The sequence below is a fragment of the Eumetopias jubatus genome, unplaced genomic scaffold, assembly GCF_037043125.1.
Source record: "Eumetopias jubatus isolate StellerSeaLion01/CBP00866 unplaced genomic scaffold, mEumJub1_p1.0 scaffold_7, whole genome shotgun sequence".
Classification (NCBI taxonomy): domain Eukaryota; kingdom Metazoa; phylum Chordata; class Mammalia; order Carnivora; family Otariidae; genus Eumetopias; species Eumetopias jubatus.
Window position 1 is genome coordinate 15756199 of NW_028274813.1, and position 144179 is coordinate 15900377.

The window sequence follows — 144179 nt, forward strand, 5'->3', positions numbered from 1 at the left end:
ACAGTGTGCATTGTCTGACATAAAGATATGCTGGAAACCACCCCAGCTTTGCTCATCGATCCCATCCTCTGTCCCCACACGTTTGCTAAAAATCTAGTAGTAGTTTTTGCCAAGTAATGAACATCTCAGCTCATACTGCACGATAAACACATGGGTCTTCAAGTCAGCTGCAGTTTGCCCAATCTAGGCTGAATTTGGCTGGGCCAGGCTGGACTCCAGTCTGGCTCATGTCCACTCATTCTTGGGATATGCTCTTCTCATGGGAGATGACAGGACCATAGGAAGTTGAGCCAAACCACACAAGTCCATTTAAAGCCTCTGCTAGCTAAATCCAACATCAAAGAGGCAGAGAAGTACACACAGCCTATGCCTTTGGGGGGATACTGTAAAGTTATGTGACAAAGAACATTGACATGTAATTCTCTAATAGAAGGGAACAAAGAATTGGAACCAAGAATCCCACACATACAACCACCATCCCACTTCTCATCTGTTGCTCATGCTCAGTCAACTGGTGATAAAATTTCCCATTCAATTCTTATCCTCTACTAACCACAGCCACCAACTCCAATCTAACCTCTAGATGTGACTCTATATTTGAGCCTTTCTTCAATGACTCTATACTCCAGCTCCTACAGCACTGGTCTCATGGACTGTCTGTGTCATTATGGAAGGTACTTGGAACCCAAGTTCTAAGTGCTACTGTCCTTACCACCTTTATCATGGGGAGTCTCTGGGTTCAGATGGCAGGACTGGAAAGAAGCTGTAATTTCTCACTAGCTCTGGTGAACTACCACTTCCCTAGTTGTCACTGAAGAAGGAGATGCATATTTTAATCAGAGTTCCCTGGACTTTTTTTCACACAATTTGGCATTACTAAATGCCTCTTCTTCTCTCCAATATGGTTAAGTCAGGCTGATTTCAAGGAAAATGTTTTCAAGCTTGATCTTAGAGTCAACACTGGGCATAGACTGAAGAAGGGGAGTCAGTATTTCAGATGGATGGAATGCTTTTTGGCAATAGAAGTTCAGAAGGTTTTTCTAAGGTTTTAACTTATAGTAAGTTCAAATGTTTAGCCTATTCTAGTTGGGAGGTCAAGATCCAGGGGCTTGCACTCAGTTGGTGGAAAGGAAAGTCTCTCTGTTTTGATCTAGGACTCAGGTCAACAATCTCTGAGAACTTGTCTAAATTCATTATGCTCTTTTCTTCTCTTTACCCTTTGGGGTTGTGCCCATCTGACCTCTGTCTGTGGACCCATCAGACATGCATTCCTCAGGACCTTTGCATGTGTGGTTACCTCTACCTTGAATATCCTTCCTGGACTTGACTTGGTTGCTTCCTTTGCAATCTTATTTCCTGCCCTTATAGGTCCCCTTCTCAGAGAAGCCTTTCTTCAATGCCTGTGTTGGATAGTTTCTAACCGCTCCTCAGTTGCACTTACCATCATTCTCTACTCTGTTCTGTGTTCTGGGAGGCACCGACACGCTTTCTCTTGGGATCAGAATGTTGGGGTGGAGAGGAGTCAGGGTCCTTATTCTTTGGGCTCCCTCTCTGATGAGTTGCACTCTACTGAAAGCTACTGTCAACAGGATTCTTCCTGCAACCACAGACAGCTTCCTTCTCTTGCTCTGTTAGGTTGGTAAAGGTAGATTGCTGACTTTCCTCTTGCCTTCCCTGCCAAAGAATTTCACCATTCCTTGCTAGCTTCTGTCACCCCTCGTCACACGTTTTTGGCAAATAGTCTTTCTCTAAACTTTCCTCGATTACGCTGTTTGAGTTTTCCATCCGCTCCCTGCCAGGAACCCTGACTAACATAGCACTCTCTCCAAATGCCTCCCTTCCGCCCATTATTTTCTTTCCCTTAACCTTATATTTCTCTTCGTGAACTTTTATGTAATTTTAAGTTTTATTTGTGTATTTGTTTATTATATGTGTCCCCTCCTGATGGTGAGTTCCATGAAGATAGGGACAAGGCTTATTTTATTCATCAGTATATAGTCACTACCTGGTACTTTGTATCTGGCTCAAAATATTTGTTCAGTGAGTAAACAAGCAAAGAAAAAAATGGATGGATACCAAGATAACTCATCAGGTTGCCAGAGAAGAAGTGTTATTAATCGAGCAATTGCTATTTGACAGGTTCTGTGCTGGGTGCTACCCATACATTACCTCATTTATAGCACCCTGTAGGTAGAGGAGATGAATGTCACTGTTACAGAAATGAGGAGACTGAACTTCTGGGAGATGATGTAACTTTCCAGAGGACACACAGCTAGCAGGTAGTGGCTCCAGGATTTAAACCCAGTTCTGTCTGACTCTGAGTGCTGTGCTTTTCATCACTGCGCTAAACTGGTTGGGCACTGGCAAGAAGTGTAGGTGCCAGTAGCCAACCCCAATCTTTTGTTTGGCTGCAGTGGAGAATGTAACCAATAGCTGGATTTAAACTCCTGGTCCCCCCACGGCCTCCAAATGGCCTGTTCAATCACATTCAGACCATGCAGCTGATAGAATCCCCCATCATTTGTTCTTCTCTCATCAGTGAATAATGGAACCTGGCTTCCGGCTTGGCGGGGTAGTTCTCACCCAGTGGATTCTGTCTCTTGTCTAAGTGTACCAAGGATATACTTAATGATTTGCTCTTATGTATATAGAACATGAGAAAAGAGGTTAATTCCATACCAAACAGAACACCTGTCAAGAAATTAGGGCCTTAGTTTTATAAATCCCCAGCCTCCCTTTGATTATTGCTGTAACTCACACAGATAGTAGGTAATCTCTAAATTATACAGAGCTTCATGATTAAAATATTTTGCCCCTCTTTAATAGTTTGAGAAGAAAGAAGATGTGGCTTTGGAGGCTTGGTGTCAAATTAAGCAGTAATAGAGCCATAGAGGAATATAATAAATATGTATAAAGACACTAAAAAAAGCATTTCTGATAGCTCCATACCATAGGAATTTGCTATGTGTGAAATTGAAAGACTTCCTAGGGAAAATCCTTGGCCCATTTGCTTTTAAATTCACTTTTTATGCCCCTTTGTTAAAAAAAAGTTTTAAGCTCCATTATTTCCTTGCAGAGGAATCTGATCAAAGGAACATTCTCGGAGCTCTAGAAAACCTTTGCTGAGGGCAGGTACCCACCGAGCCCCCTGCCAGCCCACAGTTAGGGTGGAAGACATTGTTGCTCTGGTTTTACCTCCAAAGACCAAGGCTACCACCCCAGGCATAATCAATCAATGAAAAGAAGTGAGAAATATTTATTGAGACCATCTGGGCTCGGCTTAGCAGGGGAGAGAACTGAAAGGTGGCAACAGGCCTGGGGGAGCTCATAATTCAGTCAGGGACACTGGACATCCGTCTGTTGTAATGGGCAGTCCCGCAGATTGGTTCAAGGAGCAAAATCTGGGAGAGCTCCAAGACTGAGAGCTGATTGCCCACAGGGATGACTTTTCAGAGGAGATGGGGCTTACACCTGGCTGTCAGAGATGATCTGGAGTGTCAGGAAGGAAGGCAAGGAAGTTTAGAAATGGGTCTGCTGCGAATAGCAAGGGCAGCACAGGGGCTATAAAAGAGGGTTTTCAGAGCCAATCTAAATTCTGACACCACTTTTGCTGCTTACAAGATGCGTGTCCTTGGTTTTGCCTGCAACTCTCAATTTTTATCTTCCTGAAATATCAGGGAGGAGAATGTTGGAAAAGACAATGGAGATGAAAAGAAGTCTTCTACTCTTCAGAATATTCTGTCTGTTCTAAGAAAGCCTGAAAATTTGTTTGTGGTTCAACCTCTTTGCCCAAGATTTATATCATGGTAGTGAAATTACTTCCTTGGAGAGGCAAACTTCCAGAACTTTTCTGCATATTATTTAGGTATTTGGTAACTTTGTACCATTTCGATAGCTTTATAAGCTGAGGAGATGTGGTGGATTTATTTAATGTTTTCTCCATCTTAATTCAAACATTCAAATTTTAGCAAAGTGTTTTAGACTTCTTAAGGATCTCCAAAAATGTTGTATGGGTTCTGTTGGTGTCTGAGAATTTGGGTTATACAAGGGGCCATTCCGTAAACGAGTCAGATAAATATGTCTTCGTTTTGTTTGAGATCTTTCATGATAGGTTGATTTTTAGCTCTTGTGAGTCAGATCACATTTATATAGCAACAGAGAAAACAAATGAGCTAATATGACCCCTGTATTTTTCATCTCGCAGACCATAAGCTGAACTTTTATAGCTAATGTGTTCCTGAAGTTTGCCTATTTTCTTTTTATCTAGAGGCAAAGAAGTGAGAAAATAATGATTTATTGAGCAACTTCTACATGCTCCGTGCTAGGGGCTTTATAAGCGATTTCTCATTTAGTTCTCAGAATGACAATCAAGGGCGATACCATTTTCATCATCTACAAAATGGCATAATAATAGGGCCTATGTCTCAAAGATGGCATTAGGATATAATGAGATAATGTCTATACAGTAGTTAGCTTAATGTCTTCCTCATAGCTATAAGCATTATTATTATCATTTTAATTTTATTTACCTCACCAATGTTACCCAATCAGTAGGAGTTAAGATATAAGCATTCTTATAAAAAGGCCAACAATGATTCATATCTGTAAATAAGATGGAGGAATTAGCTTATTTATTGCCACTTATGTGCAAGAAATAGGCTTACATTCAAAGGCTTCTTCACTATTCAGTTGGATTTGGATGAATACAAATTTAATTAGCACATATCTAAGCTCAAATCTTGGTTTCTAATACTATTTTCCAGTAAAAGGATCCAGGTCTCTTTGGAGCAATGCTGATTCTAGGTCTGGGAAGGAAATTTACAGGATGAGCCTGGATCATCTTGTAGTGTTAGAAAGTAAGGATGTGCTCAAAAACCAAACCAAACCAAACTGAAAAAAAAAAAAAACTCCACCACGATGAGAGGAGTATGTCAAAGAAACACAGTAGCCAACTGAAAGAGCTCCCAATGGCCCAAACTGGACTAATATGAATAGGAAAATAAAATAATATTGAATTCCAACCAAAATTATAAAATAATTATCCATGAGTCCCTACTGACATAAATAAATGACTGAATACTTAAATAAAGGTTGGGGGGAGAAGAGACAACCTGTACAGAAGGATTAAAAACAATTTATGTAGATTCCTTGTCCTTAAGAAGGTGGAGCACAACACCCTACTCCTCAAATGCAGGCTGTGCATAGTGACTTCCTTCCGAAGAGCACAGTATGGAAATGGGGAAAAGAGTAACTTTATAGTAAGTAAACTTGACAAACAGTACCTCATCTGGGTAGCCAAGGTCAACATCAAAAGTGATAAGTCATGTTCATAGCAAGCATGCAAGAAAACTGTTACTTTACCTCTGTGGTCTTCCTCCTAAAAACCTATAACCCCAGTGTAATCATGAGAAAAACATCGGACAAACTCCAATTAAGGGACATTCTATGAAATACCTGATCAGCACTACTCAAAACTGTCAAGGTCAGCAAAATGGAAGGAAAGTTTGAGACTCTCACTGCCAGGAAGAGCCCAAAGATACATGGTTAACTGTTGTGTGGAATCTTGGATGCTATCCTGGCACAGGAAAAGCACAGTAGGTAAAATCTAAGGAAATCTGAATAAAGTATGAACTTTATTTAGTCAATAATAGCTTATGGATATTGTTTCATTAATCGTAACAAATATACCATACTAGCATAAGAAGTCAGTAATAGGGAAAGCTGGGTCTGGGGTAAATGGGAACTCTCTGTGTCATCTTTGCAATTTTTCTGTACATCTAAAACTGTTCTGAAGATATTAATTATTTTTGCATAAACCTGCTACAATTCGTTTGTCTATCCTTGTGTCATATACTAGATAAAAAAAGATCATGGATTTTTCTGAAATATGCTTTGAGGGTGGAGAAACTATAGAAATACGCGGTTAAGGAAACACATAGAAATTTCTCATCTTTTTAGGTCATGGTTTGTAAACAGAGTACCATATATATGGAGTAACAAGTAAAAGGAAAGCTAATGGTTTCTCCCGCATTGTTGGGCGGGGCGGCTATGCTGGGAGGAACAGGGGCCCTGACTCTGTGAGCCTGGTTTCAAGGTCCTGCTCGAATCCCTCATCCTCAGGGTTGTTCTCTGAGCAAATGCGATCAGAGCTGTCAAAGTGATTTGCCAGGTGCCACCCCACAATCACCGCTCTCTCCTACTCAGGACAGCAGTTTTAGGGATTACCCCAGAGAGCCGCCGGGGCGGGACTGTGATAATCTTGGCTCCCAGACACATGCCCCTGCACTCTGTTTTGTGGACAAATGGGATTCAAGGTTAAGCTTTCTGAGCAGGTGGGCATCAGGGTCACGCAGTGGTTCAGGACTATGAGTGTGTTGGGGAATGGGAATGGTGCCAAGGCAGGAATAACGCGATTCCCCTCAATAGAGGAAACAGAGCTCTAGGCCTGTGGGCCGGCCTTGAGGAGAGAGAGGGACCTCACCAAAGAAAAGTTGTGGTGAATGGGGGCGGGGGGGGGGCGGATGGCAGGTGACGGGTAAAAGAAGAGGAAAAGTCATAGATAACTTTAAGGAGGATAAACGGGAAAAGGCATTAATACCATTTAACAGAAGTAGCGGTCCAGAGAGGAAAGTATGCAGTGGGAGAGAGAGTTCAGAGATATGTGGGAGATTGAGGTGCGGTTGGGCTATTCGGGTGGGGGCTACTGCGTGCGGACGGAGCGGGGGCCGGAACCTGGAAGCCAAGCCGGAAATGTGGATTAGGCGGGTAATTCAGAGACACATGAAGAGGTTGTGTGAACAGGGAGCACCTCCTGAAGGAGAAAGATAGAAGCAAAAGTCAGGCAGACCCTCCTGAGGGCTGCTTGCGCTGGGAAGATGGAGGAGGAGGAGCTTCATCACACACTGTGTCCCAGGGTTCCAGAGCTCTCTGCCTGTAGATGCTGGGCTGGGTCACCGACTATCTCTTGGTGCTGTTTTGCTAAAATTGTTTGGCTAAATCTGGCCTGTGAAGAGCTGGAAAGGGCCAGCTAGTGGGTCTGATCTGTGGGGAGCCTCAAGTTCCCAAGAGGAAGGTTATTCTTTTGCTCCAGGGCCTATTTCCACAAGGGCTCCATTACAGGGTGACAAATCAATAGGGCCACCATATATTTTTATCGTCCAAAACAGGACACTTTTGAGAGAGGAGTGAGGTACTATTCATCGTTCCAGCAGGAGAACATGAAGAAGCCAGAGCGGTCCCAGGCAAACTTGGATGCATGGTCAAACTATGTATCAAAACATTCACAGAACCAGGAGAAAGTTTTGCTCAAACCATGCTGTTTCTATCAAGATGCTTTGGATGAGTGGGGTGCCTGGGTCAGTGAAGTGTCCAACTCTTGGTTTTGGCTCAGGTCAGGATCTCAGGGTGGTGAGATCAAGCCCCAAGTCTGGCTTTGTGCTCGGTAGGGAGTCTGCTGGAAATTCTCTCCCTCTGCCCCTCCCCTTGCTCTCTCTCATGCACTTTTTCTCTCTCTCTCAAATAATAAATAAACAAATCTTAAAAAAATGATCCTTTGGATGAGTGAATGGACTCTTCAATCCTCCTATCTCCTTTTTCTCAAAGATCTCTGCATACGTTGATCCCTGCCTGTATTTGGCTGACATTTATTTTTAAATGATCTTGTATTTTACCCAGGTATTTCAGTATTGAATATTCCTGTATGGAATGTGAAAACAAAAGGAACATCTCTAACACTTGATAATTTTCTTATTTCCTAAAGAGTTTTCAGAGAGTAAGCCCTTTGAGGATGAAATAAGTGGTTTCACATGTGGGGATGAAAGAAGTTCAGAAAGCTTACTGGGAAGAAGGAAGTTAAGTCCAGGAGAGGATGCCAGTTCTCTTTTTTTTCTGTGTTGTTTGTTTGTTTTTTAAAGATTTTATTTATTTATTTGAGAAAGAGAGCACAAGCCGGGGAGAGAAGCAGAGGGAGAGGGAGAAGCAGGCTTCCCGCTGAGCAGGGAGCCCGACTGGGGGCTCGATCCCAGGACCCTGAGATCATGACCTGAGCTGAAGGCAGATGCTTAACTGACTGAGCCACCCAGGCATCCTTTTTGTTGTGTTGTTTAACTTCCTGGCACTTTTAAGTTGTAAGGCTCTGGTATAATTTTCTGATAATTCGCAAAGTTCCTACCCAAAGCTTTCTTTATCCAGCTCCACATATTATAACTCAATTAGCCACATTTCATGGGCTGCAATTGATAATTAGCCATTGCGCTTCTACATGTCAACGGCAAAGGGAGCTGATTGCCAAACAAAAAGCAGGATCAGCTGAGCTGACAGAGTGTTGACAAGCCACGTAGGCGAGTGGAACAGATAACAGCTTAGCCGGCTGCCCTCTTCAGCAGCAAGGCATATACCAGGTTGCTGAAAGCAAACTTTAATATGAAAACACCTTTTATTCCTCATAAAATGCACTAGATTAGAGGAGAGTGAAGGTGGTCTTAAAAAATGAAATGCCTCAAAGCACTGCTCTTGCGTGGAAGCTCTCTCTCCACAGGTTTGTTATCTTTGATGCATCCTGATGGTATCTGACTTGGAAATTAAATTTCCTGGCAGGCAGGACAGTTTTACTAGAAGCTTTATGTAATTTGGTGGCTTAATCGATGGATCATTGTGCTATCAGGTGACTACTATCTAAATGACATCTAATATACTTGTAGAGAGGTTAGGTGGGACTTGGCTTCAATAATTTAGGATATCAGGTGCCTATAAGTTATAGATCTCATTTTAGAAGACAGTGTGATGGTTAATTTTATGTGTCAACTTGACTGGGCCACAGGGTGCCCAGACATTTAGTCAAACATTATTCTCAGTGTGACTGTTGGGATATTTCTGGATGAGATTAACATTTAAGTTGGTAGGCTGAGTAAAGCAGATGGCTCTCCCTAATGTAGGTGGGCCACATCCAATCAGTTGAAGGCTTGAAGAGACCAAAAATAAGAGAGAAATCCTCTAGCCTGACTGCCTTCAAGAGGCAACATTGAGTTTTTTCCTGCCTTTGGATTTGGACTGAAACATCAGCTCTTCCTGGGTCTTGAGTCTCTGGGCGTTCAGCCTGGAACTATATCACTGGCTCTCCTGGGTCTCAAGCTTGCTGGTTGTAGATCATGAGACTTGTCAGCCTTCATAACAACATGAGCTGATTCCTTATCATCTATCTACTCATCCATCCACCTATCTATCCATCCATCCATCCATCCATCCATGCACCCACCTACCCACCCATCCACCCACCCACTCATCCATCCATCCATCCATCCATCCTTCCTATTGGCTCTGTTTCTCTGGAGAACACTGGCTAATACAGATGGTATTAGTTTGCTAGGGCTGCCATAACAAACTACCACAGACGGGGTGGCATAAACAATAAAAATTTCTTTTCTTATGATTCTGGAGGCTAAAAGTCTGAGACCAAGATGTTGATGGAGTTGGTTTCTTCAGAGGCTTCACTCTTTGGCTTGTAGATGGCCACCTTCTCCTTGCGTCATGACATCGTCTTCCCTCTGTACATTTCTGTGCCCTGATTTCCTGTTCCTACAAAGATACCTGTCATATTGGATAAGGGTCCACACTCAGTGGCCTCATTTTAACTTAGTTACCTCTTTAAAGACCCCTGTCTCCAAATATAGTCGCATTCCAAGGCCCTTCAGGTTAAAGCTTCAACATAGGAATTTGTGGGGAGAGGGCACAATTCAGCCCATAACAAAGACCCTCTGTATGGATTCATGAGCTTCAAACTCAGGCCTTGGTTCTTTAAAAGTAAGTACTGGAAATGGCTTACATAGGAGAAAAAAAAAAAAAAGGGAGAGATTTTTAATCAGGGGGATTATGAGGCCAAACAACATTTTCTTTAAAAGTCTGTGCTATTTTCCTTAATGGAAACAGTTGAAAGGATAAGAGTGGTTGAATGACTCTAGAGATACACATCAAGCGAGGAGAGGATATAAAAAATTGCCTTTAGATTCCTAAATGGTAAGTAGAGAAATTGCAGCAGATTGCTCGAGGGCATCTCAGCTTAAAAGTAAAGGCTTTTAACTGTGTAGTTCCTCTGTGAACTTCCTGCCAGAAGACTTCTCTTAAATGGGACACATACATTAACCTCTTGTATTAGTTAGGACTCCTCAACCAAAGGTGACAGAAAGCCAACTCATTCTACTTATGGAAAAAAGGAAATTTATTAGCAGGAATCTGGGTATTTTGTGGAAGATGAGAATAATCAGGTGGCAGGAAAGATAAGGAGGCTGCTAGCGTTAGAAATGACTAGAAGCAGGTATTCAAATGTCATTAGGGCTTTCTCTTTGTCTCTAGATGTTGCTTTTTGCTGCCATTGGCTTCATTCTTCTCTCTCTTTCTCCTTTTCCTTCCCTTCCCTCTCCCTCTCCCTCTTTCCCTACCAGTTTAGAGAACAACCACCAACAAGTCCAAAGTTTTGTATCTTAGGGCTTTAGCCAACCCACACAATTCATGGACTCTGTGAGATCTAACTAATACACTCCTGGGGAGGACCCTGGTTGGCCCTGATGGGCTGAGACTGTGTCAAGTATCTGCCCCTGGACCAATGAACTGTGGCAGCTTTCACAGTGGGAGCGGGAGGGAGGAGGCTGCCAGGGAAGGAAGGATCGGCGAACGATTCTATTGTTATTCTGTACACCTTGTGTTCCTAGTTTTTATACCTTCACGATTCTATTGTTATTCTGTACACCTTGTGTTCCTAGTTTTTATACCTTCACGATTCTATTGTTATTCTGTACACCTTGTGTTCCTAGTTTTTATACCTTCTAGAAAAACAACCGTTAGATTATTTATGGCTGCACTTAGGGATTGTTCAACTTTTGAATGAAAAAAATTCAAATCATAAACAATTTGATTTCTACAAATTAGGGAACGTTCTGGCATAGTTATGATGGATGGTCAAGACACCTGAAAAGATTCAGATTTTGCTACAAGTGAAATAAAAGAACACACATCAGCCGCAGTGGAGTATCTAGTCTTCAAGGAGATTTCAAAAAGCAAAAGTGAGTTAAATGTTTGCAGAAAAAAAAAAATCTGATGTCTGTTAAGGTGACATATCAATAGGATGCCCGTATGTTTTGTTAGCTAATCCAGGACAGCTTTGAAAGTAAAAAGGAGGCACTATTAATAATTATTCAAGGAGAACATGGAACACATAGTCACTCTTGCTTACATTACCCATCAATCTCTTCTCGCAAGTTGTCTACTTTTCCCATTAGAACCCTTAACATATTAATCATAGTGATTTTAATTCCCCTGTATAATTCCAATATCTATGTCATATCCAAGTCTGGTTCTGATGCTTGCTTTGTCTCTTCAGACGGTTTTTCATTTCCTTTTAGTATGCCGTGTAATTTTTGGCTGAAAGCCCAAGGTGTTGGTTAATAGAAACAGAGGTAAATAGGCCTTGAGTGATATTTTATGTTAATTTGGCAAGGCATTGGGTTGTGTTTAATGCTTGCTGTAGATGCAGGTATCAGAAACTTCAAATTCCTTTAGTGACCTCGTTGGCTGCAGGCTTCTCTAAGGTCTCCAGAGAGAGTCAGTGTCTTCCAACTGTTTCTGCTGCAGTCCACTCTTTACACTGACCCCCTTTGGTCTGGTGGTTAGATGTGTGGGAGAGGAAACATTTTGTAATCTGATGGTTAAATCTCAATTTTCTACTAGGCTTGTGTCACAGGGCTGTGACCTTCACGAGTGTTTCCTAACCACTCACAGCTCCCCTACCTATGCCTGCCTAGACGAAACAGGATGGCTGGATGGCTGGAGTGGGAAATTGTCTTACCCCCAGGGGAGGGTGCTACTCCTCTGGTAGTCTTTTCTCCTGGATTTTGCTACAGAGAATATTGACAATGGCTCTGTTCCTCCTTTTCCGGTCTGAGCCATTAGGGGATCTTTCTTGGATCTTCGCCATTAAAATCTAATGAGGCTCCAAGAGGTAAAACCCAAGAAAGTGTAGGGACACCCCTAAGGCTGTGGCCCCTGGGAACTTCTCACTCTTGCCCTAGTGCTTCTAGCCTGCAGCAATTTGTCAAAATTATCATTTAAGTGTTTCTGTCAGCTTATGGCTCCAGTGGCTTCTGTTCCAGGTAAACAGATCTCTGCTATGACTTTCTGGACTCACCCACTTCTCTAGATTTTAGGTCATGGTTTGCCCTGAAACCTCAGCTCTCAGATGGGTCCATAAAAAGCCATTGGTTTTCAGGCTTTTCAGCTCTTTCTGATTATACAGAGAAGAGTGACGGCTTCCAAGGTCTTTGCATGTTGGAGTTAAAATATAAAGTTCCTGAATCTGGAAGTCTTTATATTCTCATGATAAACTATGTGTCTAGTGAGGACAAAGTAAAGACATTTTTTGAGATGCAAGGATTCAGGGGTGTTACTACCCAGAGAGATAATCTGAAAAAATATATATATGTACTCTGGTAGTCATAAAGGAATGCAGACTTCTATTTCTCAGAGAATGGAGTAGAAAAACTTTTGACTATTCTCCCTACTAAGTACAACTAAAAATCTTAGACGTTAATATAAAACAGACATAAGAAGACACTGAAAGCTGAAGAAAAGAATGTGAGGGACCTCGAGAACCTTCTTTTGCTTCATCTATTCCAGGAATTGAAGAAGTTGGCAAGTCAGTAACACAGAAGGGAGAAGGCAAAAAAAAAAAAAAAAAAAAAAAAAAGAGTTATGACCAAAATCTGTCTAGCGAGTGGAAGGTCCAGGATGGGGGCAGTCAAGTAAGACAGAAAACTTTTAGACAATAAATAAAGTATGAAACCCTTAGTTTAATTTTGACATTGATGCACATGTTATAAACCTTAACACTGACTGTGTAAAATTAATGACATGTTGGACTGAGGGGCAAGGGAGGCAGAGGTTGGGAGGGTGTAAGGAGACACAATAGCAAAAGTAGGGGCCTTAATTCCCTCACCCCCATATTGTCTAATGTTAATGGGTCAAGATACTGTGTAAAGCCAATAGCTCAAAGACTCAAAATGTATAAGTAAGACTTGTAAATATAACTTAGAGAATAAAAAAAATATGACTGGCAGAAATATAGAAGATATAGTATTGGAGGCAGCATAAATGAACTGAATCCCTCATTTCCATTGAAGAGAGTCAACATATCATGCTTAAAGTTAGCAAATTAAAAAACAAACTATATGCATCCACTTAGTATTGTGGAAGTAAGCCCATAAAAATTACACAAAAGAAGGAGTTATTGCCACTGAGGAGTGGAACTCTTGGTTGCAGAGGGGGAAGGAAAACTTAGTTTTTAACTTTTGAGCCAGTCTAGTATTATTTGAATTTGTATTACCATAAGGATAGATTTCTTTTTCTTATTAGTAAGTTATTAAAACAGAAATGAAAACTTTTTCATAAAGGTTTCCAAGATCCCAGAAACATTTATGAATTAAGGCCTAAGTCAAAGTAACTGACAAGCAGGTTTTTGGAGGACAGTTGGTTATAAGTTCATGGGTGCTTTAGCCCTGAAACAGTGGCAGTAGGATGCATATTCTGATTTCAGAGACAACCCAAGGATTTGAAACTCCTCCCACTCTCACCATATATATCAATATATGTAGAAGTTAATCAGAGCTTCATGTCAGCCTCCCAAGAAACCAGTCTTTTGAAGGCTCATGATTTAAGCCAGAAAACGGATTTGCTTCTAGGAATTGAGACAAGTGTCAGGAAGGGTCGCTGGACTCTAAACCCAGAGAAGGAAAAGGCATATCTTTTTTTTTTTTTAATTTTATTATGTTATATTAGTCACCATACAATACATCATTAGTTTTTGATGCGGTGATTTGTCTGAGGTCAGCTATAGGGGGCTCCATACAGCACGGTCACTCCTAGTAACAACTAGACAAAGACACATACAAAGAAAAATGGAGGTGACATGGATGGGAGGGTAGAAGTTTAGTTTCACTTTCTAGTCCTATGAGAGATCCAGGACACTGACTTTAAGCTACTGTTGGAGAGAAGGCAACTGATGTGTGACTTGTAGTAAAGTCATCTTGGCAAAGCTCCACAAACCCATGTATGGGTTGCGTGCTTGCAGCACATGGGCCGGGTAGGTGGGTGGAGGTGATGGAGGATGTCATTGCAGAACCTCTTTTTTGGAGAAATGGGAGTTTCCCCATTTGGTTGAGCCTCTTGGATATCAAAGGCTATTCAAAGTTTGCCTTAGCAGATGTTTGGAAGTTTTCTAGTGTGTCTAGAACCATGGTGAACAAGGAGACCTGTGCTAACACACATATGTACGCACAAATATGATATGCACAGAGCCACATTTTGGGCAGTATTGGGGTTCCTGAAGAGACTATGTGTTGACTCTGTCTTCCAAATTCTACAACTGGGAGTCACAAAGAGAGTCTGTCAGTTGCTGGATTGGACTTCACAATGTGAACCTGGGGCCCAAAATGGGCTTCCCTTCCATTCTCTCTCTGGCCCGTTCTCCACTCCCATAGACCCCACAACCCAGACCCGGAAAGACTCTCTCCCACTGGCTGACCACATTGTGCGTGGGGGGGGAACGGCTAGGATACAGTTAATGTGCAAACAGGCCAGAGAGTGGGAGTGGTGGGGAGAGCTGGCAGAGACTTGGCTAGTGGTCCTCAGTGCTCTATCCCAACTGGCCCAAGCAGATAAATGACCCCTCCTACAGGGAAGAGGAGTAAGGCGGTGGGGAGCAGGGCAATGAGTTTCCCCCAGGTTTCTCCAAAAGCGAAGACTTTTCTGTTTTAAGAGCCTAGGCAGGTATAGGGGAGGAAAATTTTTCCTCAACCCTCTTAGGGTCCCTGCCCAGGTCTGAAAATGAAACTGACAAAGACAGATCAAGAGGAGAAAAACATTCACATTTTAGTGTATTTTTACATATCCATTGGAGCCTTCACGAGAGAATGAAGATTGGGAGAAGAGACCAGAGCAAGAAGCTTTTATACTTTTTAGACAAAAAAAGTACACATTTGTGAAGAATTAACAAGACAAAGGGATTTGGTCTGGAGGTAGTAAATGGTGAAGAAGTAATTGGGAAGGTAAGGGTTAATTTAACAAAGTTTGTTTGTACAGATTTCCTGGCCCCCAGTTCCCCATCTCTGGTGACAAGAATGTCTTCCTTTCTCCTTGTATAGAACACATATTTCCCAGGAGAGTTTTATGACCTATTTCAGGGAAGAAGGGTGGTGGGTGGTAGGAGAGGTCAGAGTGAACTTCCTGCTTCTGCCATTTAAAAATAATTCCTTCAGCTTAAGATATTTAATGTGCCATGGTGCTATATTTTGGGGTAGCATGTTCTGAACCCCGTCACAGGAACCTAAGGAGAGAAACTGGTCCTGGAACCAGCAGGTGGCTATATGCTGTAACTTCGAGCTCACCTGTGTCTTGTACGTAGATGATACGTGTGAATCAGCTCTGCTGATTGGTAAAGGACATTCACTTCTTTGTCTGTAAAGGAAATTTTCAATAAGAGAGAGTTGAATATTCAAAAGATGATTTTTTAAAAAAGATTTTATTTGTTTATTTGACAGGGGGAGAGAGAGCACAGACAGGGGGAGCAGCAGAGGGAGAGGAAGAATCAGGCTCCCTGGAAACCCAATACAGGGCCCAATCCCAGGACCCCGGGATCATGACCTGAGCCAAAGGCAGATGCTTCACCAACTGAGCCACCCAGGCGCCCTGAAGATTTAAAAAATGATAAAGGCTAAGCCAGGATCGGAATTTGGAATGTTTTGCTTTTTCACTTCAAGCTTGAATCAACCAATCCCTAGACAGTTAAAAACAAGGGTGTCCTCCCACCTTTCTGTTTTTGAGTTAACATTGTCCATGCCACCAAGGAATACCTCTAGCACCTTTATTTTTATATTTTAATCTAGTAGAGAAAATGTAATCAGATAGTAATTGTTTACTTAATACCATTAGATTTGGAAGGTCAACTCCCAAAATGTGTAAGATAAGACCATTAATTAAATGAAAAGAAAGAAGAGGGGGATCCCCTTTCTGTTGGCTTATGTATCCTATTAAAGCCTTTTCTACACTTTTAGATATTAATGAGATTGGTTGGTAATAGGATGGCTATAAAATAATATGTATTAACATTAGGATGGAAAAAATATTATTTACAGGGGCGCCTGGGTGGCTCAGTCATTAAGTGTCTGCCTTCGGCTCAGGTCATGATTCCAGGGTCCCGGGATCAAACCTCACGTTGGGCTCCCTGCTCCGCGGGAAGCCTGCTTCTCCCTCTCCCACTCTCCCTGCTTGCGTTCCCTTTCTCGCTGTGTCTCTCTCTGTCAAATAAATAAATAAAATCTTTTAAAAAATATTATTTACAATAGAAAGAGTAAATAAATTAATCTTACATGTCAACTCTAGTCAATTGTTAGCAGCTTATTAGAATGCTGCCTTGAGAAGGATTCTGAGCCCACACGTGGGACGGATAAGTTGTGCCTGCCAAAGCTAGGAAGGGGCAGTATTAATACCATGTTATTATTATTATTATTTAAAGAGTTATTTATTTATTTTAGAGGGGGAGAGAGAGTGTGTGTGTGTCTGTGTGTGTGTATACAAGCAGGGATGGGGGGGAGGCAGAGGAAGAGAGAGAGAGAGAGAGAATTACAAGCAGACTCCGAGTTGAGTGGGGAGCCTGATGCAGGGCTTGATCCCAGGACCCTGATATCATGACGTGAACCGAAATCAACAGTTGGACGCTCAACTGACTGAGCCACTCACGCCCCAATATCATGTTATTATCGTCCCTGGTTTGGGAGAACCACATGAAACAATTCCATCAACTGTTTTCTGGCATCGGATTCTGTATCTGTTTCCTCATTTGTAAAATGAGAGTTAGACTGGATAAGTGGTTTTCAAATTGTGGGCTAAGAGGTTTCGCTGTGATGCGGGTGGATTGTGGAGGCCCAGGGAGTGGTTACTGGACTCCTATTTCTCCTTTAGACAAGAGCATATCTGTTTTTTATGTTTTTATGTTTTAGATATTGGTTTCCATATCAGCGTTTGGGTGAACAAGTGTCCTTCAGGTAAAGAGGTTCAAAAACCAGTGGGTCTATGTGATTTCATCAATTATTCTATGATTTCTTTTCTCCATGTTCCTCACAAGCCACCCTCCCACCCCCCGCCCGCCAGGAGTGCTGGGTAAGCCAGAAAAACTTCTCAGAGGTGTAGCACTTAAGTTGGGCCATGAAGTATGAGTAGGAGTTCTCCATGAGGGGTGTTTACATGTGTGTGGTTATTCCAGGGTAGTAATATTTCTAAATAGTGTATAAATCCAAGGCCAAAGAACACAGACTAAAATTCAGAGAGAGCTATATCACTAGCTTCCAGGATGTCCCTCAACGGATGGCCACAGTGTGGGACATTTGTGAAAGTCCAGAGTCACTCTCAGACGATGACTCAGGCTGTTCTAAGATGAGATGTATAAACCAAAACGCAAGTTTATTAAATTACAGGAGATTATTAATTATTCAGTCCTAGATTATTCCAAACTCCTTCCTCAAATCCATGAACCAAACTGGTAACCAGAAGACTGTTTGGTGAGCATCTGATAGCTGCTTTCGATGGAGCCTTCATCCTGGCTGCTGGAAGGTCCACTGAGCCTCCCTGAACCACTGGAGAGTCCGCCTCTCTCACCTGCCCTGGTCTGTGCTGGCTAACCCCTCACAGATTATTGCTCTGGACTCTCCTTTCCAGATACACAGAGGCTATCTCGTTAGCCTCGAGATTACTTTTGAAGGTTCCTGAGCCCCTGCAGGGGGGAGATTACTTTTGCAGGTTCCCGAGCCCCTGCAGGGGGAGATTATTTTTGAAGGTTCCTGAGCCCCTGCAGGGGGATGGCCAGTTTGGTGAGACTGCTGAATTTCCCACCCCTCACTCCGACAAGGGGGCTTGATCTTTTCATTCAGGAGGCACCTTATTGCTTCTCTGTATTTGGCTCCCAGTCTTTCATGTTACCCTATTTCCCCTTTTCTGTGAAAAATCAAAAGTTGGCTCTGATCAGCTGACATGTTCACTTTTCTCTGTCAGGAGCCTGTGCGCCGTGGTCCCACCTTCCGTTCGCGTTTAGGAGAGCAGAGACTGCATCTGACAGTGGCTGGAGGGTATCGCTGCCCTGCTTGTTCTTGGCATTCTCAAACACAAACACTTTTCTCTCTGTCCAGAATAGAACAACAACTCTAAGTTGAGTGGTTAGTCCCATTTAAATTCAGAGATGCAAACTCTGGCCTTATAAATTTTGATGGGGCCCTCATTTTAGGGAGCTGTGTGAGCCGTATGTTACGAGGTATAATTACACAATTCTGGAGTTCAGGGTGAAAGCAATAACCTAACTACAACTTAAAAGGGGATAAGGCAGGGTTTGAGTTTTGGCAAAAGGGCTTCCCTGATTGGGAGATGGCAAATCTGGCTGGGAGTGTCTAAGGGGGCGGCTTCCATCAGGAATCATACTGAGCCTCCAATTACTGTGGAATGTGGATGCATACATTCACTGAATATTAATTTAATTTATTACTCATGCTGTTTCAGGCACTGTGCGGATGCTGTGGATATACGGAAACACATGGGCTCCTTTTCTGTTTCCCAGCCTCCAGTACTTGCCAGGCTGCTCCTGGCTCATCTGGGGTTGAATTTAAGGTAGAGAGGGAGCTGAAGGGTGGGAAGATTCTTATTCACTATGGTGGACACAATAGCCATGCCCCAAAGACATCCATATACTAATCCCTGGAACCTCTGAATACATTATAGCTGGAATAAAGGTTGCTAATCATCTGACCTTGAGATGAGGGCCATTACCCCGAATTATTCAGGTGGGCTCAGTGTAATCACAAGGGTCCTTGTAAGAGGAAAAGAAAGGCAGAAGAGACCAAGTGATGTGATATGAGGCAAACTGACCATGGCTGTTTTTGAGGGTGGAAAGGAGTCAAGAGCCTAGGACTGTGGGCCGTCTCTAGAAGCTGGAATAGTCAGGAAGCTCTAGAATCTTTCCTAGAGCTTCTAGAAAGGAATGCAACCCTGCTGACAGCCCTGCTTTGAGCCCATTGAGACCTATTTCAGACTTCAGACTTTTATAAATTGTAAAATAATAAATTTGTGTTTTTTTAAAGATTTTATTTATTTATTTATTTGACAGAGAGAGGGTTAGCACAAGTGGGGGGCAGCAAAGGGAGAGGGAGAAGCCCAATCGAGCTTATTAGAATCCTGCCTTGAGAAGGATTCTGAGCCCACATGTGGGACTGATAAGTTGTGCCTGCCAAAGCTAGGAAGGGGCAATATTAATATCATATTATTATTATTATTTTAAAGATTTATTTATTTATTTTAGAGGGAGAGAGAGAGTGTGTGTGTGTGCGTGTGTGCGCGTGTGTGTGTGTGTGTGTGTGCGCGTGCAAGTCGGGGGGGAGCGGCAGAGGGAGAGAGAGAGAGAAAATCCCAAGCAGACTCAGAGCTGAGTGGGGAGCCTGATGCAGGGCTCGATCCCAGGACCCTGGGATCATGAGCTGAAGGCAGATGCTTAATGACTGAGCCACCCATGTGTCCCCGATTTGTATTGTTTTAAGCCACTAAGTTTGTGATGATTTTCTACAATAGCAATAGGGAACCGACACACCGATACGCTAAACTCATTCTGCGTGAGTTGGCCTTTGCATTCCCTGGGCTTGGCAGTTAACAGCCGATTCTTCCTCTGATGGGGTTGCTTTTCTATTTCCTCCCCCCCACCCCGAGAATTCCTCCTCCTTCCCACACACCCTCCTCCCAACCCCCCAACACAAAACTTGACTAGTGATCCCTTACTTGATTTTCCATGGGTTCGGTGAACACTTGTTCTAGTTGGTCGCTTTGGGCTCCTCCCTCAGACCTTTGGCATTTCAAACTCAGTTTTCTGAGGTCTTCATTATTAGTGACCCTTTCGAACCCTCTTGCTAGCTCTTCTTCATGTGGCCTGGATATGGTCAACAAGAAACACTCCTGCCTTTGCCCCAGCAAACCTTCTGGATGCAATGACATTCTAGTGTTGCCTCTCCTCTCTACCACCAGGAAAAGAGCAGTCTGTGTTCTTTGTGTTTCTCAGGAGTGAATCAGCCGCCAGACTCCTATGTCCCCCATCAAGGGGACACTTAGGAAGCTCTCCAAGTAGTGCTTATGAAGTCCCTTTCACCAGCTTGGAGCGAGGGAAGCCTAGCCCTTGGGAGAGGAGACCAGAGGACACCCACAACTCTCCGAAAAGAGACCCTCTTTCCCTGTCATTTCTGCTCATGATCCTCTTACACCCTCAGTGTGGCTGACGGCCTAGGAGTGGCCAAGTGTCCATTTATAGCTTCTTGGAAAGTCCTGCTTGGTGGTCTCAAAGTTTGCTTTGGAACGTGAGAGGAGTTGGCATTTTAATGTTCTAACATATAATAACAACAAAAACAAAAACAAAAACAAAAATCCTGGCAATATTTATGGGTTGCTTCATATGGCCTAGGCCCTGTGGTAAGAACGCTGTAAGAATTACTTTGTTGACTCCTCAGTAGGGCCTTATAGGTAGGGACTAAACTGCGCTTGTCACAGTTAAGGAAAAGGAAGCACCAAGAGTTTAAGTCATTTTTTTTCAAGGCCATGCAGCCAGTAAGCGACAGACCCAGACCTGCCTATTGAGAAATCACACACAAGCTGTTCCCTTCACGGGAATGCCCTGTCCTTCCCTGACACGTCCCCAGCCCTCTCTGTTCTTCACGGCCTCCTTCAAGTACCTCCTCCATAGAAATTTCCCTGACGGCTGGACCCTTTGCGACATTTCCTCTTCTCTCTCTCTCGTGAACTTCAATCACTGCGTGACACGGACAGTTGGCCGATTGGTTTCCACGCATCAGTCTCGCCTCCTGAGTCAGAATCAAAATGCCCGTAATAAAGCAAACAGCTCCCGAAGAGCAAGTGACAGCTTGCAGGCCCAGTTGGGCCAGAATGCAGACCAAAGAGGCGTTTCTTGCTGCCCGAAGCGAGGGACCTGGCGGGACGTGGTGCTGAGGTGGCTGCAAACACCACATTCCATTGCCACGGAGAGCGCTTCTCTGGGCCTCTAAAACGTCTGTGTCTTCAGATTAGTGTGGGCTTATGGTCTTCCTTAAGAAAAACTGGTGGTTTTCTTGGAAGAGAGAAACTGTTTGCCTCAAAGAGGCATTCGAAACTCCAAATTTGCTGAGACGGAAAACTGCCTGGAGATTTGAAACAAAGTCCTCCTGCACCGCCCCCCCCCCGCCCCCAACACTCTACTCCTGCCACGAGCCTCCTGTGCCAACACTCTACTCCTGCCACGAGCCTCCTGTGCCAACACTCTGCTCCTGCCACGAGCCTCCTGTGATGTTAATGCAGATCCTTTTCTGTAAGGCAAACCCCACGAGAGAGGGCATGTCCGCCTCATGGCGCCTCAGAACAGGTCTGGGAAACATAAGCCCTTTGCCGGGGCCTAGGGGTCTTCCCTGCAAAGTGGTCTGGCGTCTGGAGCGTTCACTCCTTGCACAAATCTTTATCTCTCATTTTCTACACATGTCCTGCTTCTCTTCTCACCTTCCCACTTTCAGCAGAGCCATCCGAGGGCACCTCTTCCCCGTATTGCCGGGGCTCTGCTCCCCTGACAAGGGAGGAAATCCCTCCTCTTGCCTCAGCCCAACCCCCCTCACCCCGCCCTCCCCACAAGCTGGACTGTGGCCTCCTCTATGCCTACGACATGCTCTGGTCTTTCCCTCTACAGCACTTCTGTCCTCTCAGCCTAGAAAGTTCTCCCCCCCACCCCCCTTCTCTCCCTTTTGCCTGGTTAATTCTCACTTCCTTCAGGGCGCCTGGGTGGCTCAGTTGGTTAAGCAACTGCCTTCGGCTCAGGTCATGATCCCGGAGTCCCGGGATGGAGTCCCGGGATCGAGTCCCGGGATCGAGTCCCACATCGGGCTCCCTGCCGAGTCCCACATCGGGCTCCCTGCTCGGCGAGGAGCCTGCTTCTCCCTCTGGCCCTCACCCGTCTCGTGTACTCTCTCTCTCATTCTCGCTCTCTCAAATAAATAAATAAATCTTTAAAAAAAAAAATTCTCACTTCCTTCAGATCTCAGTTCCACTATTGCCTCCTGTGGACCTCTCCGCCTGGGTCACGTCCTCCAATTGTCTGTTCCTCTAACAGTGAAGCTGCCTGGCATTTATTGGAGTCAGGAGGTTACATTTATGTGGTGCTTATTTTTTTATTCATATCTCCCCTCTCCGTTATACTTTGGACTTCTCCAAGGCAAAGATTGTATCTGTGACTCGTGTTGGTACATCAAAGGTGTTACATTAATTATTCTGACATATTTATTAAGCCCCTATTTTAAGCTCTATAAATTATAACTGCCATGGGATACACTGTAAGAGATGGGGCAGATCCAGGCTTTTGAGACCTGCAGCATCTACAATTTGGAGGGCCATCTTACTGAAAAATAATAACAGATCAGGGATATAAATTGCCTGTAGTCCTTTGAGAGAGGCCCCTGCTACTTGGGGGTCCCTGAAGTGTAAGCTTCATTAGCCTGATGATGAATAAGCTTCTGCACAGAGTACATTTGTTCAAAAGTGACTCCTGGGCTGGTTGGCCTGCGTTTGGCTGCTGAGAGAGGGGAATCTGTGGGATGGACGTCTGCAAAGAGCAGGGCAATTCTGTCCGTGGTACCAGCTGACCGGGAATCAGGGGTTAACTCCATTTGTGCCTAGTGGTATCTCGACTGGGCCCCTGGACACACTGGCCTCCCCTCTGAGTGAACAGGCAGCAAGAAGCAAGAGGCCAAAGCCCTTCTATCTTTTTTCCCCCAAAGGTTTATTTATTTATTTTAGAGAGAGAGAGGGAGAAAGAGAGTGAGAGTGTGCATGAGTAGGGGGAGGGACACAGAGAAAATCTTAAGCACACTGCGCTGAGCATGGAGCCTGATGTGGGGCTCGATCCCAGAGCCCTGAGATTATGTCCTGAGTGGAAACCAAGGGTTGGATGCTTCACCGACTGAGCCATGCAGGTGCCCCTAAAGCCCTTCTCTTTGGAAACCAACAGCACTGCTTCTTGCTTGAGGCCGGGGATTATGAGCATGTGGGATCCAGGGCCCTAGTTACCAGGTGATTTTTTTTCTGGACTCCATGATATGGATTTTCCTAATAAGCTCAAGGAATAATTCGCCTTAGAGTAAAGACATCATTTTTTGTTAGCCCCTTAGCACTCTTTGGCCAGCCCCCCTCTCCAAACCTGCTTCAGATGCCTCGGAGAATGATGCTTCACTCCACTTCCTCTTCTTCCTCCTGACACCCCAGAGCCAGCCTTGAAACCTTTTCACACCTGAAAGGTGTGAAAGCTCAGAAATAGTTGGTCAACTTGGTTCCCAAAGAAAAGTGTTTGGAACCAGATGAGCTTTGTCTGCTTCCCAGCTCCTGGCTTCCTTGTGTCCTGGGAAGTTACTTAACCTTCTTCATCTACATGATAGGACATGAGTAACCACCAATACGTTTATTTTTGATTTTCCAAAATCTAGAATTTAAATTCCTAAACATTTTTTTTTCTCTTTGGAACAGACCACTATATTTTTTTTCACGACTTGTTAGGAGCCACAAATGAATGAGAAGATGCATGGCTTTCTTAGAAGTCTTCCTCTTACTTTCCTTTCCCCAATTTATGTAGCAATCAACAGGAAAGAGACATGGAGCACAGAGGGAAAGAGCGAGGGACATGCAAACTTTAAAAAAATCTAGTTCTTGCATCATACTTGAAGAGCTGCCGATTCCCATGGAGATAAGATGTGTCTAAGCAGCTCCGCACATCTCTCTCCAGTGAGCAGGCAGGTGGGTGAGGTGTGCTCCTCATGAAGTCAGAGGTGGAAACAATGTAAGAACGACTCCAGCCTGCAGTGGCTGGCTCAGTGTTTCAAATCCTCTTGTATGGATGTAATCTGAAAGTGGAGCAACATCCAGCACTGGAGACCATGGGTGCTGGGCTTCCACCCTGGTCTGGGTGATGGGCTTTTTGCCCTCTGGTGTTCACAGGCCCTTTCCTGCCCACTCTTTTGTACCTTTAGGGTCACTGACAGAACAGACATTTTAGTTACTTTTTAATTATAATTGCAGATAAGGTTTTCTTTGGATATTGTACTGGGTTGAATGGTAACCTTCCCCCAGACTTCTCCCGGCAAAAATATACCCACAGCTTAATCCCCGGAATTTGTGAAGGTGACCTTATTTGGAAAAAAGGTCTTTGCCGATGTAATTAAATTAAGGATCTCAAGATGAGATCATTCTGGATTATTTGGCGGGGGGGGGGGGTGGCGGGGCAAATCCCATCATGAGTCTTTATAAGAGACACACAGCAAGGTGGTCAAGTGAAGAGGGAGGTGGGGGTTGGTGGGATGCAGCAACAGGCAGGGAAATCCTGGACTCACAGAAGCTGGGGGCATGCAGGAAGGATTCTCCCCTAGAGGCTTCAGAGGGAACAGGGCTCTGCCCACACTTTGATTTCAGACTTCCAGCCTCCAGAAGAGTGAGAGAATGAATTTCTATTGTTTTAAGCTACCCAGTCTACAGTAGTTCCTTATGGTAGCCCTAGGAGGCTAATAAAGGTACATCTCAAATTCCAACTTATAGTTAATATGTCCAGATTTTTTCAGTCATTATTTTTACCAGCTTACAAGGCGAATGAGTGTGTGTGTGTGTGTGTGTTAACGAATACAAGTAATACAGGAAATGTCTATTTTATCATTTTCATTTGTATCAATCTCTATTCATAAGGGTTATTTGCTCAGTACTGCTGAATCCAGGGGAGACCTGTTACAAAGTGTGCTCTGAAGAAAGCAGATGTTCCCAGGAATTGGGGGCTGTGTTCCCCAAATCTCTATATACTATTCTATATACGCTGATACTTAGGAAACACGCTGATACCTGTTAGTCATTACTATCTGGTAACTATGTGATAAATTGAATTCTTCTTTGTGTAACGTATCTGGCAATTACTTACACAAGTAGGAGTTTGTGCTTTATCTAGCATGTTTGAAAGGTTTTGGCTTAGCTGGACCAGAGACTATAGCTCTTATGATGTTGAGATCAGAACACACAAGCTGCTTTTTCAAAGGGATGTGTCTATCACAGTCAGGACATAAGACAGCACATAAGACCCTTCCTTTCCCTGTCAAAAGCAGCAGAGAAAGAAGAGTGATAAATCATTGTAATAACAGCGGAGTGGACTGTCAGCTCCGTGAGGGAATCCAGATGAATATCCCTTTGCAAGCCATCAGTTTTAAGCAAATGAGAGGCCTAAAGCAAAGAGTAAAAGTAACTGCTGTAAACCGAGAGAATGACTCCAGATACAGGAGGTATTAACTGACAGGATTTCCATTTTTGTACTTTCTCTTCAAGGATGACTGGACACTGTAAAACCTCTTGGAATCAAGGGTGTTGCATTTGCAACTTCTTTTTAGCTCTGACAAAGGCTAGGCTTGAAGTTCCTTATTTACCTTTGTCTGCCCCACCAATGGCACATGGGAATAGTAATGACAATGACAGCGATCACAAACACTTGTTGCAGATTTATCTTTAGTCTGGCCCTATCCTAGGGGCACTGCATATAATTTATCTTTGCAACAACCCTACGATGCAGGTGCTGTCATTATTTCTGTCTGCACAACAGGAAACTGGGGTGCAGAGGGGTCAAGGAGGTTGCCCAAGCCTCACGATTTGTATGAGTGGAGGTGACATGTGAACTCGGGTCATGATCCAGAGCTGTTACCTTTGTAGCTCCAGCAAGATCAGCAAATGCTCAGTGAGCAACAACAAGAAATTCACTCTTACTCAGCACTTACTATGTGCCTGGCACTGTTCTAAGTTTTTGCATGTGTTAACTCATTTAACATCCATATGTATGTATTCATAAATACTTCTTCGAACTTTATTGCCCTATCATTGATGTATAACATTGTGTAAGTTTGAGATGTACAGTCTGATGATTTAAGTGTACACTGCAAAATGATTACCACAGCAAGATGAGTTAACACATCCATCACCTCACAGAACTATAATGCGTGTGTGTGTGTGTGTGTGTGTGTGTGTGTGTGTGTGTGTATGGGTGGTGAGAACATTTAAGACCTACTTTCTGGGCGCCTGGGTGGCTCAGTCGTTAAGCGTCTGCCTTTGGCTCAGGTCATGGTCCCAGGGTCCTGGGATCGAGTCCCACATCGGGCTCCCTGCCCGGCGGGAAGCCTGCTTCTCCCTCTCCCACTCCCCCTGCTTGTGTTCCCTCTCTCGCTGTGTCCCTCTCTGTCAAATAAATAAAATCTTTAAAAAAAAAAAAGACCTACTTTCTTAGCAACTTTTAAGTATATAATACAGTATTATAAAATATAATCACCGTGCTGTATATTAAATCCTCAGAACTTATTCTTCCTACTTCTGGGAGTTTGACCATTTGACTAGTATCTTCCCATTTCCCTCACCCCTGACCACTGGCACCCACCAATCTTCTCTGTTTCTAAAAGTTTGGCTTCTTTAGATTCCACATATAAGTGAGAACATTTGTCTTTCTCTGACTTATCGTACTTAGCATAACACCCTCAGGGTTCATCTATGTTGCTGCAAATGGCAGGATTTCCTTCTTTCTCACGGCTGAACAATATTCCATTGTATATATGCATACATGTATGTATATATCTCACATTTTCTTTATTCATTCATCCATTGATGGACACTTAAATTGTTTCCCTATCTTGACTACTGTAAATAATGCTAAAATGAATACAGATATCTCTTCAAAAGAGTGATCCATTTCCTTCCTCTCAGAAGTGGGATTGCTGGATTGTAGGGTAGCTCTATTTTTAATTTTCTGCGGGAGGTCCATCCTGTTCTCCACAGTGGCTGCACCAGTTTACATTCCCACCAGCGGAGCTTCCCTTCCTGCCACCTCCATGCCAGTGCTTGTCTTTTTGCAGACAGCCACTCCAACAGGTGTGAGGTCATAGCTCATTGCAGTTTGATTCGTGATAAGTAATCTAATCAACACTGATGATTAGTGACGTGAACACATAGGTACTTTTTTTTTTTTTTTTTAGTTTCTACTTTATGGATAAGAAAACTGAGGCACTGAGCAGTTTAGGAAATCGCCCAAGGATCCTAGCTATGAAGTGACAATGGCAGGTTTCCAGGCCAGGAGATCTGACCAACCATTGTCAGGTGAACTGAGGAGTCCCTGGGCCCTGGGGCCTTGACCCAGCCAGAGCGAAGGAGCTGCTGGGGGTTCTTGGTCTTGTCACCATTATGAATTCAAGGACACACACACAGCACAGGGGACAAGAGACACAAGTGGGAAAGTTTATTAAAGCAAAAAGTACACTCTTGAGAGATGAGAGTGGGGTGGGGGAGCACATGACTGCGTGGATGAGAGAGACATGGTGGGGGGAGGAAGAGAGGGAGGGAGGGAGGGGGAGAGGGAGGGAGGGGGGGAGAGGGAGACAGAGAGAGAGAGGGAGGGAGGGGGAGAGGGAGACAGAGAGAGAGAGGGAGGGAGGGGGAGAGGGAGACAGAGAGAGAGGGAGGGAGGGAGGGGGAGAGGGAGACAGAGAGAGAGAGGGAGGGAGGGGGAGAGGGAGACAGAGAGAGAGGGAGGGAGGGAGGGGGAGAGGGAGACAGAGAGAGAGAGGGAGGGAGGGGGAGAGGGAGAGAGAGAGGGAGGGAGGGAGGGAGGGGGAGAGGGAGACAGAGAGAGAGAGGGAGGGAGGGGGAGAGGGAGACAGAGAGAGAGGGAGGGAGGGAGGGGGAGAGGGAGACAGAGAGAGAGAGGGAGGGGGGGAGAGGGAGACAGAGAGGGAGGGAGGGAGGGAGGGGGAGAGGGAGACAGAGAGAGAGAGGGAGGGAGGGGGAGAGGGAGACAGAGAGAGAGAGGGAGGGAGGGGGAGAGGGAGACAGAGAGAGAGAGGGAGGGAGAGGGAGAGGGAGACAGAGAGAGGGAGGGGGAGAGGGAGACGGAGAGAGAGAGGGAGGGAGGGAGGGGGGAGGAGGGAAAGAGAGTTGTGTCCTGGCGGTTGGATTTCTATCTCTTATCAGCAGTTGTTAACTAGGGGAGGAATATTCATTACCTGGGGCAGGAAGCAGGGTTTCCCACTTTTTCTTCCTAGTTTGGTCGGGGGTTCCCTGTCATGGCATCTGCCATCTTGGGCCTGGCTGATTTGATCAGGTTTCATGTGGAGTGCGAGTGCTGTCTGGACAGGCCTTGGACCTTCCTGATAGCCAGCCATGACTTCCTTGGTGCTGACCTCCAGGTATCCTGTTAGAACCTAACTGCCTACTCTTAACACTATGGTCTATGCTCCTAACCACTCAGCAGTACCGAATCCTACATGAACAAATCATGAAATTCATCTCCATTGGCGGGGTTTGGGGGGAGAGATTGGCTGAAAATGATCATTGCAAAAAAAATTTTTAAAGATTTATTTGAGGAGGGGAGGGGCAGAGGGTGAGGGAGAGAAAGTCTTAAGCAGATGCTGCCCTGAGCGCAGACCCCAAAGGGGTTCTCCATCTCAGGACCCTGAGATCAGGACCAGAGCTGAAACCAAGAGTCCAATGCTTAACTGACTATGCCACCCAGGCACCCCTCATTGTAAACTTTTTAAGACAGTGTAGAAGTAACCATTTGCTATAGTCGACTAATAAGCAACTAACTCAAGAACATTTTTTTATTCATTCATTAAAGCAGCTTTTTCAGAACCTTAAAGTGACTGCCAAGTAGTGCTTTGCTACTCAAAGTGTGGCCCTCACACCAGTAGCATTAGTATCACCTGGGAACTTTTTTTTGAAAAGCAGACTATCAGGCCGATCCAAGACTCATTGACTGGGAATCTGCATTTTAATCAGATCCCCAATAGATTCAGTGCAAATTGAAATCTGAGAAGTGCTGCTCTGGACCAAGGTTCTCAACTTTGGTTGCATATCAGAATCACCTGGGGAGCGGAGTGTGATTTAATTGGCCTGGGGGTGTGGCCTGAGCAGGGGGAATTTTAAAAGCCCCCCAGGTGATGCTAATGTGCAGTCAAGGTTAAGAACTTGGGGACTTGGTTCTTAACACTATCTGCACCTTAGGTTCATCTGAAAAAAACTGATTAAAACTGATTTTTTTAGAAGCCCCTGGTGATTCAAATGCACAGCCAAGGTTTAGAAAAAGTGTAGGAGACCAAACTTGAGTTTCTTGGCCTTGCAATTATTCATTCAACAATTATTATTTTTTTTTTTTTTAAAGATTTTTTTATTTATCTATTTGACAGAGAGAGAGATAGTGAGAGCAGAATCACAAGCAGGGGGAGTGGGAGAGGGAGAAGCAGGCTTCCCGCCGAGCAGGGAGCCCGAGGCGGGCCTCGATCCCAGGACCCTGGGATCATGACCCGAGCCGAAGGCAGACGCTTAACGACTGAGCCACCCAGGCGCCCCGTTCAACAATTATTTTTAATACTCGTCAGTAATACAGGCAGGGTGGTGAGTACTAGGGCTAAGGAACAGGAACCAGACCCAGTCCCTGAGATCAGGGAGTGAGCTGGGTAAGTTACTTCTCTCTCAGCCTCAGTTCCCTCATCTGTAGGAGTGGTGTAGTAATCAGGGGACCATCTGCCCCATCACCTTCTCACCTGTGGGATGAATTCTTGCTCACACATCTCACTGACTTTAGGCTTCCAGTGAGGCCACAGCTGATTGGATGAGGGTGAACACCTGATGGAGAAGTGGCCAATCCACAGGCTGACCAAAAGCCTAGGACTTGTGCCATTTTGGGAAGTAATGATTTGTTTGCCGTGTTCTTTGATCAGAAAATACTGTTTTATAGAACTAGAATTATGACTGACAAAATAGCCAAAGTTTATGAGCGCTTGTTTGCTCCCAAGGGAGCTGACCTTTCTGAAAGAGCCTTTCTCAGTATACCTTGCAGGAAGCTGTAGCACCTGTGAATAGCCAGCCTGGAGCTACCTGGAGGACAGCATTTGGACTTGTATGGGTAAGGAGGCACTATGGCTTACTGGTCTATTTCTTGGGGTTTTCACAGACCAATGCAGTAGCTGTTTACATTGGAATGATGATTGACCTCCACTCTATAACAACATGCAGGTAAACATTTATTGTCTACTCAGGGTCTCCCATGGTATTGGGAATGTTTTAAATTGCTTTGGCTTTGCAAGAGAAATGGGATTTTCCACATCCTGAGGGAATTGGTGCCAAGGAGGCATCTGCTCAAGTTCACCTGGTCAATCCAAGTCTGCGTGATTTCAGAGCCCATGCCCTTTGCATGATTTTTGATTTGCTTTTCTAATGCTTTCTACAGATGTTGCTACTTAGCTCAGGAGAATTTCCTTAGGACTTTTTTTCTCAATAAGGTAAGTTTTTAGAAAAGTGAGAAAGTACATCATTGTTACCACTTAGAGATTCCTGAGGGATTTATTTATCTATTACTCTGCACATTTTTCTAGAAAAATAAATTTCCTGAAAGTTAAATGAAATCAGGATCAGTTTTGGCATATGTAAAATTTTGTCTTAGTCTTATTTTTTTCCTTCATAATGATATCATGTAGGCATAGGAGCCCACCTGTGTGATTTGAGGAATAGTAGAGGTTGATTGCTTAATGGATTGCCATAATTCCTGGACATTTTAATTAAGGCATTCTATATCTCTGTTAATGCTGATGCATTGAAGGTGCATCTGTGTCGTAGTTAAATTAATTTATTGGACATGGTTACCAGCTAATCATTGAGAGAATGGACTACTAGACAGATAAGTTTTAATCAAATATAGATATGCTATCCAAAATGGTTGTCACGGCCACATATGGCAATTGAGCACTTGAAATATGGACAATTTTGAGTTGAGATGTGATATAGTTGTAAATCACACACTGGATTTTTATAACAACAAAAAAGAATGTGAAATCTTTTGTTAAATGTTTTTATATCAATTACATATTAAAATGATAAAATTTTGGATATACTAAGTTAAATAGAAATATTAAAAACTAATTTTATCTGTTTCTTTTGACTTTAATATGGCTATTATAAAATTTAAAATTGTGTGTGTTTCACATTTGTGGCTTGCATTTATGTTTCTATTGGACTATGCTACACTAAACATGGAGAGAGGCCAGCTCTTGAACTAACATTTATGAAGGGGACGATGGTAGAACCCAGTAAGGGAGAAGGGAAACAAAGAAATTATGACAAAAGAAGTGTTAGAAATTTGTCCTATTTCATTTTGCTATAGGTACAACTTACTTTTTCCAAAAGACAAAAGGTAACTTACCTCACCCAAGCTAACCCTGTTGCAAACACAGCCTGGTAGTGGGATATACGTCTATGTATTTTTCCTCTATTTCTGCTGTAGTGTAACTCGCCACTAGCAGAATCTAGCTGATGCACCAGCTGATGGTTGACCAGAAATCCCATAGCTTTCTTCTGGGGTGCTCTGAAGCTGAAAATGATATTGAAAACACAGTCTCTCAGGAGGCCCTGGGAAGGGCTTGGGTGTAATAGAGTTGTTGCGCTATGATGGATGTGCTCTGAGCGGCCTAGTCGAGACTGGGAAGCTCAGGCCCACCTGATACTCGTACTTCTGGATGAGCCCTGGAGGTCAGGCTAGATGATGGCCCAATCATGATCGGCTCGCTTGGAATGGGTTTAAATATTGGCTCCAATCTCTTGCATGTTCCCTACAGTGTTCAGAACTGCCTCTTAGGGCTGATCTGGACTGAGTCAGAAAACCCCACAGTGAATCTGAATATTACCTAGTCTCTGTAGTTTGTGATATGCTTGGCTGATTTTTGACAGGTTGCTAGAAACATTTTTGCTTGATTTTGTCATAATAATGTACCATGGATTCTCACAGGTATAAAGTTAGATTATTAATATACAGATATTCTCTTCAAAGGAGATAAAATGATAAAAAAGATAAAAAATACTGAAATTTGCTCCTGTAGTATAAAGATGAGCCAATTATTATGTGCACCAACTTATGATACATCTTGATAAAATTTTAAATGATGGTCTTCTCAGGGTCCAACATTTTTGTTGCAATTGGGTAAAGCAAGGATTATCTTACCAGTGTAATATAAACTTGCTTGCTATTCATTTCAGTTATCTATTTCTGTGTAAGAAACTACCCCCAAAGCATAGCAGCTTAAAACAATAGTCATTTTATTTCTTGGGATTCTGTGGACCAGAAATGCCATGAGGTCCTAGCAAGGACAGCTTGTCTCTGCTCCGTGGTCAGTTGAGACAGCTCAAATAAGGGCTGGCAGGAATGGCCTGACTATAATTCTTGTTTTCAGCCAGGTGTAACGGTTTTCTTTAACACTATCTTTTCATGTGACTAGCTTGGACTTCCTTATAGCATGGTGGTCTCAAAGTAGTTGAGCTTCTTACATAAGTGGTTGGCTTAACCCAAGCGAAAACAGAAGTTACCAAGCCTCTTAAAGTTTATTCCCCTATGAAAGAAAGAAATAATCCTTGACATTTGGGAACTGGCCAGGCACTATCAGCTAAACCTTGGTCTTGCTAGCAACTGTCCTGTACTCACTGATAGGCTGTCTTTTTTTCCTATTAAATACTAACATTTTCACTGAAGACCGACATCAAAGTCATCCCCAATCATAGAATTACCCCTGCTTCCTGACAGCATCCGTTCCAGAGCCAAGCCCCACTTCCTTGAAGACTTTAAAATCACTTACCACAGACCCAATCTGTACACCCTCCTACTGAGACACTCCATGGCTCCTCCTGGTGTTCATTCTCTCTCATTGCAGCTAGTCAATAAATCCGATTTCATTTGACGGCAGGTGTGTTCCTGGTAGTCTTTGTCTAGGGGCTGTCCGCGCTCTCATCGGGCAGTGTCCCTTCCATTGCATTATATTGGTCAAGGCAAGTCACAAAGCCACCTAACTGCAAGGAGAGGGGAGATAGACTCCTTCTGGTGGGTGGGGCAGTATATGCATGCAAGGGACTGGTGTGCCCATCTTTGGCAACAGAACTGTAGCATGCTCACTCATACTTTACAGAGAGCAGTTGAAGTTTACCTGGAAAATGAATTGGCAGGAACAGGGCTACTTTCCTTCCCCAGCTCCCTCTGTTCCTCCTGGACACCGCCAACTGCAAGGCTGTTGTATATAAGAGAATTCAGCCGTGGTGAGGTGTAGCACAGAGGGATAGCTGACAAAGCAGGGTGTGGTAGCTCAGTCCTTTATATATGTCCGTCCCTGGTTCATCTCTCTCCTGCCCTTCTCCCCGGGGGGGAGAGTGGACCCTTTCTGACAATTCCCCTTGTTGCCACCTTTAGTCTTGATATATATATATATATTCAGACATAACGAATCACCCTAGCGTTAACCGTGGTAATCTATTTGTGCAAGATTATGGGTGTTTTCTCCTTTTTGCTCATCTGTATTTTTCTACGAGGAGCGTGTGTTGCTTTTGTAATATGACCAAAAAAACCCAAACAAGTCTCTTTCTAATTACAAACAAAAAAGGGGGTTCCATTCCCTTAGGAAAGACTTTCCCCACGAGCCTTAAATTTCTCATTGCTTTCTGTTTAACCTTGCCAACGAGTGTTTAGGATGTAGTATGGGATGAGATAGTGTAGTGTGGTTTTTAATGTAAATACTTAATGACTTTTTCAATACTTTTCAGACACATGATCAGAGAGCAGGTCCTAATAAAGAAGTGAGGTATTGCCTGACCTAGTAATCAATTTAGTTAGTGAGCAACTTGAGGAAGAAAAGGGATGAATTCCTTGGCAGGCAGCAACTGCTTAGATAATACTCTGGAGCCTCAGAAAACAGCATCATAGGAGTTGTCTGTGGAAGCCAGGTAAAAATGAGGTCATCTTATAATACGATACTACAGGCAGTTCACCATGGACAGAGTTCTATAAAGCCCCAACTCTAAACGAATTCTACTGGAAGTGAGAGGTGTCCTGCTTCCACTGCTGAGTGTCTTTTCCTAGCACATGGCCATTGAACCTGAAGGTGACAAAATGAGAACAGAGGAGAGGTTGGTATACGTTCTGTAAGCATAATAAAAGAGGGATCATGCCTGCCTCCTCTCCAGCACCATGTTTTTTATTTACTTTGTTACTCATTCGCTTTTTCACTTGTAGGTAAAGAGGTTGAGTGGAGGGTATAAATGCTAAGGATGGAGGTTTCTTAATTTGGGAACTCAAATAAGCACCTACTGCACACCTCACGCTGTGCCATCCACTTTCCTACCGGTAGACACTATTTACGATAGCAATAACAACCATTCTTGATACCTATTGTGTGCCAGGTTTGGGCTGTGCCCGTTGAGACATTTGGGCCTTAAAACCACCCTGCAAGGTTCAGGCCAGTCCTGCGACCTCTTCTTTACGGATGAAGTAACTGATACTCAAGAAGTTGAAGTGATTTACCGAGAGCCAAGTAGCGAATACGAATCCATTATAGGAAATTAAACACAGCATTAGGTTCTCCTGACTCAGTCCTGAGGTATCTCCATTAACTTCGTTGTGGCACTTCCTTGATTTTGATCATTAAATCTGCTATTTTGCTCTGAGCAAGTGATTTTTTTTGCTATTTTCCTTTTGATTTTACACTTGGGAGCCAATCTGTTACTGGTGCAAATGTGATAAAAAGATTATAATGATTCCAACAAGCTCCTTCTATAATGTTCTTAAATTTTCCCTCATCCTACATCGATCTATTAAGTATCTGGCTTCATGCAAACATATGCAGTGATTCTCTCTCACAGTGCTTTTACTACTTATTGAATTTTCTCTTCTTGGTCCTTGGGGCCCATACTGTAAGAGTGCATCCACAGCAATTTGTTATTGGGAGCAAAACCCCTGAAGGTCTGAAGAGCCAAGTGAGCATTCTGTATCAGCCTGACATTTTTTTTCTCTCCTGGAATTCTCTTCCATGAGTGATGCAATTTGAAACAAATTCCCTCATAGTGAGATACCTAGGGAAGCTCAGTGGAGAGCAACAAAAATGATGAAATGTTTTCAAAATAAGACCCTTGAGGAAGAGGTAAGAAACCAAACCTGTTCAGCCTTGTGTCAAGAAGACTTAAGGGAGAAATAACTATAAACATGTGTGTTAATGTAGTGGACAAAGTAGAAGGCAATTTGCCTCATTATAAAGGAGGGCAAAGGAACTAGGAAGGGAGTTGAGTTATAGTAAGGAAAATTTAGTTTAAAATAGGATATTAATACATACCGAGGTAGCTTACTGAAAATTCCATTTCTACTCATTATCATTGCACTCATTCCCCAGGACCTGTATTTACCCCATATATGCACACTTTTCTACTGGGTTGACTATGGCAGAACACAGTTAGGAGCGGGTGGGGCACGGAGAAGGGAATTCTTGTATTAATGGACAACCATAGTCTTATTTTGTACCAAGCTTGAACAACCGAGCAAGGGTCAGTGTTTGATTGGTTTGTGACTCCTTTTTGACAGTTATAGAGCCATTTCATCTACATGAAAATGTATGGTGTTTCTGGCATCATCATCATCATCATCATAATTAAAAACATTTACTGAATACTTCTGAGTGCCAGGCATCGTGCATAAGTGCCTCACATGCCTGTAAGGTAAGAGTTATTGGGCACTGGTTTCCTCATCTGAGAAGTGTGTTTGATAGTCATGGTGGATCTGAGGGCGTTATAAGTATTCAGCCAACGGAAGCCAGGTATGCTCTAGGTCCTACAGTGCATGGGGCAGTTTCCTGAAGTTAGCCAGCTCAAAATGCCAATAGAATTGCTCTTGAGAACATTCTTTAAAGAATCCCCCAAGTTTCTCAGAAGCTCCCCAGCACAGCTTCAATGTGACATGAAGCTCTTTCTTGTATGATGGGATGTTTGGATTCTTCCACCAATGGCAGTAACAAAGACATAAAGGCAGTGGAGGGTGATTATTGAAGCTGAAGGGCCTGCCTGGGTTTTATCTATGGAGTCCAGGGATTCTCAGACCTGACAGACCTCAAGAATCTGCTGGAAACCTTTGAAAGCTACAGATTTCCTGGGTACAGAGTTCCTGGACACCAGCCCTGGAAATTCTGACTCTGTAGGTCTGAGGTGGAAGGTAGCCCAGGACAATTTTGTTGTCACTATTCCACAAGTGATTCTAATGGTTAGCCATGGGCCCCACCACCCTAGTGCAGCCTATCCATTTACAAATGGGGGTTGTGAGTGCTCAAGGATGCAGAGCTGGGCTTTGCACCCAGGTCTCCTGCTTACCCCTCTCGCACTCCAAGCTCTGCTCATTGCTTACTGCTACTGCTTAGTGTTGGGTCTTCATAAAGGAAGAAAAAGAGAAAGCAAAAAAGGGACATCCTGAATTTCTATGAAAAATTAATGGTTGCATGCAAGTCCCTCCCCCGCCATGGACCTTCATTGGGCATTTGCTGTGCGTTTGGATTACAGGCCATTATGCTTTATGATGATTAGTGAAGGCCCAAGACTGATCATGAGCACAGGTGGAGTTTGTAACCACCCAGATAATCAGGGAAGCTCTCTAAATAAAGGCTGTAGCTTGAGTACTTAATTACTAGGTGGGCTTGCGACTGTCAGGGATTAAAACAAAAGTTTATTTTTTTTTTTTAAGGGTTTGAGATGATGTCAGGAAGGAGAAGAGTCAAAGGAGCCCTTTCAGCTGGGGAGTCAAAGTGATCTCTCAGTAGGCGAAGCCCAGAGGAAAATTGTTTGAATTTTACCCAGCACCTACTGAGCTCCAGAGTCACTGAGGAGTGAGTGCTGGTTGAACAGGTGACAGAGTCTGATTGTATAGGGTGTGTGTGTGTGTGTGTGTGTGTCAACTTCCAATACTAGAGGTTGGGGGAAGCGTTCAGCTCATTTCAGAAATAAATTAAACAGAAACCCAGCAAGAAGTTAAACAACCTGCTTAGGTCAGGGGCACAGCTGGGATTTGAACCACAGCTGTCTGACCGCCAAGCCTGAACTCAGACCTGCTGCTCTTCCTGCTCACAGACGGAAGGTTGCCTCAAGCCAGGGCGGAACCGAGAGAGAGAGAGCCTGTCCGGGAGTCAGAATCTACATGCTAATCTGAAGGTCATTTGTCCTAGCCCCAGGCTTAGAACTTCCTCTTCTGTTTTCATTGTTCCGACTTAAATTCTGGCCTAAGTCTGTTTGCTTTCAGAATTGTGTCCACCTGATCACCCCTCCCCCCGCCGCCCATCCCCAGCTTAGCAGGGGTTCTGAGCAGGGGTGGGCTGGTACTCATCCCAGCAGGAGCCTGGGCCTGGTATCTGATCTGCAGCTTCCAGTCTGGCCTCAGCATCCTCCTCGGGACTCTTGAATCACACCTACTCACCCACAACCTCTATTAACCTCTTGATTTGGAACTATTCTTCAGTTAGACCCATTCTGCAATGCCCTGCCTTTAGGACAGAGAGAAAGAGGAGATTCGGTGGGAGGTTGTTTGGGAGCACCGTGTGACTTAAGCAGGGCAAGTCAGGGCTGCATGGAGGGTTCCCGTGAGAGCAGATTTGTCTTTTCTGGGACATGCACCAGGGCGGGCAGCCGGCCCATGGAGCAGCACTCACGGCCTCTGGAGGGGATGGCATGTGGATGGAAGACATGACAAAACAGCCAGATTTTTGCCTTTGAGTTCCAAAGACCTTGGGCCTGAGGGAAATCAGTAGCAAAAGTGAGATGTCCAGCTTCCCACTTCTGGAGCCTACGCTGAGGGTACATGGAAGGAAAGGAAGAGAGCGACTCACTTTGGGGGCTGAGCCTTACAGCTGGGGAAAGGGGTGGCTTCCATAACTCCAGTTAGGTTTGGAAGAGCTGGGATGGAGAAAAAGCCTTTAGTACGGGGTCCACAGTTCCTGTTGAGACTTAGGAGGTTTTAGTCCCCCGGACAGAGGTGACTGCTCTGGATGTCCAGTAGGTGGTCCAGAGACAGCCCCACTCACCAAGCCCACCAAGCCTAGCATGGCACAGCGCCAACAGGGCCATCTCCCTGCACCAAAGAGGAGGATATCAGAGGCAGAGGGTTCTAGCCTCACAAAGGTCCCTGGACACCAGCGTGACGTCGGAGCAGCAAGATCTCCTGCTTCCCAGAAGGCAGGGAATATTAGAAATATTCTCGAGATCGAGAACAAGGGCTGAGGCTGCATTGAGCAGTGTAGACGGAGGACAGGTGTAGACTTAAGATAGGATCATGTCCTGAGGCCAGTATGGGCAGGTCATGAGTGAGGTCCAGCCAGCCTCTTGAGAGTTTGCAGCAACACCCTTGCCCTGCATCAGCCCCCTGAAACAGACACGACCCTGGGGGCGAGGAAAGGGAGGGGAGTCTGGAGCATGAACTGAATGAGATTTCTTGTTAAAGAAACTAAGAGGATTCCAAAAAGTTACAAAGTTACAGTTCTACTTTTTTACTTTTGTTTTTTGCAAACACAAACGTCTGAACAGAGAAGCCTTGCCCTTTCATTGTTCCTGGCCTTTTTCCACCCTTCCCCCCTCCGGCCCCCCCCTCCAGCCCTTTTTGACTTCTGGGGCCAGGGAAGCAGAGAGACAAGATTCTCTGGATTCACACCACCTTCCTCTTCTCCCACGTCTTTGATTACTTCCCTGCCCAGAGGCAGACGGCTGCCTCTGACAGCCCAACTTCCTCCTTTTGTGGGCTGCTAGGATTTAATCTCTGCAAGATTAGCTTTATTAGGCTCACTCCAATTTATCTGGTGCGATCTCAGTATGCGTTCGGCTGCTTGCTGAAAGGTACAGTCTATTAGGGGACGTTGTTCCAGTGGTAGGAGGAGAGCAAGGGCATGGCTGCTTTGGGTTGTCCCTACAGCTTAGCGTTTGACTGATAGGTGTGTAAACAAGAAAAACACTGTGGCTGGATCCCCATGCTTCTGAGGAGTCCGATGACATACAAGATGCTGTGCCATCAGTTGCACCAATACAGTCAAATTAATTGATATCTTATAATTGATATCAATTTAATTAATTAATGGTTCAAATCTGTGGAGCACCCGTTATGTGCTAGGTTCTGTAACAGAACACTAATGCCCCAGAATAATTTTATATATATATATGTGTATATATATAAAATATACATACATATATACGTTAGAATCCATATAATTTCAAATGCAGAAAATATATATATATTTTCTATCAGAGGAAGTTTCTTGAAGCAGCTCTCCAGATCAGCTCTATTTTTAGATTCTGACTTGTGCTTATTTCTCTCCAGTTTAACCATATGAGTCTGCAATATAGGGATCTAATAGTTTTCTTCCCCTGGTTGCTTTTAATCCTGCCTTTAAAATGTATTAATAATTGCTTATCATTTATTAACAGTAATCTGTGTGTATTCCGAATGTGGCACTTATCAACATTATCTCCTATAAACCTCATAAAAAACTAGTGAGGTAGAAATGATCATTTCAGGACTACCCACTAAGAAAGTGATTCTCAGTGAGGTTACTTTGCCTAGAGTAACAGAGGAGGTAAGTGATAGACAGGACTTGAACTTGACCGGCTTCACTCCATGTTCCCAGCTGTACAGAAATGCATGGAACGCTTATTCTGTGTCCAGCATTGTGCCAGGGGATCCCACTCCCATCATCTCCTTAGTCCACACCAGAGCGCTTTGAGGCAGCTCCGGTTTTACAGATGGAGAAACTGAGGCTCAGAGAGGGTGATAACTTGCCCAAGGCTGGAGAGCAAGTAGTGGACTTTGAACCTTGGCCTGTCTGATTTCAGTAGCACCTATGTTATATCTGCTAGTGTACATTTAACTGATTATATATCCAGGTGGAGGGGAAGAAGAAATTAACATTTATTGAATGTCTTTTTTTGTACCAGGGCATCTATTGCTCTTTGCTGAAACAGCTCTATTAGGTGGAAATTATCCCTACTTACTGATAGAGCAGGCTCTCTGGGCAGGTGATTTTTTACTCACTGTCACAGAGCAAGTTAAGTGTGAACTTGATACTTTGGTCTATTTTTTCCCATTACATCATTTTACTTTTCAAAGAAATAAAAATTCACATCTAAAAATCATTTTGTGCATTCATTAGGTTTAATTCCTGGAGAAATTAAACAAAATTAAGCAAAGAAAAACACCTATGGCTAGTGACGGGGGTCAATTCACTTAACTCATTGAATGACTGGTACCTCCCCTTGTGTTTCTAAGCATCTTTTAGGTCACAAACATGAGTTGTGACGCTTCTAGTTCTTGTTGGGTTTACCTAAGAAGTGATTTTTTTTATGATGTAGATCATGGAGATAGATTGTCTCTTGTGCGTGGGACATATCCAACTGCCCATGGTTTGAAAATGCTGTTATGTAGGCTTATTGTGTGCCTAAATGGACAGTGAAAATGATTTTTATGATAGGAGCATCATTGTAACTTATGAGGAAATATAAAATAAGGGACTGCCCAGTGTGGTAAAAATAAGTCATGGATAAAAATGAAAGAGATAATCCAGACAAAGTGATGAGAAAGATTGAAAGTGTAGAAAATACCCTGTGGGGACAGAGAGCATTGGACCCAAACACAAGGGGCAGGAGCCTGAACTTCATGTGTGTGTGTCGTGTGTCTGAAGGGCACTGTCCAGCAAGTTCTCATGATCCACCTGCAGGAGTCATTCCTCCCACTAAAAATTAGTATGCAAATTCTGCTGTTACAGCACTGAAGGTTAGGCTGCCTAGTAGAATGTTAGGAATCATGAATAAAGCCCTGAGATTCTGGGAGCCCAGGGACATTTAGGAAAGTCACAAAGTTTTCGTAAACCTTTGAAGATCTTATTAAAAAAAGTTATGCCTTGTGATCCAGAGAAATAAAAGCTTAAAAAACTTAGTCTGTTTTATTTATTTTTCCTCTTTTTTAAAAAAGGAAAAGCCTGTACTTAGTGACTTTAATCAAATGTATTCTTTTTATTTGTTGCTTTCTTTTATTGGCTTCTGGAACAAGCAGAAGTGTGTGTGTGTGTGTGTGTGTGTGTGTGTGTGTGTGTGTGTGTGTGTGTTGGTGGGGAGTGGGAAGACTCGATGTTATTACCACAATAAATATTACAGTACAAAATCCCGCCAGACCATTTCCTCTAGTGATAGCTGTTTGAGAGTGTACTAAGACTTGGTGTCTGTGAATTCATGCCTTGTGTATGTTATTATAAAAATGAACATTGAGACAATACATTGTCTTAATGGGTCTGGAATTGGCAGTGAGTAAGAGAGGCAGGCTAAGCAAGGGGGCCAGCTACAGTAGTATCGGAGGGACTGGGAGCTACAGTCCGTCAGGAGGCCATCTTGTGTCTTTATACTGTGTGTTACCGAAGCAAAAGAGACCCCTGGCACTGGGTCCTCATTTAGATGGTCCTGTCCTGGCTCTTTTCCAGCTGTGTCCTTCCCCACTGGGCACAGAGCTTGAGAGGCAAGGGGATGTGCTTCCCCAGAGTCCATACCTGTCCCTTCTAGACCATACTTCAACAACCTGGTACCTGGAATTCATTGCCCAAATAGTCCACCCCCACTTCTAGGGTCTTCTGAGAATCCATCCTCCTGAGGGGAGGTCACAATGCAGACAGGAATCCATCCCTAGCTCCCTGCAGTGGCCAAGTGGAGGTTGTTAGTAGAGGCACGGACAAGGCTTATGTTCTGGATGGGGTGTCCACACAGGTGCACATGAGGCTCCTCATGGTGTAACAGGTGACTAGAGATAGAAAATGAAGTGGGATGGGCTCTGAGCTGAGGGCCAGGCCAACTTCCCTGACATGGCCACCATGTTCTATTATGTAACTCCAAAGTGTCTGAGACTGGCAAAGTTGAAGTGGACTTCTAGGTCGTTATGATGGCATAGTTATCAAGGGAGAAGAATAGAATATATTCCATATGTTTTATATAGCGGTTTGCTAGCTTAGTTTATAACATCTAAAAGCCTATAAATGTGGTATATGGGCCTTCATTAGTCTTCCTGCCACAGGCCTTGCAAATATCAGGGATGGGGCTGGCAGAGTCTGGCTGCAGTTGAAAAGTTGAGAATTTGGTCTAGTGTTAGGTTGGAAATGATTGGATGTCCCCAAAGATGACTTACCTGTTCTCTGAGAAGCACAGAATTAGTGTTGATGTGAGGCAGAGGTGAAACAGATTCCAGCTCTCTTTTGGACCTCTCCTTTTCCTCTCCCTGGCTTCTCTGTATCTCTTGGAGAAATAGTCTGATTGGACAGAAACTAGATGTAGTGCAAAGTGTAATCAGAGCCAGACTGATAGAGAAACTTTCAGCACTACCAATTATTAGCCTCAATTTCCCTACTTAAAATAATAATATTTGCTCCTGGGGTTGTTTTGAGGTTAAGATGAATTAATGTAAAGTGATGTAATGTAATGTAGTTTTAAATAGCCATTCGACCAAGGGCCCCTCCCTTCTCTTTTTGTTTTGACAAAAACACACTTTCCTGTGTTTTATTTCCTTGGATACTCACCAAAAGTCTTATTTAATATTTAATATGATTCTTACTAGTGACATAATATGAACACTCTTAGGAAAAGTTTTGAAAAGGAACTCCTGGAAATGGTGCGCTTTAATGCCACGGAACTACTTTGGGGCCACAGGGCCCCTTAAATCTCATGTACTGAGTGACCAAAGCCCATCCCAAAGGCTTAACTATCTTGAGATGCAGGTTTCATTGCTCTGGTGTTGTCTTTGACAGATCAACATTGGCTTCATCTCAGTTATTGGATTTTGATTTATTTCCAGAATTACCTGGACTGAGTTCAATGCCAGAGAGTATTTGGAATGATGGACTATCACATGGACTTCATTTTCTTGAAATGTCACATGTTCTAATGTTCCAATTTTTCTCAGCAGACAGTAGTTTGATGGTTAGTTTTATGTGTCAACCTGACTAGGCGAAGGTACTGAGTTAGTCAATTAAATGCTAATCTAGGTGTTGCTGTGAATGTATTTTGTAGATGTGGCTAGCATCTACAATCAGTTGACTTTAAGTAAAAGTGATTAACTGATAATCTGGGTGAGCCTTAGCCAATCATTTGAAAAAACCTTAAGAACAAACTGAGGGTTCCCTGAGGAAGAAGAAATTATACCTCTGGATGCAGCATCAGTTCCTGCTCAAGAGTTTCCAATCTGCTGGCCTACTTTATGGATTTCAGATTTGCCAGTCCCTAATTTTTATCTCTCCCCCGCATCTTCTTCCTCCCTCTCTCTCTTTCTTTCTTTCACCTTCCTCCCTCCCTTCCTTTCTCCCTTCCTCCCTCCTCCCTCCCCCTCCCTCTTCCTTCATTCCCTTCTCTCTCCCTCTTTCTTTTTCCTTTCCTTTCTTTCTTTCTTTCTTTTTCTCTCTTTCTTTCTTTCTTTTCTTTCTTTCTTTCTTTCTTTCTTTCTTTCTTTCTTTCTTTCTTTTTCTTTCTTTCTTCCTTTTTCTTTCTTTCTTCCTTCCTTCCTTCCTTCCTTCCTTCCTTTCTTTTCTTTTTCTTTCTTTCTTTCTTTCTTTCTTTCTTTCTTTCTTTCTTTCTTTCTTTTCTCTTTCTTTCTTTCTTTCTTTCTTTCTTTCTTTCTTTTCTTTCTTTCTTTCTTTCTTTCTTTCTTTCTTTCTTTCTTTCTTTCTTTCTTTCTTTTCTTTCTTTTCTTTCTTTCTTTTCTTTCCTTCCTTCCTTCCTTCCTTCCTTCCTTCCTTCCTTCCATTCTTTCTCTCTCTCTTTCTTTCTCTCATCTTTAAACTAGTTCCTTTTCTCTGGTTGATAAAGATTTTGATACCAACAGTAGTTGTAGAAGTACAGAATCTCAAAGACAAGTTTCTGAATTGATTCTAGCTTTTCTGGAATTGGTTTTCTAATCTGATTGGATTGGTTAGATTGTTTAAATTTAGAGGCACTAGTAACTCTATTTCCTGTGGTAAAGAGGGCACTGGTAGTTTGTGGCATGATGTGGCAATAGAGAAACAAAATATCATCACTGGATATTCCTAATCAAATGGATATAAAAGGCAGGGTTTTGGATGACTGTATTTGATTGGTATTTCAGAACATTTAAGTCAAATTAAGGAGTATAATGAGATTGGTTGGTTGCTTCTAACTGCCGTGGAGAAACTAGGAAAACACAAGGATGAACTCAGAGCTGTAAATTCCTACTTCAAGCTCTGCATACATGTCCTGAAAGAAACCCTGATCATCTATGGTTGCAGGGCTGAGATTTCTGAAAGCCAAATTCTGAGTCTCATCCTGTGAGTAGCTGTAATAGAGCAAACATTGAATCCCAATCTCACAGAGTTTCTTCTGTTAAAGTGAGCCCATTGATGGGAAGGAATGGGATCCTGAAAATTGGAATGGGGAGGTGGGATGTGTGAGGGAGGAGATCCCAATGAACCTGAGGATAGCTAACCCTTAAATTCTGCTCAGCCTTCTTTGCCAATAGTAGCTTCCCTTCCTTCTCTGAGGAGGTTAACTCTGCTTTGTCCGAAGAATCTGTAACGACCTCCCTGATGCAGTTCCCTGGCAAGACACTGCTGATTTTCCTCAGGACATACTCCCTTACCCTTCTTTGCTCCTAAAATTATAATGAGACTGAAGTTCCAGAGGGTGAGGTGCAAAGTGTGGTGCATGGGGAGATGCAATATATACCCAAAGAAGCACATGATTTCTCAAATTCATACAGCCAATAATCTATGATATGTGTGAGAATGGCTAGCGAGGGGGTGGGATATACTGGAAGAAACATAAAATTGGGTCAGGCTGAATTTACTGACATGCATTCACTAAGCAAATCTTCTGGATTCAGATTTTTTAGCCTGAGGATTTAGAAAGAGCTCTAAGTTTGTTTAATTGGCTGAAACATGGACCAAAAGTTGTCTACTCTAAATTAAGTTGAAATGCCAGAACTGCCTTGGTACACTATAGAGGAAGGTATTTAAAGGCTTAGGGAGATTGGAATTGTAGAGTAGATTTATCACCTAAGACCAGCTCATCCACCCTGGGAGGATCTAGGAAACACACTTTTCACTACAACTGTGAGAAATAAATTTTTGAGGGCAGTCTCAGTGTCCTTCAAGAGCTCTGTAGTTGCTCTTCTCTTCAGGTCAGAATTTACAGTGGGAACTCCTGCCACCAAAGTAGTAAGTAGAATAATCTGACTCACAAAGACCTATGGTGCTGGCTAGTTGATAATGGTGTCCCTAGAAAAGGAATAGATAGACATTTTACTAAACTCTCATTCTTGATCTGTACAAGTGGAAGGGTTGCAGGTTAGAGGGAACAGAAAGAAGTCTAACTCAAAACACTGAAACAGAGAGTTATGCACTGAAAAGTATCCTCCCCAAATTCATATGTTGAAGCCCTAATTCCCAATGCAACTATATTTGGTGATGAGGCTTTTAAAGGGGATAGTGAAGGTTAAATGAAGTCATAGGGGTAGTGCACTAATCTAGTATGATCCATGTCTTTATAAGAGGAGGAAAAGACACCAGTGATACATGAGCACAGAGAAAAGGCCATGAGAGGACAAAGAGAGCCATCTTCAAGCCAACTAGACAAGCTCCAGGAGAAACCAAACCTGTTGACATCTTGATCTTGGGCTCCAGAGCTGTGAGAAAATTTTTGTTGTTTAAGTCACCCAGTCTATGGGATTTTGTTGTGGTCACCTGAATAAAGTAAGACAGAGAGTCATGACTCCTCAATTAATTACCAGACTTGAGCTAGTTAAGGCCAAGTCCTCTCAAGAAAGGGCCCGACTACACTGCCGAAAATGAATCCTTTTAATCTTTCTCCCAGACTTCCCTAAAGGGATCTATGGACTTTTACCAGAGTAACTGCACTGGGCAAAAGGAAACAATCAGAACTTTCAGGAACTACTGGACACTTGCTCTAAACTGATACTGATTTCAGAGGATCCAAAACATCACTGTGGTCAGAAAGAGCAGGGCTTATGGAGATCTGATGATCAATGGAGTTTCACCTCAGATTCATAACACAGGGGATTCATTGAGTTGCTGAACCCATCCTATAGCTATTCCTTCAATTCTGGAATGCATAGTTAGAAAAGACAGACTCAGCAACTGACAGAATCAGACATTGGTTCTCTGACCTGTGGAGTAAGAACTATTATGGGGAGAAGTCCAAGTGGAAGCCACTAGAACTTATGCTGCCTAAGAAAGTAGTGAACCAATAGCAATACTGTGTTCCTAGAGGGATTTCAGACATTAATGCCACTAATCAAGGACTTCAAAGACACAAGGTGGTGATTCCCACCATTTCTCCATTCAGCTCATCTGTAGAAGACAGATGGATCTTGGAGAATGACAGTGGATTATTGCAAACTTAACCAGCAGCTGCTGTTCCAGATGTGGTTTCATTGCTTGTGCAAATTAGCATATCCCTTAGTACTTGATATGCAGCTATTGTACTGGCTTATGCCTTTTAAAAAAAGTATCTGTTAGTAAAAACAATAAGTAACAGTTTGATTTCAGCTGGCAAGGCCAGCAATACACCTTCACTGTCCTACATTAGGAATATATAAATTCTCCATCCTTATGTCACAATTTAGTCTGCAGGAATCTTGATCAACTTTGCCTTCCACAAGACATCACACTGGTCCATGACATTGTTGCTATTATGCTGATTGGTCAGTGCAGACCCTTAAGACTTTGGAGGAAAGCCTTGCCATCTCCTGTGGATAACTACTCTCCTTTGGAGAAACAGCTTTTTCTTGCAACTGGGCCTTAATAGAAACGGAATGCTTAACAAGAGGCCACCAAGTTTCCATGTGTTCATGACAGTATCGGATCTGCCCAAGTCAAGATGGATGTGTACAATGGCATTCCATTTTTAAATGGAGGTGGTATATACAAAATTAGATGTTGAAGTCACAATAATTTACGTGAGGAAGTGACCAAATGTTTATGGTTCCTAATCCTAATCTATTACTGTCTCTCTCTAAACCTGTATCTATGGTCTCATGAAGAGTTCCCTATGATCGACTGATGAAAGAAGAGAAACAGTTTTGATTTATAGACGGGTCTGCATGCTGTTCAGGCACCACCCAAAAATGGACAGCTGCAGCACCACAGGCCTTTTCTGGGACTTCCCTGGAGGACATGGTGAAGGGAAATATCTCCATGGTTGCTCATTTTGCTTGTAAGGAGAAATGGCCAGAGAAATAGGTCTCTATTGGTTTGTGGGGCTATGGGCAATGGTTTGGTTGGATGGTCAGGGACTTGGAAGGAAAATATTGGAAAACTGGTGACAAGAATGTCTGGGGAAGAGGTATTTGGATGAATATCTTCGAATGGGAAAAAAAAAGTGAAGATATCTCTGTCCTATGTGAATGCTCACAGAGGTAACCTCCACAGAAGAGGCTATTAATAATCAGTTAGATAGGATGACCTGTTTTGTGGACACCAGTCAACTTCTTTCCCTGTTATTTCCCAGTGGGCTCATGAACAAAGTGGGTATGGTGGCAGGAACTGAGGTTCAGTAACAAGAACTTCTACTCACCAAGGCCAATCTATAGCCATAGCCGAGTGCCAATCTGTCAGTAACAGAAACCAACAGTGAGCCTCTGATATGGCACCATTTCCAAGGGTGATCAGCCAGCTACTTGGTGGCAGGTTGATTACACTGGACTGCTTCCATAGTGGAAGGGGCAGTGTTTTGTACTTATTGGAATAAACATTTCTCTAGATATGGATTTGCTTTCCTGGCATATAGTGCTTCTGCTGAACTACCATCTACAGACTTACAGAATTCCTTATCTCCCATAATGATATTCCACACAGCATTGCTTCTGATCAAGGAACTCACTTCATAGTGAATCAAGTATGGCAATTGGCCCCATAATCATGGAATTCATGAGCTTTACCATGTTCCCCATTATCCTGAAGCAGCTGGCTTGATTAAAAAGTGCAATGGCCTTTTGAAGACTCAGTTGCAATGCCAGTGAGGTGGTAATAGCTTGCAGGGCTGGCGCAATGTCACATAACAGGCTATATATACTCTGAATCAGCATTTAATACATGGTTCAGTTTCTCCAATAGCTAGAATTCACAGGTCCAGGAAATGAGGGGTAGAAATGGAAATGACACTATTTACTATTACCCCTAATGATCCACTAGCAAAAATTTTACTCTCTGTCCCTGAGACCCTATTCTCTGTTGTTCCAGAAGTCTTAGTTCCAAAGGAAGAAATTATTTCCAACTAGGAGACATGACAGTGACTTCACTGAATAGGAAATTAAGACGATCATCTGTCCTCTTCTGGTTCCTTAGGCCTTTAAATCAACAGGCAAGGGAGTTCTATATTGGATGGGTTGATTGATCCTGATTACCAAGGGGAAATTTGGTGCCACTACATAGTAAAGGTGAGGAAGAGCATGTCTAGAATACAGGAGATCTCTTAGGGCATTTTTTTAAACCACTATTGACCTGTGATAAAAGTCAATCAAAAACTTCATTTGATTCAGGCTGGACTAATGGCCCAGACCTTTCAGGAAGGAAGGTTTTGGTCACCCCACTAGGCAAAAAACCATGAGTAGCTGAGGTTCTTGCAGAAGACAAGGAAAATATGGGATGAGTTGTGGAAGAATGTAGTTATAAATACCGGGTATGACCATGTGATCAGTTGCAGAAAAAAGAACTGTAATTGTTGTTAATATTTTTTCCCAATTTTTTATGACTATATGTGTGTCTATTCACATATACAGTATTTTTGTTTTCTTTTCTTTCTTATCCCCTTAGCATCTAACATAAGATGTATTAATAATAGTTAAGTTTACATCACAGGATTTAAGTTGTAGAATATCAAATTCAAGTGTAAATGATACCCAAAAACTTTGCATCCTCTTCTAGGGGAAGAAGGGTTAGTGAATTTTCAGTTATATATAAGATAGTTGTGTTCTATTAGGCAGAAGTATTACTTTGTTTTTGTCTTTATTTGGAGGTTAAGTATGGTTTAAGGAGATGTGTATGGGTGCCAAATTGATAAGGAGGGGACTATAATAGTTTTATACATCAACTTGGTTAGGTTATAATACCCAGTTATTGCTGTGAAGGTATTTTTATGTGATTAACGCCTACAATCAGTTGAGTGTCAATAAAGAAGATTGTAAGGTAGGTGAGCCTCATCGAATCAGTTGAAAGGCCTTAAGAGAAAAAACTGAGGTTTCCTTGAGGAAGAAGAAACTCTACTTCTGGATGGCAGGGTCATGTTTTGTCTGAGAGTTTCCAGACTGCTGGTATGCCCTAGAAGTTTAAGACTTGACAGTCCCAACATTGTACAAGTCAATTCTTTGAAATATGTGTGTATGTGTGCACGCGTGTGTGCATATGTGTGTTAAATATGTTTATATATGTAATATACATACATGTATAACATGTTTATGTCTGTCCAACCCATTCTATGTCTCTGGTAGAACCCTGACTAATACAGATAGCAAAGTAGATATGCAATGAGATAGATATCACCAAATACAAAATTATATTAAGCAAAATGCCATGTAACATAAGCAGAATGCTGAAAACTTATGAACTTCTTAACTTCATCTATCTGGGAGAAATGGAAGGAAAAGACTTTCTGGTCATTTGTCACTCAAAGCCATATCAATTTTAAGAGCAGCCATTTATTAAATGTCTATCTATATAAGCCAGGCACAAAGCTAGGGGCTTTACATTTATTTATGATTTAAAAAATATGGCAAAATAAACATCATTTCTAACTCATAGAGTATGAAATTGAGTTTCAGAGAATGGGAATAACTTACCCAAGAACATGTTTGTGAAAGGCAGTGCGGGGACTTGAACTCAGGTTGACCTGATTCCAGAGTCTGTGCTTTCTGTAAAACAGATGACGGTCTTTCAGCCTGGAAGGTAGACCCATGTATATGGGATTTGGTAGTAGCCTTCATGGGGACAAGTGACATAAATGTCATCTTCATGTATGTTCTTAGTGCTTGGGAAATGAAACTAGGTGGTTTGTCAGTCTCCAGACAACTGGTGTGCTATACTAAGTGGTTAGTATAATAACCATTCAACTCTATGATGGGGGCAGTGAAAGAGCCCAGTACTGGTGTAGTTGTGTGTTACTTAAGATAGGCCTGGGCAAGTTGTTTTTTCATTCTCAGTACCTCTGTTGCCTTGAAGTTGAAAGTCATATAACACAAGGGCAGGCCAAAGAATACATGTAGTGAAACCCCTGGTTTTTAAACCTAGGGCTCTTGTTTAGAATATTTCCATCACTCTGAAATTTCGGATATTTAGGATATTTATAGACCAATAATCAGGGCTGGGAAAGTTGAAATTTAGAGGTGAAGTTGCATTCAGTTAATGAGGCATCTTTGGTACGGCACGGAGAGCACTGGATCAGGAGTCAGGAGACCAAGACTGGACATTCAACTTTGCATCTTACTAAACACTGCCACCTTGTCCAGGTCACTTAATGTTCCCAATCCTCACTGTCTTCATCTATGATATGAGTAGAAAATCCCACATGATGGGTGTGGGGTTTTAAATGTACTTAAATAAGAACACATTGGTTGAAAATTGTCTAGCATAATTCTTGGCATATAATAGGGATTCAGTACTCTGTACAACTTAGTAATCACTCCCCTCTTCAGGCATACTAATTCTCTGTTACCACTGTACAGGTCTTAGCGAGAAAATAATTCCAGACACCCATCCCCTACCCAGGAAGCCAAGAGGATGAAGGTCTTTCCACTCCAAGCAAGCCCATGAGCCCAGTTAGCCTCTCTTCCCTGGGACATTGCATCTTGAGTGAAAGATGCAAGGTCAAAAGAAACAGATCACTTATGTTAGGAACAGTGGCAACTGAGGTTTCTACTTATGGGGACATTTCTGGGTTGTTTGCTTCAAGCCTCATGTCCTTTTGGAGCTTCTGTCTCCCTATTATTCCTAAGTCTGGTCCTCCAGCTTCTCACTGATTATGTTAGCAGCAGCACCCTCCCTCCATTGATATTCTTCTGAAGAAATCTTCCTTTGCTTTAGCTGAAGTTGGCCTTTATTTCTTGTCATTAGGACCCTGGCTGACACACATGTCAGGAACTGATATGAGAGAACCGGTAGACTAGGGCTTATAGTGCTGTTTGCATATTTCATTAGGTTTGGTGAGTTTGCAGTCCTTGGTGTGGGTGTAAAATTCCAATTTACTTCTCTGATGAACTCTTCAACGATTGACCTGCTCCTAATTTAGCTGTACGTTATTATAGCTAAATGTTGGTTGCTACAAAAAGACCTTGATTTGACCTCATAAGGAAACACCATTCAAAATCAACTGGAGGAAAGCAAAACACATGACCCAAAGTCAGGGAAGAAATTCACTGCGTGTGTGTTTCAGGGTTGGCTGTGTCCTTATTACCATCTCTTTTCTAATACACTAACATTTCTTGTACATTTGACCACTATTTAACATGATCAGACAAATACTATTTTAAAAGGAGACATTCTGAGTTAAAAATGACCCTCCTTCTTGGGTGTGTTTTGTGGTTTCTGTGGCTGGAGGTTATAATAGGCCATTTGATTAATGAGCTGTTTTATTGGGATGCAAATAATGCATAATGTCATAAGATCCATATGTTGTACATTACCAAGGCATAAAACTTACCTTGGCACAAAATAGAAAATTTAAAACATCTTTCTTGAAAAAATATATCATGCTGAACAAAAAGCATGTGGGTATTTCTGGTATTTATGAAACTGATGAATGTTATGCCAGATTTGTTTAGTTTTAGTGCTAACTCTGATTCTGTTTGTGTATGTGTGTGTTCTCTGTTCATCAGAAGTACCTTTAAGATGCTTCTGTTCCCTCTCAGTTTGTTCATAATAGTTAAAAAGAGCCAAACAGCTGGTTCTGATAACACACAGTAGCTATCACTTGCGTGGTTTAGAACTAAAATGCTAGATACTGGAAAAAATGTAATTATAATAAAAACAGCAGTTGGAGATTAGAGATGTAATTGCCCATGCATCACCAGAGAGGAGGGGCATGAGAAGCATGTGTAAATACTCAGTCCACTGGATACAAATCTCAGAGAAATAAAACCCCTTGGGGATATAGAGACTAACAATGTAGTGGGTGTGAAGCGAGATGGAGCACTGAAGTTTTGGTTGATATGGGAGATTTCACATCCAGTGAAACACTCATAACACCAGATGAGACTGATCAACCATCTTCCCAGAACCTTCACATGGGAAACTGCTTTTCATCCTTCAGCTTTTGCTCAAATGTCATTTCTCAAGGAGCCCTTCCCTAATCACTCCCTGGCTGCCATGGTCACTCTTATTCATATATGTCATTTTATTCTCTTTATGAAAATTTTTACTGCCTGAATCATCTTGTTTATCTGTTGGTTTACTTAGGTAGTATATGTTTTGTATGAGAAAATAGGCTCCTGATGACTAGTTCACAGCTATAAACTCTGATCATAGCCTGGAACACAATTAAGAGCTAATAGATATATATTAAATGTTGAATTTGAAAATAATAATAGTCCTTCTCCCCTTTAAGGAATTCTGTAATGCTTAATTGAGATAATCTTTGAGAACTTGACAGTGCCAGGCACAGAGTAATTATTTTGCAACTGTTAGCTAGCATTAATTAATTAATTAATTAATTATGAAGTATTGGCTCATGTGATGATTATGAAGGCTGAGAAATTTGATAACCTGCCATCTGCAAGCTGGAATCCCAGGAAAGCTGATGGTGTAAGTTACAGCTCAATCCCAAAGTTCTGACAACCCAGAGTGCCAATAATGTAAGTCTCAGTACAAGGGCAAGAGAAAACCATGTCCAACTTAGAGAGAGAGCAAATTTCCCTTTCCTCCACCCTTTTGTTCTATACAGGCCCTCATAGGATTGGATGATGCCCCCTCCCCCCCCTTATGGGGAGGGAAATCTACTTACTCAGCCTACCAATTCAAATTCTTTTTGTTTGTTTGCTTTTGTTCTTTTCTTTTTTATTTTATGTTAGTCACCATACACTACATCATTAGTTGTTGATGTAGTGTTCCATGATTCATTGTTTGTGCATAACACCCAGTGCTCCATGCAGTATGTGTCCTCCTTAATACCCATCACCGGGCTACCTCATGCCCCCAACCCCCTCCCCTCCAAAACCTTCAGTTTGTTTCCCAGAGTCCATAGTCTCTCATGGTTCATCTCCCTCTCTGATTCCTCCCCCCCTCATTTTTCCCTTCCTTCCCCTAATATCCTCCGTGCTATTCCTTACGTTCCACAAATAAGTGAAACCATATGATAATTGTCTTTCTCTGCTTGACTTATTTCATTTAGCATAATCCCCCCTGGTTCTATCCATGTTGTTGCAAATGGTGGGTATTCATCCTTTCTGATGGCTGAGTGATATTCCATTGTATCTATGAACCACATCTTCTTTAGCCATTCATCTGTTGAAGGGCATCTCAGCTCCTTCCAAACAGTTTGGCTATTGTGGACATTGCTGTTATGAACATTGGGGTGCATGTACCCCTTCTTTTCACTACATCTGTATCTTTGGGATAAATACCCAGTAGTGCAATTGCTGGATCATAAGGTAGCTCTATTTTTAACTTTTTGAGGAACCTCCATACTGTTTTCCAAAGTGGCTATACCAGCTTGCATTCCCACCAACAGTGTAAGAGGGTTCCCCTTTCTCCACATCCTTGCCAACAGTTGTTGTTTCCTGCCTTATTAATTTTTGCCATTCTAACTGGTGTAAGATGGTATCTCAGTGTGGTTTTGATTTGAATTTCCCTGATGGTTAATGATGTTGAACATTTTTTCATGTGTCTGTTAGCCATTTGTATGTCTTCTTTGGAGAAGTGTCTGTTCATGTCTTCTGCCCATTTTTTGACTTGATTATTTGTTTTTTGGGTGTTGAGTTTGAGAAGTTCTTCATAGATCCTGGATATCAGCCCTTTATCTGTAACATCATTTGCAAATATCTTCTCCCATTCCATGGGTTGCCTCTTAGTTTTGTTGACTGTTTCCTTTGCTGTGCAAAGTCTAATCTCCTTAGAAATACCCTCACAGACACACCCAGACATAATATTTAACCAAATATCTGGGAACTTCATGACCCAGTCAAGTTGATACATAAAATTAACCATTTTACTTATGATGATATACCATCAAAAAGGAGATTTAATTGACACTCACAGGGACTGATTTAACTTGGCTATGTTTATCTATAACTTATCCACTTAAAAAGTTTGGAAAGTAAAGTTTCACAAACCTAGCTCAAGAATTAATTGCACAGATTATTAACATTCTCTGTTTAGTATGGAAGCAGGATTTTGCCAACTGTCAGAGAATTATGACTTCATCAAAAACTGAGAAGTTACAATACAGACTCAGCAGGAAAACTCTACAGGGAAGAAGTTGAGTTAGAAAGCTCTTTCGGATCTTGTGGTGCCTCTGGGTCACTGGGTTATCATTAGGAACATTAATTTTTTCTGAGCTTTAGTTAAGTGCTTTCTCAGAAATTTCTGGTTCAATGTAATTGTGGTTACTCTAGCTCATTTGATAGCATTTTACTCTGTACCTTTAATAAAGCTGCTTTTTAGGAAAAAAAGGTATATCAAATTTCTTTTATTTATAAAACACAATATATGTAGGCTTTATTCTTAAGCTTCCTAAGGATAGAGTGACGGGATACACAATCCTTGCTGATTCAGGTCCCATGCTTTAAGCAAAGTTGTGAATGTGCTGCTATTTCTTTTCTCACTGATAGAATTTTACTTTCCAGCCAGGTTTATCTCACCTACCAGAAGGTCAGGGCATGGGGCAGTCCCAGCTGGGGAGGGACCATTACCCCGGTGAAATGTCTCCTCGCTGGTTCACTGCGTGCCAGAGCTCCCATTCACAGCTATTGATTTTTGCACAGTAAAATTCTGATGGCTTCCTCAATGGGGCCAATTTTTTTCAGATTAACAGCTGCTCTGTTAATGTCAGAGGAGCTTGGTGGTTATTTATGGACATCAAAGAGCATGTCTCAAACAACAGGCCCCTCAAATTCAAAATAAAAGGAGTATAATAAATGGAAAATTATAGTTTATATGAACTACCCTCTTTCAATATAACGCACTTTGGGTAATAATGTCGGGGGATATGAAGACAGGAGGCGTTCTCACTATTTATGTGGTATGTTGACTTTGTGCCATTTCTACGGGCAGTAAAAATCCATGCTTAGTGTTCTTTTAAATTTTATTTAATTTTATTAATGAACCAAGCAATGACTTTGCTCTGTTGTAGTAGGAACAAAGAGACAAGTAGGCACGGATCATCCTTTATATTTCATGAGATTATCTGTAGTCTAATGAGTCATGGTAACAGACAGAATCTGAATGGAGCCCAGATATCAGGGCTAGAAACAGCCTTTCTATTTATCAGACAACGATCTGCTTTTCCTGGAAGCAGACAGTGAAGGGGCTCTATGCCCTATAGGTTGATCAGGTTTAACACTCCTCAATGAAGAGAAGAGATCAAAACTTCCCCAAGCAAGAAGACAGGGAAACTGCCCTAATATGTAGAAAGGTAGAAGACACTTGCCACCTCCCTGTGTTACGTGTGGTTCTGAATCAAGGAGCCTGTGTGTGATGTAGTGTGGTCCCCCATAAGCCGCCTCATTTTCGAGGTTCCCCAGGGTGTGCTTCAGCTCCCAGGTAGCTATCTGTCACCTCTCTCTCCAGCCTCCTCCCTATAGCCTAATACATTTCTGAAAATGAATTTTTATCAGAGTAATGCAAGCAATAGCATAAGAGTCAAATATTAAAGAGCCTATAATGGAAAACAGCTGCAGAGAGAAATGCTTCTTGAAAACATGGAGGGAATATGGAAGAAATACCTGTTCTTTCTCTCTCCTCTTGCCTCGTGATCTCATATCGGTGTCTACCATGGGCCAGTCCTTACCCAAGAACAGAAGCCTGGGTGATACATTCAACAGGGCAGAAGATGGGTACATGCAGAATGAATGAAGCTGGCAAACAAACAATCAAAAATAACCAGGTCAGGAATTAATACCTATGCGGAGCAGCTATGGTGAGACCCAAATGAGTAAATACGAAAGGCACCAGGCAAGGAAACTGACAGATGGTGGGTCCTCAAGAATGTATTTTCCTCTCCCTTCTTTCCCTTTCTCATTGATCAGAATCTGCTCTTTAAAAATTGCGATTTGCTCATTGCATAAGCTGTAAATATCTTGGTAAGCATTTTAACAAGGATGAGACTATTCCAAAGCATTTTGGATATTCTAGGATTAGTAACTTGTGAGTGGTATTTTGGTGGGGTGGATGGGAGGAGAGGGCTCATCTCTATTTCTTGTGTGGTCAGGTCCTGCCGGCATTGCTCAAGAGCCCCCTCAGCTTTGCCTCTAGGACTCCGGGTGGCTATTCCCACAGAAATGTGCTGCGATCCGAAAATGCGGGTCATAAATCTCTCTGGAAGCTGGGAAGCCTGGTCACCTCACACCACGGTGTCACTGCCTGAGGACTGTCTTGCCGCAGTGCATACACCTTTGCATTCTCCAGTGTGTTTGTAATAACCACAGGCCATTTGGCCAGCGCCAAAGAAACGACTTTCTTCCCTCCGACTCTTGTTTCTCACCAGTCCTGCCCCCTGATGCTGTGGGTTCTGATGGGTTGCCAGTGCTCCCTATTCTTTACTTTAACTCCTCCCTGCCCCTTACTATTAACCCTTCAGTGGAGCCAAGTGATTTCCTGGGATCCCTGGAGCAGTTGCCTGATCCAGGGAGTCTGGACATCTTTCTGGTGGAGAGAGATAGTTTCCAATACTGCAATATCTGCGTCAGTCCCTGGAGGCTGAGTATTGACCCCACTCAGGGAAACTTTCCTGGATTCTGGAACGGGCTGACCAGCAGAGAGTACCCCTGGGAGCTGGGCTGGACTTCCTGCTGGGATCTGGGACAGCCCCCAACCACATGAGCCCCAAGGAGTATGATTTTCTCCCAGGGCTCCTATCCACTCTCCCATAATCCACTCCACTCAGGTTCCTCGTTAAAGTAAAAATCAGTGTTCTTTTAATGTGGCTTTTTGTGTTTCATTTCCTTTGTTGGTTAAAAAATGTTTCCAATGAAACATTTTATAAGATTTCTATACAGTGTGTACATTTTGAACATTTTGTTCCTATTAACATAAAATATTATTCTCATTTCCGCTTGTTGGGAAGAAAGAGAAAAAAGCATTATAAAAATTACAAATAATTTCTTTGTTATTAAGGAGGTATGAATGATTTATGAGCACAATAAAGGCAAATCTCTTTGGTCAACATTATGAATTTGAACATAAGACTTCTTTTCAGATTTTTGAAATGGCTTCGATGACAGTAGGCCCTAAAATAACAAAGGAGACCAGGCTACAGTGGGAAATTCTTTCCCTTGACTTTTCCTTTCTGGGAGACGCGTGGTGTGCTCTCTACCCTTGGGAAGCAAAGTTGAGACATCCCAGGGCAGAGTCAGGGAACTCCATGTCAAATCATTTGTTTCTAGTTGTGTCTGTGGGTCATCTGCATCTGTACAGAGATGCATTTTCAAATTCCCTGTGTCATTTTGTTGTGCCCTTAAAGGTCATATCTAGTTGAGTCTTACCGGAGTCACCCATGTAGACTGACTTGCCCCGCCATGTTTCTCTCAGTGACATGGGAGCCCTTGGTTCCTCCCACATGCTGAAGGCTTGGTAGCTCTGTGATTCTGTTCTTCTGCTGTGTGTTCTCAGAGTAATTCCCCTGCACCTCTACCAGGTCCTGCCTGTTAAATCCCATGCTCTCTAGAGTGAGGGGCTCTGTAATTGGTTTTTGGTTCTGGGTCTCATGGTTCCCAGCCCAGGGGTCTAGTTCTCTAACATTAGGCTGTATATTAAGCTGGGGGTATCACTGGGGGAAGCTGGCATGTTGCAAGGGGACCCTTACGTGGCATTTCCTAGGTGAATTCACCCTGGTTTGAGGTCACATAGCTGGCAGTGCATACTCAGAGACCAGATTCTCTTAGCATATTAGGAATGTGGTGGGAAATGGCCTTATAACAACCAGCTTATGAGGCTGACGAAGAGCCTGGCACTCCAATTTCTTAGTTTACAAGAGAAATACCTCTTTCCAAACACTTGCCTTGTCACTAACTAGATCATTGCAGGGAGAAGGTACCTGCTTGGTGAGACCTAGAAAGACAGGTGTTGACATCACTAGGATGCTAACTGCTGGAGGTTCAAGTTTTTAACAACTTACTGAGCACCTAGTTCTGGGCAGGCTCTAGGCCCTGGGGGTGCAGCAGGGAACAAAGCAGACAAGAATTCCTGCCCTCAGGGAGCTTATGTTGTCGTGACTACTTGAGCCCAGGGGTCTGGGTATCTCACTCATGCACACAGACAATGTCTGGTTTTCCATTTATCTGCTCGAAGTTCCACAAAATCATCCCAGAAGTGAAAGCATACCAAGGCAGTCCTTTGGAGAAATCACATAAAAGAGAGGGCTAGATGGTGAGAATTTTTTCTCCACACCTTCAATTTTCACCCAGGAAATTCTATGCGTGGGGAATAAGGACAAGATTTAATACCTTGTTATGGTTTTCTTTCTTCCTCAATTCTGCTAAATGCAAAAAAGTTCTTGCCAGCTTACTTAGCGAATTTAAAATGTAAAAAATATGTGAAGAGGGACAGGCCATAGACTGAGAGAAAGGAGAGAAGCCATGTCAATCTTCAGGATCAAGGGTATGTGGTGCAGAGAGAGGGCTTGACTTGCCGGATCCAAAGCCATTAAGAAGAGCCAGAGACGTGAAGACAGGAGGAAGGTTTTTCAAAATGGTTGTGGTGGATTATGAACTAACTTTCCATTCATGCTTTCTTGAATGGAGTTACTTTTGATTACTAGTCTGCAAAAATTTAGCCATATAGGACCCTAGGATTTATTAAAGCTCATGAATTCTGGGTTCAGCTTTTAACCCAATTATTCTTATGTCCTTCAGTCTGCTGGCCTCATTTTTCCTTTTCACATACACAGTTAAAATAACATGATCCCCCTTTTCCACAGAGCTGCAGGAAGTCCACTAGCCACTCCAATATTTTTCAGGGTCCAGAGGTTCTTCAGTTCCCAGGTAGCTGCCTGTCACCTCCCACTCCAACTTTCAAGCCCAATTCTTTGTTTCTTAAATTCAGTTTTTTATAAAGTTATGCATGTACCAGTTTGAAACTCAAGTATTCAATGGCTTATAATGTAAAACAGAAGTCCCCAACTAATTGTTCTCTACTCCAACTCCTCGCAGGCAACCACCTTCAACTCTTCCAGGTCTTGCTTTCTTATACTTACCTTCCTATTTCTAAATAAAACACTTGCTGTGTCATTTATTAGCTTATTCATTGTAGGCATTATGTATTGACATTCTGTTACGATAGACGAGGGTTTAACTCTCATTCTCCCGCACCTCCCACCCCACCCACCTTCTCTTCCTACACTCTTGTTCTAATGATACAAACAAGTTTTGATCAAATCAGCCATCAGGATTGACATTATTATGACCATGAAAAAAATTAATAACCAAGAATTGTGTCATAGATCTATCTTCTTTCTTATATACTGTTTTTTCCCTAGAATTAATATTTACCTCATTTTTTCATTTGCTGCTGTTTTTGTGTGCTTCTATTTAATATTTTTCATGCTCCACCATTTTTTTCTTATATATCCATCAATATTATTTTCCAAATGGTCAAACAAATAAAATAATCTAACAGCTAATTATTTTTCCCCTGGGTTTCTCTCTCCAAATGTGTCCTCTCTTGGGTTTCCGTGTGGACACTTTCTTCCTAGGCATGCTGCGTGGCTTTCATCACAGATTTCCTTTCCTGTGTCCTTCTGTTGGATCCCCTGTTTCCTAGGAAACTCATTCTGCATTCACTCCCTCACTTTGCTGGAGCACATGCTCCTGTACTCCTGGAAAGTCGTTCATCATGATAATTGTATGTTTAAAGTCTTGCGTTTGTGTTTCTAATCTACCTTCCTACTTAGTTGATAATTTGGCTGGGTATATAATGCTAGGTTGCAAATCATTTTGCCTCACAATTTTGAAATTATATTTCCATTGCTTTCTAACCTCCAGATTTGTTGTCAAGAAATCTGATATTATTCCATTCCATACTCTTTGTCAGTGACCTTTCCTCCCACCCACAAAGAAATTTACAGGATTTTTTTTTCTTTTACTCTCTGGTGCTTTGAAATTTCATTCATTGTGCTGGACAGAGGGCTGTTCTTTCAGTCTGGAGATTCTCATATCCTTCAGCTCTGGAAAGTGTTCTCTGGTATGAATTTGAAAATAACTTTCTTTCCATTTTTTTCCTCTGTTTTATTAATCTCTTGGATTTCCTGGGTTAGTATTCTGTTTCTTTTCTTTTCATAGTCCCACCTTTTGATTTTATTTGCTCTATTTACCAAAATGTTCCTTAATTTTTATCCATCAAACTTGGTGTTACATTTTTTATGTTGACTAACAATTTTCCAGTTGTTGTTCCTTAACACATGCCTATAAGCATCCCATCTTCTTATATTTGCAATGTCTTTTCTTATCTCTCCAATTTTATTCCTTCTAGCTTATTCACTAAGCTCATAGTTTTCCTTCCCTCCCTCCTTCTCTCCCTCCCTCCCTCTCTAAGAAGAGAAACTGGGACACAGGCAATTACAGAGGGAAAACTATGTGAAGATACAGGCAGAAGACAGCCATTTACAAGCTAAGGAAGGAGATCTCAGAAGAAATTGGCCCTGCCAACATCTTGATCTTGAACTTCTAAATTCAGAACTGTGAGAAAATAAATTTGTTTAAGCCTCCTGTCTGTGGTACTTTGTTATGACAGCCCAAACAAACTAATGTACCATGTTTTCAGCCTTGTTCTTCATCCCTAACTTTTATGATGCCTGCTGCCTCCATTATCTGTTCCTTTTAAGGTCCTGTGGGGTGAACTGGCTTACATCCCCTCTGCAGGCATCTTCAGCTATAGTTGCTACCACTCTATGTCACTTAGCATGCTTCCCTCCATTTTCTTTGTATCTTCCTAAAATTTGTTGAATTATGAAAATTTCTTTAAGTGTGCCTCCTACTGTCTTTATTCATTAGAATTTTATACTAAAAAAAAATCCTTTACTGCCATTTTAGTGGGTTTCAGGAGAAGGAAGAGTTATATACCTCCATTTTAACTTAGCTGCATTTCTAAAATTCTACTTTCAATATAGCAATAGCAATAATCAACAGAAATTATGAAAATTTTCTTTTAACATATTACATATGTACTGGCACCCCATGTGTTGGTTCTCAGTTCCAAACTCATGCTTCTTTGCCCTGTTTCTGATATTGGAGCTGTATCCTGTAAATATTTCGGGTTTTACCAGATGGCTTGATAGTTGGCTTCATCAATAGGGGACTTTGGGGGGACACTGTGGGGGGGCAAGGGATTCCTCTTCCTGGTTCCCCTGTACTTTTATCTCTGGCTCCTATGGTATGAGGCTGCCAAAGGCATGTGGGGCCGCCAGTGACACAAACACTTTTGTGAGTTTCACAGTTACCCATCTGTGAATTCCTAGTGAGTTCTAGGGCCCCCCCAATGGGGGCTTCCTGGTGAGTCCCATTACAGTCCCGAGGGCAGTTTTCAACTTGCCAGCATGGGCTTACGGTACTTCAGTGAATTTCCCTGCCATCCAGAGGGTACTAGTCACAACTCCTCAAGTGCTGTCTGAGTCTCAGCCTGGTGTGATGGGGTGGTTTTTTTCTCAGATTGTTCTATTTTTTGTGGGGGGAGTGCTCTGTCTCAGCCTTAGAGGTAGTGGCTCTCTCTTTTATCTGCTATTGTATTCTCTAGAGCAAGGGTTTGCAAACCTTTTCTGGGACGGGCCAGAGAATAAATACTTAAGGCTTCATGGGCCACAGGGTCTCTATTACTCAATGCAATGTTGTAGTGAGAAAACAGCCACAGACAGCAACAAATGAACAGGCAAGGCCAGTTGGGCCCAATCCCGCTTTCATGTGCTCCTTACCCCACAGGTATCAATTCCCTGTTACTAGTGAACAGTTTTTTTTTTTTTAATAGATTTTATTTATTTATTTATTTATTTATTTATTTATTTATTTATTTAAGAGAGAGCACAAGCAGGGGGGAGGCACAGAGGGAGAGGGAGGAGCAGACTCCCCGCTGAGCACAGAGCCTGACACAGGATTTGATCCCGGGACCCTGGGATCATGACCTGAGCCCAAGGCAGACGCTTAACCAACTGAGCTACCCAGATGCCCTAGTTAACAGTTCTTTATATGAAATTCTCACTGTTCAAATTACCGGTACGGTTACTTCTCCTGACTGGATGTTGATTGATACACCACATTGAAATTTTAGGCAAGGACTTGGCTTTTGACTTGGGTCAGCTGATAGCGTTTGCTCTGGATCTTACAATTCTGGTCAGTGTTATGGTGGTGGTGGTGGGGGGGGGCGGAAAATGAATGAGAGAAGGAGTGAATTTGTGGCAATCTTAAACAAAAAAAGTAACAAGCAGGTGGACATTTTAGGCAGGGCTTTCTTACCAGTGTGCAGATGAGACTTGGGGACAGCAGCAGAAAAATCTTTTCTTCTTGTCAGTTGTAAACTTCAGGTTTCACAAAATGTTGCTTCCAGTTATCCACTCTATAAAACTTTCATGTTTGATATAATTTCCAGGATTTTTAGGTAAAAGTGATGCTCTAGGAAGATGCAGGATGTTTTTCTGGGGCTCACTCTCCCCTTGGCTCAGGATGGCAGTGCTTCTGGGGAGCACGTGTTAAATGCTCTTTGGAGTGGCAGTTTCATGCCCTCCCCAAGCTTTTCTTAGGCAAAGTACATTGCAATTGATTAGTTTTCTGCTTTCTAAATTGCTGTCAAGTTCCAGACTCATCTCCCTGAGATTATTCCCATCATCTTTATTGGAGGTTTGGGTGTCTGCAAATTCTTCAGTGACACATTTACAGGCTGTCTTTTGCTTTACGCTCACAGATGGCTAATCACAATCATGCCGTGTATTTTACTAGTTTAATTCTCAGAGGGTAACCTCTTTTCCAAGATTTTGTTTCTCTACATATTGCCACTACCAAGGAAATGTTCCCTCATAGCAATGGGGCAGAGAACACTCACCCCGAGGCTATCCTGAAGACATGGCTCTGGGACTTCCTGAAAATAAAACCTTGCCTGAGATGTTTCTGCCAGGTTCCCTATGGCTTTTAGTTCATGTGATGGCTTAGGGAGAGAAGTGAAAGGAAAAAGCACGCTCACGGGCAATCCTGGTGCAAAAGCAATAGCAGTTGGCAAAACCTTTGTCCTAACTGCCCATCAATTTTTCTCTGTTATTGTACAAGCAGGGAAGTTTGTAAGATCAGCTGTTGTAAGTGATGAATTAAGACAGAATTACAAGCAGACGATGCCTTATTGCTGGTGTCAGATTTAAACCTTTGAAGGGAAAAGAGGGAAAAGAGAAAGAAACATTTTTTCCCTCTTGCTCATTTAAGGCTTGGAATTGAGTATGAGAAGCACCTCGATCATCAGGTGAGACTTTTCCACTTCCCGTCCCTCCCATTTAAGACCAACCAGTACTATTTTGTAGATAGAATACAGGGTCCACAAAGTGCCTCACAAGAATTTGAAATAGGTAAGATGTTCCCTGGGTTAAACTATAAAACTGACTTAGATCAGTGTGAGAAAGTGCAAAGTCATCTTAGAAAGAAAATGTTTTCTACGCTAAGACATAATAAGAAATGGACTGTAGGCACCAGCACAGGCAAAGGAGGAAAATGCCTTTCAGAAAGAAGTTGAAGAGAGGCAGCACCTGTCCAGGTCTGTTCTATAGGAGAGGCACTCCACCTCCAACTCCCATCCCTGCACAATCAGGAGTGTCAGCCATTACCATCTTTACACTCATCACCTGCCTTATTTGATCTTTGCCTGGTCAACTGCTGCTGATGATCTTGCTCCCTGGGTGGATTTGTCTACAGAGAGAGAATGGCTTGATCCCCAAACATTCCTCTCATAACCACTTGACAGCTGTTTTCTCATGGGAAATGAACAAATTAGCAACATGGTGGTTGTGAAGTTGGTTGAGTGCTATCTAAGACTTGGGGAGCTAACAGATCAGTTATCTGCCATGTTGGATAAGGACCCCCAGTTTGGGACCAGCCAGACTCCAATGGCACTTGTAAATAGTCCTAAAACATTTCTGAATTTTTTTTTCAGATAATGATATTTTTATTACCTAGAAACTTAATTCGAAGAAGAAAAAATTGATTAAATTACAACTACGAGGAAACTCAGAATACTGTAATGATTAAGAGCAGGGCCTTTGGGTTCAGACAACATGGGCTCCAGACCTGGTCCTCTTGCCTTTCTTCATGAAGCCCATAGGCACTTGGTTGGTCTCTGTGCGTTCAAACTGTTTCATCTATAAAGTGAACACAGTAATACTTAAGAAAGTGTTTATGTACCAGGCTTGTTGTGAGCTTTAAATGAGAGATTTGCCCATATGCCCAAATGAGTATTTGCCCATAAAATACTTACCACAATGCCTGGCGCATGGTAAGGTATCAATAAATTATAGCTGTCATCATCATGATTATTATGATCAAGTATTTTTTCTCCTTTTTAAGGATCAAAGTCATATGCTACTGCCAATCAGAGTTTAGATCAGCCAAGAGAATCAGTGCTTAAAAACCAAGTTGAAAACTTTTGACCAGCACTGTTCTAGTGTAAAATAAAAAATACACATTGATTTAACTAAAAATATTGCATTTAATTTCAGATAGTAATAAATGAAATGAAAGGGAGATGAAGGCTGTGGGAGGATGATGGTGGTGATGTTAGAGGAGCTCTACCAGTTTTAGATCCAAAGAGCAATTGATATGAGCTGGATGGGCTGAAGACCCTATGAGCAAGTGGCATCAGAGCCCAGAGCCAAATGATGTGGTCAGCCCTTTAGGATCTGCAGGAAAGATTCAGGAAGGGGGTGCAGCTAATACAACCTGGAGGAGGGAAAGAGCTTGGCATTTTCTAGAAATAGAAGGAAGGCCAGTGAGAATGGAAAACAGTGATGGGGGACTGGAAGGGGGTAGGGTCGGGAGGGAGGACTTGTGGGCCACTGCAGAGAGGATGGTTTCACACTCAAGGCAGAAGGAATGACTGTAGAGGTTTGAGGCAGTGCAGCCCCAGACTGGAGTGTGGAGAATGGACTGTCATGGGGTAATGCATCGCCAAGGAGCAGGGAGAGTGTCTGGAGGTTAATAGGCTTAGGCTGGTGCAGAGACAGTGGAAATGGAGAGAAATGGTTGGATGTATTTTGGAAGTAAAGCTGATAGGACTTCCTGACAAATTGAATGTGGGGAGTAAGGGCCAGAGAGAAGTCAAAGATGATTGTTGGATTTTTGGCTCAAATAGTGATGTGAATGATCGTTTCAGTGAGTGAGGGTGGATAGACTGGGACAAAGTAGATTTGGTGGGGAAAAAAATTAGATTTATTTGAAATAAGTTTAGACTATTAGATGTCAGTTGGAAATGTTTTAGATATTTAGGTGGGCTTTGTCGGGAACGTTTGTGTTTTCTATAAAGTTTTAAAAATCAAAAAGCCTATTTTGAGGAGCTCCACCATCCTAGAGCCCTATGCTGGGAACTGCTCTTCTTGTTCAATCCTTTTGTTATACATGAAAAAAAAAAACGTTATTTTGCGACGAGATTTCCACTGTGACTCAGTGGTGGAACTGGCCCTGGCACCTGAGCTTATTCACTGATCTATTTATTTCTGATGAGTTATTCTATTCTGAGCTTCACATCAGCCCCAACATAGTCTCTATAATAAGAAGAGTCTCAGGATGCCCTAAGCTTAAGAATGCGTTTTGGATAAAACAAAGATCTTGTTTTCATGCAAATGTGGCCTCATAAATGAAGACAGGTGGAAATGGATACAGAGCCAAGCTGTGGAAGTTAAATAGATTTTCAAAACATCAACAACTTCTTAAGGGATTGTTTGCCCATCTGGGTTTATTGGGACTGCCCAGAAAAACCAGGTCAAGTGATCATGTCCAAAGAGTAGGCCTTGTCAGATATGAAATAATTATTTAAATTGTATTATTGGGATCCTGTCTGACTTTTTGCCCCAGGGATTGGGGGTGGTCAGGGAAGCCATTAGTGATTGCCGAGAAACCAATACTACATATTCCAAACAAACTTGCACACATTGTCCCATAAAAATCTCATTACTCACCCTGTTCTCTCTGAATCAGCATTCTGGGCATTGTCAGAGATATCCTGTAAATTGCACATTTATAAATTACTCATTTATAACATCTGTCAGAAGACAGCTACAGAAGCCGATAATTTTTTCCCCTCTAGCCTCAGTTCTGGAGCAGCTTGCTTTCAGGTTGTGTTTTGATTTTTTCAGCATCCCTGAAGACCTCAGACCTATTGTTGACTGGCTTCAAAGTACCTGGGAGTGTTTCAATGAATCCGGAGTGCCTCTTTGACCCACTCATGGAGGAGGCTGGAAATCAGCCATGTGCCAGGAAATACATCTTGGGAATGAAGAGGTGAAAGAGACAGTCCCTGTTAAAGACAGCCATAGAGAGCTCAGAAAATTAGTGAAGATAGCACAGCATGAAGGGAACTGCCATAGGGATTTGCATGGGGTATTGGTAAAAATGGAAGAAGCATCTCACTCCACTTGGGTAACATGCTTGGAGAAAAGAGGTGGGGAAATGCTTCAAAGTGACACCCGAGAACACTCACACACTACTGGTAGGAATGTAAAATGGTGCAGCCACTCTGGAAAACAGCCTGGCCATTCCTCCAAAGGTAAAACATCGAGTTACCATATGATCCAGCAATTCCACTCCTAGGTCTCTCTACCTGAGAGAAATGAAAACATAGGCTCACACACAAAAAAAGTTGCCCATGAATGTTCAGAACAGTATTATTCATAATAGCTGCAACATGAAAACAACCCAAGTGTCCCTCAAATGATGAGTGGATAATTAAAACATGGCATCTATACACTGGAATATTATTTGACATTAGATAGAAAAGCACCAATGCATATTACAACATGGTTGAAGCTTGAACACATGATGCTGTGTGAAAGAAGTCAATCACAAAGGCTCAAATGTTGTGTGATTTCCTTTTATGAAATATCTAGAATGGGCAAATCTATAAAATCTATAAAGACAGGGAGTGGATTCCTGCCAAAGGTGTTTTGGCATTGATTGCTGTGATGGACGTACAACTTTGTGAGTATACTAAAAGCCCTTGAATTCTATACTCAGATGGGTGAATTGTATGGTATATGAAATCTCAATAAGGTTGTTCAAAAACACAGGGACACCTGAGGACCAGTGGGACAGAAAGTTACTAGGGAGAGGACATTCTAGGGAGTGACAATAATGAGCAAGTCTAGCCCTTAGTAACCCCTCTTGACTCTACTTCCAAAATGCATCCCAGATCCTTCTCATCCTCTCTATTTCCACCACCACCCTCCTCATCCGAGCCACCGGCATCTGCTCTCTGAACCACGGAAGTAGTCTCCTAACTATTGCACTTCTGTTCCTGTGCTGGGGAGTTGAATGGCTTTCAGGGACTGAAAGTATGGGAAGATCATTTTTCAGAGGCCCTGCTGCCGGGTGCCAGGCTGCTCATGCCCCTTCCCCATCGCCTCTTCCCCGTTTCTTCTGATCGTCCAGCTCACTCCCAGTTGCATTGTCCTCCTCAGGGACACTCGATCACAACTGAGAGTGGGTTTTTTTGTAGCTCCTGATACCTGCTGAGGTTACTTGTTCACGTATGTCCTTTCTTGCCTACTCTCGGTTTCCTTCCTAGAATGCAAGCTCCATGCAAGAGGGACTTTGATTCACAGTGGTACGTGCAGTGTCTAGTTCAGTCTCTTGTACACAGAAGCTTCTTGAACTCTTGCTTGGTGAGTGTGTGAATGAGGAAGGGTGAGGGAGGGCCGGGCCTTGGGCACCGATCTTGCACAGTCCAAGCCTGGAATTCCACAGGGTGGATGTTGTTGGTGGAGGGAGGGCAAGTTTCTAGGGAAGACAGGTCACAGGGAGCTTTGTTATCCCTTGCTGTGCCATCTTAGAAAAGACATTTCATCTCTCCAAACCTCCAGCTATCCATTTGAAAATGGAATTTCTAAAACCCAACTCATGGGGGTTAAATGTGCATACATCACATGAAAACCCTGTGGAAATTATGAAGTGACCTATTCATATATTTAACATTGAATATTATCATATGCCCACAGGGGTTCTGAAAATTCAGAGATTAAAGAAGGTGTGTTCTCTGTCCTTGAGGAGCCCATGTCTGGCAAGGAAGATAGACCCACAAGAAGTTATAAAGGGGTGTCTTACGCGATTATTGCCTCGAGGCCTCCCAGTTGGAGTGCCTGACCTCCAGTTGTTCCTCTTGACCTGGTGCCAGTCTGCTTTGTGTTTTTATGAGTGCCGGGACCTCTTCAAAGACAGTGGTGGGCCTCCATGTCTTCTGCAGGGCTTGTGGGGTGTCCTCGGGGACCAGATACTCAGGAACACCCACCTCTTCCCTTGAATGCAGGGCTCAGCTTGTCTTCAAAACTGTGGGATCAAAACAAAACAAAACAAAAAAACGAGACAAAACAAAATAAACTGTGGGATCAAAACAAAACAAAAAAACAAGACAAAACAAAATAAACTGTGGGATCAAAACAAAACAAAAAAACAAGACAAAACAAAATAAACTGTGGGATCAAACAAAAACAAAAACAAAACCCAAACTGTGGGATCAAAAATCCCCGGTCTCCCAAGCTTATACCCGGAGTCACAAAAAGAAATTTCCTTTTATAACGGGAGGTTTCTTTATTCTCCTTAGGTCGTCTCTCCCAGAGTCTTACTCAATCAGGGGCCATTTTGATGTGGCTCAACTTTTGGTGTGTAGGTTTCATTCTGCGCTGCCTTGTCGTCACCTCATTTCTCCTCTTCTGTCCTCTTCGCTTTGCTAAAATTTGTTCTGCCCCGTCTTCATTTTTGTTTTCGTGACTGGGGACCCTGCTCCATACCCCTCTCGGTTCTCAGAGCCTAGCAGTGTCCACAGAAATGTTCTCTGTGCTCCCCAGAATCTCGTCCACACCCCATAATTATTTTAGGCACAGGGCATGGCAGGGTGTGTTTCTCAGCGGCTTCTGACATGATTCGGAGAACTCCCTTGGGAGGACTTGGTCTCTGTCACCGCGTCACTATGTGTGCCTGGCGCAGAGTGGACAATGGTTTATGGGATGGAGGTGTCATGGGTCATAGTGACAATAGTATCTTCAAACCAATCCTCTTGTTCTTCCTTGGCTCTAAGTAAAAAAATGTCAAGAGAACAACCCCTTCTCTGTCTCCTATAAGCCCACAGGGATGTCATGGCTGACTGAAGGGTGGGTAACGTGGAGGAGAAGCTGTGTTTTACTGTCATATCTCTAGTCTCAAGGCTTCTCAAGGGTTTCATTTCTGTCTCTTGCCTGGGGGACTCGAGGGTCTGAGTGGGGTGGATTATTTTCCCAGCTTCCGATTCACGTCAGGACTAGACCCTCAGCTGTGTCCGAGAAGAAGATGGTGCTGGTGGAGATAGAAAGAGAATGAGGGGTAGGTTTTGATTAGAAATAAATGGAGGGGAAAAAAAAAAAAAAACCACGGAAATCTTTCTTCAAAGATTTACAACATGTTTGCTCAATAAACCTTTATTTATTACCCAAAGTCTGATTTCTTTCAGAAGATTATCTTGGCATAGAGTCGTTAAGTAAAGGCGAGTTAGTGGAATTAGAAAAATCTAGGCAGAGGGGAGCCTTAGAAAGTAGTTGTCCATCTGTGTGAATTTTTAGACAATTTTTTTTTTTTTTTTGTGGCATTGGAGGGTGATTGCATGGAGGAATCAGTCCCTTTCGAAGCCAGCAGGAATGCAATTGTGCTGTCCTGGGTTTGAGGCTGCTACTATAAAATCTTCATCTTTTACCTAATTATGCCTGCTTCTGATCAGCTCTTCTTGGGGAAAAAAGTTTTCTTCTTGTAATTATACATCTGACTGCACATTTGTCAAATTGTTGATCAAGGGCTCTTTCTTCTTTTAATAAATGTGATGTATCTATTCCAAAGCTTTCCTTCTATAATTAATAACAATAAGATCTGGTTACCTGTGGAGAGTGGAGACATTGAAAAAGAACCAGAAGAAATACAAGATGGTATCAGCAGCCAACAACAGTGCTCTCAGCCTTCTCTGGCCCCTGCCCAGACTGCACCTGCTACCCAGAGACCTCACCTGCCTATGGGGCCCCTGGCTCCTTTCAGGGCTCCCCTTGGTGCTTTATTTGTAAAGGAGAAAAAGCTGGACTGCAGTAAGAAGATGTATCTCATTTAAGAGGGATAAAGATAAGATAAAATATTATACCTACAAAACAATAATACAAACAGTGTTATTTGTCCTGGACACTTACCCACTGAGGGCCTGTCTTGTCACTGGTCACAAATGCGAATACAGGGAATGCAGGAAGACCCACGACAACCTTTTGGTTAAATTCTCCTCCTTCAGAAGGACTGTTTAGGACAGACTGATTCCAGGTAAGAGGTGATTCTGGCCCACACTGTTCCAGGCATCACTTGGGAAATTCGTTGTACTTTTATATAATACTAACAGCTATCTGGTGGAGAGTCCTGCATCACATGTATTATTTATAATCATTATCATAGCTAATATTTATTGAAGCTCTCCCCAGAGGTCAGATGCTGTCCTAAGGCACTTTATGTGTTTGATGGATTCCTCCAAAGCACATATGGTAAAAGACTTGCCACATATTTTCTCTGAATTAAGTCAACTCTAGTCCTGATGCTGCATTTTGCAATGTTGTGGAAAAGTAACTTGTTAATCTCTTTCTCTTGGGTCTTACCAGGCCCTAGGGCTAAAGTACTGCAGGAAAATGGGCATTGACTTCTCTGTGCATGAAATGGCGGGGGCGGGGGGGGGTCCTTGCCAAAGATCGTCACTGCTTGGTCACTTGGAGGCCCTCAAATCTGGATAGCTCCATTGATGGGATCTAGATCTAGATCTATATACCATATAGATTTACATATATCCTATGTCACTGGAGAACCCTGACTAATACACTGCCCTTAGTGAGACCAGACCTGGAATAACAGTCTTATTTGGACATGTCCCCAGGGAAATGGAAAATTTGTTTTCTTTAGCTCTTAAATGAGAACCATTATTGCCTTTTTCTAGAGAGAGCCTAGTCAAGAACCAAAACCTGTCTAACTCTTGGGGCAAGAGCAGGAAATTGTTCTTTTAGTCCTTTTATTTATCTTTTAATTTTTAAAAATATTTTATTTGACATAGAGAAAGAGAGGGGGAGAGAGAGAAAGAGAGAGAGAGAGAGAGCACAAGCAGGGGGACCAGCAGGCAGAGGCAGAGGGAGAAGCAGATTCTCTGCTAAGCAGGAAGCCCAAAGTGGGGCTCGATCCCAGGACCCTGAGATCATGACCTGAGCCAAAGGCAGACGCTTAACTGACTGAGCCACCCAGGAACCCTCTTTCAGTCCTTTTAGAATAATCCGTGTGAGTAGGAAAAATAACACTACTTGCTTGCTCAATGCTTGTACTGCTGTCCACACAGTTTGTCTTTCATTCTTGCAATAACTCACTGGGGAAGGGATTAATAGTGTGATCATTTCCTCTTTCAGATAGAGACACTGAGGTCATGGAGAAATCAGGGAACTTGCCCAAACCAGTCCAACAGGTTGTTCCTGGTAAGGTCAAGATTTACCCTTGACCAGCTGACTCCAAACCCATCCTCTGGATATTGCTGTGTGTTAATCTCAGTTCTTGGAAGCGGGTTGCCTGTGACCTTCTCAGGTGGTTCTCGGTGACATGCTGGCTTTGCCACTTCCAGACTGCATGATGTTGGATGTGTTGTGTGGCCTCAACCATCCCATTCCCAGTGCCCGATGCCCCCTTGGCTACACTAGTTTTCTTTTTTGCATCTTCTTGCTGCCTTCATCTGGGGTGCTTTGCCCTCTCTCTTTATTCTGCTTGAAAAGCCCTCACCAGCACATTTTCATGGGTGACATGCTGGCTTTGCCACTTCCAGACTGCATGATGTTGGATGTGTTGTGTGGCCTCAACCATCCCATTTCCAGTGCCCGATGCCCCCTTGGCTACACTAGTTTTCTTTTTTGCATCTTCTTGCTGCCTTCATCTGGGGTGCTTTGCCCTCTCTCTTTATTCTGCTTGAAAAGCCCTCACCAGCACATTTTCATGACTGGTCCATCATTATTGAACGCTCTACCCAAATGTCCCTGCCTCTGCCCCAGAGCCCCTCCACCAAATCACCCTGTAACAAATCAACTATTTCCCTTCAAAGCACTGATTTTGTGCTTGAGATGATGCTGTTTGTTGGTTTCAGTGTTTATTTTTTATTTTTCCCTACCAGAATGTCTGTTACTTGTGGGGCACTGTATCTTTCATATTCACCACCATGTCCTTAGCATAGAGAACCGTCAGTGCTGGGCCCATAATGGATGCCCAAAAAACATCTATGAACTTCCAGACTTTCTGGCCCTCAATTTATTTTTAGGTATAATATCAGGATGATATTACTAACTTTCAGCATTATTGTTAGAAATTGAGGGAATATGTACACGTAGCTCAGTGCTCGATGTTTCATAAATAGTAGCTGCTCTGGTGATCATTGGCTATTTTTCTTTTCACTACCCAAGGGGTTGAAAAAATGTTTCACTGAATGCAATCTTGGCAGCAAAGAGGTCCCCAGAGCATTGCCTTGCCTGTCCTCAGCCTTGGGGAAAATAAATCACATTTTCTATTGAAGAGTGATGTAACATTGCCACAAAAGGAACTTTATCTGTTTAGCCCTATCCATCATTATTCTCTCTCTACCCCTCCTGGCCTCTCCCTCCCTGGGAAGGCGCTCACACTTACTATGTGTGCTCTAATCTCCACTGTGTTTCTTTCTGTCTGTCATGATGATTGATCTTTAGCTAACAAATCAGCTTGGATGGCAGTGTGGTCACTGTCCCCTCTGATGGAAGGTGTGGCTGCTCTGTAAACCATCCAGGGAGATGCTGGCCCAGTGCTAATGGGGCACAGCTTCCAGAGGGTTCTCTCTCCACAGAGCTGTGGTCTGTTGAAGAGGCTCCAAGTGTGCAGTCTCCTCTAGGCGAGGTGGCAGTGTTCTCATCAGCCCTAAGATCAGCGCCTGCCTGGATTTGTGCTTTTGTGGCCACTTCCTTTGCTTCCTTCCGTGAGCTCTTAAATCAGAACTGGGCACAGCAGAGAGGTCAGGAAGCCAGGGCTTCCTGGGGTCTTGGTTGGGCCTTTTCATAACTAATTACAATAATAAAAGGATTGAAAAAAGGGTCTTTGAACATTCTTTAGCAGGTAAAATAGTCATGCTTTGTTGGAAAATTCTCCCTCGTTCCCCCATTCATGCCATAATGAGGAATCTGTGGGGTAGGGTCTCAGGCAGTGCCAGAGATAGAACCCAGCAACCCCTCATGATGATGATGATGATGATGATGATGATGATGATGATGATGATGAGCGCTAACATTTATGAGACCCTACCAGGTGACCTGCACCATTAATTACTTTATATACAGATGTATTTAATCTTCCAGGAATAATGAGCTAAGGAAGCAGGTCAGAGACCCATTTGGTGGGAATGCATGCAGAGCTGGAGTCTTGATTTTAAAATTCAGAAAGGACTGGGAAGAAGGTGTTGGTATTCATCTGGTACCTACACCAGGTTCAGCCCTTTCATGTAAGGTATGCCTCAGCCTCTTACCTACATTTTTATAGGTGAAAACTGAGACCCAAGAAGCCATAGTAGCCTGTCCAAGATCACACACAGTATGCTAAGAGGCAGAGCCAGGATTTAAATCAGGTCTGTCTGCCCCCAAACTCTGGTTATAGAAAGAAATGATCTGAACAGGGTCCATCTTGTATTTAGGCAGTCGGATGAGAAGTCCCTCTCTTAGAAGAGCTTGGCCGCCAAGCCTTAGAGTTTTCTCATATTTCTAATGCATAGGCAAACCATTCTCCACACACCCAAGTCTAGGGATGGAACTAGACAACCTTTGCAAAGTACCATGAAGCCGAAAAGATTGAACTATTCAAAGCTTTCACTTTATCACTATTCCAGCTTCTAAACTTGTCATCTTTATAGTCTACTGAATTAATAAGAGAAGTGAATACTCATTGACACTGACAGAGTGGGATACTGCATATTATATAAACTGCTCTGTGCAACCCCATCTGATTGCTATAGAGACACAAATTCATACTTTTCACTATCGTAACCCATAATCGTAACCCAACATCCACTCAAATTAAAGCACTGTAACTCTTTTTAGGAGTAGGAAAAAAAAAATACTTGCTGCTTTTTACTAGTTGATTTATTGTTACACGACAATATTGGGTATATTAAATTTTAATATTGGCGCTGTCTTTTTCACCATAAGTCTTGTGCTGAGGAGCTCAGAAATTATTTCATTTTAAAAGGGACATTTATTGCACTGTATAGGCAGGTAGGTAATTCCTTCCTCTGAGAAACTCGAGGATTATTCTCCTTCTGAGATGTGAGAACTTTTGATTTGCACTTGCTATGGCATTTAAGTGCAAAGGAAGGGTGATTTACCGTTTCCATTGGCATAAATAATGTGCTGTTTGTTTCTGCATCATTTTCCAACACCCACTATTGATAGTGCCTCGCAGTTTACTAGGCAAAGAATTCAGCCTTTTATTGTAAATGTCAGGGAGAGAGAATGGAAAAACAGCTTTGGATTTCAGCCTAATGTTCAAATGGGTCCCCAGTCACACTGGAAAGAGATAATCCAGTCATGGTGGGCTAGTGCTACAAAGCACCTGTCCTTTCTAGTTCATTTCTTGGAACCATTAAAACTCTTTAGGGAACATGGCAACCTTCTGATCCTTCCAGTAAGAAAATTCCCCAGGTAACTTATACTTTTACCAAAGACAAGACATCTCTTCTCCTGTAACTACTTATCTCACCCACCCATTTTCTCCATTCTTCTCAACTCTGACCTTTTTACCACCAGTTTTTTAAAAATATATGCCAATCCATGAAAATATTATGTGGGAATTGTAGCATAGCACGACTTTCTGGGGATCTCTACAAAACAGATATGACAGGAACTATTTGTTACTGATCCAATGTCCATTTTCTTTTTCTTCCTTAGTTATAGAGGCTGCTTTTCTTTGGAGTGGCAATATGCTCGCCTGAGATACAAATTCCTCCGCTCCCATGACAACTCCATGTGGCCATTCTGGTTAATGAGGTGGAAACAGAAGTTATTGGGCAGATACTCTGGAAACCAGAACTGTGAGGCAGATGATTTGTATGGGCCCATTTTTGCCTTTCTCTTCTAACTTCTACTTCCTGTTGGATTGTGGACAGATGGCTGGATCTTCAGGAGCCCTATTGACGGAGGAGGCAACCTTCAGTTCTTGTAATGAGGATGGGGGGACAGAATGATACAAGAATCCAAGGCACCCCATGACATGGAGCTACTATGCCAATCACATACCACCTGCCTTAGGACTTTGATAAATGAGAGAACATATATCAACCTTCTTTCTTTCTTTTCTTTTTTTTTTTAAAGATTTTATTTATTTATTTGACAGAGAGAGACACAGCAAGAGAGGGAACACAAGCAAGGGGAGTGGGAGAGGGAGAAGCAGCAGGGAGCCCAATGTGGGGCTTGATCCCAGGACCCTGGGATCATGACCTGAGCCGAAGGCAGTCGCTTAATGGACTGAGCTACCCAGGTGCCCCATACATACCTACTTTCTTTAAGCAAATACAGTTATATCTATTATGAGCATCTGGAGGAGCCAGTCACCATGGTGTGAGGACACCAAAGTGGTCCTATGAGGAGGTCTACATGGTAAGGAACTTAGGCCTCCTGCCAATAGTCAGCATTGACTGGTAAGCTGTATGAGGGTGCCATCTTGGAAGTGGATCCTCCTGGCCCAGTTGAGATTTCAGATGACTGGGAGACCCTGGCTCACAGCTTGCCTCTGACCTCATGAAAGACCCCAAATAAATGTTTATAGTTATTTGAAGCTGTTACAGCAATATATAAATAATATAGATTTTAACATTAGGTGTATAGTCTTATGTATATATTTTAAAACTGATGTGATCAAGTGAGTATTGCAAACCTTTGATGTTCTGAAACTCTGCAAATGAAAATATCCACAAAGGCATTTAAGTGCCTCCTCTTTTTAAGCATCATAGTTAAATATGGTTGCAGACTTAATCACTTTTTAGCCCCCCTTATGAATACAGTAGATAATTATCCTCATGAATTTCACATTCCACTAAACAGGCTATTTTCTTAACTGACCGCATGACAAGTCAGAATTAGACTAAAAAACCCATATTCGCCTCCCCTGCTTCCTCACTACTGTGGTCCCCCCCACCTCAGTTCTGGGAGACTAGAGTGACTCCTTAGACCCCAGATCATAGAAAATTGAAGATTCCCAGATGCTTCCCTCCCCTTCATGATACACAGAGTTTCACAGGGAAAACTAACCTTTGGAAAGGAACATGACTTCCCAATTTCAAGTTCAAATTACCTTGGTGGAATGAAACTGCCTTCCCAATTTAAAGGGAGATGTGTGTGGTTAGCTGCCTGAGTTCTCTGACGATGGGCCCCCAGATCCTTTCTTGATTTTCATAAACCCTTATTAAGTTTCCAGATACCTGACTTCATTGACAGCAGGTGGCAGGTTCATCACAGAGCATGAACCCTCCGCCCATTCTGAGACTTTTGTAACTTTCCATCTCTTACGGGCCACATTGACCCTTGGGCATTAGATGAGGTTGCTAGCTGAGCTGTAGAACATGACACCTACAGCTTCCTCGAGCTAGAGCATCTTTTAGGTTAGGTGCTGAGTTTCAAGGTCTGAGGTTTACTGGGAACTTAGTTATGATTAACTACCACTTGCTTGCCTCTCCTATGTACCAGATCCTGCCTGCCTGGCATGTAAAGTGAAGCAGCAGGAGAACAGTGGCACAGTCTTGATCGAAGAGGAAGGCCATGCCGATTGCAGAGTGAAGGGGGCTGCGGGGCATTTCTGGGGAAGCCCCCACTTGCCATAACATCAGGGATGAAGGTTGTCCTACCCACAGGGCAATTCATTATCCCACATTTCAAACCTATTTGTTCCAAGATTCCATTTGTGACTCCATTTGGTTGATAAATATCAAGGAGTTCAGCAGGGTAATGACAAAGTGTCCACCTGAATTTGCTCACATCCCCCTGATTAATCCTATCTCACTGCCCAAATCTATCATTATGACATATATGCCACCTTTTTAATTTGGATTTTGTTGTCCTCCCCCTTCCCTCTGCCCTCTCCTTCTCTTCCTTTTTCTGTCCACGTGCTTGCGGGTGAGAAGTTGAGGTTCCTGACTTAATTCTTGTCTGGTTGGATCCTCCTTCCCTCGTTTCCTCCCTTCCTTCCTTCCCTCCTTTCTTTTTATTTTCTTAAGGGGTATTCAATTACGTGGTTTGCAAATTTCAGAACACAGAGGAGGAATCATCATTGGCTCAGCTCTGTGCCAGAAACATTTAGAAACTGTATGGGTGTCCCTATTTCCCCCTTTCAATGCTATCTAGGGGTATGCTTTCATAATAACACCTTCAGCCAGGCAGACAGAGTTGGGTGATTTCTAAATAGAATTTGGGGTTGACTGGTCAATCAGAGCTCCTCCTGCTGGAAGGCGGGACTAGTGCACCTGGGTCCTGGTCTGTGTTGGCAGCCAACCTCAAAATTAAGCAATTTGGTGGCAGGTTTGATTGGAGAGGTCTTTTCTTTGGTTGGGGTGGGTGGAGGACGAAGAGGAAGTTCTCCTTAAGATATTGTTCTGTTCTTGCCAAACAGAAAACATAAAGGGAGTCCTTTGCTAGATATTCTGTTCACAGCCATTAAAGGGTAACTGCTGATTTTTCTCCTTTTCCAAACAGGTAGCTTATTTCCTGCTCTCATCCTATGCCCGAGGTAGCAATCTCGAAGGGGTTTGAAGTAAATGGCAGGGAGCAATTCAGATGTAATTTATTCCCAGGCTCAGCTTGTGCATTGTAGTGATTTCACTCAAGCCACTCTCCAGTGACTACTGGCACACACATACACGTAAATATATATTTCTTTTCTCTCCCACTGTCTCACCTGCACCGTGTGTTCATTGTCAGAGGAAACAAGCCTTAATACGCTAATGGTTTTTGACTGAAATGAGGGTATTTGCCCTTGCTATTGAAAACCCAAAGAGATAGGAACCTTGAGTTAGCAGGGTTGCTTTGGCGTCCATCTCTTTTGCCTCCGGGAGAGGCAAAAATAATAAAAAGCTGCCATTTAGGGAGCCCTGGCCATGTGCAAGGCTCACAGTAGCTTTCATCTGTCACTTGACTTCTTCTTCTTCTTTTTTTAAAGATTTACTTATTTGAGAGAGAAAGAGAGGTTCAAGGGAGGGGCAGAGGGAGAGGAAGAGAGAGAGAAGCAGACTCTGCTGAGTGCGAATCCCTCCTCGGGACTTGATCTCGCAACCCTGAGATCATGACCTGAGCCGAAACCAAGAGTTGGATGCTTTACTGACTGAGCCACCCAGGCGCCCCAACTTCCTCTTCTTATCAACCTCATGAAATAGCTGGGTGCAGAATCCAGTAGTCAGTCTGTGGGGGAGAATGAGGTGGTCCTGAAAGCTGTGGCTAAGAAGACCTAAGGATTAAGTGTGATCAATAACTCTTTTCTTTCTTTCCCCCTCTCCACACTACCTCGGATTTTCTTCCCACACATCCCTCCGGTTGCCATTCTGGACATGTGGATTTGCAAGTTTTTATCCCAACCCACTGGGTATTGGTGTTTGACTTGGGGAGAGAGATGTGCTGTGTGAGCCTTTGTCCTGATTCCAAAGCCCTTTCTGTGTAATGCTGTGACAGCTCTATGGGCCCTGCCTTGAATGTACTATCTTTTATAGAACAAGATAATGCTGGTAGGAGACTTTTCTCTTTCAGGAGCCATGATGGGGTATGCTGAGTGGTCCACACTCATCTCTGCCCCTGCACTGAGTCACTGGTCAAGGTTAGGCATATAGGCAGTTTCGTCTTAAGAGCTCCAGCTAGAACGCCAATCTGATTTGGGTCTGAATCCTAACCACCCGTTAGTAGCTCTGTCAATTTGATCAAGTTTTTTTGTTTTTTTTTTTTTTAAATCTTTCTTAGCTTCAGTGTCCACATTCAGAAAAGTCAAGTTTAGTACTAGTACTTACCCCATATGTAGTGACAAAGTTTAAATGGAATAATTTATTAGTTAAATGAAAAAAGAAGGTGTCTATTGGGTGTCAGGCAATTTTCTAGGTACTGGGAATAGAGGGGTTAATAAGCAAACAAATTCTGCCTGTGGTTATGGTGGTTATAGGCTGGAGGGTAGATGCATATGATACATAAAGGAATCAGGAAAGAAGATCATTATAGAGTGTGAGCAGTACTGTGAAGAAAATAAAACTAGCTCATGGATGTGTGAAGAGTAAGTTGGGGGAGATAAGGTTATTCTATACTGGATGGTCCAGAAAATTTCTCCAAGAAGGAAGTGAATGAATGTAAATTGTGTAGCCTGGTACCTGGCAGTAGCTAAGGATACCACAAATGCTGTTACATTAAAATATGTAAAACTATTTATTTCTGCTACAGGTAGTGGAGTTTGCAACCTGACGTTATGGTGTTATGATCAACTCCGTTGCCCTCTTTTCTACAGCCTCCAAGCAATGGAGCAACAGTAAAGCAAAGTACTTAGAGAGAAGGCTTTGCCATTCTTCATGTACAAATAAGACATTGGCCTTGCTAGAAATCAGAGAACAGGACAGTCCTTGGATTGAATGTGAATATCCAAATTATCTTTGACAGGAGGCTTCCCATGAAGATGTTTCCTTCCCAGATTCTGTGATATGCTGTGATTCCCTGGGTATAAATAGAGGGGAGTTGAAATTGGCTCATTCCTGGGTGATCATGAAGTGGGTCTTACACTGTGGCCACAAAAGCCCTCAGAATATTGTCTCACTTGTGAGGAGGGATCATTCTGGAGAGCCCAGAGACAGAGACAGATGCCCAGGGAGACATTGAGATGCACTCCTCCTCCAGCCCTATTTTGGTGAAGGGCTCCATTATTCGGCCCACAGTAGAACCAGGAATGATGGCATCTGAGTGAGACCCTCCCTCCACCTTGCTTTCAGGTGGCCACTTCTGCAGGGTTTACCCATTCATTGTCTCACCTGTTCTGTTTACTTCTTCTCCATCCCCACTGCATTTGCCTCTTCTAGACTTCCATCCACTCTCACCCTTTGATCCACTACTGGCTTCACTTGAAACTCTTGACTCTAGTAGTTTACAAAATGTGAAGATCTTTAGGGCAAAAACCAGGCCACTTTCTCTTGTGCCTACTCTACAGTAGCGATTTCTAAGTTATGGACTGAGAACTCGGAGTAATGGCTAAGGAAATATTGCAAGAGATCCTTGGATCTGTTGTCTGTGGATTGGATAAATAGTAAGTGCCTTAGTCCTTTTGGGCAGGTATAACAAAGTGCATAGACTGGGTGCTCATAAACAACAGAAATTTATTTCTAATTATTTAGGAAGCTGGAAGCCCGAGATCAGAGTGCCAGCATGGCTGAGTTCTGGTGAGGGTCTTCTGGATTGCAGACTGCACGCTTCTTGTGTCCTAACAAGAAGTGGCAGGGGCTAGGGAGCTCTGTGGGGACCCTTTTCCTAGGTACTAATCCCATTCATGGGGGCTCCACCCTCATGACCTAATCACCTTCCAAATGCCCCTCTTCCTAATACCTTCATACTGGGGGGATAAGGTTTCAATTTATGAATTTTTTTGAGGGGGCACAGATATTTATTTCATAAAAGTAAGTTTCAAAAATAGTCAAAGGTTTTCAAATATATGTAAATACTGTTTTGATTTTAAGATACAAAATTGAAGAGTTGCTGAATTGCTTTCTTCATTGTATATTTTTTAAATCAGTAAGTGCTAAAAATGAATCTTTTCTCCCTTACGCGTTTCATGATAGCATTTTCATCTATAAATGGGTCTTCAGACTTGACAAGGAGTCTTGATCATCACTGGTGTGAGATATAAGACTGCTTTGGCACCTGCTACAGCCCTCAGTGCTCGATAAACGTAAATGCCAGTTTGGACCAACGGCTTGTGTGTGGGTTTGAAGAGGGACCAGTGGATGCTGCCCTCACTAAACAGTCCTATGATTCCTAAAGTAGGTCAAGGGATGTAGAAGCAAGCTATCTGGTTGCTGCTACCCTCTGGTGCAGAGGGGATAATCTAACCTGGATCCCATTCAGGCACCATTTTAGTCTTAAACATTTGAGAGAGTGAAGTGTGCTCAGTTCATAGAGCAAACACAGGGGATTTTTAAATGGCAGTTTTTACCAATTTGTATTCATGTGAAGGATTGTGTCAGAGCTATTTCTACCTCTGCTTGCTCTGTTTATTCATCACGAATGTCTGGAACGTGCACTTGTTCTGCTGACTTTTATCAGATACACCATCCCAAGGTACCACGGGGAATATCTTCATTATTAACATAAGAAGAGGGAAGCAGTTTGCTTGTGGAAACTGTACATTTCTAGAACTTGCTTTGTGTTGTGTACCGGCTGCTAATTAGAATCCAACTAACAGTGGCAGGATATCAAAGGAGGAAATGATCCACGTGAACACCGTAGAATGTTATGACATGCCTGCTGAAGAAAAAAGTTACAGGAAATGGAACATAGTGTAGAGGTGCCTACTACGGGGTTTCTTGGAGCCCGAGAACTGAGCACGTACATGCTTACCTCTGGGGAGACATGCCTGTGTCTATCTGTCCTTCCCCAGACATCTCGTCAGTGTGTGATGGGACCATTCATTTGCTCACTGATGCAGACCTGAAGGTACACCTGACTAAGCTTCTCAGAGGGGCCAGAAAGGGAGTATCAGAAAGGGAAGGGAAGGACATTTTGTCCTCTCTGGATTGTTCTTCAACACTTCCAATTACTATGATCTTAAAATATTATACAAAATGCCAATATAATATTGTAAATTCTCAAGTAATTCCCAAGTGCACCAACAGAAAGTAAGAATACCTGTAATTGAGTTCAAGTTTTAAAGCATTGTGGTCTGAAAATATGCATGGTATAATCTCAATCTTTTTATACCAGTCAAGACTTGATTTGTGACCCAGTCTTTAGTCTATTCTGGAGAATGTTCCATGTGCACTCGAGAAGAATATGTATTCTGTTGCTTCAGGATGAAATGCTTTAAATATATCTCTTAAGTCCATCTGGTCCAGTGTGTCCTTCAAAGCTCTTGTTTCTTTGTTGATCTTCTGCTTAGATGCTCTGTCCATTGCTGTGAGCAGGGTGTTAAAGTCCTGTATTATTACTGTAGTATTATCAATGTGTTTCTTTATTTCATTATTAATTGGTTTATATCCAAAGGATACAAACATAGTGATTTGAGGGGGCACATTCACCCCAATGTTTTTAGCAGCAATGTCCACACTAGCCAAAATATGGAAAGAGCCAAGATGCCAATCGACAGATGAATGGGTAAAGAAGATGTGGTGTGTATATACATATATATATATGTATACACACACACACACACACACACACACACACACACACACACACACACATGCAATGGAATATTGCTCGGCCATCAAAATGAAAGAAATCTTGCCATTTGCAATGTCGTGTTCAAAACTAGAGGGTATTGTGCTAAGCGAAATAAGTCAGTCAGAGAAAGACAAATACCATATGAATTCACTTATATATGAATGGAATTTAAGAAAAAAAACAGATGAACATGGGGAAGGGAAAGAAAAATAAGATAAAGAAGGGAGGCAAACCATAAGAGATGCTAAACTCTAGGAAACAAACAGAGTTGCTGGAGGGGGGTGGGGGGAGAGGTCACTGGGTGATGGGCATTAAGGAGGGCACTTGATATAATGAGCACTGGGTGTTGTATGCAACTGATGAATCACTAAATTCTACCTCTGAAACTAATTAAAAAAATAAAGCAAGTGAGAACTCCCCTTCATGTCCCCACTTGATCCCACTTTCCCCTCCGGAGATAACTGTGAATAGCAGTTTGTGGTATAACAGCATAGTCCATCTCCTCACATATTTAGCATTGCTTTTCCCAGTTCCCATACCTTGAAAATCTTGACATGTTATGACATGTAATGTTAACACATGATGACCTAACTCACTTGTCATAACTGCTGTATAGCATTTCGATTATGTATGGATGTATTATAATGCATTTGAAATTCTTTTATTCACAACATTTTTTAAGCCTTTGAGGAAAAGCCTTGGTAGGATTCTAGCCCTTTATATTTTCTCTCTTTTTCTAGTTTCTGCTTTTCCTACATTTCTTGAATAATGTCCCCCCTCCCCCAATCTCTGGAAACAGTGAATGTACCCTTATATGGCAAAAGGCCTTAGTAATTAAGGACTTGAGATGGGGACATTGTGCTGGATGATCTGGGTGAGCTTGGTGCAGTTACAAGACTCATTATAGGAAGGGTGCTGGAAGGGTTCAGTGGGAGGTAAGAGCAATGTGAAGAAGTAAGCAGAGGTTGGAGTCATGTGCCCATAAGTGGAGGGATGTCAGCGGTGTTCGGAAACTGGAGAAGACAAGGGACAGTTTCTCTCCTGGAGCCCACAGAAGAAGCCAGCCCTCCTGCACACATCTTGATTTTTGGACTTCCTCGTTTGTGGTAATTTTTTATAGCACCAATAGGAAGCACATATACTTGGCTCATCTGGTTATATCCTTTGAATAACTGATCGTACCTTCTTACCATTTTCCAAAGATATTTTTGGAAAAAAGAAAAAAAAAAAAAACCTCTTGACTCTCATACAGATATAAAAATGAACATGTGCTAGAGATTTTATTTAACACATAAAAAAACAGACAGATGTTATAACTGGTTTAAAAAAAAGTAGCACAAATGTATGTTAAGAAAGGAACTTTGACACAAATGTGCAAATGGAGGCAAACCTGGTTTTTGTCGTGCTAATGGACCCGGTCCATGGAATGGCAGGGAAACTCCCCAGAGAATGAGCACCCTGGGCATCCTCCATGCTGATCTTCCGACTGCTGTATATTCACCCAAATATCAATAAAGTGGAAAATGAGGTGAAATGATCAGTGGAGATATGAAGAATGTGCAAATAGAATGAACACAGGCAAATGTGTAAGCTTTGAAACACTATTTATTGTTCTGCATCTGGCTCCTTTCCCTTAGCAGTATGCAGTGAATGTACAGCTGTCTATTCCTCCTGGTAGCTGCAAGGAATCTCTGTGAACACACACCCCATTATTGAACTTCACTATTTTTTTTTTTACTGCTAGATATTTAGATTGTTTCCAAGTGTTCACTACAGTCAAAAAAGGGAGTCTTCAATATGCCTTCTTGTTAGTTTACTTAAAAACAATGTATATACACAGAGAAAATTCTGGAGGGATATACACGAAAATATTTACTTGAGTTGTCTTTGGAGGTAGGGGATTTTGCAGAATGTTTTCTTTCTACTTTATTGCTGTGCTGTTTGAATTTTCTTTTACAAGCATGTGTCATTTTTTTATAATTAAAAATATGCACAAAAAGAGCTTTCAATGTTGAAAAGAAGTGCAGCTTAATTGAAACTGTTAAGCTGTCACTGCCATTCTGTCGGATGCTCAGGTATTTCTGTGACAAACGTGTCTTTGGCTTTCTGGGAAGGAGCAGCAGTTGGGAACTGTTGTCACAGGGCGCGGGCAAAGAGGTGCAGGTGTGTTTTAAGCGGCATCCAGCCTGAGCTTGTGTCCCGAGAGCAGGAAACGTCCTTATTGAGGCCTCTTGCCAAGTGTTCAGGGTGACGGAATCCCAGTAGAAAGGCGGGGTTGACTCACATTTTCTCAACTGCAAGGCACACATGGGAGAGGGGAGAGCGTCTCTAACCAGTTCTCCATGGGGTTCCTGGGAGAAGGGGTGGGTGGCAGTTCAGTGTCCACAGCGCTGGGCTTGTTCTGGAATGACTATTCCATCTGAAGGGGTTAATAATACAACAAGAGCTCTCCCAACCCTAGAGCTAAAATCCTTTTCCCTGACAAGCTGCTGTACGAACTGAATCAGAGCAGAGTCTGTGGGACCAGTTTTGTCTGGATGAAGGGGTTGCTCACCGCCACAAAGGGTGACATGGAAAAGCAAGGCTCCAGTTGGGGGACCCCCAGAGGATGTAGGGCACAAGCAGACAGGATTGCTCGGGAGCCACAGCCTCATGCCAGGGTCTGGCAACTTTGTTGGGGAGGAGCTGAAGCTCTGGTGTCTCTGGGATTTGAGGGATGTAGGAGAGGTAAAATTTCATTTCCTCTTTTAACAGATGGTTTGTGACATTCGGGGAAGGGGCAGACACCCCTCTCCCAGCTGGAAGGGAGGGCCACAGTAGGAAGGCATCAAATCCCTCCACAGCAGGCTCTTTCAGGGATACAAAATACCAGCTACAGCAGACAGAGGCGAATAATAACCATGATTTTAAGATCGCAAGATTTGGCCTCCAGGCCCTTTGCTTTCTCCTTGGTGCTGAAAATAGTCCTGGAAATGGGACTTCATGGATGGTTCTGAGCATCCTGCAGCTTCAAATAGTGGAGCAGCCTGCCCGGTGGGATGGACCTTTAGCCTGCCCATCACCTTCTTTGTTTTGTCAGCATTACGGGAAAGAAAAAGGGTAAAAATCACTTGCACAGTGAACAACTTCCCTTTCTGACATTATTTTGCCCAGACTTTCTTTCCAAGGGGGTCATATTGAAAGCAGATTAATATCAGGAGCATGAAGAAAACACAGCAATTAATATGGATTCAATGTTTATTTTAGAGCAAACACTCAAAAGTCATGATCTCAGAGATTTCCCCTTTGACTCCTCTGCCTTCGCAGAAAGGATACTGATTGTCTTTGCAGAAACTTTGGGATACACAGGGCACTAATGCTTGTGCATTAGACTACACTTGGCATTGGAAGCATAACTTAAGGGTAGCATTATTCATGGAAGATAATGAGTCAACCTAGGATGGAAAGGTGCTTCATGAAATAGTTGTGGACATTTCCTGGGGAGTGAGGATGGATCAATGCTCTAAAGCAGCCCTCCGGCTGCAGAGCCAGACTCCCCTCCATGCTAAACATTGGTGGGTGCTAACATTTGAGCCTTTTCAGGAGGCCATAGGGGGAGCAGCACTTAAGACCCCGGCTTGGGTGCCCTCCTAGGATTGCTAATGGCAGTGGCAGGTTGGGGGTCATTTTCCCACCATGGGGATGCAAACTACCCTCTCCCATCCCTCCAGTCCTAAATCCTACAGCTCCTTGGTTCCTGTCAGAGCTCAGGTTAAAAAATGACTTGTGCCGTCTTGGTGTTTTCTCTACTTTCTCTGGCTGCAGTGGTTTCGCCTTTGTGCTCTTCTTTCTTGCCTAAATAACTGCCCAAACAAATACCCTGATTGTGATGAATCACTATCCTAAATAACAGCCATGTGGCATCTTAAGTGACAAAGCTCTTTGGTATTCATTTTTCAGGTTTGGGACTTAGCAGCCCTGTGAGATCAGCAGGGTAGCTATTATTATGTATGTGCACGGAATAGACACAGAGGTAGAGGTTTGCCAGAGAGGTTATATGGCTAACCCAAAGCCACACAGCCTGCGAGTGCCAAAGCAGGAAAGCAAATCTGAGTTTGTCTGACTTCAGGTCCACTGTCTGTGTCCGTCCCTAGTCTAAACAATGATGCTGTCTTTCATTTCCATCACAACGTGTCCTTTAAAAATGCCTACACCTTGCAGGATCTGACAACCAGTAGTCAGTAAGGAAACTAGTTCAGAAAAGGAAAACTCCAGTGGCCAAAGTGACAGAGCTAGTCAGCAACAAAGTCAGGATATTAACCCACTCTTGACTTTGTCCCATCTCCTTGGCTTCCCATCAAAGGAGCAAATGTATCTGTGCCTTTGTGTGTGCAGACTGCGTTTCTTAGAGTCAAATGTGTAACTGGAAAGAGAGGCTTCTCGATGACATGATCATGGTGGCTAACATTTATTGAGTTCTTACCATGTGATAGGCACTGGTGTGTGTGTGTGTGTGTGTGTGTGTGTGTGTGTGTGTGTAATTCCTCATCTAATTGAATCTTCAACACAAACCTACACAATGTATACTGTAATTATCTCCATTTTATAGGTGAGAATCTAATGATGTTGAGGCTCATGGAGGTTAAGTAACTGCCTAGGACACACGGCACTAGAGACAATATTTGACTGCAGGTTTGCCTACTTCTAATATTTTACTTATCAATACACAGGTCATTTTCTGGTCTTTCTCTAAGCTTCAAAGGAGACTCTTCTATGCTTCCCATGGAGGGGCTCTCTGTGGCAGATCCATTCTCACCAATGCTATAAGGACAATGGTTATCTGACTATAATGAACGCCGCCCCATGAGAACCGTGGAACAGCTCTCTCTGCTCACCAGCTGAAGTGGGAAGAGGACCTAGCTTCACTGACTGTCAACTCCACTGCCTATGTCAGCACAACTAACCCTCTAACAACCCATGAGGGGAGATTTTCTTCTTGTCGTCACAGTGGCCAAGACGTGGGGTGTTAAGAGAAGTTACATCACCTGCCACCGTTACAAAGACTGCAAGTGTGGGAGCCAGCCTTTGGACATCTGTGTTATCCCAAACCTCAGAGAAGTTTCCAACGTGACCCAGACCCCGTGTGCCACCGTTAACGTGGGTGCCTGAAACCCATGGTAGGCGCACAGTAGGATATTTGTGACAGGGTTAAATAAACCAAGCCCTCTGCGATTTTAGACTTCTACTGAAGGTTTTGAGGGAGCGGGCATGGGACGGTGTCCCAGCCTCTTGCTGTGTCTCCAGTGACATCATCACACCCTAGGGCCACAGCTCAGCCCCCACTTCCCTTGTCTCAGCAGAGAAGTTCTGTCCAGACCTCAGACTTTGAGGTCTTCCCAAGAGTGATAAGTCTTCACACAAGGACCTTTCCTTTCCATAGCGCTAAGTCCATAGCAGCTGCCAAGAGGAGGCATGTTTCATTTGGTTACATACTCGTTGCTGTTATCCGTGGTGCACGGGCAGAGTTTTCTGCATTTGAGGAGAGAGAAGGACACGGAACTCACTTCCACTTTGGCCACCTAATGTTTTCGGAAACAAGCAGGAAGAGAAATGATAAATATTTCAAAGCTGGAATGCAAGCTTTACAGCACCACAGCCTTAGAAATGTCCTAACGGTGCTGCAAATCTCCTCTATGAGTGCATTAAGATGATTCGTAAGAATAGGAAATTCATCTTGTCGGCCAGGGTTGAGCAGGACAGATCACCTGTGGGCCTGATATTACACCTGTTCTTAGTACTTCCACAATTACAGCTGACATTTATTTCTAATAAGTCATGGTGAAATCGGTGAGAGAGTTTACCTGTGCTGGAAGATAGAAAAGTCCTTTTCTCCCCCTCCCCAAACCATCTCATTTTTTGTGGGTTTAAAATAGATAAAGCACCCAGGGAAGGGGATGTTCTATAAAAGGGCACAGGAGACAGGTTGCCCTGGGGAATCAACACAACTTATAGCTGGCCATTGCTAGGGTGCCTTTTTTTTTCTATCAGGCTGCTTGTAGCTGGTGCCCAGGTGATGAAAAAGGATAACTCCATTTACAGCTATAAGTAGCAGGGCCAATTAAAATCACAGTTTCTAAAATGTGTGCAAGAAGGCTTTTGGCCAGGCAGCTGCCTAATGTCCAGGAAACATTGTGTGTGCATGTGTGTGTGTGTTTGTAAGTGTGTCTGTGTGTCTGTGAGTGTTCTCTTATCTTCACCACCTCACATAGAATCTTCCTGAGTGGTTTCTTTCCTCAGTCTGGCTTGGCTCTTGGCTCAGAATCATACTTGCCTCATGGGCTAATGTATACTGTCCTACATTCTAAGTTGGCTTGCCGGGGAGGGGCAAAGAAAGGAAGGCACAAACCTCAAGTGTGATAGCATGCAGGGGTGGTAAAGGAGCAAGAAGTGGACCTTTCCCTGCATTGCTGGGGGGACCAAACGCTTGTGTCCTCTTTATATCCAGAGAAGTAGCCATTCACCAGCAATTTCTCCTCCAGATTTGCTTGTACATATGGGAAAACAATACATAATATTGTTTGTAATAAAGACTACAACCAAACTAAATGGCCAGCCATATGGAACTGGCCAAATGAATTATTTACTCATCCAGTGGACTACTACACAGCTGTTGAAAAGAATGAACGTCTGTATATGTTGAATTTGAAATAAATTCCAAGATATATCATAAAGTAAAAAGAGCATGTTGCAGAACAATGTGTATTTTTGGTTAACTTCTGTGGAAATAAGGAAGGAAGGAAGGAAGGAAGGAAAGAGAGAGAAAAAGAGAGACAGGGAGGGAGGGAGGGAGGAAGGGAGGAAGGAAGGAAGAAAGACACATCTCTCTATCCATCTGTCCATCACTCTTGGAGCCCCTTGTTCGTAGTACTCACGGCCATGTGATGGGAGGTGTTGAAGGCAGCCGGTGGTGAGCACCTGCTGGCTCAGGGTTCTCATCTGGCCACTGGGGGAATGCTTAGCCAGTGGCAGGGCAAGATAAAAGAGTGGTGCCTTATTGTCTCAGAAGCAGCTCCTGACCAGTGATAGGCAAGGAGGCTTCATCTCCTACTTCTTGGCTTTTCAACTAGGATGACTCTGAGGTACATGTTCTGCACCAGTCCCTGGAATTCTCTGGTGGGTTTGAGCTGCAGCTGCCCACTGTAGTGACTCTGTCCATCTGTGTGGTGCCTCAGCTCAACAACACCCCCTTCATTGACTTCCTTCCCTTCCCTGTGTCACTTCCTCACTCTCTCCCTTGACAGTTTCCTGAAATCACCTCCCCAATCAACTACAAAAAGATGTCATATCCAGAAAGAAGTATCCTTAGGGAAGTGTTCTCAAGTGATTTGCACTAGAAACCGTAACAGAGGCATTTCTCCTGTTATAAACATAAACACCAGGAGAGGTCCACAGCGCACCGTAGAAGACTCCAGGCTACCTCCTCGCAAGTCCCAGCTTGAGTGGTTTCAGATCTCGTTAAGAACCGAACTGGACCTTTGCAGGGAAGATGCTTCCAAAAGCTGGGTTCTTATTTCAGCTCATGGTGGCTTAAACCTTAACACTAAAGTTCTCCTGCTCTTTCAGTCTGACCTCCAAATTAGTGCTCTAAACGCAGCTTTTGTGGTGTGAACTTCTCTTCCTCTGAAGGGATAATCAGGTGAAAAAGAAAAAAAAAAATAAGCTTAAGCTCAAATGTCATTTCTGATTCTCCTGAGATTCCTCTTGGAGCTGAGGACCAGGACAAAGGACTCAGCCCCAAGGTCATCCGGGGAGTCTGGGTCTTATGCCAGGTTCAACCTTTCCCACATGCCTGTGTTCTGTGAGAGCCAGAGGCTGGGATTTGGTACAGAGAGTAAGTCACAGAATCTGGGGACAGGCACAAATACTTCCTATGGGTACAGGGGCCTGCAACTGAAGTCCCACAGGATGTTTGCTGTCCAGGTGACCTGGAGAAAGCCTCCGGCTACCTGAGAACTAGCTGAGAGGAAGCAGCTAAGGGCTTCTGTGAGTTTTTAAAACTTCCACTCTAGCCACTCTCAAGGATGGCCACACGTTTGTCTGCCAAACTCCGTATCAGATGATCAGAGGCACATTTCTCCAGAGAGCTTCGCCTGATGACGATTCTTAGCGAGGGAACACGGCAAAGGCAGATGCTTGGAACATGGGGCATGGCTCTTCAGACAAGATCATGCAGGATGCTGGTTGGTGTAGCTCAGAAGCTGGGTGACCTGGTGGTGACCAGTGGGGAAGAGACCCTTCCTCTGTCCTTGTCTCTGTCTTCAGGTTTTAGAACCTCTGTACTCCAGGGGCCCTTTTTTGCTAAAAATGGACTGGACCTGGAGATCCTGTGGCGTCACAATGGCTCAGGAGTATGTGAACATGGCTGCTGCCGGATGAGGTGGGGGGGAGTGTGGAGATGTTTTGGGTTCTAAGAATCAGAAGGCTTTAGGCGTGGTGAGCTCAAATCTGGATGCCTTGCACCCTCCTTCCATGACACCTGCATGTGTGAGTGTGAGTGAGTCTTTGTGCAAAAAAAATGACGGATGGGAGGGAGCTTTCACTTTGACAAGGATAAATTACCTCTGCTACTCTCTCTTCCCACCGGGCCCTTTCCTGTCGTTTCGAAGCGGAAGAAGGAGAGCACTGTGTTCTACCTCTGGAGTCATGGGCTCATTTGTTAATATGAATCCAGTAGCTTAAAAACATGCCCCCCAGGGGCCACTTGGGTGGCTCTCAAGGACCTTGCAGCTTTGTGCCTTCACACTGGTGGCTGTGCTCTCACACTTTCTTGTCCTTTTTTGTGTTCTCTTTGTTCTGCCGTTCTGTGTGTCTCGCTCTTCTACTTCTTTAGTATGGAAGTTTTGCTGCAACAACAGCCTAGCGGAAGCTGATGTTTGTAGTTTAGTATTTGCTGCTGGGTGGAAACCACACTGGGCTTCCTGTCCCATGAAAATCCAGATGCCCTCGAGAAACAGGATATACCCAAAGTCAGCGGGATCTCTGTGGAGAGTCATCCTGTAGAGAGTACAGATTTTCTGTCTCCACATCTTACCACAGTGACCGTGGCATAGCCCACATTATCCAGGGGCGGCAGAAGACTCTAGCGTCAAGGGTATGGACTGGATCAGCTACGTATGTGACTTTGGAGAAATATTTAACCTCAGTTTCCTTGTAAATGTAATAAGATAATAGTAGATCTCCTTGGGTTGTTGTGAGGATTTAGTGAGATAACACGTGTAAAGGACGCGGAAGAGTACTTGACACAAAGGCATTCCGTAAGTGTTAGCTGATTTTAGTCTTTCTTTTGTTTTCTATTTGACCTCTACTGTCTTTCAATTAATTATTACGGCAGCTCCACGAGGGAGATGTTTTGTCTCCCCCACTTCTCTACCATGATGTCTAATGGGCGCCTCAAGCCTAAATTGTCTAAAACCTACTTCTGGATCCTTGCTTTGTTAATCTCCGAATCAAAAAATGACAACCCCACTTTCTCATGCTGCACTCCCTCTCCCCCTTGTATCCTCCTGTTTGCTCCACTTCCTCTCATACTCCTATATCCAATCCAATAGCCAATGCTCTTGGCTTTACCTTCAAAATGTATCTGGAGCCCAGCCCCCTCTCCCCACGTCCGCCTCTGCGCCCTGGTCCTGCGCTGTCCGAATGGCTTCCTATTCCTGTTCTCCCCACTTCTACCTGTTGCTCCTCCCCCAAGTCTGTTCTCAATAAAGCAGAGTTGATTCACACCCTCACAGGGCATCCCATCTCGGAGAAAAATGTATCGTCCTTACCATGGGCTAAGATTTCTGTACACATGCTCCCCTCTTGACTTTCCCCTGCACAGAATCCCACAGAATCCTACCTCTTTGTCATCATGTCCTATTACTCTGGCCCTGGGTCACTCCTCTCCAGCTACCACACTGCCCTGAGAGCCCCTTTTCCAATACACCAGGGACTCAGCACCCACTGTCCCCTTGCCTGGAATGCTCCCCTCCACGTCTTGCCATGGGCTACTCCCTCACCTCTAGGAGGCCTTTCCTCAAATGCTTCCATCCCTATAAGACCCCCTTTGGCCACCTATTTAAAATTATAGCCCTCCCCCACTCCTTATCTATCTCCTCTGCTTTACTCTCTCTATAGCAAATAAATAAATAAAATCTTTAAAGAAAAAGAGGTAATTAAGGATAAATGAGGTCCTCAGAGTTGGGCTGTAATCTAATATGACTGGTGTCCTTATAAGAAGATGAAGAGACACTAGGGATATGTAAGCATAGAGGAAAGGCCATGTGGGGACACATCGGCAAGCCCAAGAGAAAGGCTTCAGGAGAAACCAAACCTGCTGACACTTTGATCTTGGACTTCCAGCTCCCAGGACTGTGAGAAAATAAACTTTGGTTGTTTAAGCCACCAGTCTATGTACCCAGCCTATGGTCCTTTGTTCTGGCAGCCAGCATTGACTAACATAGTGAGGCAGTGAATCTGCGAGCCTACTATATGCTTAAAAGAAATGGGAGGAGAGGATGCCTGGGTGGCACAGTCGGTTAAGCATCTGCCTTCCGTTCAGGACATGATCCCAGGGTCCAGGTCTCCCTGCTCGGCGGGGAGCCTGCTTCTCCTTCTCCTCCCTCCTCATGCTCTCTCTTGCTATCTCTGTCTCTCTCAAATAAGTGAATCAAATCTTAAAAAAAAGGGGGGGGTGGAGGAGATTAAATAGTCTAGAGAAACAATGGGCTTGGAGTTCCATGATCAAAGAGAACCATGTGCGAGTACCTTGAGCCAATAGGAACCATGTGTGCTAATGCACAACAAATGCATGTTTGTGGAATCTACGTACAAGAGAAATGGGAAGGGTTGGAAGGTGACCTGTGGGTGGTTGCTCTCAAGGTGTCACGTACATGTTCTTTAAAGCATGGGTTTGGGAAATTCACAACACATGATGAGAATCCAGTCCCCCTCCCACATGTTCGTGTGTCCTGCATCTGTGATTCATGACGCCTGTTCTTTCAAATGCAAGATGGCAGGCTATGGGCTTCTTCCCAGGGTATCTCTAACTCAATCAATATGCTTTTTTCTGGAAAAGAATATTTATTGTTTTAACAGCTGTACTTCTACTTTCTTGGATTTAAAAAAATTACCTGCACTCACAAATGACTTACAGGGATTGGAAAATATAGTGTTGAAATTCCCAATTTAAAATATCTTCCAGGTTCTACAAAACTGTCCCCAAACCACAGCATTTTTCCATTCTGGCTACCTCCTTATCCCTGGAAGGATTAGGGAAATCAAGAGCAGTTGTCAGCATCCAGAGTTTGGCTGGGGGGTTGGTCCAAATTCTGTGTGTTTATGGCAATGCCCAGTGAGGACCAGCCTTTTTTGGATACCTGCAGATCCAAGGAGAGCCCAGTACCTATGAGATTCAGGATTCTTTGCAAGATTTCATTTAGTTTTCTTAAAATGATTTGTCTTCAAAGAAAGATTTGCTTTTGAAGGGCTGCTGATGATATTGCAGCACTAAGCTCCCTGGGTTATTTGTTTTTGAGATTGCACATAAACTACTAACATTATTATGACACAATTACCAGTAAGTAATCATCCAATTGCCATAAACATGTCCTTTTCAAAATATTGCAAATTAATATTCATGCTTTCCTCAAATCCACCATTCTGAGCTAGTGTGTGCCTACATAGTTCATCAAAATGTACATTTTTTTCCAGTGAAAGGAAGAATTATGGTTCAGTTCTTCATCTTGAGGTATGGGAAGATTGTTTTGACGGTAGCATTAGTTGCCTTGAAAGACAATTTCCCCGTGAAACTGATGCAGCCACCAGCAATGAACTATGTGCTTCCAGGTAAAGCATTTGTACTTCTTTGGAGCTATATTGTTCAAAAAGCTGTTATAGTCATTCAATCCTGGCAGTTGAGAAATCATGCCAACTATATGATCATATGTAATTGTCATATGTAATGATAATTGTATATGTAATTCTAAGACAGTTTAGTCACTGTTGAGTGGAGATCCTAGAATCTCACCATGAATAAATCACCGCAGATTCCTCTCCCCAAACCTCATAAATCTACATAAAGCAAAGCCCCCAAATATGCTATGATGTAGAAACACAAAATTCACAAGGGTGATTGGAGGGCAACATCTGGACCAAAAAAGTAATCTTAGCACAAGTTATATATATTTTAAAATTGAGTATAAGTAAACTGAATTTCACTGTGTACAAAGCATCAGATAATAATAATGTTTTCTGCTAATCCAACAGGTTTCATCAAAGGTGATAAAACATACAAGCTAAGCCTGAGTTCATTCAAATTCAGGAAGTGATTTTAATGCCCTGAGATAGAGTTTTGTGTATCAAATGCATATCTACAAGTGCTTATACACAGAGATGTGCTGGTGAAAGTTTCACATCTAGTTCTCCTAAAACCGAAAAAAGCCCCAATTTATAGCTTATTTCGATTTCTGTGGTATAAATACTCTTACCGTGGCTGATTTCAAGCTACCATCAAGATGTCATTGAACAGAGTTGGGAAGAAATGCGCACAGTTGGCTCCTGGAAGCCAGAATTAGATGTGTCCAGCACACCACTGGTTGTACAACTAAATACGAAATTGTGGAAAGGAGTGGTCTCGATGGGTCACATGACTTTGAAATTAGCAAGTCCGAAATAAAATGTAATACATGTTGTTCTGATATTATCTTGAGGGCCACTGGGCTAAAGAAGAGAGTTGAGAAGGAATGCTAGCTCCTTTAGTCCACAGTCCCCACACTGTGACTCGGTTGTTTTGAATGCTTACCTATCCTCCCAGAGGCAGCGAGACTTTGTTTGAATGACATGGGATGGGATGTGAAGTCTGCAGGCCTGGGTTTGGATCTGGTCTCTGTCACTCTGTAGCTGTCAATTTGTGGATGAGACACTTAGTTTCTCCAAGCCTCCATTTCTTCATTTGTAAATGGGGATGCTAGAAGTCACCTTGGAGAGTTGTCCCAAGGATTAGTTATAAAACACACAGCTTCTAACAAAGTGCTTGGCACATGGTAGGTAGGTTTTCAATGTTATTCTTCTATTCTTTATTTGAAATAGTTGAGTTACATTATATCTTAGGTTCCTTACAATGTCTAAATCTCAGGAAAATGTTCGATTATATAGATTCGATTAGATAAAAGATACTAAAGTCCCTGGCATTTAAGTAGTAATTACTAAATACTGTTAATGGATGGATACATACCTGAAATTCATATGATCTCTTGGTTTTTCTCTAAGCTAGAAATCTGTGAGAGACAACTTTGACTCTTTTTTTCTTTTTATAAAACAATCATCCTCCATATTAACTAAGTTACCATCTACTGATGATTTTTATTTCCTAAATATTTTTTAAAAATCCACCCTTCCCTCTTTATCTACCCAGTGCTTTGCCAGGTCAGTTCATCAACTGGTTCTCTGCTTCCTGTCATGAACACTTCAAAACTATCCTCAGTAAAATTGTCTGTCTCCAACCCAAAATTCTAAGCAATTTGAGGACAAAGATTTTCTTTCATTTATTTTTATCTCAAAGTCCAATATAGCTCCTGGCACAAAATATATGCTAAATAAATGTTTATTTGATTGCATAATGAATGAGCCAACTTTGGGAAAAGTAATTGGCATAGTTTTTATTGTGTTGGAAGTTTCCTTCCGAAGTGGCATCACCTGTGTTTCCTTCTGGGTTTTCTCATATGTCATTAACTTCGTAGACCTTCCTACACCATAGGACTTGTGTTTCAGGGCTACGTACTGGTCTAGACATTTCATGACACTGCTCCTGCTCTGCGAAGCCGGGTGTGCTGTGGCTGGCCTCTGCTCCCCAGGCCCTGGCTCTTCTTGCACCATCTGGAACTTTCCTGCATCAACATACTTATGGATGCCCTTTTTCTCCCTTGGACTCTTTTCCATTCAGGTGAGCCTCTTTCCAACTAGAGGTTACTGACAGAGTAATTAAGGTTCACTTCCCTAAATTAGGGCAGATTGGTCTAAATTTTACAGGGCTGAGGTAGACTACACTGAGACTTTATGCGACCTCAGCTGTCGGGAGTGGATTTCCATGAGCCTGAATGAAAGCCAGAGTGTAAAGACAGAATTCAAATTAGGTGCTTCTATTACTTATCCTTAGATAGTGTCTTTCAGCATGTCAAAATAATGCTGTAAAGGTGAAAACTCCAGTAAAAGTAGAGTAAGAAATTAGCGTAAGTGAAAGATTTGTCAATTCTGCCTGTTCAAGGCGTCACATTGAACAGTCACTCACTGCTCCCGAATTCTGAACATCCAGAATTATTACAATTGGGACATTTACAGTTGGTTTTACACAGACACACACACACACACAGACACACACACACACACACAGACACACACACATTCTTCCTGTTACTTAAAACTTTTCCTTTAGTATAAGAATTTGACCACTTTTGTAACTCAAAAGTCTTGGAACAGACTCATGGACTTGAACTTAACTTTAGGGTTACACACCCATGGTTTGAATCTGGACTCTGCTACTTATAGGCGTGTCATCTTGAATAAATCAGTTAACTTTGCTGAGCCTCAGGTTCGTCATCTAGTGTCTACCTCAGAGGTAAGCATGAGGTCTTGGTGAGATAACACGTGTATTCCCTCCAACAGGGTCTTGTCTACAACTGATGCCCCAGTAAATATTAGCTTCTTCCATCTTCTCAGTGAGATGAAGGCATTCTGTTTTTAGATGAGACTTGTCTTCATTTCTTCCACTCTTATAGATGCCAGGCTCCCATAGGTTTTCCCTTTCTGTTGTTCTATAGCCCTTCCGTGTTTCATAACCATTAGACTGTTACATTTGTGTCTGTTTCCTTGTTGTGAATTGCACCACTGTGTCTGTGTGCCTGTGCTTATGTGCCTTCTCTTCTCAACCAGGCTTCAGAGATCATGTTATATTTATTTTAGTATTGTCCTAAAGGATTTAACAGACCAATCAGTTTCTTACACAAAGTATGCACTGAAATGATATTTGATTGACTTTAAACTCTGAGAGTGGGCCAGTAAGTGATGAATTAGGATTTCAGTTCCTGAAATTGAATTTGGGTGGTGTTTTATTTAAATAAATAAATAAATAAATAAATAAATAAATAAATAAATAAATAAATATTTATGTCCTAAATAAAGCACCATCCAATCTAATCATTGTCACCTGATAAGAAAAAAAAAATAAAAAGATAAGATCAAATATGCAGAGGAATCTCTTCCATTTCTTTTATTCTGTTTCTAAGAACTTTACTACATAAAGCAGGAAGATACTCTGTTTTCATTTAGTTATTCTTTTGACGTCTCTGTGCCGGGAACCATCTGATTAAAGAAAATGGAGCACTCTTAATATTCTTTGTTAGCCATTTTTACCCCACTTATGCTGTTTGGGTTTGGAAACAAATTGCTGCCATCAGGGAAACCACTCAGAGGGTCCACAATAACATGGTGCTATAATGTGTCTGGATTTCATAAGAAGTATTTGCTAATATAGGACAACACAGTCACCAAGAACTATGGAGAAAGATACAGCCACCTTCCTTCCCTTGAACTTGACATTTTCTTGATCAGACTTGACATTGCAAGGTCTCAGATCCAATATATTGGAGGAAGGATTTGGCACCCGTGGCTAGAGTGGGCAGAAGAAGGGAGCCAACATCTGAAATACCTGCCCATGATTATTCAAGGTATGGCAGGAACAGAACTTTCTGTATGCAAGCCAAATGAAATTATTAAGGCTAACCTTCTCACTCAGCACTTAATAGGTAATCAGTTTTCACTACCAACAGTGGAGGGTGAAAACCAAGGAAGGAATGATAATGATGCTTCCTTACATTTGTGAAGGGCTTAGAGGGTACAAAATGATTTTATCTGTATTATTTCATGTAGTTTTTACAGCAACATAAAACTAGCCAGGACCCTCATGCATGCATGCCTGCATTCATTCATTCCATAACACTTATTTAGCAAATATTTTTGAGGCCATCAACTATATGCCAACTTGTGTAGTGAGCACTGGGGAGAGAGTGGAGAGTAAGGCGGAAAAGGTTTTATTGCCCTATTTCAGCAATGATGAAACAGAAGCACTAGGAAGTCTTGTGAGTTCCCAAAATCAAATGAGGACATGCCAAGCTTGGAACTTAGTGCTGTGATCTGAATCTCAGTCCATAAACATGGTCATGTGGAAAGTGGAGCTCTATGTTCTATCACTCAACTTGGGATATCAAATTCCTGTCTCACTGGGCTGATGAGAAAGTTAACATGAGATCTGTTGTCCACTTCTTCCTGGTTCATGTGAAACTCTGGGGGCTTAGATAGTTCCGTGGCATTGGGGGGGGGAGACTTTTGTTCATTTGTCATCTTTCCACGGATCTGTGTGGTGACACCACCAGTCCACTCTTGACTGAGACATCATACAGGCAATGCTCTGGGGCCTATAGCCTTCCTCCTTTGGAGCCAGCAAGCAATAGGGAAATCCCTCTACCACCCATCCCCTTCCCCACTGCTCTTCCCAATATCCTGGTCTCAGGGAAAGCTCCGCCTCTTCATGTTTCTCCAATATCTCTTTTTCTGTGCCTCTCCTCTTAGGCTTGAGGATTTGGACACAAAAGCCTCTATGTCCCAAGTATAGCTCATCTCATTATTCTGCTGAGGCCGAGAACACACAGCCAAACCCCTTTCCAAATGGGAGGCAGAAATAGTCACAGGCTTTACAGCAAAGTAACTTAGTGACATACCATAGGAGGAGTGGGTCAGGACAGTGCTCTGTGGAAACCGACCAGCTTGTGAATAGCATATTTGCCTGTGATTAGGGCTACAGATGCAGAGAAATCTGAAAATCAGCCCTGGAAGTCACTGGCCCTCGAGGAGAAAGCCCCCAAAACTCCATGTTCAGCTCTATAAGTCAAGACTAGGAAAATGTTAGCATTAGAGAAAGAATTCAAAGTAATTAATGGGATGGAAGGCCCTGCCTGATGGTTTGAAATTAAAATAATAAAATGTGCATAGTTTTCCCAAGCAATTATTAACTGAAAGAGATGAAAAGTGCCAGCCATTCAGAGCAAAGAGATGAAATGCAAAAAGCAAAGGGACACTTTATATGGGAAATAACTGTAACCCATTTTCACAAGTGAAGAACTTTTAGCTTTTGGAATGATTTCCTTTTAGAGGAAAGGAAGGTCAGTTGTACAAAAATAATTTAAGGAGAATACTTAAGATGGTACGACATCCCCAGATTTCACAGCCGTGTAGGGACACTTGGGAACACATTAATAATAACGTCCTGATTATAACGACTTTCATTTCTTTCACCATGTTGGGGCACCTGAGCCAACAATGCCTTTTATTCTATCAAAAATAAGAAAGCAAAGCTTCCATTCCTGTTGAGTTGTTATAAACAACCCGGAGAGGTCTATACTTCCCAGAGGTACAGAGTCCAAATCTGGGTTCTGTCGAATCACTACGGCAATGGCCTGGCACCCTCCTGTACAGGCCAGCCGGATAGAGTAGGATGCGGTAGGTGCTGTGGGAGCTGAGTGAGGAATCTGCTTCTGTTACTTCCAAGGAGACAGTGCCAAGTTGAAGACTTTTCCCCAGGGCATCTTAATTTATGAAGAAAAGATGACTGTGTGTGTTCTTTGCTTTTCCTCCCTCTGTCTGTCTCTCACTTGTAGCCTCAGAAGATGGCAGCAGAGATCGCTCTCTTCCCACTGCCAAGGCTCCGCCTGTCCTATCTGCCTGGCAGGACACAAATGTTCACCAGCAAATGTAGGGCAAAGTCCTTTGCAAAAACATATTGATTTCATTCAAGGAAGATAAATTCATAAACTGTACAACTGTATTCATCAGTTCATTTTGGGGGAATGCGATCTAGGAGTTGTGCAAAAATAAAATTCCCAGTGGCGGGCATCATCTGTTATCTCTTCCATATGTGCAAACTCTAATGTTCACGAGAGGGTGAACTGCTACTGAATCTGACAGCTGCCTTTGCAAGTATCCTTGCCTAACCCAGAACCACTGTGTGGAGCCAGTCCAGGGCTCCTACTGAGGCTTTTTCTTTTTTCTTTTTCACATAAACTCTATCCTCCAAATCTCTGACTGACCAGAACACCTGCATGGGTTCTGCCCACATTTCTCAGTTCATTCTTTCCTTTCCTTTTTTTTTTTTTTTAAGATTTTATATATTTATTTGTCAGAGAGAGAGAGAGAGCACAAAACTGGGGGAGCGGCAGTCAGAGGGAGAAGCAGGCTCCCTGCTGAGCAGAGAGCCCGACGGGGGGGGCCTCAATCCCAGGACCCGGTGACCATGACCTGAGCCAAAGGCCGAAGCTTAACTCATTGAGCCACCCAGGCAGCCCTTGTCGCTCAGTTCATTCTTTTCATCCTGGCCCTCAGTCTCGCCTCGTACCCTGGTCCTGAAGCTAAAGAAACCTATTCTTGCCCCTTTCCACCTAGAGACATAAAGGCGAGTGTGTGTGTTTGGTTGGGGATATGGACTGGTTGACTTTCTCTTCTTTCTAATCACTAGGGAGAAAAATTCACCCTGATTTTTTTTTGGTTCTTTTCTCTTCCACTTTTCCACTCCCATACCTATTGTCCAAAAGTGTATTCAAATTATACAAAGCTGCTAACCGTAGATTTATAGAAAGCCCTCATGACAAAGTAATAGGACATGTATACAGAATATGTAAGATATTATTTTTAAACTGATATCCCTTCAATTGCAACCGAATACCTGACTAAGCTGACCTACTAATGGGGGGTTATTATACCACTTATTGAGAAGGGAAGCAGTTGCAGGCTTGGTTAATTCAGCAGCTCAGTGATATCTGGGCTCTTTCTTCCACCCTCTTGCCTTCGTCTTATGGTTATAAGCTGTAGTGCCCAAATTACTATTTCAAACTGTGCTGGCTACAGGGACACATAAAGGAGACATTTTCTTCCACGTATTTCCATCTATCAGGAAAAAAGAATCTTTCTTAAAAGTCATTGACTTCCTGCCAGGTCCCATTGCCCAGAACTAGGTCATGTGACCACCTCTAACTCAATCACTAGCATATAGGAATGGGTTTCCCTGGAAGGGTTTACACCAGTTATGACCCTTACCCTGGGAACAGGGCCACCTCCCTTGAGCATACTATTATCACTATGTAAATAATATTGGGTTTCTTTCCGCAAGAAAGAAGTATGGCATAATTATTGGATAGACAAACAGCATGTTGTGCAAAAGTGCATCATTGCACCATTAAGGCCCTACTCAAGAGTATCCCTAAAGAACAGAATGAAAGGGAACTCCTCCCAGTGGGCAGGACTTTGCGCCATGCACCTAACTGTTCATTTTTGCCTGGAAGGAGAGGTGGCCAGCGGGATGCAACTAGAGTGATTCCTGGTCACTGGGTGATGATTTGGCTGGTAGTCAAGGCCTTGGAACAGACCAGGTTAGAACACTGGTGACAAGGATGTTTGGGGGATGAGATATGTGGCTGGAACTCTCAGAATGGGCACAGAATGTGAATATATTAGTGCCCATATGAATGCTAAACAAAGGACAACTAACGAAGAAGAGGCTTTCAATAATCATGTGGCAACAAAACATGAGTGCCCACCCTGCCAAGACCAGAAACGAAATTCACACTCCTGATGTGGCTCCATTTTTTGGAAGGGACTGCAATTTGTCCTCGCTACAATGTTTCTGACAGCACCACCACGTGTGGATTTTTAAAATGCCCCATTTACCGTAATGATATTCTACACAGCATCTCTCCTGACCAGATCTCACTTTAAAAGGGTTTATATCCACGGAATTCATTGGCCTTCTACATACTTATATGTATATATATATATACTTAAATCATTGGTCTTATACATACATAATCATCACTCCAAAGAAGATGACCTAATATAGCAACAGAATGGCCAGTTGAACAGTTGATTGTAACACTGATGGGTGAAAACACATTTCAAAACTGGGTGATGTTCTCCAAGGTGCAGAATATGCTCTGAACCAACATGTAATATATAAAATATAAGGTCCTCTCACAGGCAAAATACATGGATTTGGGAGCCAAAGGGAATATGTGGTAGTGACTTCTATCACTGTTACTCCTAATGATTCTGTAATGGAGTTTCGCCTCCGTTCTTGCAGTTTGGGCTCTACTTCTTTGGCAGTCTTGGTTCCCAAAAGAGGACCTCTTTTGCCAGATACACAACAAGACTTCCATTGAACTGAGAACTGAGACTGCCACCTGGCCTCTTGGGCTATTTATGCCACTGAACCGACAGACAAGGAAGGGATTACTACCCTGCGCTTGCTGAGATGATGATGTGATTACCAGGTGGAATTAAGGTTGCCACCATGTAATGGGACACCAAAAATGAACTGTAATATAAACTGTGGACTTTGGTGATTATCATGTGTCAATGCAGGTTCATCAAGTGTAACGAACATACCACTCTGGTGGGGGTTGTTGATAACAGGGGAGGCTATGTAGGTGTGGAGGTGGGGAGTGTATGGGAAACCTTTGTACCTTTCTCTCAATTTTTCTGTGAACCTAAAACAGCTCTAAAAAATAACGTTTTTAAGAAAGATTAATGGGAAACTACAGTAAGCTAATACAGACACAGATCCTTCGTGAGTAAAGGCTTGCATCACCTTGACGGGTAAAGCACCATGATTAGCTAAGGTCCCGAGTGAGGGCAAAGGGAACGTGGAATGGACAGTGAGAGAAGAAAGTTACAAAACCCAACTGTGACCATGTAACCAATTGTGGAAATAAGGAATGTATTATACAAGGAATAGTTATATATATTTTCTGAGCTGCTTGATACTTCCTTGTTTTGATATATTTCCACTTATTATTATTTATTATAATTATTCATTCTTGTTTTCCCCTTTTCCATGGCCCCACTGTTGAACATAAAGTGTATTCATTGTAATATACCCATATTTCGGTTTTTAAGGTTATAAGTTACTAGAAAAGAAATAAACATTGCCTACAGATAAAGAAACTGAATTGATATAAGAACACGTGTCTTCCCTGTAGGGGAAAGAGTGAGTGCATCTTCAGTTTTACCAGGAATAGTTGCGAGACAAAAGCATGATGTTGTTACTACGTTCACTCAGAAGTTAAATATGGGTAAAAGTGGTGCACAGTATTGCTGAGAAAACAAAAGAGTAGACTGTGCTTGATTATCTGTTTTCTTTGAGTTAATGATTTCATTTCATTTGGATATATATACAGAGAAGTAGGATTGCTGGATCACATGGTGGTTCTATTTTTAATTTTTTAAGGGAAACTCCATACTGTTTTCCACAGTGGCTGCACCAGTTTACATTCCCACCAACAGTGTAAGTAAGGATTCCCGTTTCTCTACATCCTCATCAGCACTTGTTATTTCTTGTCTTGATACTAGCCTTCCTAACAGGTGTGATGTGATATCTCATTGTGGTTTTGATCTGCATTTCCCTGATGATGAGTGATGTCGAGCACTTCTGCACATACCTGTTGGCCATTTGTATATCTTCTTGAGAAGAATGTCTGTTCATGTCCATTGCCCATTTTTTTAATTGGCTTGTTTCGCTATTGAAGATTTCCTTATATATTTTGGATATTACTTCTTCATCAGATGTGTGGTTTGCATATATCTTCTCCCATTCCATATGCTAGCTTTTCATTTTGTTGATCATTTCTTTTGCTGTACAGAAGCTTTTTAGTTTGCCATAGCCCCACTTGTTTTCACTTTTGTTGCTTGTGCTTTGGTGTTAAATCCAAAAAATTATTTCCAAGACCAATGCTAAGGAGTTTTCTTTTTTTTTTTTTTCCCTAGGAATTTTAAATTTCAGGTCTTACATTTAAGTCTTTAATCCATTACAAGTCAATTTTTGTGAGTGGTGTAAGATAGGGGTCCAATTTCATTCTTCTGCATCTGAATATCTAGTTTTCCCAACACCATTTATTGAAGAGACTATCCTTTCCCCATTGAGTATTCTTGGATACCTTGTAAAATATTAGTTAACTGTATATGCATAGGTTTATTTCTGAGCTCCCAATGCTATTCCATTGGTCTATGTGTCTATTTTTATGTCAGTACCATACTGTCTTGATTAGTATAGCTTTTTGATACAGTTTGAAGTCAGGTGTGATGCCACCAGCTTTGCTCTTCTTTCTCAAGATTGCTTTGGTTATTTGTGGTCTTTTGTGGTTCATATGAATTTTAGGGTTTTTTTTTATACTTCTGTGAAAAATGCCATTGGAATATCTCTTGTCAACTTAGCATCACCACCACCTGCCTCTAAGATGTCTTCTGTATCAGAGAAGAGAAACTTGGAACTACATTTTCCTTCATTGTGTGGTTCTGCCAATGAGAGGAAGTCATACAAGATATATAAGGAGAGGCCATTAAGATTCCTTAGCAGTTGCTGTCCAGATATGTGGGAGTATATCAGAACTTTGTAGCAAGCTCTTTGAGAACAACTCTCTTTGCTGCTCTACACTGAAAAAGTTGGTGGGGAGATTTCCAGAGGATATTGAAAACTCCAGATGCTTCACAGTGAGCTCTTGAGAACTTTGGAGCTTCCGGCTGATATTACCTGTGGTGATTTCCATGACCTCTTCTCCCCATGCTCTTCCAACTGTTTGGTAAGCCTCAAATTCTCAACATTAGAACTTTTAATTTCTAGAATATTAAAACAGTTTCTGTTTTCCTGATCTAATTTCAGTTGATTTAAATATCAATTAAAGGTCTAGCTACTGTATTATGAACCACTATATTTTTTATGTGTGTGTGTGTGTGTGTGTATGTGTTGTGTGTGTATACGTATGTGCAAAATGGAAAGAAAGAGGGAATTTATCATTTTAAATTATAAAAGAATATATCATTACTGTGAAAAATGAACAATACGAAAGTATAGAAAAGAAAGTTCTTGTAACTTCCTTCTTTTTCCAAATCATTTCTTGGTTTTAGCCACTGTTAAAAATTTTTAATGCTTTTTGTGGCTCCTAGCATTTTTCTATAGATGCAATTCTATCTTTTTTACAAAACAAAAATGGGTTTATACTGTATATTTTGTTCCATAGTTTTCTTTTGGGGATACTGACAATATTTCATAGCCATCCTTCCAAGTGTGTGTACATAGTTGGTGCAACTTTGTTGTTTTTTAGTTTAGTATGCCATTGATTGGCATACTAAACTAAATTGGCATATTTAGTATGCCATATGATGGCTGAGCCATCATATATGTAACCATATTTACCACTGACGAATATTCAAGTTACTCAATTTTCCCTTATTAAAAATAGTGTTGTAAGTGACTATTCTTGTGGGAATGTCCTTGCATATCTGCCTGAATATTTTAGCAAGAAAGATACTTAGAAGTAGACTTGCTAGGTCAAAGGACTCATGTATACCACATCATGATGCATTTTGCCAAACTGCTTGAAGGAAATCTCAGTTTGGTTTGCAAAGATGATTGGAATTTCTCAAATAGCCTGAAATCATACATCAGACACATTCCTACTAAAACCAAGAAAAGAGTTTTTGAATTTGATACCTAACATGCTACTAACCTATAGCAGACAACCCCTACTTGGAAGGAGATTAACTTTGGAGGGGCCTTTATATTTCCATTGATGGCTGAAGTGCCTCAGGGGGGAATAAGAGTGAGCTTGCCTCTGACCTGAACTCACCAACATTGGCTCACTGGCTTATGCCCGAGGATGATATTCTCAGTCATTTTCCAGAATGCATCATGGACTGTGGCTGTGTTAGAATATATCTGCCTCCAGCTTCTCGTTTTTAGACTTGAATTTAACCATTCTTGAGACCATTACTCCTCAAAGGCCACTGGGCTGCTCAGCTGATTAACGTGGAAGTGATCTGAATATACAGCACCAAAAACTTAGTAAGAAATGGGTGGAATTTGGTTCGGATGCACCTGTAAGCCCCATCTGAACTAGCCTGATCCCTTGGGGATGGAAAATTTGAGCCATGGCTGTCGTTAGCAGAAATTTTTTCTCATTAGGTACTTGCGGGCTCTAACTAGAGTCTGGCTAGTCCCAAAGAGCCAGGATATAAGATCCAGATTTGAAATTAAGAGGAGTTTAAATATTAATGAGTGGGAACTGACAATTACTGAATGTTCACTCTGGGCCAGATAATTTTTATAGATTGTCTAAATTAGTATCCACGACAGCCCTGTGTGATAGTTGGCCACAATCCCATTTTTCCAAAAGGGGAACTGCAGCAGGGGGTACATAAGTTTGACCAACATCATCCAGCTAGTCATTGGCACAACTGGGATTTAATGTCAGGTGTGTGTAGTACCAAAACCTACATATCCCCACTTACCCACCTTGCATCGTTCTGCCCTCCTGGGACTATTGTGTGACTCAAAGGGAATAGATGAACTAGACACAGGAATGATGAAATTTGGGATTAACATTTATGGTTTATGTTTATCACCTCTCTAATTGAAGAACTATCTTCCCAGGATAAATTATCTTGACTTTTAAAAAGATCTGTCGTAATCACGTTGTTGGTGTCAGCAGTCTAGGCCCTGATATCTTATTTATTTAAGGCAAGATTTCTCAAACTCAGCACTATTGACATGTTGGACCGAATAATTCTTCATTGTGGGGGACTGTCCTGTGTACTGAAGGATGTTTAGTGGCATCCTTGACCTCCACCAGTATATGCCGTAGCAACTCCCACCCAAGACATGACAATCAAAACCATCTCCAGATATTTCTCCCATTTGAGAGCCACTGATTTAAAGCAGAGATAGGTCAAGAGAAAAGAGAGAGAGAGAGAGAGAGAGAGAGAGAGAGAAAGAGGTAAAATCTATAAAGAATTGCTGTCAGGTTCCCAGTATCCTGTGCATATGTCTAAACAGATTGGGGAGTAGGGGAGCATTTTCAGCATGAAATGCAGAAAAACAGGTTTACACTGACTTCTTGAGCATAAATAGGAAAGATGTATGTGCATTTAGCAAAAATGTAAAAGTGTTATTCTTATGGGGACTGTGGATAGGTGTAATAACTTCAGCCTGCATCACGATCTCTCAGAGAAGTAAAAGTAGGTAAACAATTTCAATTTCTCATTATCGAGTTGTTTAAAATCCTCTGTCAAGGTGGTAGCACAGGCTTAAAGTTAGATGTGCATTTCCTTCTGCTCCTAAGCATTTGATGTAATCCCTCGGATCCAGCACAAGAGTCTTTAGCTGTTTTGTGCCAAGCTTACTGGGAACACAGGGAAATGGGCATATATGGTTGGTGGCTTCTAGGAAAGTAACACAGTAGAGTGGAAAGAGCACTGGGCTGGCTGAAGATCTGAATTCTGGCTTGTGGCTGTCCTTATCAAGATGTGTGCCCTGGGGCAAGTCACTTTAACAATGTGAGTCCAATTATGTAAGAATGAAAAACCAAAACCCAAAACTGAGCATGCCTTCTTCTGCGGAACCTAAAGTGTGATGGATTGACAGCATTGATGCCCCAACCCCATTGCCCCCAACTAGACCCTTTTATAGTCCTCTCACTCTGATTTTGGGCTCAGCCATGTGGCTTGCTTTGGACAATGGGATATTACCAGACTTGATGTAAGCAGAGAGTGAAAATGTGCTCGTGTGTTTGTGCTTATGTTTCCCTTCTGCCATCACTGTGAAAAGGGTATTTCCCACTCATCCAAGGAGAATGAGAGACATGTGGAATCAGGTTGCCTTATCTTTCCAACAGAGGCCATCCTAGACTTCCCAGATATGTAAGCAAGCTCAGCCAAGATCAGCAGAGAGGCTGAGCTGACTACCCTAGATGTGTGAGCCACGGACACTTATTTTGGGGTTAGCTGTTATACAACACCCTTGGGAACATGGATAATGGATACATAAAGTATGTGAGGTAATAATTTCAGGAGAAATGGATCTTTATTTAGGAAAAGACTTTAATGAGCTTCCTTGAGTGTGGAAGTTGAGTCTAACCCTACTATAAGGCAGAGTCTAGAAGGAGAAGGCTAGAGAGTTGAATCCCTTTGCATTAAAAAATTAAAAAAAAAAAAAAGGACTTGTGGGTTTCTGAGAGAAAAGAGATGGAGGATAGAGAGGAGGGAGGAGGAGAGACATTTGAGGAGAGAGAAAGGAGACAAGCAAGATGGAGGCTGACCAGGGAGGACTCAGTCAATAGTGGTGTGGCAGGGAGGCTAAGGAACTGTTCAGCTGTGGGGCATGAGTCCACTTTCAGTGGTTTGTTGTTCTGCAGGCAGCTATCATCATCCTAGGATAAATCAAACCTCAAGGAAAAATCAGCAACCCACACCCTTTTCTCTGCACCTTGTCCACCCCAATCCATGATCCATGGAGTCACCAGATAGACCTTAAAAATAAAGTCAGTTGGAGTCCCTCCCTGCTTACAGTTCTCCCTGACCACCCCTTGCACCCCTGTCCCCTTCCCACTGTGCTCTAGCTGCCTGGGCCACTTTTTGGTTCTGATTCTTCTCTTCTCAGTGCCCTCTCCCTGCATGCCACAAAACCCTCTCCCTACCCTCGCTCACGCACACTCAGCCTGGCGGCTCCTTCTCAGCTGTCAGGCTTCAATCCCCGTGTCTGCTCTTCTGCAAGGCTTTCTTTAACTATCCAGCCTAAGAGAGGCTCCTGGGGGTGTACTGCTTCTTTTCTTGCTTGCTTGCTCTTACCATCATTACGTGATCATTCTTACTGCGGATCCTAGCTGTGTGGCTATCTCTGCCATTTAACTGTGCGCACTGTGAGGGGAGGGACCATGGTTGCATTGCTTGCTCCTTGTCTATTTGGTGTCTAGCATGGTATCTGTCCCCCGGTGGGTAACCTGGTTTGTATTTAGTGAGGGAATGGATGCATGAGCAGTCTCATGTGAGTGTCAGGAAGGGACAGGTCATCTATAGCAAGAGAAATCCTAGTAAGACCGCATTTCTCTGAGGACAGAAACTTAGTGTGAGTGCTTCCAGGGAACCAGCAGAGTCCACGCGAGGGCACTGGGAGGAGTGCCCGTTGACACAAGAGCTTGTCATTTTCATCTAAATATTACACGAATGGGCAACCTCAAAAGGCTGGAAGAACTGGGGATGTCCCGATGGCAGACATGGGGATTTTCCAAGGGTTTGCATTTGAAAAGTGAGGGGTTTGGGGCTAAGGCCTGTGCTTACCTCTATCCCTTCCAGCTACAGGATTCTCTGCCACCACCTTACCAGGGTGGGGACAAGACAAAGGGGCCGTTATAAAAGGGTGAGAGATTTGTATGGATGGGGGGAAAGCCGGCAATGGGGGAAGGCTAGTGAAATCACTGCACAGGATGGCGCGTGCCCTGGGAAACATTCAGCCTTGTGCTGATCTTCCTCTCTGCCGGGCTCCCTCTGATGGATAAACTGGCTCCTTTCCTCGGCTGGCACTCTGTGCTTCCCTTTATAAAGGAAAGGAAACTCGATGCATGCCAAATGGTAGAATGCATTTGTAGCTCAAATATATGATATTTAACTATGATGGATTCCTCGGGCTAACATAAGGTTGACAAACCTCAGCTGTGCATCACATGCTTCAAAATGAAATAGAAATCAATGAAGCAGCTAAATGTCCCTTAAATGCCAATCCCCTTTTCTGTGTAAACCCCCTTCTAATTTTTTCACGGAAATAAATGGAAGGAATCTTCATTACATATTCATTTTCTGAAACCATTTTGCTCATTAGGCTGAAATAAGGGGTAGGTGAGGGTTTATTAGGGAGTAAGCATATCTGATAAGCATTAAATTACTTCTGATGGCTTTATGTATTTAATAGTGTTAGCAAATTAGCTTGGTCTTTGATCTAATGGAGTTGATGTTGATGAGGGCTGTGGATTTAACCCTGCGCATTCAACAGAATGCTGACCTGGGGAACAAGGAGGGGTGACTGCAGAGTCCCTGCCTGCATTTTACTTTTGTCCTTGGAAGCATTTCCCTTGTTTCTCTAATTGCCTCCCTGTACAGGACTTCCTCCTCCCCAGCCCGTTTTCTCTAGTCCTGTCACTGAATGTCAGTCTTTGGGCTCTGAATGCCTCCTGCACTGTGGTACCTGACCATCCCCATGTTGCACACAATCAACGAGTCAGACTTCCCCTCCCTTGTGACCTGTTCCCTTCCAGACTCTCTGATCATCCACTTGTTCCACCATCCTCCTATGACTCAAAATCTTACCGTTAGCCAGATCGGCACACACTTTTAAAAATGGCTCTCTCAGTGTTGTTGTTGTTGTTGTTTTTAGCTCACTCTTGTGACTCACAGTGGCACTACCTCTTCATGTTCTCAGTGAGGAGGCTGTCAGACTCTGGGTTAGGTGCTGTGAAGACAAGGGTATAAGGAAGCATTCCTGCCTTTCAGAATCACATAGTGTAGACAGGAACTAAATACGTCAACGGGTAATTATAATCTAACAGACATATGTGATTTAAAAGGCAGAGAAAAGACCACCTACGGGTGGGAATAGGTGGTGAGCAAAGGCTTCAACAACAAGAAGACCCTGGAATTGGCTGGGAAGAATGAGATAAAGTGGCCAGGTGTTAGTGTTGGGGGTGGCGGGGTGGCCCCAGTGCAATCTCCAATTATCTCTAGAGTTTGCACTATGTCTTGAGCGTTTTGAGCATAGAAGGTGCAATTCCAACTTACCCATCTTCAGTCAAGTATCCTCCATCTTTGGGAGGATAGATTCACAAGTCAGGTGCAAGATATAGAAGTCATGGTTCTGGCAGGAAAAGAGACTTTCCAATGCAGAAAATATTTCCAGAGGGGAGCGCAGGGTTTAGGAACTATCAAGGGAAACTGAAGCACCCAGTAATAGAAAATATGGGGAAGTAATATCAGGATAGCTCTCATCACCCCAGGTCTTTGGAGGTGATCAGAGGAAACAGGATCTAAGGAGGTCGGCTGCCCACTTTTCATATAGAAGCCGTTGTCATAGATGCACCTGATATCAAAGCCTTGCCTGAGCAATAAAGATTAGGACAAGAAGGATCTATATCCAGCTTTTCTTGTCTCCTGCCCCCGTTGGCCAATCCCAAGCAGAAGCCAGCGAGCAAAGAGGCCCTATCATGTGATGTGCAGAAGTCAGCTTTCCAGGACACAGAGTGGGCAGACAAGGCAGAGAGTGAATCTCCTGGTGAGGGTGGGGAGGGAGAGGAATGAAGACTAATCAACACTCAGAGAACACTTTTACCCAAAGTAAATGAGCCCTACCTCCAACTGGCTTGGCCATCATTTCCTGGGAGAGAGTTCCCCTTTGTAATTTGTAAAAGAGAAGTCAAAAAGGACTGGGAGGAATAGGGTTGTAGTAACCGTACTAAGCAGAAAGAGGAGTTTCATTTTATTCAGTTGACTCTGGCTTCTAGGAATGAATAGGACATAAAAAAAGAGAGAGAAAAAAATTAATCTTTGTGTCAAACTCATATGGCGGAGATGGCTGGTGGCCTATTCCATGACTGTTCTCCACCCCTCTTTAAATATACTGATTTTATTTGGTAAGGCAGTGAGCCCGACTAAAGGGCTGCGGTTCCCAGTCTCTCTTCCTGAAAGGGGAGAGTGAGCAGTAAGTGGAGGTCATTATGTCGACTTCCAGGGGAGCCCTGTTTGGGGACACCTCTTTTCACTCATTACCCTTCCTTTCTTTCCTACCTGGAATCATGGCTTGTGTCCATCTTGTGTCCTTGGGGATGGATTCATGCCCTAAGGATGGTGGGGCTCAATTCTCTCAATTGATTCTTTCCATCAGCCAACCACAAATTCTAATGGCTACATGACATTTAGATGAGTCAGATGTGCTTATAACCTCTTGGCAGGGCAGAGGGCTTGGAAGCAAAGTAACCACGGAAGGTCTTTGATTGCCTTGCACATAGCAGGTGTTTGTATTTTGTTTTTGCATGGATTGCATGTTGTAGCAATAATTTCCTCTGCATCACATCACTTATTGATGGTATGACAAATGCATTTTCTGAACTAAAAACTGGACTTTGCTGACAAGCATAAGCACATTTGAAGGAACAATAGGAAATAACAATGGACAATAGGATTACAACAGAAACAATTAAGATGCATCCTTGTGCCATTTGTAAGTGAATTCCTCAACATGGAGGTTGTGTGACATTTTGTGTCTTTGAAGAGTTCTGGTGAATGTCTTGTCCAGAGGTCTGCAAACTCTTGGCCCATGGGCCAAAGCTGGCCCGATGCCCGTTTTTGTCAATAAAGTTTTATTGGAACACAACTAAACCCAATCATTTTACATCTGTCTATGGCTACTTTTGTGTTACAGAGGCAGAACCGCTGTTTGGCTCTTTACCGAAACAGTTTGCTGACCCTTACACTTATCAGTTATGACCCCATCTCGTGTCTGGAACCTTCAGCTCATTTGAGTTTTAGCTGACTCAGTAGTTTAAATTCTAGAGAACAGTAGTATGAATATTACTGAAAGTTACCGAGTAATTGTTTCCTCCTACCCCCACCCCTGAGGAAGTATCAGAATACTTCAAGTCAATCAGTTACACCATCAACAATGCCTTAGCCATGACTGATAATCATTCAGAATTGCATTTTAGGGGTTTTGAGAAATGGATTGTTAGACAAATTAGGGTTTACTGTTGCCTTGAGGCAATTTATTTGGAAGTTGTCATTTTCTACCAGGATATGGTTTTAGGACAATGTACTTGAAAAGGTGAGGGAGAATGGGCATAGTGAACTCATCTGGGGTCAAAGATTCTTTGTCGTATCTAGCACACACAAACCAGTAAACGCTGAGATATCTTGATTTGTTCTAATTTACCACCAATCCAAATAACTAAGACGTAAGTTCTTTTAGGACTCAGAATCTACCTATTGGGTGATAAAATGTTCAAATTTCTTGATTAACTGATCAGGTCCGAAGCCTGGCTCCACCAATTTACAGCTCTGTGACCTTGGGCAAGTTACTTACCCTCTCTGTGCCTTTTTCTTTTTTCTTTTTCTCTTTTGTAAGCGGGAACGATAGTAGTAGCTCATATTAGAATTGTTAGAAGGATCAAGTGAGCTGCCAATCATATAGATATGCTTAGAACGGAGCCTTGCATATTTAAGCACTCAGGACATGTCGGCTATTATTGGTATTGTTTGATTCAACTTCCATTTTTATCTCTTCAGGCCTCCTGTTTCCATGCTGGCTCATAAAGCCAGCCTGCTACCAGACCATGTTGGATATTTCATTAGGCAATGCTGCACGTACTCATATGTTACCCATCTCAGCATTAGAATCCTAATCAAGTGCATTCTGCAAAGTAAAGTCCCATTCTGGGTATCTCCTGTGTAAAAATTATGGCTGTGTATTCAAAAAGTTGCACGTGGATTTCTTCATTAAACGAATCTGCAGTTTCAGTTAACCTGGGGAATAGAACATTGATTTAAACCATACTTTGGGAGGCTTATCTATCACCTTGAACAAATAAAAACTTATATGAGATTGAATTTCACTGCAGGAGACAGGAAAAAACAGACTCCACTGAATACAGCCTGTGGTTGTAAGGCCAAGTTCTAGAGGTATCATCAATACGTCGGGTTCCTGCTTTCACTTTTTAATGATCTCTGTCAACTCTGATAAAGTCACGCTCACTTCCATTGCAGTAGAATTCACCTGGTCCTCACTTTTTTTTTTTTTTTTTTTTTTAGCACACTGAGTGTATACCTTCAGCCTGTCTCTATCCCAGAATTGGCATCTCTACCCTCAAGATTTGTTAATGTTGGAGGGTTAACGTGTTTCCAAGAAATTCTCTCTTATTTTGGCTGTGGGTTCTGAGCTTTCTCTGTGTGGGATTCTACTAATTTCCGAACCACTTTTGTGGGGAGAAAAAGACTATGGGTTGCAAGCCCAGAATTCACTAGCAAAGTCCTGCTCTCCCCTCTTTTCTCAGCTTTCAGGCATGTAGCTGGATAGTTGAATCAGAAGCTTTCTGAAACTTTATCCAGTTTAGGAGGCAATCAGTCTGGAAAACAGCCTGTCTGGGCTTGTGGCAGAGGTCACAGGTTGTGCCTAGTTTCCTGTCCCGAGGCTGTTTTCTCCTGTTCTTTTAGTAATAGACACCTAGCTCACTGCCCATCTCACTAGGGACTCTAACTTCCTAGGCTCCTTTCAAACCGGGGGTGGCCACATGGCTTATTTCTGGCTTTACTGGGGTGTGAGCAGAAGTGAGGCATGCCCATTTCATGTTATACCCCAAATAAGGGTCATGGTCCCTCCATGGTCTTCTCCCTTTCTGGTGGTCGGAATGCAGCTGGAATAGCAACATTGGACCACAAGGTGGGAACAAGCCACTGAGGATGGGGAGCAACCACGCAGAAGGAGCCTGGGTCCCTGACAGCCCACAGCTGCTATAGCCGCCTCAGGCTCAGCAAGGTCAGACTGTCCCAGAAAGAGAAATAAACTACTTTGTTTAACCCATTGTTATTTTAGCTCTTGCTGGAGCAACTAAGCTGGTATCCTCACTGATGGAGAATTTGGGATTTAGATGTGAGGTGCTGCCAGCGTAAGACATAAAATATGAGGTACTTTCTTCACAGCATTGGGTAGTAAAGACACAGATATTTCTGGTCAGAGAGTCGGTGCTGCTTGGTGTGGCCTGGAAAAGCATGTGGTAAAACTACTGCCTGCAGCATCTCAGAAGGCAGGCCTAATGCCCACGGAATACATGACTCCAGTAGAACCATTTGGAAAAACGCAGGATGTTGATGTGTGTGGGAGGATTCTTTCTGCTCTTTGAGTGGCCGTCAAGAGATGGACTCGGGTGGATGATGAAACAGCATTAGCAGGAGATCACACTGCCCCAAGCCTTGCTCAGGGGTCTCTGTAAGTGCTCTTAGCCAGATGACGGGAGCCATCCCAGCTACAAAATCAGATGATGGCACCCTCTTCCCACCCGGGGCTTTTGTGTGAGGTGGGCTCAAGAGAGTCACCATAAAATGGAGGGAAGAGAGGATTAGGTAGAGCCAGTATATAAACCCCAGAACTTTTAACCCACAAAAAGCAGGCCCAGATGAAATTTTGGTTGTGGTTACTTATGCTTGTGGAAGCATCTAGAAGCAAATATATCCTGACATTTTTGAAAAATCGTATTTCCAAAGAAATTGCAGCCTTGGTCAGCAAAATGGCACCATTATCCAGCCCCAGATTTTCTTATGAGGACCACTAGAAAATCATGAACCTCTGCAGCCCTCAAGAGAGAAACACTCTCCAGGACCCATTTAATATTAGGCCATGGAGGACCTTATCCTCTGTCAGGGGTGTTTCTCCCAGAAAACCAGAAACTGCCAGATAGCCTATCCAAGGATCTTGTTTCACTGTCCAGCAGGATGCGAAAATCACTAGCAACCAGGGCTGCTTTTTCACTCATCCCTTTTCTGAATGGGAGTTTTTTTTTTTTTTAAGATTTTATTTATTTATTTGACAGAAAGAGACACAGCGAGAGAGAGAACACAAGCAGGGGGAGTGGGAGAGGGAGAAGCAGGCCTCCCGCAGAGCAGGGAGCCCGATGCGGGGCTCGATCCCAGGACCCTGGGATCATGACCTGAGCTGAAGGCAGACGGGTAACGACTGAACCACCCAGGCACCCCCTGAATGGGAGTTTTTATTGCCGTTGTTCTGACTCTACTCAACCCTGTTGCTATGGGGACAATGACTTGTAGACAGCTCAGAATGGGGCATCCACAACAGGCCCCGTGGGGAGGCTGCACAATACCCAGAGTTACTAAATTTGAGCTGCATGTGGGAACTGGGCACGGCTTCTGGCTGCCCCTCTTGGGGATGATGTTCTATGCCTGGGAGGAAGGGTATGCATAAATATTTCGTCAGCAGAAAGGTAAGCTTGTATCAGAGAATGCTAGCTTCCTCCATGTCTGTTGCCTCCCCCACGTTTTTTCTTTCGTAATAGAATTTCTAAGATTCACCCCGATGTGTGGCTTCTTAGCTAGAGAGTACATTTTATGGCTTCCCATGTGGCCCAGTTGCTACCTGACTGAGTTCTGCCCAATGGCATGTGAGCAGGAGATGGAGGCCTTAAAAGGGAAAGACATGTTCTCCCTTTCTACTTTTCCCCTTCTTCCCCTTCTGCTGACTGGGTTAGGAATATGATGGACGGAGCTGGAACAGCCATCTTGGACCATGAGTAAAGAGAATCCGCATACTGAAGATGCCAGGCATCAGAGGTAAGGCACCCGGTTCCCTGACACGGTAGAGCCCTGTACAACCCTGGGCTGCTCTGTATGGACGTATACGTGAGAGAAAAAGTCACTCATATCTTGGCCTCTGTTTGAGCAGCTGAAATGGTATCCTAACCAGTTCAACAGAACACTATATCTTCTGGAATGCCGATTACGGAGCTGACGTCTCCGCCCCAGATCGGGACTGTGGGAACATTACCAGTGGCCTCTGAGATTGTCCTGCTTGTCCTCTGAATGTCCCACATTCAGCTGTCCAGCAGCTCAGCCTGAGGCCCTGCTGAGGTGACAGGATGCCGGAGGGTAGTGATTCTCCAGCCTCTGAGGGAGCGGCTGGTGGGAATGTCTGGTGGAGAGGCGCTGCATCCTGCCCGCGAACAGGCATCGTCTGTCTGAACTGCAGCAGTACCGAGAGCTGGCAGGCCTGGGATGAGCTAATTGAAAAGAGGGCTGTGACCTCCGACTCCTCCTCAGGAATTATTGCAGCTACCACCGCGCACCTGCCAGCCTGAGAGGACAGCCACGTGCCCACGCCCTCTGCCTCTGAACTTCCCGTGTCCCCAGGCTTCCAGCCCAGCTTGAGCACAAGCAGTCAGCTACATGACAGGCACTTCCTCTGCCCACACACCTGGTAAAGAGGCAAAAATGTCTTTGGTCTCAGAGCCAGAGGAATTGTATTAAATTCTGCAATCTCTTCCCGTGGGTTTCGACCATGACATAGGATTCAAGGCAAGGTCTTCGAAAGAGCATCGTTTTTCGTCGAACAGATTTACATTTTCATCCTAATTCTGTCAAGCTCTGTAACCTCATGGTTGAGATCAGGCTCTAGAATCAATTAGTTTCAGTTACAATTCCTGGCTCTTCCCTGTGTGACCCCAGGCAAGTTACTGATGCTCTTTAAGCCTTACTTGTATCATCTGTAAAATGGGTGGTTTTTTTTTTTTTTTTTTTTTTTTTTTTGCGTGAGAATGACCTGCCTGAGCTCTTACTTAGGGTTAAGTAAATTCTCAGTAAGTGTTGGATAGCATTGATATTTTTATTATGATAACTATGCACCTCACCCGATGTGTGATTAATTAATCACAAAAGTCCTTCTGTTACTTAAACACTGGGATACCCAGAAACTCCTGATGGGGACAGTGATGATGATGATGATGATGATGATAATGACGGTGATGATGACAGATTTATGGGGGGGGTGCAGGGTGCAGTGCAAGGAAGGACAGTAAAACAAACCCATCTGACATAATTACCTGGGAAGAAAGGTGGCAGAAAAGAAAGTGTGCACTCAGGCAATGAATATTTATTAAATCCCAAGTTGGGGCCAGGCTTTGGTCTGGGTGGAAAGAAAACCACAGATAAAGCTGCTTGTTTGCTGGGGACACATTCGGGTAGGGAGAGCCATTCAATACACAAGGAAACAACGACTTTTGGGTTGAGTAGTCCACTTTCCCAAACTCATATAGCTCACCAGTTAGGTGGTACAGAACCCAAATTTGGCTTCCAAAAGTCTGATCTCTGAGGCTTTATGCTGTACTCTGACCTTTTCCTTTGGTCCCTAGAAAGCTCATTGGAATGGATGATCGTGAGAATCTCCTTGTTACTGTTCATTAAGGCAACCGACATGCCCTGAATCTCCTTGTTCTAAGTACTTGACAGAAATTATTTCCCTACTCACAGCAGCACAGCATACTTAGAAGAAGGCTTAGATCACACTTTGATCCCCAGCTCAGCCTTCTGTGAGCTTCATGAACTTGGACAAATTATGCAACCTCTCAAGGGTCAGTCTCTCATTGGTGCAAAGTGGGACAACGGTACTGACTTGGGACAGTGTGGGCGCATTGTTCTGCTGGCTCCCTAAACCTGCCCGCTAAACATCAGCCTAAGTGCACTTCAAACTGTGGGAAAGACTGTGATTCAAAAAAGAGGCACTTACCTGGTGAGATTCTGTTTGGGAAGCCGTCCTGGGCTTTGCGGACGGGGACGGATGCATATTACCGTGGCTGCGGAGTGAGCAGCATCTGGGGCCAGCTAAGAGGCTGGACAGAGCTGAAAGGGGATGAAAGCAGGGGGGCATCTAAGGAAAAAGATTCCAAAAGGGGATCAGGATTAAAAGCTATTAAATGGATGGAGGGTTAATGAAAATAGTGTTTTGGAATAAAGGGAAGCTTGTTCAGACAGTGAGGGAGATAATAATAGCCTGGGATAGGACAGCGGGTCGGGTTTGGGAAGAGCAAACTAATGGAAAGGCTGTCGGTCAGATCCAGAGTCCCCAGCTGCTTGCTCTCTCACCCTGGGATGAGCAGGGCTGGGAAGGGACATGGAATGATGATGACCAGCTCCTTCAGGTGAGGCCTGGAGGTTCTTATCCAGCTTTGCAATTATGCAGTGGGGGCCTGGAGTTTAATTTCTCTGGGTTGAGACGTGACCATCCAAGTCCACGAAGTCATGCCGACTTGAGTGATTGGATGAAAGTATGCGTTTTATCTAACACATTGGTGTTTTGTCTTGCATTGCTACGAGCTTGCAAACTGTCCAAATTCTACCTCAGTTCCCTAAGATGTCTCACATGGTTGTTCTGGAGAGGACAGAAGGGTAAAATAAAGAGAAAGAGAATGGACTCAGAGTCTGATAGACCTGGATTCAAGGTGTGGCCACATCACTGACCAGTTGTGTGACTTTGGGAAAGTTGCACAACCTTTCTGAGTCTCAGTATCTCTAATTTGGGTGGCACAGTATCTACTTTGTACGGTTATGTGAGGATTTGAGATTACAGATCAGTGCCTAGCACAGTCCCCAACTTATACTAGGCACTTACTAAATAACAACTATTCTTAATTTAATTTTTTTTAATTTAAATTCAATTAGCCAACGTATAGTACATCACTAGTTTCAGATGTAGTGTTCAATAATTTATCAGTTGTGTATAACACCCGGTGCTCATCACATCATGTGCCCTCCTTAATGCCCATCACCCAATTCCTCCCCTCCAGCAACCATCAGTTTGTTTCCTATAGTTAAGAGTCTCTCATGGTTTTTCTCCCTCTCTGATGACTTCCCATTCAGTTTTCTCTCCCTTCCCCTATGATCCTCTACATTGTTTCTTATATTCCACATATGAACAAAACCATATGATCATTGTCTTTCTCTGATTGACTTGTTTCACTCAGCTTAATACTCTCCAGTTCCAACCATGTGGATGTAAATGGTAAGTATTCAACCTTTCTGATGACTAAATAATATTCCATTGCGTGTGTGTGTGTGTGTGTGTGTGTGTGTGTGTGTATGTATATACCACATCTTCTTTATCCATTCATCTGTTGATGGACATCTCAGCTCCTAAAATTTGTATGGAACCAGAAAAGACCCTGAATAGCCAGAGGAATGTTGAAAAAGAAAACCAAAGCTGGTGGCATCACAATGCCTGACTTTAAGCTCTATTACAAAGCTGTAATCATCAAGACAGTATGATACTGGCACAAAAACAGACACATAGATCAATGGAACAGAACAGAGAACCCAGAAATGGACCCTCAACTCTATGGCCAACTAATCTTCGACAAAGGAGGAAAGACTATCCAGTGGAAAAAGGAAAGTCTCTTCAATACATGATGCTGGGAAAATTGGACAGTCACATGCCGAAGAATGAAACCGGACCATTTTCTTACACGATACACAAAGATAAACTCAAGAAAAATTAAAGACCTACATGTGAGATAAGAATCCATCAGAATCATAGAGGAGAACACAGGCAGCAACCTCTTCAACCTCGGCTACAGCAACCTCTGGCTAGGAAGGCAAGGGAAGCAAGGGCAAAAATGAACTATTGGGACTTCATCAAGATAAAAAGCTTCTGAGCAGCAATTATTCTTAATTTTAATTGATTATATAATACAAGGCAAAATGAGTAGTATTCTGTTTAGGATCTATTTTATTTTATTTTTTTTTTAGCTTTAAATACCTCTCATTTGAAACCTTAAAAATGAGGCTATCAGCCATCATTGTGTGAGTCCAGCTAAGGGTAGAATTTGTTCAGATTATTTTTCTCCACCACACTTTTCTTAATTTTAAGCAAATATTCTTTTCTTAGAAATCAATAGGAATCATAGACATAAGATAAAGGGTAGAATTAGGCTCACATGTTTTTTTCAAGTAATCTCAGATAAACAGTTATTTCAAGATTAGAGGCAACCCTGAAGTTTTGGTCATTCATAGTAGGGCCACCTAGGTCAATAACAATTCACTCTACTCTGCCTTGGTTTCCCCATTTGTTCCTTTCACCGTCACCCAAACATATCATGAAAGCAAATTTCAGCCTCTGACATATTATGAAGTCCTCAGAGACAGGCATCTGTTGGCATCAGGTAATGACTCTCAAATTTTAAATGAACCGTTTTAGCGGTCAGAAATAGGTGTCTATAAGCAACTCTGATTGTCAGAATTAACTGCTTTCCCTGCCTAACATTTATAACATCTTCCATCATGTGCTAAATGCTGGGTTAAGTACTTACATGCACATTTTATTTCACCCAAACTACAACCCCGAGGGGTCTCTCAGGCTGGAGAGGCTCTGGGATATTTGCAGGTCACTCACTCAGCTAGGAAATGGCAGAGCACGTGTGTCCCTGGGCAGCCTGGCCCGCAGCCCGCTTCCATATGGCACTGGAACATAATGGCGAAGGTCCCCTTTCCATGACGTGGTTATGAACCATGGCTCTGCCAGATCACTTCTCTCCTTTTTAAAACAGGTTTTGCAGGTGCCATTTCCAGCAATACTCTTGTTCTGCACAAAGCAGGAAGCCATGGGCACCAATGTCAAAATGAGGCAATGGTGGGCGGTGGGAATAATACAAGCTCCCATTTCTGTCCTGCACTGCAGGGAAGAAGACGTGGCTTCTTCCCACGGTGCTGATTGCTATGTGCACTGTCTGCACAGGATAACAGGCCCATCCGGCTATCTGTTCCAATGACAGCCAACCAATCGTTTCAGGCTAATCACGCCCTTCGGCCCGACTGTCCACAGATCTCTGCCTCCCCTGCCTTCTGCTGTGGGAGAAAGAAGACCGAGGGAGAAAACCTCTGGCCTTCAAGTGTCTGCACAGGACGCCTGAGTGGAGTGGAGCCATGAGATAAGGGGTATTTCAGGCTGTTTCTCCTGCTTGTGCGAATAGCACATGATTGATTTCAGAAAGAGAAATTTATTTCCCTGCAGACATATTTTTATCATTTGCTTGAATTCCTTGATGCCTTACTCACCATATGTATAGAAGAGCCAGGTCTCCTTCAGAGGGGGATGGAAGGGAAAATGGATAACACTTTAAACCTGAAAAAAAGATATAAAAGGCACTGCCAGATAAAATGTTCTGTGACCTATAAGCTTTGGAATGGGTCAGAGGGATTATACTGAGGCTGACATTTAGAAATGATGAGATCCCTGGACTGCTGCTTTTGCATGTGGCATGCCAAAGTACCTTCCAGAGCTTTTCTTCCGGGGAAGCCGCCATGAAACCCCACTGAATAGCAGGCACTTTCACCCCAGGGGTGAGAGCCAGACTTACAGGGTCACTTTGCGCTGACTTTTACAGGGTGAGATAACTTTATTTAAAGGGACATATTCAATTTAGTTAAGCTCTCAAATTTATGTACTCCTAAAAAAGAAGGCTTAGGAGAGGCTAAGATAAATGGAAATGATTTCAGAGGGAGTGGTGGAGAGGAGGGAGCACGGTGGATGGTGGACAGGGTAGGAGGAGTGGGTAGAGAAATAGGAATTCGTATGCAATGAGTAGACGAAAGCGTTTATTATTGTTTTCGTAAGCCTGGTGTTTCACATTTAGGTGAGAATCAAAATGCCCATGGGATGGGGGATAGTTTGGCGAGGTTTAAAGATTTGGGCAATTTTCAGGATCGCTTAGTTACTCTGGTATTAAGTTCGTGCTTTGGAGATACATCAGCTGGGATGTGAGGGCCTTGGCATCCACCCTGCGAACAGGGTGATCAGATCAGGCAGTGTTCAGACAATGGTCATTGTGGGGTGATTTGCGCAGGCGGAGACTGAGCAGTGGAGCAGAAAACCATCATCAGGGCTGGGTTTTAAAGGTGTTTTTGAAGGTGTTTCGTACTTTGTGAATGAATACCAGGGAGTCTGACATTCTGGGAATGCACTTCCAAGCAAATTCTCCAGAGAGGCAGACCTGTCTCTGGGATGGCTGGAGGCTGCCTAATCCCCCTCGCTGGCTCTTTCCTCAACTGTTCTCTGCTTCTCATCTGGGGTCCTGCTGGGAACTGACCGGTTAGGACTCATCCATGGCTCATCCCCTCTCAGACTTCCCCAGGAAGGGGGCTAGAGGTAGTTCAAAAGCTTGTCTGCACAAGATGCAAAGAGAGCTAGGAAAGGGACTGCACACCAGGCAGATTAATTGAATAATTGAGAAGCCAATGGTTAATAAAGGTGAATGCAACCTTATACATCTGAGACTGACTGTTTATAAAGCTGGGGTGATTAAAAACAGGCTTTGAGGGTGAAATGTACACAGACCAGTTCAGCTAAGTGCTGTTTAACCTGTCCCCTGATTTTTTTTTAATTTCAAAGTAATTATTTTGAGATTTTGATTTTATTCAAAATTCATGCAATTTTCTCATCTTTCAATTCCTTCCTTCTGGCTTCGAATCCCTTCCTTATCATCTTAATCACTTTTTTCTACTTGTTCCGTTTTCTCCCCGTATTGCTCTTTTGTTCAGGTCCCAGAGGACAGATTCTTCCCTGTCTTTTGTCTGCTGACTGTCCCTTATCGTGGACCGTTTTCTTGGTCTCTCCTGGATTCCACTCTCTGTACCTTTTCCCTTCGCTGACTTGAATCCGTATCCTTCTGTTGTAATAAACTGTAAGAAACGGATTTTCTGAATTTTGTGAGTCCCTCTAGTGAACCATCAAAACCTGGGGTGGCCTTGGGGTGGAGGAGTCCCTCTGTGCAGGAAGGTACTCCGTTTCAGCTCCATGTTGTATACAGGTCTTCCTGTGGGTGTTATAATTTCAGCATTTAGTTCAAAATATCTAGTTCTTACAAGTACGAGTACTGTGATCTCTGTAAGGGGACAGCTTTCTTTTCCTGGGCACTTACATTGTTATGCAGATGGTGGTTTGAAGAAGGGAGCAATGGGGCTCCATGTTATCTAGCTCTAGTTTCCATATCGTCTGAGATGGAAACAGGCATGTTGCCAAATACACATGCCTGTTTGCAAGCCCTCTGATTTCTTGCTTTGCAGTCCCTGTGCCTACTTCAGATGAATTCCAGTTTCTAAGAAATGATCCTTTTTTTGGTCATTGCTTACATGTTTTGGACCACTCTGAACCGGGCACACAGTAGGTTTCTAGTATATTCTTGGTCTTTGTTTATGGAAAACCCCTTCAGCCCTTTAGTCTTTTTAAAACAATTATCTTTCTTGTCTTTCCTGGCCATGGAAAGAATATTCTGATTTATTCTGTGGCTCCAAGATTCAAAACCCTAGACTCTGAAGCCCAAGGGCAGGCATAATGCCTGTCTCTCTGTGTGCACCGGTACCTAGCACAGAATCTGGCACAGCATCAGAAAATCACCGAACTCAGATTACCACTGAGCTGATCTGAAGACATGCTTTAGAACACCCTATTCCCTGTAGGCATATCTGTAAAAGTGGAACAGAATTTATCCCCTAAAATCTTGCTTCCTTTAAACATTAAAAATGAAGAAAGCAGTTAGTTGTTTACTCTCTTCCAAATCCCATGAAAATACTCTTGCATCTCTCAGTTTTCTCTTTTATAAATTAAAGGATATCACTCCTCACTGTCTTATGTCCAGCTATGTGATCCTGTTTACCATCTGTTTCTGAGCTTCTTCATCATTCCCTGTTTTATGATAGATGCGAAACTGACATTCAGACACTTCAGTAAGGGGCTGACTATATAGTTAGATGTAGCAAGAGTATTATTTTAAATGCCTTTTGAAAGGATGTGACAAAAATTTTCTCTCTCTCTCTCTCATTTTAACTTTATTGAGGCATAATTGATGTATAAAATTATAAGATATTTAAAGCGTACGTCGCAGTGATTTGGTAGACACATACATTGTGAAAGGAGTCCCCCAGTCTGGTTCATTAGCACATCTATCATATTTGTCTTTTGGGTGTGTGTGTGTGTGAGAACATTAAAGTTTTACTCTCTCAGCAAATTTTAATTACACAATACAGTATTATCAACTATAGTCCCCATGTTTACATTATATTCCTCATATAGCTTTACCAACCTCTCTCTCTTTTCTCCCACCTTAGAAACCCACTTTAGAGGAGTTAGGCAAAATAGGTAACTGGAAGATTTATTAGAAAGGCATTATAGGAACTCACAAAATCGAAGGAAGACTGGAGAATTGATAACCTTTCCCCAGTGAAAAACATTTTTATTGGTAGCTCCAGATCTCCCGTTCCTAGCTCTCAAGAGTTCAGGGGTCCTTCCCCTTAGATTTGAGTTAAATAATTTGGAGGAGGTGCTCTGATTGGCTGAGCTGAGTCATGTGCTCACTGGTGAACCAAGCAGTCTAGCTAGGAATATGGAACCCTCTGACTGGCCGGGGTTGGATCACATGTTTCTCCCTTTAGACCCTATCTATTATCAGAGAAAGAGAATGAGATGGGTAGTGAGGAGAACCAGTTGTTACAATTTTGACACAGAGTGGGTTTTATATTCCTAATTATTTAGGAAAAGGCCATAGCAGATGTTTTTCTTCACAGTGCTAAGTTGCTGACTTAGTGATATCTGTGTCACAAATATTATCTCCTTCAAAGTTTAATTTGGCCTAGTTATTCTGTATGTTAAGTTGGCCAAGCTGGTTTGGAATCACAGTTTTGTTAAGTGGGTTTCTTTTAGCTCATCAAATACTCTTCCAAAGAACTGAAAAGAAAAGAAAAAACCCTACAATTGCTCCAGGATAAGAATCTGATGGTCATTCAGCATTCTCACATTCTGTGTGTTCATGCTAATCCATTCTTACTGCCATCACCCTGTTGCCTAAGTTGGAGGAAACTGTCTGCCATTTCTCACAAGGACATTTGTGGGTGGAGGACTCAGTTAACACTTTGTTTGCTTATCACATCACTTGATTTATCTGAAGGTAGAGGGAGTGAGGTAGACGGTTTGACAGGCAGTGATAGCTTGGCCAATGAGCCTTAAATACCACTGCAGGAGGATAAACCCTTAGCCAAACAGACCTTCCAAATACCATCAAAAAGCAGGAATAAACTATGCAGACAGGCATAAGGCTCACATCCAAGCATTACAGAACCTCTGTCACACTTGAACAAATGCAAAACACACATGCGTATACGGATATATCCTTTCTCTTGATTACTGGTAACCAGAGAGCTAAGGGTGTAAGTTTAGCATTACACAAACTCAAGTGTTGACAACGTATTTTTACAGGGCAGCCTTGAGAAATCCAACGGGGGTAAACCAAAGGAGGGGGAAATATCATAAAGGAGGTGAGGGCACATAATTTAATCCCTGCTATTGGCACTCCTCACTCCCTCCCACCTCATTTTCCACCATAAGTTTTCCAGATAAAAAGAAGAAAAAACGGCACTGGATACGAGGGCTGAAAGGGATATACTGCTCTTCTGTGTGTGTTGGGGTGTGGAGGGGGATGCGGATTAATGTCTAAGGCAATGATCTTGGGGAGCACTGGGGAGCACTGGGAAAGTAGCATGCTGTTGATTTCTTGGAGGTCACCTCTTTCAGATGAGGGAAGCAAACAGACTGCATTGCTAAGGGCCCAAAGCATGAGCTTCCAGGCTTTTTGTCAAGACCAATTCAGTGAACTGGTTTAGGATTTGCCTTGCCTATTACAACAATAATAACCCATTTTGGCCTCCCACAGCACTGTGGAGAGAGCACTGAACTGGGAGTACAAAATCTGTACCACGTCCTGGTTTTCCTTCTTATTGGCCACTGACTGAAAATCTGGGGAGCCTTACTCCCCTGATCTGTAACATAGAGGGAATAATAGCCTCTTTCATGAAATCACTGGAATTCGAGGCAGCAGGGCACAGGAAATCACTTTTAAGATGTCTGGTGCTTTACAAATGCAGGTGGTTATTGTCACTATTTGTGGCCTGTTCCTGATCTCAGTTCCAACTCTGATAAGAAGACACTTAGCACCAACTTAAGCTGAAACTCTGCCAGAACCCCTTACCTTTTCTTTCTCTGGGCCCCATGACTTTTTTTTTTCTATGTAACACTTAAAACATTCTAGAAACACATGGGAGAGCATTCTAGAATGTGAGAATGGACAAATCCCCTAGGGAGGTGAGGTGGGCAGTGTGTTCTTTCTGACACATTGGATAAAAATGTGTTGGTTTATTGCAGTGGTTCTTAACCAAGGAGCATTTTGACGTCCCTCATCCAGGGCCCCTTTGGCAATGCTTGGAGACATTTTTGATCGACAAGGCTTAAGAGGTGCTACTGGTAGAGGTCAGGGATGCTGCTAGACATTCTATAACACACAGGATAGCACCTAATGACAAAGAATGATCCAGTCCAAAATGTCAATAGTGCTGAGGTTGAGAAACCCTACTTTATGATGAGGAGACAGTTTCTGTCCTTAGGGTTCCTAAATGGGTTTTGTCAGTTGGCAAGATTCTGGGAGGGCAATGGCTACCACCACGTCCCTATTGCTTTTCCTATTTTCCTATCATCTTTGCTATAAAATACTTCATTTTTAAAATGATATCCTAAATCAAGTGATACAATTTACATGCATTTTTCTCTCAACTATCATGCTGAAAATATGGATAACCAGCAAGACATCACCACTTTCAGACACCTATGTCTTTTGCAGTGTCTTTAAGAATTATGTTTGTAACCCTCATGTCTAAATAAGGAAGCCTTAAAAGTAAATATACTCTCTGCCTTTATTATTGTTATTATTATACTATATTTGCTTAAGCTATTCTTAATATTTTATATAATACAGATAGAAACATGATGCCTCTAGTAAGAATTATGAGATCCCTCACTGAAGTTTTATTTCAGAAAATATGCCACCATCTTAGATTTAATAGTAATGTCAATTAAAATTGTTTTGAAAAAATGTAAGCTTTACAAAAAATTTGCAAGATTACTCTTGCATATCCTGTATTCAGATTCCCCACTTATTGTTAACATGTTATAACATCTTCTTTGTTGATCTCTCTTTCTCCCTCATTCTCTCTAGATACACACACACACACACACAGATAATTTTTCTTCCTGGAGCATTAGAGAATAAGTTATAGACGTAGTGCCCCATTAATCCTAAATACTTTCGTGTATATTTCCTAAAAATGAAGATACCACTTTATAACCACAGTATAGACAACAAATTCTGAAAATTAATATTGATACATTATAACTTTCTTATCTATAGACTTCATTTAAATTTTAACAATTGTTCCAACGATGTCCTTTATAGCAAAAAGATCCAATTTGGAATCATGCATTGTATTTTGTTGTCATGTCTCTTTGGCCTCCTTACAACTGGAAGTGTTCCTCAGTGTTTTATTGTCTTCCTGACCTCATTTTTTTGAATACAATATTTTGTAGAATGTCCCTCAATTTGGTATTGTCTTATATTTCCTCTTGATTATATTCAGATTTGCATTTTTGGCAAAAATATCACAGAAGTGATGTATTCTTCTCAGGGCTCCCTATTATGTGGCACATAATCCCATTTGATTCCTTTACAGGTGATGTTAACTTGCTCACTTGCTGAAGGTGCTATCTGCTAGGTCTCTCCACTATAAAGCAACTATTTTCCCCTTTACGTGTAATAAGTATTTTTGGGGGGATATACTTTAAGACAGTGCAGACATAATTTTCTGTATTAAGAATTTATTTGCTAGTTTTAGCATTCATTGAATGATTTCTGCTTGAATCAATGATTATTATAATGGCTGCCAAAAGGTGTTTTGTCTAATCTATTTATTAGTTGGCTGTAGGAAAAAACTTTCTCTTCAACTCATTTATTTACTCATTTACTTATATCAGCAGGGACTATTTTATTTTATTTAATGCATGATATACAATTACTTTAATTTCTTATCTTTAATCTCAAAATATCTCAGACTGGCTATGAGAGCCTTGTCAAGTTGACTTCTGTGTTCCTTTGACGCCATTTTTTGAGCCTTTCAGTACTTTCTGGACTCATTTGTACTTTACCAGACCCAGCCCTGGAATCAACCATTTCTCCAAGGGGAATAATATTTAGAAACCATGATCTTGGCACATAGTGTGCTTATTGCCACTGGGATGTCATTGCTTCTAGGTGCTAGCAGCAGATGCAGGAGAAAACATTTTCTTTCTTTCTTTCTTTCTTTCTCTTTCTTTCTTTCTTTTCTTTCTTTCTTTCTTTCTTTCTTTCTTTCTTTCTTTCTTTCTTTCTTTCTTTCTTTCTTTCTTTCTCTCTCTCTCTCTCTCTCTCTCTCCTCCCTCCCTCCCTCCCTCCCTCCCTCCCTCCCTCCCTCCCTCCCTCCCTCCCTCCCTCCCTTCCTTCCTTACTCCCCCTGCTTGGATGAAGTTGGAAAAACTGATCAGCCTTTCTGTCCTTTATTTCCTCATTTGTAAAATAGAGATGTTGACAACTCTTGTGGTTGTCTTGGGAATTAATGAAAATGTGTGTAAATACATGACATTGTGCCAGACACTGAGTTAGTGCTCAATGAACATTTGTCAAGTGCAAATATATGAATGCTATAGTTGGTATTTATGAAAAATCAAAATAATATCTATTTTTTGGACATTGCCGGGTCACATTGTTATAGTTAAAAATTGTCCATTCTCACTTCTTATTTGAAAGTTCTTGTGCCTGTGGGTTATGTCCCCATCCCCTAGACTAAAGGTGATTGCCAGTGAGGCTGGGGAAGAGCCTGCATTTAGGGTGGAAGGGGGGGATTTGTTCTCTCAAAGAGGCAAAAAAAACTGAGTGCAGAAAGTGATAAACAGCCACCACCACAACTGTCAATGCAATCTTTAAGGAAGGTACAACCATTGATACATGAGAACATCCTGGAGGCAATGAAGGATTTGTCTATAGTCAGTCCCATGCTTACTAAAGTAACAGAGCGAGGTTCAAATCTTGCTCAGAATACTCTCACATGCCATTCTGCCAAAGGCTGTACTGTTCTTCAACTGATGAATATAATGAATAGTTTTGTTTTTTGTTACCTTTTACGGGCAGGAAATACTGCCAGTTTACTACCTGCTGAGCTAAGTGCCTCCTCTGTGCTTTGAGCAAAACCCCTTATTCTAGAGTCCTGTGGTTTCAGTGTATCCATTTTTTTTGTCATTGTTCCACAAAATTGTATTGATACCTTCTATATGCTGAATTAAATATTAATGAGCATTACACAAATATGAAGACAGACTACATTCTTTTTAAATGGTACCCACTAGCTTTGTGCTTTTGTAGCTGTCTGGGCTACAGACTGCGTGGGATTGTGCGGTCAAAGTGAAGTATGCACATTCCCTCCTCCACAGGTTGCAAGTGCTGTTCTCATCACCTGGAACACTCCTTTGGCCCCACTCTTTTCAAATGGACTTCTTGGACAAATTCCTTGATGTTTATTTATCAGAAATAAGACACTTATTAGGTGCCAGTTGCTATTGACGTGACAAAGATAAATGCTATATAGCGTCTACTTTGATGGTAACATATAGTCTAATTAGACTAATTATTTTCCCATGTCATCACAGTGAGACTTGGCTTTTGGCTGTCATGGATATGTCTCTCTCTCCCAGTGCATTTCATTTCTTTCCTTGAGGCATTTCCTGGACAGCATTTGTTTTTCTTATCATCTAGCATAGAATGTGGCATGATGTCTTAAATTCACTTTCAGTTGGTTTAGATATGAAAGTCTCTCAGTCCCCCATATATCCATGCATTCATCCATCCATCCATCCATCCATCATTTTCATGTTCAGTTTCTATTTATTGAAACTTTACAAAATGCCCCATTTTACCATTTACAGTGAAAACTAGAAGAAGGACTAATACATATCTCACTTGATAATATTGTAGATTACTGCTTCTTAACTGGGGACAACTTTGCCTGTCCCCCCGCCCTCCCACAGGGGAGCATGTGGAAATGTCTGGAGACATTTGTCACAACTGAGGGACTGCTACTGGCGTCTGGTGGGTGTAGGGCAGGGATGCTGCTACAAGTCCTACCATGCACAGGACAGTCCCCACAACAAAGAACTGTCTGGTCAAAAATGTCAATAGTATGGAGGTTGAGAAACCCTGATATGGGTTCTCACAACTCCTAGAATTGGTCATAGTCCTACGTTTAATCTCAAAAATCACCCTAAATCTCTCCAGAAACAGATAATACAGAATTAGGAATACTTCTCACTTGGAAGCTATGAAACTTTGGTTATTTTAGTTTCTCCTCACAGCACCTCTGAGAGACAGAGGACATTGCTGTTTTACTGATGAGCAACTCTGGCTGGAAGAGGTTAAGTAACTGTCAGAAAAAGTGTTCACTTTTCCTCTTTCATGAACTATAGCAAAGAGGTTATTGAGTTTTTACTGAAAGGCTTACTCTGGGCTGCTGGGTGTCAGCACTAGCATTTTTGGAGGAAATTCAAGTCCTCTCTCTATAGAGCTGTCAAGTGATGACTCGTCCTTAAAGGTGGGCCAAAAGTTCCCCTATAGTTTTTCAATTATGTGAGAACAACAGTTAAGCAGTTATTGATCTCCAGGGTACGTGCTGGCACAGGGATGGAAGCATTAGCCAAGAAATAAGACAACTGTGGTCACTGGTCATTTTTCCCATTTCCGTGAGGCTTTGTACAAATCTGGCGGCTTTTGCGTGTCTGCTCCATGCAACTTTTTCTGGTTGTCCTTATCTGGCTCCAAGCTCTTCAGTCCTCCTGGTCTCCTGGGCACTTAGATTACTTGTTCACCCTTTGCCAACTATGTTTATTTACATATCATGTTGCTCTGTAAGGGTGTTTTTGCAGTTTCATTTGTGCTCATTTTGTTTTTACAGCTTGATTGTAAGCTCCTTTCTGAGCCAAAGGCTAAGAAACGCTGCCGACCAGCAAATATTCTGTGCAAAAGAGACTCATCTTCTACTCCATTCCTCCATTTATTCTATCCGGGTTTCCCTGCTGTCTGAAAGGAGAGCATTCCTTTCATAAACCTTTCATAAATACAAAGGGTGTAAAGTGAAGAAGCAGTTACATCGGAAAATTTCTGAGCATTCTCAGACCCCAAAAATAACCTCTGTTAGGCTTTTCTGATATCTTGGGACAATCTTGCTAACAGATGCACAAAATAAATGGAGGTAAAATGCAGATGCTCACAGGCAGTTCAAAGCTCCGGTGGCTTGAGGCTGAGCTGCTGAACTTAGTTCCTGGGGGAGGAGCTTAGTGGCGCCATTTTTGCTGCGAATGCCTTCATCACGGGCTCAGCTTGCTGCAAAACAAACACTAAATGCTGTTTTCACTTTTTTTTTTTTTTTTTTGTAAAAGAAAAAGAATCCTCTTTGGGTTTCTTTTGGGTAGTGAAAATAAGTACTAAGTAGGCCTTTCATAAGAGCAAAATGGCCTGACACAAATGTTCAACAAGTGGGGATACCTGTATATTCCCAAATCATTTACCCAGTATTTCGTGTATACCATCTATTGTGCCAAGGGGATATAAAAATGAAACTATGAAACACCACAAAAATAAACGACACTGAAAGACACAGTGAGGGTAAAGGTCATATACAAGTGACTCATGCACAGTGCTTGGTACCCAGGCACGTGTGATCCTTACATATTAGACATTATTATTACAGCTTCCCCCAACACATAGAGAAGTGCTCTGAAAGTAGTAGGTGTTTTATACTTTGTTGTGTGACTGAAGGGGTATACACTGGGACCCAACACGTGTGACAAGATGCTGACAAGTATATTTGTAGCCCTCAGTAAAGACTTTGGGTGAATAAAGATTTTTACAGATGTATAATCTACCAGCTGACTTTGCTCTGGGAATATCTGACAGGGAAATACATTTTTACAAGTGAAGTGAACCACTGGGCTCCGCACGGTGCGGAGGAGTCAGACTCAAACATACTTCTCAGTTCTCAGTGTAAATGGCATTTGATTTCCTGGGAAATCTACCGGCTGCTCTTTACCAGGTTCAGATTCCACTGCAAGGTTCCGGAAAGCAAGATTTACTGTGTATTTTATCAAAGAACACCCTTGTAATAATAATAGCTCTAGTTATATAAAGAGGGGTCAGGGAAGCCCAGTAAACAAGTCTAAAACATCAAAACGCATAGTGAAAAGGAATAAATTGTTAGATTTGGAAGAAAAATTTGTTTTACGTAGACATCCCCTTGGGAAGTGTTTGCTCCAGGGTGTATCATGTAGGCTGAGGTTTGAAGGAGGACAAAACATGAGATCCTCACTCTCCCTGACAGAAGGACCCCTGTGGTAGCATCACTCTGTGCTGGACGTTGTGGGCCCTGCCTCCCAAGAAGGATGTCAATTGACAAGATGATGAGTTGCCATAAGAGGTCTGCACACCCTGTGAATATACATAACAAGTCTTGGCCTAATTCAAATTACTCAATGAATGTTCAAGTCAAATGATACACTCTTTGTGAAAATGTCAGGACTCCTGAGTTTATATTATTGGGTTTGAGCTATTTTTTCAGTTTTAGACTCAACTTTCTTTTTTCAAAAATTTTATTTATTTTTTTAGGGGGGGAGGAGCAGAGGGATAAAGAGAGAGAGAGAGAGAAAATCTTAAGCAGGTTTCATGCCCAGTGTGGAGCCAGACGAAGGGCTTGATCTCACGACCCTGAGATCATGACCTGAGCCCAAACTTAAGAGTCTGACACTTAACTGACTGAACCACGCCGGCCTCCCTAGACTCATCTTTCCAGTCTTGGCCTCAGCCTGACACATTGAACATGTCTGCAAACAAGCCCTTCCATTCCCAACTTTGCTTTCCTTCCATTTTTACATTCTCTATTAAAAGCTTCTGCAGTCTTCCTTGTCAGAAGGCTATATTCTTTCTTCCATCCCTAAGCACATCCATTAATGGTTCCTACGCTGTTCCTTGGTCTATCCATAGTAGCTGGCACTTAGTAGGTTCTCACTTGCTGTTTGTTGAATAAGTAAATAGTTGCATTCAATTTGTTACCAACTATTTCCAATTCTGTCTCACAAGATCTCTTCACTCCATTGCTTCTTTTGCATTCCTACTGCTGCTGTATTTTTTCAAGACATCACTGCATCCCACTTTGATGATTGCAGTGATCTCCTAGCTAGTCTTCCTGTCACTGCTAGTGCCTCCTTAGTTCTGCCTGTCCTGCCCTCTCTTCTTAGTTGCCCATTCTACAGAGCTATGGGCCCTTGCCCCTTCTTTGCTCAAAGACTCCAATGGCCACCCATTGCCTAGAGGATGATGTTAGAGCTCTCACCGTGCATACAGAGCCCAAGCTGTGTATACGCAAGGTGAGACTGACTTAGGCTAAAAGTCCTGGCTCTCCAGTTCTATCTCTTCATCCCAGAGAGCCCTCTATCTCAGCCCCATTTGGCTTCTTGTGCCCCATCTACAGCTCCATTTCAGGCTAGTTCATACCTCATGACTGGCAAAAACCCTAATCTATATTTAATTTTTCCCCCCTCTTTATCTTCATTTGACAAATTCCCAGTCACCCTTCAAGACCCAGGTTAAATGTTATCCTCTTCCTAATCAGCTAGTAGACCAGTTATTCTTTTTTTTTGCATGTCTGTGAAACCACTTACTATTTATTTCAGTTACTTTTTTCACAGTACATTAACTCTAATGTTCATGGTTCTGTTATTTACAAAACTGTTTGGCCTTAGACAAACTACTTAACTTCTCTGTGCCTGAGGCTCCTCGTCTGTATAATGAGGGTAATAGTAGTAAGTACCTCATAGGATACTGTGTGGTTTAAATGCATTGCAGAAATGTATCATTCTTACAGCAGTGCTTAATGATCATTCAATAAATGTTTGCTTTCACTTTTATTTAATCATCACAACAACTCTGTAAGTAGGCATTGTTATTATTTTATAGATGCAGAAGATGAAGGAGTTGATCAAAGGTATAATGACTGGTTAGTAGAAGAGCCAAGGACCCTGGAAACCTGAGCTTCCCCCAGCACACAGAGTTGTGATTGCACAGGTAGCACACGGTGGTTAGGGTAGAGATCTCTGTTTCAGTGACTGCCTTACTGGACTGGATGCTTAGGGAGCTCTCGTTTGTGTGATGTCACTATCTGGGGTGACATCTGTCATGCTGGAGATACACAATGAGTGAATGTCTGAATAAGATCATGACTGTGCATTTTTAGCATTGGGACTGGCATCGGAGGTTGATGCTGGGAACACATTGCCATCAGGAATATAGTTGAGCTGTTTGGTTCCACCGTGCACATCCCAAGTGAGAGCTGGACCACATGAGAACAGGGCAAGAGGGTGGAGCAATGGATGAGTCATGAACCCCTTTTCTCTTTCCCCTGTTTTCCTGGTGGCTACTTTCAGAAGCAGCAATGGGGAGTTGTATATTGTATAATCCCAATGGGAAATTGTATATTGTACAAAAACTTACCTTACGATTTTCAGTCCATAACTAAAGTACAAGAAATGTCACATTCTTTATTTCTCAAAATCATTTTTATTCTGCTCTTGGCCCTTTATCACCTGGCTGTGGGAAACTTGACCTCAGTCATTCTAGGGATTCCCTTTCCTTCTCTGGGGGATTGATGATAATCTCAGGCTTATCAAGTATTGAGAACTGGGGGACCGCTGGGTCTTTGTTCTAGGCTGCTCGTCATCTTTGCCCCGGCTCCTTATCTTTCTGGCTCCTGTTGAGGGTGAGGCCCACACAGAGATACCTCTGTGTACATTTGCCTAAATGTTTTCACCCATCTGTCCCAGCCCTTGCAAGCCTTCCAACGCATCTTCCGTGAAGACTATGGCCACATGGGCAAGAGAGGCCTGGTTTTCTGCTGTCATGGAAATAGTCATCCCCAGCCCTATGCGCTGATGTTTCAAATTTCCCACTCATTTGGAAGCGCCCCCTGCCTTCTGTCCGAGCACCCCCTTTCTGCATCCCCTCCAAGCTGCTTCAGAATGACTCAGCACAATCCTCCTCCCGTGGCTTTCAGAAACTACAGGCCTCTCCTTTTTCAGAACGTGGCAGCAGAAAGTGATGCCAACACCAGTCAGTAGGTCATTTATAACAGACCTATTGATACAGGTGCATGTGTTGCTGTGGGTCGGGCGGGGAGCAGCCAGCTGGAGGGGCTGAGCGGGGACAGCGATGGAAATGGGGGAGGGTAACCTATCCTACTGAGTCATCTCTTTGTATTTTCCTGTCTCGCTGGGTCTTTGGCGGCTTCTCCGTTTCTCATTCTCACGTGACTATCTTCCTCATTTTGCAGACCTCAGGTGTGAGTGTTTTTAGACTCTTGTGCCAAACCAGGCCTGACTCCTATTTCCTTGTCTCCACAGGGCTTATTGAAAAGAATAAATCATTTTTGGTCTGCATGTTACCTTTGAGTTTTCTTTTGAAACCTCCTGTGTAATTTTGCAGACTTCACCTGAGCAAAGGGACCCTCTGGCATTTCTTATTTGGCGGCTTCCTTGCTACTATTTTTGCATTGGAATACAGCAAATAATTTAATTTTATCTCTTTCTGTGCATGGCTTTCAAGGTTTCTGCCAAAGGCACGTGTTGCTTTAGGTGAATTTTGTAGGACTTAGCAGACTTGTTCATTTTTCATTTTATTCATCTCAGTTACTAGGTGGTATAAACACTCTTTTTAATATTTGGTGCTTAAATAATGAGGCTATGGCTGGACCTATTAGCCTAATTTTTCTAATTTTATCCCTTATAAAGATGATGGATGATATTAATGGGAGACTTTGCTCTTGATGGGTGGAAACAACTTCAGCATTCACCAAAGTTTTCATGTTGAGAGCAAGGGTTCTTTTTCATATGATTTATGGGTGTTTGGGATCTCATACAAACAAAATTTCCTTAGAAAAAGCCTCAAAGAAAAATGTCCTTTAAAAATAAAAGTCTTGGAGAAAATGGAGGGAGAAGTGACCTGACTCAGTCCAGCCCACTTCTCAGACATTCAGATCTATTTCCCAAATGCTTGTGGGATGCAGGCTGAGCCCACAGTTAAACATAAAATCTTTAATAAGGACCAAAGCGTCAAGGTTGCCGAGGTTAGTTGCTTTGGTGTTCGGAGGATGCTGACTACATCAATAATGACATCTCACCTAATGAAACTGTCAATGAGAAGGCAGACCTCTGAGTACAGGCTGAATAATCAGCGAGAGAGGGCGACACGGACTCCTCTTTCATTGTGTCCTTTATGGTTGGCCACCTGGTATGAACCACTGAGGGAGGCGCTCTGAGTGCTACCCTAGGAGCCGCCTAGTTGGAATCACCCCTGATGAGCAGTCTCAGTTTTTGAACATAAGTTAAGTGCCTTTTGAACATAAGTCAAGTGCTAGACACTTGATAGGAACTAATTGAAATGAGTTAGTTTTGAATGTGTAGAATAAATGCCTGCCATGTAATCAGTGCTCTGGGAATGGAGCTATTATTATCATTCTTGTTTGTCCTAAATTCTCATACAGTATTGAAAGGTCAACTTTATGATTCCCTCTTCTGCTGATAAGAAACCTGAGCTTTAGAGTCAAAAACTTGCCACACTCAAAAAACAAAAGATGGAGTGATGGCAATGGGACTCTGCCAACTCGAAAGGAGGGGTGATTGGAGCAATGAAAAAAATAATGTAGTATCAGATTTAGCCCAAGGTACAAAATAAATATTCGTGAGTCTAAAGTGATATATAAATGAATGAATAAGTAAATAAATGGGAAAGAGACAAATCTCCCGTACAGCATAGACACTCCCCCTACAGAAGTGCAGCTAAAACTTCCATCTCCCGCACCACCTGTAGACTATTCTTAATGACTGCTTTTGAAAGAGTAGGAGTATGGGCAGTGCGGGGAAGTAACAGTAGGGCAGAGAAACCTGAGGAGCACAGAACACAATCTCAGCCAAGAAATCAAGGTTTGAACATCGTCACTGATAAGTCATGTTGGTGTCATACACCCTTGATGTGATAATGAGAATGGCACTTCACGTCTGTGGTCATCCACCTTGAAACCTACGATTCTACTATAATCATAGAAACATATCAAACATGCTTAAATGAAGAGGCATTCTGTAAGATACCTGACAGTAGTCCTCCAAACTGTCAAGGTCATCGGATGAAAGGAAAGTCTGAGAAACTGTCACAGACAGTGAATGCTAATGCGACAAGACTGAGGTATCCTGGATGGAATCCGGGAATGAAAAAAGGACATCAGGAAAAAAAATCCAGTAAAACCTGGGTAAAACGTGGAGTTTACTTAATGGTAATAGCCCAATGTGGACTCCTGAGTTGTAGCAAATGTACCAGGGTAATGTGAGGGATTATCTATGAGGACAATTGTGTATGGAGTATATGGTAACTCTGTGTACGATCTTTGCAACTTTCCCATAAATCCAAAATTTTTCTGAAATAAAAAAAAATTAGAAAATAAAACTTATGCAAAATAGGATATATCGTTATATGTAGGAGCATGTATACACCTCATATAAATAAAACAAAGTAGGGAAAGATTGCTGAGTTAGAGTCAAAACTGATTCACTGGCCAGAAATTATTTGCATCTCTATCTGCAAAACTCTGCAAGGTGACTTCTGGCCCCGTGGAATTGTAAAGTAATCCAGTCAATAGAAAGTTGAGTTTAGGACTGCATAGAGCAAAGGCAAGTGATCTCTTGTTTATTTCCTAGTTTGGGATATTTTTGCGGGGAGTCTCTCATCTATCAATGGTGATCATGAATAATCTGCAAGGAGTATTTTTGATTGTACAGAGAGGCTCCTCTCTTACATCTGGCCTGATTATTTACAAAGATTCAGCAAGAATGTTAATTAACCGTATAGGCCTCCTCAAGTTTGTTTTGCAAATCCAGAGCTATGTAGTACTGAGCATCCACAAAAACCTGAGAATTAGCTCTGATCAGGTTGGACTAGGAAAGACTAGACTATTATTTAGTCTTCTCTCCAAAGCTAGAAAACTAAGTTTGAGACATTCCGCAAGATTTCACCTGCAGTTACTATGAATTTGGATGCATTCTTCTCTTTGAGGTTTCCCAAATTTGCGAAGGTGTCTGGCTTGCCTGAGAGTGACCTTCTTCACCACCTCAGGGACTAGGTCCCTCTATGGAAGTTCTGAGCCAGTTTTCTTGGGGACTTGGCAGACATTGTCTCCAAATAGGAAGTCAATCATTGTTCCTTAATCCGCGCTTGTTAACTCTGATTAAAAAAACATCATTCACAAATATGACACTCTAGGTAAGGCCTGGTTGTATAATCTATTTGTCCAGTTACCTCCCAGAAAAAGGAGGATGGATTCATACCAAACTTATTCAAATAAGTGTATTGCCATGAAAAGCAGAGAGACTTGGTCAAAGTCTGGGGCCCATGAAAACCAGATACCATTTAAAAGTGTTTCATTTTAGTTTACGAAAGGAGAGTCTGCTCAATTAAAGGTCAGAGGTGGTTTAAGAAAAAAGAGAAAATGTCCCTTCATATATCCATAGAAATCAAACCAGGGCAAAATGAGGCAGACCCTGCACTGCTATAATGTCACTGGATTTTCCCAAAGCTCTTTATTGTCAAGTGCTAGTTCCCTGCCACATAGCTCCAGGGGCACCATTCGCATAGAGGCCGCCTGGGGCTGGGCCATGTGGCAGCAGGTGCTAACCAGATTCAGAGAGCTTGACTCTCTGAGTTCTTTGGCTCCTTCATGGAAAAGTCAGGAGGGAGGTGGGAGAGGGAGACACAAAACAGATTTCTCAAAACTAATAAGGACATAGCAAGACATAGGAGACAAGGCATAGTGTACTTTATATTTGTGCCCTCTATGATAAGGAAATATACAATAAAAAGTGTTTTACTTCTTTCTCTTGTTCTGCTGCTGGGGAGGCTGCTATAGAATCTTAGGGAAAACAAAATCCAGAAAAACCCACTCAGCTCACCTGAGTCAACTCATTGCCAAAGTTGAATCCTTATAAAGACAAATGAGCACATACCCAATGGCGGCAGGGTGTCTGTAACTGTTTGCTTTATTTCCAGTGAATTTATGGGAATTAGAACTCACACAAAATGTATTTCCTGTGCTATTTAATTATTAGCTTAACTCTAAAACACATTTAAATATTATCAAAAGTTAAAAGTGCATTTGGAGAAAAGAAGTAAGGATGTGTAAATAGAAAATTAATTGACAAGTGGAATTTACTAGAAGACCATATTGCTGGCCCATCCCCTGGTGGCAGTGTGGCCACCCCCAACGTCACAGCCACGAATGGCATTTCATAAGTATTGTGGCTCTCTATACAGGTATTCACTCAAATTTACTGGGTTTTGCTATTTCCTTTGTACCAATCTTTCCTGATCTATTTAATATGTCTGTGTTTACTGTATGCGAATTGGCTCAACCTACTTTATAATGTAGGTTTTTTTTTTAGTTTGTGGTACTCACTGAAGAAATACAGGGCTGACATTAGTTTTTATGCTATAGAGCCTGGGGCTTTATTACCAATACAGTTATGGTTTTTGTGGCCTGCTTCCTATTAATGTTCACCAATACCAATCTATTTCTTTTTATTTTAAGGTAGGTAAGAAATCCTTTTGGATTGTAGTGCATGATATTCAGTATTTAGATAAATAAAACTCTGTTTGCCCATAGAAAACCACATTACTATCACTTTCAGTACAACTGCAAAAGAAGTGTAGTGCTTCTATGTTGTTTCCCACCCTCCATATCTCCTTATAGAATTGGAATAAATTTTACCTACTTGTGTCTTACACAGTGTTGATATATAAAATATTTAAGGGTTAGGTTTCTACTTATTGGACACTAAAAAAGAAATCAAAAGAAACCCCAACAACCCTAAACCTTATCTTTTTTTTTTTTTTTTTTGACATATCTTTGGAATGGTAAACAGCAAGACCAGACTTCTCTAAATACAGTCCACTCCTGGCAAAAAAAAAAAAAAAAAAAAAAAAATGTTTCCTTCCCACGGAGGAACTACACAATCAGCCTCTGCTTGGAAACCTCCCCACACATGGTTTTCAATTCCTACATCTGAGAAGGACAGATGAGAAAGATTTCCACCCCACTGCCAAGCCAGGGAGGCATTCAATCTCTCTGCTGGTTCTACCCTAATTAAATGTGGACTTTATGTAAACCACAACCCAGACCTTTTATGAATTCAGAATATGCTGGCTTCATTATTCTTGTCAGGTGGTAAAACTAGACCATGACGGATGAGTTTCTGAGCATTTGCTGATCATTCATCTACAAAACATAATAGTTTGATTCTTTCACTTAGGGCTATTTACAGAAACAGAAGTTGATTAATTGAAGCACCAGCACTGGGTAAATTCTCATTCTCTCTCTCTGTCCTGAATCCACTCTTAATGTCTCTCAAGGAAATCATCATTAATAATACATTACTAAAGTAGGAATACTGTGACTCATTCCCTCTAGAAAAATTATGTGATTTCATTAATCTCAAATAAGTGCATATGTATTTCTTTAACTCTGTTTTATCTTTGTGAAACACATACTTGCATAGTGTTGGCGACTGTACTGAGTTCCCAATACACAGATGTGTCCATACTTAGAAGTATCACAAACCATGGACACAATGATAATAGTAATATTAATAGTATTAATAATATCTGACATTTATTTAACATTAAGTATGGACAAGTACTTGAGATTTGTTATTTCAAATCCTCACAACAACTCTGATAAATGAGCATTCTTATCTCCATTTCACAGAGAAGGAAATGAAGACACAGAGAGATCAAGTGATTTATCCATGGGCAAAGCACTCCTAAATGACAGGGTTAAGATTTAAACTCAAATATAATTGGCTCCGAAGCCTGAGCTCTTCATCACCGTCTCTGTTATACTGTGGATGAGTCAAATCAGACCACAGAGGGGTGGGTTGATGAATTGATGGTGGATAGGCAGGCATGATATATTAACTGTTTAGATCCCCTACTATTTTCAAAGACACCTCCGGACAACATCGCTCCCCACTGCCGCATTTACTGGGAACAACACATGGCTCCATTCTTGAGCCACATCTCCCTCTCCCCAACGAACCCCAAGCTCCAGAACCTGAAAGGGCCAACTTGGAACCCGTAAGGATGCTCCCTGCTCTGTAAATGATGGAGGGGAAATTAGTCCTTGCTTGTTCTTCTACTTATGAGCGTTGGTTCTTATTCACCAGTGGAAAGTTCTAACTCAACAGACGTTCTTTAGCAAGAACTACTGGAGTCCCTCATGGTTCACAAAACATCACGTATATATGGACCCAGGCCTTCAATAAAATCCTCCGAAGAATCCTCCTAGTGGCAAGCCAGTCCCTCCGACTTTTAAAAGGTGACTCATAGGAACATGGAACCCCAAGCGAGAGCTACAGGTCTTCCTTTCTTTCCTTGATCCATTAGCACAATACATGACAAGGGGTAGAGGTCCTCCAGAGCAAGTCAAGATGTTTAGGAGTTTGTTGCTCAAGGATCTTTGTGGCTTTCTACAGGACCGCTAGGTCTGTACTGCGAAACTTGTTCTGACGGCTGTTGCAGGGAGAGCGCGTGACGTGGAAGAAAGCACACCGGAGTGAGTCAGGAAATCACACTCTGTCTCTTACTAGCCTTGTGGCCTTGGGTTCATTGCTTTACCCTCTGAACCTCAGTTTTTTTATCTACCAGATGAGATTCCTACCTCACAACCTACCTGGGACCCATCGATGTCCTGTTTAATGTGTGTGATGATGGTGGTATTCTGCTAGAAGGGCAGCCTACAGTCAAGAGGTCTTTCATTGATGAAAATGTAAGGTTCCCTGGCAGAGTTGGCAGAACTTTTGATATTTCAGATTCTGGACTTTCTCATATTTATGTATAAATTCTAATAAATCCACCTCCTAGCATTTGCTCTGTGCTGCCTGTCTTCTAGTTGGGAGATGGGGCCAAATTTTTATCCTCCGTAGCTCCTTGGTATATTTAGCAATGAGATAAGTGTGGCTTTATCAAGCTTTCAGGAATAAAGCAATGCCACCATTTAATTATAATATTCTGCCTCCCTGGCAAGTTGCTGTGTTCTACCTAAGTAAACTGAGTGGAAAAAGTCTGTTACTGTTTTGCCTTGAAATTCAAAGTTTATTTCCTTACGAGTTGTCCCACTTAGTTTCAGTCTCACCACCTGGACTTGAACTTCCTTGGCTTACCTCTGCACCACTCCAGCTGAGCCAGCTCCTTGGTCTCCTTACCTGTAGTTCTTTCCTGCTGCTGCCAGAACAGACGTAGTGGCTTCGAATGACACAAATATATTCTCTACCTATCTGAAAGTTAGACATCCAAACTGAGACTTAGGAGGCTTAGCAGAGCTCCACTCCTGGAAATTTGGGGGAGGGTATGTTTCCTTGCCTTTTTCAGCTTCTAAAAGCTGGCTGCCCTCCTTCACTTGTGGCCTCTTGCTCTATCTTTAAAGAGATCACTCCAACCTCTGCTCCCTCAGCACATCTGCACTCGCTCTGATCTCCCTGCCTTCCTTTTATGAAGACCCTTATTACATTGGGCCCTCCCAGATAATCCAGAATAATCTCCCCATCTCAAGATTCATAATTTATTGCATCTGCAATGTCCCTTTTGCTGTTAAGATAACATATTTATAGGTTCCAGGGATTTGGCTGTGCACATCTTTGGGGGAGGGAGCATTACTCTGTCTACCACACCCCTGCCCAAAGCCATGAGGTGCATTTAGGACTCACTGCTGTATCTCTCATTTGCCACTCTCATTTGGGATTGCCTGACCTCTGCCCTACATCAGACCCTTCTCTCTCTGCAGATCAGACCCCCAACCTGCCCATTTTCTTCTCTTTTATCTGGGATATCCAGTTTATCTTGGCAGACGAAACAGTAGTT